The 144,179-nt window shown below is 40.9% G+C and overlaps 1 protein-coding gene across 2 annotated transcripts; it reads left to right on the top strand.

The window, feature by feature from the left end:
* The first annotated feature begins 96,105 nt into the window (after positions 1 to 96,105).
* SULT1C3 (sulfotransferase family 1C member 3) lies at positions 96,106 to 126,152 on the top strand. 2 transcript variants are annotated; one of them, XM_037015402.2, is made up of 8 exons: positions 96,106 to 96,298; positions 106,993 to 107,183; positions 109,555 to 109,683; positions 119,328 to 119,425; positions 121,947 to 122,073; positions 122,922 to 123,016; positions 124,144 to 124,324; positions 124,551 to 126,152. In XM_037015402.2, exons 2-8 carry the CDS (start codon positions 107,012 to 107,014, stop codon positions 124,661 to 124,663), a joined length of 915 nt encoding a protein of 304 aa, XP_036871297.1. In that variant the 5' UTR covers positions 96,106 to 96,298; positions 106,993 to 107,011; the 3' UTR covers positions 124,664 to 126,152. The 2 variants fall into 2 exon arrangements, with proteins under 2 accessions (XP_036871297.1, XP_017497896.1); XM_017642407.3 differs by having other exon boundaries at positions 96,107 to 96,298; positions 106,996 to 107,183.
* The last annotated feature ends 18,027 nt before the right edge of the window (positions 126,153 to 144,179 follow it).

Raw genomic sequence — 144,179 nt, 5'->3', positions numbered from 1 at the left:
ATGACCATCAAAATAACAAGAGTTATAGCTAATAAGCTAACAAAAGAGATAAAATGGAATAATTTAAAATTTATTTTAAAATTTAAAATTTTAAATAAATTAATTTTAATTCTAATTTAGGCACAAGAAGGCATAAAAGAAGGAAAAGAAGGACAAATGAGACAATATGAAACAAATAGCAATATAAAAACACAAATAGGTTAACAGTAAAAGGATGAAAAGAGAAGTCATGCCAACAGTAGTAGAAACGAAGCTGGAGTAACAAAGTTAATACCAGGTAAAGTGGACAAGAAAGCAAAGGGGGTCCATTCCCACCTATTACTCATTGTATTGTAGTTCTAGAAAGGGTAATAAGACAAGAAAAATAATACAGGTAAATCTACATCTTTAAATCTAGACTAAAATAAAGAAGTAAAATTGTCTTTATTTATAGATGATGAATCAGCTATTTGGAAAATCCAATAGAAACTATAAATAGCCTACCGACTTAGGACTAGTAAGTGATTTTAATCAGGAGGCAGGACACAGTTTTAAGAAACAGAAATGCATTGCATTTCAATATGTTAGCCACAAGAAATCAGAAAGTGATACTAAAAAGCCATACCATTTACAATAGCATCAAAAAACATGAAATATTTAGAGATAAATCTAACAGAAGATGTGCAAGATCTGTTAACATTAAACTATAAAATATGATATGAATCCTTTCTTTTCCTTTCTTTCCCTTTCTTTCCTCCTTACTGCTGCTGCTCCTGCAACTACAAAACATGAAAAAATGGTGACCATTAAAATACTGAAAAAAATGATATAAAAATTTAAGAAAACTTAAATGCATAGGTCAAAAACTCAATTTATGAGATGTCCAATTTAAATTATAAATTAAATAACCCCAAAATTTCCAAAAAGAAGTTTTTGATAAATTGACAAACTGATTCTAAAATTTATATATAAGCAAAGTGAACCTCAAATAATCAAAGCAATACTGAAAAAAATAAGCAAAATTAGTAGATTACCACTACCTGATTTCAAGAGTTATTATAAATCTACAGCAATCAATACTGTGAGCAGTAGGCATCAAGATAGAAAAGTTTATCAATAGAACATAATAGGGTGGTCAGAAATAGACACACACATTTTTTACAATTTTTTTAAATGAGACCTCATTTTTTACAAATGTGTGAAAGCAATTCAGTAGAGCAAAGAGAGTCTTCTCAACAATTTTTGCTTGGAAAATCAGTATTCAAAAAGATAAAGAAAATGAACTTTGATCTGTACCTCACATCTTATAAAAAAAAAACTAATGCAAAATGGGTCATGGACTTAAATAGAAAACTTAAACCAAAGCACTTCTAGGATAAAACCTAACAGAATTTTTTTTCATCTTTGGTTACACATACATTTCTTAGGTATGACACCAAAAACATATTCCATAAAAAGAAAAATTTGACAAAGGGAACATCAAAATTAAAATCATCTGCCCTTTGAAAGGAAGAGAAGCTACACACTGGGAGAAAATATTACAAATCATATATCGTCAATATATAAAGGACATCCAGAATAGAAAAAAAATGCTCAAAATTCATTACTAAGAAAAAGATTTGAAAAGAAATTTCATCAAAGAAGGTACATGAATAGCATATAAACACATGAAAACATGATCAATATCATTAGTCATTAGAGAAATGAAAATTAAAACCACAATGAGATACTGTAACTTTCCTACCAGAATGGGAAAACTTAAAATGACTGACTACACCCAGTGCTGTCAAGGATGTGGAAGAACTGGAACACTCATACACAAGCCTGTTTGAAAAACAGTTTTCAAAGTCATTTCTTAAAAATTTAAATATACATCTATTATATGATACAGTCATTCCACCACAAAGAATTTATTCAGAGAAAAAGAAATAAATGTCCACACAAAAAGTTTGACATGAATGTTCTGGGCAATTTTATTTGTAATAGCCAAAATCTTGAAACAGTGCAAATGTCTATCAGCACATGAATTGATAACATGAGGTATATCTATACTTTGGAATATTATTCAGGGAAAAAAAAACTTGATTCATGTAACAAAATTAATGAACCTCAAATTCACTGGCTAAAAATTAAGAAATAAGTGCAAACTGATCTACAGAGACAGAAATCAGATCAGCGATAGCTGAGGAATGGGAAAGGGTGTTGGTGGCAAGGAGGAGGGATTACAAAATGCACAAATAATTTTTGGAGGTGATGGATATGCACATCATCTTCAGTGGGTTTATGGTTTCCACATTACACACACATGCCAAAATGACCAAATTACACACTTTGAAAAGTGCATTTTTCTCAGATATTTATATTTCATTAACTCTATTAATAATTGAGGGATATGGGAAATTTTTTAATTTGTTTAGGAAAATGGGGAAACAAACAATCATAAAATTCACAAAAAAGGCCCTTAACACATATGAAAATAGAATAAAAGAAATGTACTTTCCTAATAAGAATTCCTAAAAAGATAAATGTAAATACTGAGACATTATTTCTCACTGATCAGGTTGATACAAATTCAAGAGCTTACAAATACAAAACAATCTGTTGGCAAAGCTGTCAATAAATAGTTCTCATACATTAATTTGGGATTGCCCCTATACAGGAGAATTTAGCAATTTCTATATATCCATTTACCTTTTTACCCAGAAAGTTCACCTCTAATAATTTATCCTAAATGTATACTTTCAAAAACACAATTATATATATGCAGAAGCTTATTTGTAATTGCAAACTATCGGAAACTTCCTAAATTTGCAATAGGAAATTTGTTGAATAAACTATTATATTTACAGAGTACTACACAGCTGTATGTAAAAATGAGAATGAGTTCTATGAACTGATACTGTGCAACTTCCAGGAAATGTTATTAAGAGAGAAAAAAATGCAAAAGTGCATTTATATTATGTATTGTGTAAGAAAGAATGGAATATGAGAAATCATATCTGCTTATCTTTGCAGAAAGAAACAAAAGAAGAAGAAATAAGCAAGCTATGAAATTGGGTACTACAATGGGTAGAGGAGAATGGGTGAAAGAGATATGGAAGGGAATTCTATATCTCTAGATGAAACTTCTTTTACATAATTTTGACACATGAAAGCATGTACCTATTCTACATATTTAAAAATTAAGTTAAATCAATAAGAGTGGGACAGTAGAAAAACCCTAACCCTTGAAACAAACTGAAACAACTGAGCCTCATTGCCTTTCAAACCACCATGGTACTGAGGGGAGGGGCAAGAGAGAAAGGGAGGGAGGGAGGGAGGGAGGGAATCTTATCTTGGTCTCTAGTGCCAGTCATCATTGGAAGAAATGAAGACTCTAGAGAAATGGTTATTAGGAAGAACTACATAAAAAATTGATGGGGACTTGCCCCATGGACACAGAGCCAGCTTAGCTGGCTAGCTAAATCTGGCACAAATCTGGGACAATTGAAAACCAAAATAATTACAGTCCTAAATTACAAATGAGTTGAAGAAATATGAAAATTAATCACTGCATACAAACAATGGTGAGTGGATGGAATGATGGATGGATGAGAAGGAAGGGGTCTAGCACACAGTAATATGACAAAGCCCATTTGGCAAATATGGAGATAGTACAGAATTTGAAAAATCATCATTTTGAAACAACATGGCAAAGATCAGGTAAGATCAATCAATGAATGCTAAATCTAGGGGAAAACTTTAATGAGGGATAGAATGTTTTCATGGTTTTAAGGTGTCTCCTTACAGACTGTTCAGAGTCAAGGGAGAAAAAATTTAATGATACACCAGAGAAATGTGGTAACACCTTGACCAGGTATGGTAGGTCCCCAGATATCCATCTCCAAGTACTCAGAACTTGTGGATATGCTACCCTTCATGGCAAAAGGATTTTACTGGTATGCTTCAGTTAAGGATTTTGAGATGGAGAGATTTTCCTGGGTTATCTGAGGGGCCCCAAGGTGACAACAAGGTTTTTATAAGAGGAAGATGGAGACAGTAAGAGTTAGAATCAGAGGAGATGTGACCATGGAAGCAGAAGCTGATTCAAAGAGACCAGCATTCAAGCTATGTAAGTGACCTCTAGAAGCTAGAAAAAGCAAGAAGAGGGATTCTCCCCCACAGCTTACAGAAAGAAGACAGATCTGTCAACCCTTTTAAGACTTCTGAACCAAGGTGATAAATTTGTGTTGCCTGAAATTCACTTAGTTTTATGGTAATTTTTTAAACATCAATAGGAAAATAAGATAGATTTTGGTACTTGGAAATGGGGTACTACTGTATCAAATACAGAAAAATATAAAAAATTGCAATTGGGAAATGGGCAGAGACTGGGAGAATATTGACAGCATTGTACAAAAAGTACAGACTGCCTTGACTAGTGTTAGTAGAAATGGATATCAACAACTCTGCTTGTGACAACTCCAAACAAAACAAGGAGTACGGTAGAGAAAACCCGCACAGCCTAGAGGATGCTTATTGCCATAGAAAGACTGTTGGTAAAAGATATATATGAAGGTTAAAGGTACCCCTGGTAAAGCCTCAGAAGAACAGGAGGAACATGTTATTGGAAATGGAGGGAAAGGGCGTCCTTGAGCTATAGAAGCTGGGGGAACTGCGCCATTATGTGGGAAGAACAACTTAGGAATGATGAGTTTGGATATTAACTGAGGAAATTTCCAAGCAAAGTGTTGAAGATACAGCCTGGTTTCTTGTTTCTCAGAGAAGCAAGCAGAATGCGAGGAGAGAGAATGAGGGAAGAACTGGCAAGTAAAAAGGAATCAGGACTTGATATAGAAAATTCACAGTCATTTCAGATTTCAAAAGATATTAAAATTAGTAAGTTTACTCTTAGAAAAGTGTGCTGTGAAGAGAAAGCCAAGGATGTGGCTGAGCATTTTGCTAGGTATGGGTGAGACTCTGGATATAATCCATCCTGGGGCAAAACTCCCCTCTGTGCATCTGTGAAACTAGAAACCAGTCACAGTATCCACAGTACAATACAGTGGTGGGTACTACTGGGAAGGGCTGAAAGGTTAGCACATTCAGTGCCCAGATGCTCTCTGAAAATACTGCCATGTTCTTCATGATACCCTTGGCCATCTAAGCAGACATTTAGAGTAGAGCTGGGATTATTCAGAAAAATCTGTGAAGAAATCTCTTGTATAATAGAATAAGTTCTTGAGTAAACTGTACCAATGGAAACACTGCCAGCTTGGACTCAAAGGGAAAAAAGAGCACAACATGAAGTCTGTTGGACTCCTCAAATTCTACAGGCAGGAAACACTGATGCAGCTGCCAGCAGCAAGCATGAACCACCCTTCATGAAGAAGGGAGAATGACCCCAAGGCAAAGCCACAAGCCAGAAGGGAGGCGTCAGACTGCCTGGCATTATTACTCCCAGGCCTTGAGACCTCATGTTATTTGCCTGAATTGTTAATTGCTTGAAACTGGGGATTCCTTATTTCTTTCCATTTTCTATCTTTTTGAATGGAAATTTTTTTCATCCATTTGGGCTGCTATCATGAAGGGGTAGCTTAAACAACAAACATTTATTTCTCATAATTCTGACATCTGGGAAGTCCAAAATCAGAGCACCGGAAGATTTGATATCTGGTGACAACCCATTTCCTGGTTCATAGAAAACCATCTTCTTGCTACGTCCTCACTGGGAAGGAGTGACAGAGATCCTAGGGTCTGTTTCATAAGAGAACTAATCCCATTCATGAGGGTACCACCTCATGATTTAATCATCTCCCAAAGGCCAAACTTCCTAATATCATCACACTGGGGTTAGGAATTCAGCATATGAACTTTGGGAGCACACAAGTGTTCAGTAACAGAAATGTCTAAATGCCCGACCCACCACTGTAGTGTACTGTGGATACTGTGACTTGTTTCTAGTTTCACAGATGCACAGAGGGGGGTTCTGTCCCAGGATAGATTGTACCCAGAGTCTCACCCATACCTAATACAGATTATTTTAATGAGAATTCAAATATTTGAATGAACAAAACTTAAATGAGGTTGTGATTTGTTGCTATAATGCTTGAAATGCTGGGGGATCTTGGAATGGGGTGAATATATTTATCATATTGAACAGACATGAATTTTGGGGAGCCAGTAGGCAGACTGTGGCCACCCCAAAGATGGCTACCATCTAATCCCAGAACCTGTGACTATGTTAGCTTTCAGGGCAAAAGGGGTTTTTCTGATATGGTTAAGAACCTTGAGATGGAGAAAATTTACAGGATTATTTAGGTGGGCCCTATGTAATCACAGGCTCTTTATAATAGAAAGAGGTAATCAGGAGAGACAGAGTCAGAGAAGAATGGGAAATAGACGTCAGAATTATGCAGAACCATGACCCAAGAAATGTAGGCATCATCTAGAAGCTATAAAAAGCAAGGAAATGGACTGCCCTGCAGTCTTTAGAAAGAAAGCGGCCTTTCCAACATATTTTATATTTTTGAACTCCAGAAATCTAAAATTATAAATCTTTGTTGTGTTAAGCCATTAAGTTATGGTAGTTTGTTGGAGCAGCAATAAGGAACAAATATAGAATTTAGTCTGTATCAGTTGGGACTCAACCAGAGAAACAAGCCCATAGGAAACATATATGTATTTATTACAAAAAGTGGGCTTATACAATTATGGGGGCTAACTAGGCAGGTACAAATGCCCATAAGGAAGACCATCAGGAAAGGCAGGCGGGACTTTGGGGCATAAGCTAAACCTGCTGTCTACAGGAAGAATGTCTTCTCCTTCAGGGAACTCAGAGAAGCCACAACTCTGCTTTAAAAACCTTTTAACTAATTGAATTAGGCCTAGACAAATTATCTGGGACAATCTTCCTTATTTAAAGTCAACTGATTATGGACGTTAATCACATCTACAGAATACCTAAGAGTGACACCTAGAGTAGTGTTTGAGTAATTGAAGACTGTACCCAAGCTAAATTGATGTATAACATTGACCATCACACCAGTAAATGAAACTAACATTACCCAATAAAGAACGTATAGATATGGTGTGTTCCAGAAGTGATACTCTCAGGACACAACTAAACAGCATTCAACAAAACTGTTAAAACCTTTAATCCCAAAAAAATATAGACAAACACAAAATGAGAATGGTGCGATTTTTAAAAATGTTAGCAAGGGGATGGTTTTAGACTCTTCATAAGTGTCAATTTTTTTAAGGAATGGAAAGACTATGGAAATGTTGCAAATTAGAGAAGGCCAAGGAGACATAAATAAATACAATACCCAATTCAAGACTGAAATTTCTACTTGCAAGGGAGGAAAATGCTATAATTGGCATTACTGCATAAATGGACAAAATTGGAATATAAATAGTAGGTTAGATCAGATATAAATGTAAGCTTTACCGACATTAATAACTGTGCTCTTTTTAAGTAAGATAATACCATTTTCTTAGGAAATATACCCTGAATTATTTAAGGGGTAAAGCCATAGGTATGTAAACTATCTTCAAGTTGTTGAGAAATAAATTTGTGTGTGTGTGTATGTGTGTGTGTGTGTGTGTGTGTGTGTATGCATGTATAGAGGAAGGTTCTCAATCATTATTTATACAATAAATAGAGGATTTTCAAAAGGAAAAAGTTGAATTCTTGGATGATGAAAAGAAATAAGAAAAGGCATCGAATTTACAAGTGTGAGATAAAGGTAAGAAAAAATCATATACTTCATACAAAATTAATACAAATGTAAAGTTTCTAGAATTTTTCTAATTAACACTTGCAAACTCTTGTGCTATATTTGGTGACCCTTGGGTCTTCCAAGAGTAATTCTAGAATCCACTAGTTTTGACAATGTATAAAGTGAATTTGCTATAATTCAATATGTAGCTACAACTTTGGTATAACAAAGTACATTAAATTTTACATTAAAGACATGGTTGTGTATTATAGATTTGACAAATTCTAAGTCAAATTTCGATCAAAGACCTGAATATTCAGATACTATAATTATTAAAGAATAGTCTTTGTTGTTCTTCATTTTTGAGGCTTGAATTATTCATTCTTTTTGAGTATTCAAACAAATTTAAAATTCATATTTAAATCTTGCAATATCAATTCAGTATATGGTATCCAAGTAATTAGCATAATGATACATTCATGAATGGGAAAGCAACTTCCCCTGTGTGTAATGGTTGAGTAACAGCAGTTTCAGAAAGAAACATAAGCATTATGAGACAAAATAACACATCCTGGAGCAAAACAAAATGCAATGCCATCTACCACTTAATTTTCAATTCCCTGCCACAGTTTCTTTTATTCATCATACATCATACTGCAAACTAGTGAATTTCAAAAGTACTGGATAAAACTACACTGTCCACCTAAAACTTTCTTTTCCTTAATGATATATGCATATTATTGGGTCTCAAATATTCTCAAATTTTTTTGAGTCTTCTTATATATAATTGGAAGACATCAGAGTACCCTTACTCTAGGGAGAGATATGGAAAACTATCTTCATTTATTACTTGAAAGTGTTTTAAGAAATAGGACCACATTCTGGTCATGCTATAGAATGATTTTCTAGACCACAACTTTCTTCCAGTAATTAGCTCTGCAGTCCTAACTCTTCAATAAAAAGTTCCTGAGACTGGGGTGTCATCATGATGGTGACATATGTCATTCTTGACTTCAGTCTCCTTTGCAAGAGGACAAAGTAGGAACTACCCATAGACAAGGCACCACTGTGAAAACTCCAGAACCTGAGGGTGAGGCTAAAGCACCCCATGACAACAGAAACTGAGAAGGACCAGGTTAGCAGGGTAACAAGGGCTACACTTTGATAGCATAGCCCCTCCCCCAGGCTGGCACAGTGCCACACTGAAAGAGTTACCCTGGGCTTACAGTTTACCCTGCAGGAAAAAGAGAACCCCAAGTACACAGCCAGCTTTCTCCATTATTGCAGGAAGCTTCCCAGGAAGGCCATTCAGGTCTCACCATAGAGTGATCACTGGGAGAATCTGGAGAGTTCAACCACTGGGGATCAGAGAGTGACAAAGAAGGGAGTGGAGCTAATAGCAGCCATTGCTCAGATCTTGGAAGACTGCATTGTTAGAGATCTCAACCAGCAGCTTTGACCATCTTCAGAGCTGAACCAAGAGCTATGTCTGACCAGGGAGCTCTTTAGGCAGCTCTCTGCCTGATTTGAATCTCCAGCCAAAGGACCATAACAGCTGTGGAGACAATTCTATGGCCCTGCCCAGGCAGGAGAACAAATTTTCATTTCTGCCCAACCACTGACCATCACCTCTAGTCCCACCCCTCCAAGAAGCATGACCACATATTCCTGGCAGCCACAGAGCACATCTACAACCAGCATAAACAGGAAACCACGTCAGTACCTCTGCCTAAATGTTAAGCATAGCTTATTATCTTGCATAAACATGGAGCCTGAAGAGTGACCCTGAGCAGCCTCCGAGCCCAAGCTATGGTACCACGCAGCGCCAGAGCACAGACTGAAACCCCATCTAGCAATGGAGCCCAGCATATGGCTCTATTCAGTTGCTGAACACAGCCTGCAGCCTTGCCTAGACAGGAAGCCCAGCCAGTAATTCCCACCCAGTTGCTTAACCTGTGGCCCAACACAATCAGAAAGTCTAGACAGGAACCCTACCTGACCATGGAGCATGGCTTGCAGCCTCACCCCCAACTGTAGGGCACATCTGGAGGCCCCACCCAATCAGAGATCCCAGCCAGTGACCTCATCTAACAGTGGAGAACAGCTAATGACCTACCTGATCACAAAACTCAATTTAAATCTCATCAAACTTTGGGGCACAGACTGCAGCCCTGCCCTATAGCAGAGCACAGCCTGAAGCCCTGTTGGACCATGCAGTTCAGCCTGTGGCCCCACCTGATTTCAGAGTAAAGCCAGAAGCACCATCTGGTCAGAGAACATAGCTGGAGGGCCCACCCAAAAAGGAGCAATTGCAGAGCATGGCCCACCATCCTGCACAATTGCAGAATCCAACCAGTGAGGCTTCCCTGCCAGGGAAGAGAGCCTGTGACCCTGTTCAAACAGAGGTGATAGCAGATCATAGCTAATGACCCTACCTGATCATAAAATAAAGCCAGCAGCCCCATTCAACCAGGGACACACCTAGTGGTCTGACTTGAATGCAGAGCCCAGCCAGCATGTCCAACCAACCATGGAGCACAGCCAGTGTCAACAGCCCTGACCTCAGAGCATGGGCAACAGCCTTGCCCAATTAGAGACCCCAGTAGCAAGCCCAACCTACTCACAGACACTACTAGCTGACCCCTCCAAGACCCTAAGCTGAGTGAACATAATCTCAAGAGTGAAAGGTTGAAAGCTTTCTCTCAAGATCAGGAGCATAACAAGGGTGCCCACTTTCACCATTCCTATTCTGCATAGTACTAGAAATCTTAGCCAGAGCAATCAGGCAAGAAAAAGAAATAAAATAAAAATCCAAATCAGAAGGGAAGATTTAAAATTCAGTCTATTTGCAGATAACATGACCTTATACATAGAGAACACTAAAGATTCCACCCAAAAACTGATAGAACTCATCAATAAATTCAGTAAAATTGCAAGATATAAAATAAACATTCAAAATATGTTGCATCTCTATAAACTAACAACAAACTTTCAGGAAAAGAAGTTAAGACAACAGTCCCACTTACAATAATATCAAAAATAATAAACTGCCTGAGAATAAATTGAACAAAGGAGATAAAAAATCTATACAGTGAAAACTACCAGACACTGATGAAAGATCTTAAAGACATAAATAAATGGAAAGATATCCCATTCTCATGCATAGGAAAGTCAATATTGTTATATGTCCATACTATTCCAACAATCTAAAGATTCAACGAAATCCATGTCAAAATTCCAATGGCATTTCTCACAGAAATAGAATAAGCAATCCTAAAATTTTGTATGGAACCACAAAAGACCCTGAAGAGTCACAGCAATCTTAAGAAAGAAGAACAAAGCTGCAGGCATGACACTTCCTGGTTCCAAACTATATTATAAAGCTATAGTAATTAAAACAATATGGTACTGGCATAAAAATGGACACATAGGTCAATGGAAAAGAATACAAAATAAGTAAAGCCACATTTATATGGTCAACTACTATTTAGTGAAGGAGCTAAGAATACTCAATGGGGAAAAGATAGTCTTTTTGTTAAATAGGGCAGGAATACTGGATGTTCACATGCAATAGAATGAAACAGGACTACTATCTTATACCATACATAAAAATTAATTCAACATGGGGATCATGGGAAGATGGCAGCATGAGTAGTTCAGAGGAAATCTCCTCCCCAAAACATATATATTTATGAAAATACAATAAATACAACTATTCATAAAAAAGACACCAGTGGATGCAGTACAATGACCAGGATACATCTACATCTGCGAGAACTCAGCATCACATGAAGGGGGTAAGATACAAGCTGCGGCCAGGTGGGACCCGAACGCTCCCCCACCCCAAAACCCGGCAGGAAGAAAGGAGTCAGAATGGGGAGGGAGTGAAAGCCCAGGACTGCTAAACAACCAGCTCTAGAAATCCGCACCCGGAATGTAGACACAAGGTGCACGGGGTGCTGGATATTAGAGAAATGGAAAAGCAAAACCTGGAGGCACATCCCCACAACTGGCGCCCCTGAGACAAAAGAAAAGCGAGTGCTTTCTGCAAGTCTTAAAGAGACAGGGATCCCATAGCTGAACAAAGTTGTCCCAGCAGCTGGGAGTACCAGGGAAACTTAGGCACCCTAAATGGAGGCAGTGCAGCTCTGAAGCCCCTCACAGGACGAGGCAGCCTGCCACTCGTAACTCCAACTGGTGCGGACCCCAACACACGGGCCCAGTAGCAGGAGAGTGGGAGCATGCGCCAGGGGTGGAAGTGCTAGAAGGAACCGAGAGCAGATCCATGCACTGCAGGGCTAGCCCGCAGCAGCGCAACCGAACAGCCCAGGTGCGGCTAGTGCACACCGGCAGCAGTGAAGCCAGAGCCCGGTAGAAACATGCTCAGAAAAGCCCCGCATGCACCAGCAGCAGAGCCAGAGGGAGCAGGCGTGCTCCCAGGAGTCGACCGGAATCTCAGCCCAATCCACAGCCCCCGGGGCCAGACCCAAGGGCTGCTGCTGCCACACAGCTGTCCAGCAGGGTCACCGCTAGCATGGAGGAGCACACCTGGTGTGCCTGCCACTCCCTGCAGGGCTCCGTGCTGCTCTGATGGACACCCCCCCCCCACAGCAGCTTAGGAGATCAACCCAGTGGCCACTCCAGGAGTGCAGGTAGTCGTCACAGGCAGCAGAGAAGGGCATGGCATCCAGCAAGCAGGAAAGGACTTTCTTCTCCCAGCTGACACACCCACAACCTGCCTACAGCCACTGCAATCACCATGAAAAGGCAAAAAAATCTGGTCTAGACCAAGATAGTTACACCTGAGAAAGGATCTGCAGAGGCAGACCTGGTTAGAATTTGAAAAGAATTCAAAATAAAAATCATAAACATGCTGACAGAGCTGCAGAGAAATATGCAAGAGCTAAGGGATGAAGTCTGGAGGGAGATCACAGAGGTCTGGAGGGAGATTACAGAAGTGAAACAAACTCAGGAAGGATTTGTAAGCAGAATGGATAAGATGCAAGAGGCCATTGATGGAATAGAAACCAGAGAACAGGAACACATAGAAACTGATGCAGAGAGAGATAAAAGGATCTCCAGGAATGAAACAATATTAAGAGAACTGTGTGACCAATCCAAAAGGAACAATATCTGCATTATAGGGGTACCATAGGAAGAAGAGAGAGAAAAAGGGATAGAAAGTGTCTTTGAAGAAATAATTGCTGAAAACTTCCCCAAACTGGGGGAGGAAATAGTTGCTCAGACTACAGTGGCACACAGAACTCCAGAGCGACAGGATCCAAAGAGGTCAACACCAAGACACATAATAATTAAAATGGCAAAAATCAAGGACAGGGACAGTGTATTAAAGACAGCCAGAGAGAGTAAAAAGGTCACCTACAAAGGAAAACTCATCAGGCTATCATCAGACTTCTCAACAGAAACCTTACAGGCCAGAAGAGAATGGCATGATATATTTAATGCAATGAAACAGAAGGGCCTTGAACCAAGGATACTGTATCCAGCATGATTATCATTTAAATATGAAGGAGGGATTAAACAATTCCCATACAAGCAAAAGTTGAGGGAATTTGCCTCCCACAAACCACCTCTACAGGGTATCTTAGAGGGACTGCTCTAGATGGGAGCACTCCTAAAAAGAGCACAGAACAAAACACCCAACATATGAAGAATGGAGGAGGAGGAAAAAGAAGGGAAAGAAATAATCATCAGACTGTGTATATAACAGCTCAATAAGTGAGTGAGGTGAGACAGTAAGGTAGTAAACAAGTTAACCTTGAACCTTTCTTAACCACAAATCTAAAGCCTGCAATGGCAACAAGTACTTATCTTTCAATAATCACCCTAAATGTAAATGGACTGAATGTACCAATCAAAAGACACAGAGTAATAGAATGGATAAAAAAGCAAGACCCATCTACATGCTGCTTACAAGAGACTCACCTCAAACCCAAAGACATGCACAGATTAAAAGTCAAGGGTTGGAGAAAGACATTTCATGCAAACAACAGAGAGAAAAAAGCAGGTGTTACAATACTAGTATCAGATAAAATAGACCTCAAAATAAAGAAAGTAACAAGAGATAAAGAAGGACATTACAAAATGATAAAGGGCTCAGTCCAACAAGAGGATATAACCATTATAAACATATATGCACCCAATACAGGAGCACCAATTTTTGTGAAACAAATACTAACAGAATTAAAGGAGGAAATAGAATGCAATGCATTCATTTTGGGAGATTTTAACACATCACTCACCCCAAAGGACAGATCCACCAGACATTAAATAAGTAACAACACGCTAGAACAGATGGACCTAATAGACATCTATAGAATTCTACATCCAAAAGCAACAGGATACACATTCTTCTCAAGTGCACATGGAACATTCTCCAGAATAGACCACATATTAGGCCACAAAAAGAACCTCAGTAAATTCCAAAAGATTGAAATCCTACCAGCCAACTTTTCAGACCACGAAGGTATAAAACTAGAAATAAATTGTACAAAGAAAGCAAAAAGGCTCACAAACACATGGAGGCTTAACAACATGTTCCTAAATAATCAATGGATCAATGACCAAATTAAAATGGAGATCCAGCAATATATGGAAACAAATGACAACAATAACATAAAGCCCCAACTTCTGTGGGACGCAGCAAAGGCAGTCTTAAGAGGAAAGTATATAGCAATCCAGGCATATTTAAAGAAGGAAGAACAATCCCAAATGAATAGTCTAATGTCACAATTATTGAAATTGGAAAAAGAAGAACAAATGAGGAAAACAATTCCATTCACAATAGATCAAAGAGAATAAAATACCTAGGTATAAACCTAACCAAGGAAGTGAAAGACCTATAACCTGAAAACTACAAGACACTCTTAAGAGAAATTAAAGAGGTCACTAACAAATGGAAAGTCATCCCATGCTTCTGGCTAGGAAGGATTAATATCGTCAAAATGGTCATCCTGCCCAAAGCAATATACAGATTCAATGCAATCCCTATCAAATTACCAACAGCATTCTTCAATGAACTGGAACAAATAGTTCAAAAATTCATATGGAACCATCACTCGAATAGCCAATGCAATCCTGAGAAGGAAGAATAAAGTTGGGGGGGATTTTGCTCCCCAACTTCAAGCTCTACTACAAAGCCACAGTAATCAAGACAATTTGGTACTGGCACAAGAACACAGCCACAGATCAGTGGAACAGAATAGAGACTCCAGACATTAACCCTAACATATATGGCCAATTAATATTTGATAAAGGAGCCATGGACATACAATGGCAAAATGACAGTCTCTTCAACAGATGGTGCTGGCAAAACTGGACAGCTACATGTAGGAGAATGAAACTGGACCATTGTCTAACCCCATATACAAAGGTAAACTCAAAATGGATCAAAGACCTGAATGTAAGTCATGAAACCATTAAACTCTTGGAAAAAAACATAGGCAAAAACCTCTTAGACATAAACATGAGTGACCTCTTCTTGAACATATCTCCCCGGGCAAGGAAAACAACAGAAAAAATGAGCAAGTGGGACTACATTAAGCTGAAAAGCTTCTGTACAGTGAAGGACACCATCAATAGAACAAAAAGGAACCCTACAGTATCGAGAATATTTTCATAAATGACAGATCCGATAAAGGATTGACATCCAAAATATATAAAGAGCTCACATGCCTCAACAAACAAAAAGCAAATAATCCAATTAAAAAATGGGCAGAGGAGTTGAACAGACAGTTCTCTAAAGAAGAAATCCAGATGGGCCAACAGGCACATGAAAAGATGCTCCACATCACTAATCATCAGAGAAATGCAAATTAAAACCACAATGAGATATCACCTCACACCAGTAAGGAGCGCCACCATCAAAAAGACAAACAACAACAAATGTTGGTGAGGTCGTGAAGAAAGGGGAACCCTCCTACACTGCTGGTGGGAATGTAAACTAGTTCAACCATTGTGGAAAGCAGTATGGAGGTTCCTCAAAATGCTCAAAATAGAAATACCATTTGACCCAGGAATTCCACTTCTAGGAATTTACCCCAAGAATACAGCACTCCCGTTTGAAAAAGACAGATGCACCCATATGTTTATTGCCGCACTATTTACAATAGCCAAGATATGGAAGCAACCTAAATGTCCATCAGTAGATGAATGGATAAAGAAGATGTGGTACATATACACAATGGAATATTACACAGCCATAAGAAAAAAACAGATCCTACCATTCGCAACAACATGGATGAAGCTAGAGGGTATTATGCTCAATGAAATAAACCAGGTGGAGAAGGACAAATACCAAATGATTTCACTCATATGTGGAGTATAAGAACAAAGGAAAATTGAAGGAACAAAACAGCAGCAGAATCACAGAACCCAAGAATGAACTAACAGTTACCAAAGGGAAAGGGACTGGGGACGATGGGTGGGAAGGGAGAGATAAGGGTGGGGAAAAAGAAATAGGGCATTACAATTAGCATGTATAGTGCGTGGGGGACACGGGGAGGGCTGCGCAACACAGAGAAGACAAGTAGTGATCTTACAGCATCTTACTACGCAGATGGACAGTGACTGTGAAGGGGTATGTGGGGGGTACTTGGTGAAGGGGGGAACCTAGTAAACATATGTTCTTTCTGTAATTGTAGATTAATGATACCAAAATAAAAAATAAAATAAAATAATAATAATAATATAATAAAAAATAAAAATAAATTTTAAAAAAATTAAAAATAAAAATAAAAATAAAAAAATTAATTCAACATGGATTGAAGACTTGAATGTAAGACCTTGAGAGTATAACCCCTAGAAGAAAACATAGGGAATAAGCTCTTTGACATCAGTCTTGGCAATGAGTTTTTGAACATAACATCAAAAGTACAAGTAACAATAGCAATAATTAACAAATGGGACAAACTTAAAATCTTAGATTAGCAAAAGAACAATTAACAAATGAAAATTCTCCCAGAATGAAAGAAAATATTTGTACTCCACATATTGATAAGAAGTTAATATCCAAAATATACAAGAAAATCATATAAATCAATAACAATTTTTTTTTTAAGTTTAGGTCAGCAAATGGGGATTAATGAATGCCTAGCCTAACTGCAGTTTCAACCTCCCCTGGAAATGTAGTCTTAGCAGTTAATCGTGAGTTTTCTGGTGAACACCTATGAGGAAATCTGTTACCTGAGTCCTCTCCTTCCCTGGAAAAGAAGGTGAGGTAATCTACATGAAAAGACCTGCTCTTCCTCCTGAGGGAGGGTGACCTTGCCCAAACCAATCCATTCTTTTCTTTTGCTAATAACTTCTTGCCCCACTCTCCTGTCTATAAAAACCTCCCCTTTTGTACAACTCCTCAGAGTATCTCTATACTTGCTGGATGGGATGTTGCCTGATTTATGAATTGCTTAATAAAACCAATTAGATCTTCAAATTTACTTGATTGAATTTTGTTTTTTAACAGCAAAAAAGCAAATAGTCCTGTTAGAGAACAAGCAAAGAACTTGAATAGACATTTTTCTCAGCAAAACATACAAATAGCCAAAGGTACATGAAAAAGTGCTCAACATCACTAATCCTCAGGGAAATGCAAATCAAAACCACAGTGAGACATTACTTCACACCTTTCTGAATGGCTACTATCAAAAGAACAAGAGATACCAAGTGCCAGTGAGGATTTTGTGAAGTGGGAACATTTGTACACTGTCAGTAGAAATTTAAGTTGCTATAGCCACTATGGAAAACAGTATGGAGGTTTCACAATATATTAAAAATAGAACTACCGTATTATCCAGCAATTCCACTTTAGGTATTTATTTAAAGGAAACAAAATCATTCTCTTTTCAAAGAGCAATGAACCCCCATGTTCTTTGCAGCTTAATTCGCAAGAGCCAAGTCATGAAAACACCTAATTATTCATCAATAAATGAACAGATAGTGAATATATAGTATTCAGCTATAAAAATGAAGGAAATACTGCCACTTTCCACAAAGGAGATGAAACTTGAGGATATTTAGTATCCTCAGTCACTTAGTACACAAGTGAAATAAGTCAGATGGAGAAAGATAAATGCTGTATGATCTCACTTTCATGTGGAAATATTTTTTTAAACTGATGGCAACAGAGTAGATTGGTGGTTGCCAGAGGCAGGAGGTGAGACAGTGAAGGAAATGGGCAAAGGTGGTCAGAGGATACAAACTTCTAGTTACAAGATTAATAAGTTCCAGAATCTAACATATAACATGGTGACTATGGTTAGCAATATTGTATTGTATACCTGAAAGTTGCCAAGAGACTAGATCTTAAAAGTTCTCACCACATACACACAAAAATGGCAACTACGTGAGATAGTAAATGTGTTAACTAACCTTTCTGTGTAATCATTTCACAATTTGTATGTATATCAAACTATCACGTCATACTCCTTAAACTTACATAATGTATTATATGCCAGTAACAATCTCAGTAAAGCTACAGAAAATTTAAACCTCAAAAAAATTTTTTTTGATAAAGCCATTTATTGGCATTAGATGAGGGAGAATCATTGAAGATACCCTAAAATACAACACTGGTCATCAAGAACCCTCATATTACCCATACCCATACAGATGGAAATCTAAAATGCTCTCAGTAAATGAAGAATTTCAACATCTTTCATTCAATAGTCTTCAATTTATAGTAGAACTAATGTATGTTTTCTCTGAGCTCTGAAAGCCAGATTCCTAAATCCAGTTAAAGTGCTTTGAAGTCTCCAGAATATTCTTAGTGTGCAAGCACAAGTGCTTTTTCCCTGACATCTGCTCAGAAACTGAGATAAATTATCCCATGTATAAAACCTATAAATGAGTGGAACCTGAAAGAACAGATATTTATTGTGAAAGCATATATTGCATTGCCGTCATGTCCAAATTCATTCCGTTTTTATGATTTGTTCTCATAAATTAAAATCTTAAGGAAGATCTTAATGAACAAGACAGATTTAAATGCACGCTAGATATCTAGATTAGAAAAAAACAGATAATGGAAAACTGAAAAACAAAGGTTTTGAAAAAATTATTTATTGTATCAAAAGTATCAATATGAAATTTGAGGCAGTCAGCATTCACTAAAAAAATTACTGTAAGACTAAGGTTTCAAAAGCATACTTATTTCTAGGCATTAAATTTTTGTTATAACTTTTTATTTTTTGATGCCTGAAAAAACTCAAGAGCACATTTACACAGCTGTTCAGTGGAAATGCAAACATATAATTGACCTAAAATGCAAAAAGGAGAAGGCATAGATCTTATCCAGTTTTAAAAATCTTTTTAACAAATTTCAAAATACTAAATCCCAGTTTAGTTGGATGCCATAATCTTCCTGATAAATATATAGGTAACATTAAAAACAAGGAGGAAGGAAAATACGGGTTTAGATAACAGATCTGGAGTCATGCCCAACCCTCCTCTATAGTTGACTCCAAATAACAATGGAGACAATGCCAGGAATCTGGCAGCATGAGTGTGATCTCACCATCATCAGGGCGTGCAGTCATGCTTTTAGGCTTCTTTTTTTTTTTTTGGTAAGAGCCCTTAACATGAGGTCTGCCCTCTTAATAGATATTTAAATGTTCATTTATTGTTATCTATATGCACAATGTTACATATCAGATCTCTAGAAGTTATCTTTCAAAGTAAATTTTTTACACACATTGATTAACAACACCCCACATTCCCCCTTGCCCCAGCCCCTGGGAATCAACAGTCCTTCCTTTACTTCTGTAAGTTTGACTATTTTAGACACATCATAAAGTGGAATCAGAAATTGGAGCCCTTCTACACCGTTGGTGGGAGCACAAAATAGTACAGCTGCTGTGGAAAACAGTACAGGTTCCTCAGAAAATAAAAATGGAACCACCATGAGATCTAGGAATCCCACTTTCAGGCTTTTATCCAAAAGAATTGAAGTCAGGATCTCAAAGAGGTATTTGCACTCCCATGTTCACTTCATGCTATTCACTGTAGCCAAGATGAGGAAACAACCTAAACATCCATCAACTAATGAATGGACAAAGAAAGTGTGGTATATACACAAGAGGTGGTACTATTCAGCTTTCAAAAAGAAGGGGACCCTGTAAGATGTGACAACAGGGATGGACCTTGAGGTATTCATGCTCAGTGAGATGAGCCTGGCGACACTCTTGTTCATAGAGCCTTTCTAGTGCTTCCTCCTCCTCCCCACCTCCCCTTATTCTTTTTCTCACTCTCTTTTCAACCCCAAATCCCTCGCCCACAGGGCAACTGAGATTTTGCTGGAGCACGTTCAACAGCTAACCCAAGTGCTACCACTGCAGCCACCAGACCTGATCCTATTAAAGCGCCCTCAGAGGCAGCCACGGGCAGAGCAGTGCAGCCCCTGGAGTCAGAACTTCATTTCATCCCGTCACCGCTCTTTGCCCCCTGACTGACTTGAATCATTTGAATACTGAAGAGGTTTAACAGGAGCATCTCAAATGCATCTTCCTGGCAAGCATCTCAAGGTCCAAAGCTTCTGAGACAACAGGACTTTGAAATGCAGAAGCATAAAGCTAATAATGGTGGAGCTCTCGCAGCCAAATAAGGTCTGGGGTTTCATCATTCCAGAGAGGAAGGAATAGCTGGAAAGGTGGCAGAGAGGGTGGGGCGGGCTTGAAGGCTTCAGCTGCTCCCTCAAATCAAAGAGCAGAGCGTGCAGACATGCTGATGGGAAGGGAGGAGGAAGCTGACGTACACAGGGAGAAAGCAGGCAGCCAGAAGCAGGGGGACATCTTCTAGTTTCAGAAAATTCGGGGAACATGGCTAAAGTTCAGAAAGAGTTTATAAATGCAAATAAGAGATACAGAAAGTGTGAAAATTAGCTATGTGGTGAAAGACTGAGACGGGGCCTAAAGGAAATACTTGTAATGCAAAGGGGAAAGAGTGTGGGATGTTACCAATCTAGCTCAAGTCATGGCCTGGAGTTTTAAATGTTTATGCATTAAACAAATGATATAATGTATTCGGTGGCCACTCTGTGCCCAGCACTGTACATGGTCCAGGAACTTGACAGTGAACAGAGGCACATGTACTAACCCTGACAATGTCCCTTAATGAGGTCTCCCCGCTGCTGTAGGGACCTTGACAAAATGCTAATTCACAACACGGGGGGGGGCGCTCTGCAAACGATGTACTTGATTGCAAATTAACAGGAACAATGATGACAAAGCCATTCCCCCACCCCCCATATGAGCCTTGTACTTAGGGGTACTTCCAGGGGCAGAGAAGTGAGAAGGATTTCTGCAGCAGTCAGTTATAACCAAGCTGAATTAACAGTGAGTATGTCCAGCAGCCTAGCCCACAGAGAAGAAGCCTCCTACTTCTATGAGCTTGGCTTTTGGGCATTAGAAACTCCCAGGAGCACAAATGCACTTAGAATCCAATCATGGACACTTGTGATTCTGAGTTATTTTTGGAACGACGTGGAGGCCACTTGAGGAAATGCTAATGAAAAGAAAGGAATTATTGGTGGCTCCTTGGCATCTGTAACTTCGCTGGAGGAAACCTGCATGATGTGAACAAGCCTCCTACTTCTGTGAGCTTGGCTTTCACGCTGTTTACTTGCAGAACTGTCAGGCTGATCCACCTGAAACTTGGAATTCTAATTCTCTTTCTAAAACAAAAGAAAAGATTTTCCCTATAGTTTATTGCAGTGAAAAAACACCACTCCCAATTCCCACCCTCACTACCTGTCATCTAGCCATTGGAAAAGATAAAATGCTCAATTATTTGTTTGTCATGCCCACCAATTCCTTTCAGGTCACAGAAGTTGTGTATCTTGGCACAGCACAGTTGTGATGGAAGGCCCCTCGGCAGCCTTCTCACGGATCCCTTTGGCCATCTTTATCACAATAAACTTGCTAACCTGACAGGTAAAAAACAACCTGTACTTAATCCCCACCCTAACATACGTGCACGTTGGGTAGCCATAATGATATATGGTCATGTGCCTCTGCTTCAAACAAATTGTGCAGCTGTATCTTTCCATAATAAACATCCAAGAATACAGAGAAAATTTCACTTCAATCAGTGTTGCCTTGAAAATCTCCAAAGGAGATTGGTACCATGTAACTTTGGACATTAAATTATTAATGGTTGTCATGGGCTAAAATAAAATGTGAAATCAGGATGAAAGCCTACAGTGAAATTGAGTTTACAAGATGTATTACAAAATAAGAAAAAAAAATATGGCATCAATACTTCAACAAACTGGTAGATTAAATGTGCAACCCACACAAGCAAGAAAAATCGTACTGGGTTTCTGGCTTTTGGGCTTTAAGAAAATTATTTTTTTTATTGGAAAGTATAGGAGAGATATGTCTCTCTTAATCTTTTTCCATCTGTTTTGGAATTAAAGAAACAAGAAGAGAGAAGCCATGGATTTAGGAGACACCAGAGAGGTCACATATCTCTCAAGAGGGCTCCAGTTTTGCTGAAAGTCAAAGGGAAAGATAAAAATGTTGGGAAAATTCTATCTACCCACAAATAGAAATAGTCATTTTAATAGAAATATATGATTATTTTTAGATCTTTAAAGTGTGAGCCCTGAAAGAAAAATGTGAGAAGTGGTCAGTAATAACCCCTTAGGTATAAATATTCCTAATATATAAATAAATATAAATATAAATATATATATATTTTAATGATGAATGTTTAAGAACATTTATTTATATTATTTTATTTTATTTTCTTAAACTATCATTGATATACAATCTTATGAAGATTTCACATGAACAACATTGTGGTTTCAACATTCACCCATATTATCAAGTCCTCACCTCCCCATTGTAGTCACTGTCCATCAGCGTAGTAAGATGCTGTAGAGTCATTACTTGTCTTCTCTGTGCTGTACTGCCTTCCCTGTGACCTACCTATATTTTGAGTGCTAATTATAGTGCCCCTTAATCCCCTTCTCCCTCCCTCCCCACTCACAATAGCCAAGACATGGAAGCAACCCAAGTGTCCATCAGTAGACAAATGGATAAAGAAGGTGTGTACATACACACAGGGAATATTATTCAGACATAAAAAGAAAAGAAATACTACCATTTGCAACAACATGGATGGAGCTAGAGGGTATTATGCTCAGTGAAATAAGCCAGGCGGAGAAAGACAAATAAAAATATAAATATTACACATTTTCTTTAATTCCTTCCTCAACATTCAAGGCCAACGAACGCCACGCCCTTCTCACACTCAGGTCACCCTGGGCGCCGGGACCCCTCACTGTGCAGCCGTGAAATTGGAAGGGGGCAGCTTTGCCCTCCTCCTCGGAGCTACCGCCTACGCCCTGGTGCCCCACAGACCTCCCAGCACACGGCAGCGCTTTCTGCTTCCTCCTGGGAAGGGCGATGGAGGGCACGTGGATTAGGGCCTCGGTGGAAAGAGGTGCTGGCGGCTAAGCATCCGTGCACTGATTTCATCTCAGACACAGCGTAATGGGCCTGGGGTCCCTGTGGGCTAACAGGCCTGGAAATTTCCTGCCTTCACTCAGCTTTCTTGGTGCTACCGGGTCAGTAGCCTCACGACCCCTGGAGTCGGGAATTCTGCGCCATCCTCTTTTGCTTGTATTTGCATCACATATGTCCTACAGCATCACCACGATCCTAAATTTAGTAAGGGCAGACTTCTATCAGAGCCATTGAGCCATTATATTCTCATTAAAATAAATCTAAACAAATGGCTCTATTCCTCTCAGGAGCCTTACACTTGTATCTGCCACTTGAGGAACTGAGATACGAGAGGTGACTAGAACTACTTACCCTCTCTAGACATCAGTTCCCTCCCTCCCTTAACATCAAGAAGATTGAACTAGGCGGCTTGGTGACCGGGGCACTGCTCATCTCCTGCCATACTCCAGCCCCAACCCCCACCCTAACTGCAGTTCAGCCACACCACACTCATGCCTCAGAGCAAATGCTTGGTCTGCTCCCCAGCCTCACCCCACCGAAGATCCATCTTCTTGCTCTTCTCAGACTGCTCTTCCTTCCATGACTCAGCTGGACACCAAACCCTGGAAGAAACTCCATCCACTCCCTCTGCTCCTCAACAAGAATCCCCAGTCTCATTCGGACCCCTCTTCCTAACTCTTCTAATGCCCTGAGCATGCTTTAATCATAACATTTATGCCAGTCTATGTAACCATCTGCTTTATTACCCTCCTGGCCCCAGACTGTGATCTTCTGGGCAGCATACATTATCCATTTGTGTGCTCTCAATGCCTGGCAGACTTCCTGGAGGAAGCTAGAGACTCAGTAAGTGTTAATTGGATGAAAATGGAGATCAGTGCATGAAAAAAGGTGCAAGTCATACTGTCTATTCTAACATTTTACTTAATGATGGTCTTTTTAGAAATACAAGGGTGACTCTTATCTGTTAGAACAGTGCCTGGTACATAATAGGACTCCAATAAATATTTGTTTAGTGGATAACCGAGTACTTCATAATAACCAACCTGGATGCTGGCATTGCCATCTTTGAGGGAAGAGGAAAAGGTGGTACTGGTTTGTATATATATATATACACACACACATATTTTTTTGCATGGATGAAGACTCTAGTTTGACAAGGATCAAAGTCAACACTAAAAATTTACCCCTAAACAAAGTCAGCAAACTTCTGTTCAGGGCAATTGTTCTGTAAAATCACCCGTTTCTGGAAGAAAAGGAGAAGAAAGGGAAAAACCAGCCATTAGTTTTTAGGTTACTGAGGAATTAAAATATAGCTCATCTGTACGCCAAACATCCCATTAATAATTTTTATATTTATTACATCTTTAAGTTTTAATATGTTTTCTATATTGGGTTAAATAAAGTATTGTATTAAAATTAATTTTATTTTTTATTACTTTTCTCATTAGAAACTGGAAATACGTAGCTCACATTTTATGTCTATAGGATAGCACTGATCAAGGACCTAGTAAACGTCCTTTTTGCTATGATCCTACTTCTGGTAACAAAGCTTTGGCATTTATGACAACAAATTGCTCTTCATTGAGAGCAGCTCTATCCCATTTTTCCAAGGAGGTCAACCAAAACCTATTCGTTCAGAACAGCGCCATCTACTGAGAGAAAATGACAACAGCTCTGGGAGTAGTTTCACTCTGAGCCCAGGCACAGCTCATAGCTGCAAATTTAGCAGAACTGTAGTCAGCTCAGAGCAAGTCCTGGTGAGAGGTGCTGCATTTAACATCAAAATGGCTGCAAGCACACAACGGGCTTCTCCCCCTCTCTCCGCTTGCACGGGGAAATAGAAAAGCACAAGGGCACGGCCGGTCCCCTGCGCAGCCCACCCCGAGGCTGAGTGCCCCACTGAGGGGAGGGGAAGGTCCAGGCACCTGAGCATCTCCTCTGAGAGGCACTGCTCATCATCCCCCACCTCAGAGCTAAGAGTCTGCCTTTGCACCTAAAGACATTTTACACCTTCCTAGTGAAATCTTTGAACTGCCTGCTTTCTTGAACACGTTTTAAACATCCTCAACCTTAAACTCAAGTTTCCCACTGGCCTCCCCCCCCGGAGCCTTTTCTGTAACATCTGCCCGCTGTGGGGCAGAAGGGATGGAAGAGAGGGGAGATCAAAGATGACACGAAACAGCGCTTTGACAGAGAAATTTTGAGAACATACCCACCCACACTCTCAAAACAATGCTTAGTTTGAAAGAAGATAGTCACTCTATGGAAATAGATTTTCAGAAATTGCATCAGCTATTTTTGTAAATGACACTAGGACTTCCCATTGGCTATATCCTAAAAGACACTTATTAGTTAGGAATCACCTTCTTGATTGCTCTTAAGATGCCAAAAATGAACACTGGCCATTTTGGTTAATTACATATCCCATACATGTGTGTGTACATCTGTGAATGCGTGCATGGATGACTGTGCACACACAAATATACTCACACTCATTTTCACTCCAAGTGTTAAGCATTCTTTCTGTGAGATGGGGTCCTGGGTGATTTTGATAATGTCCATCTTTCTGGTTTTCTGTAGTTTAAAAATCTTCTTTTGAATAAGAAAAAGAAAGAAAGGAAGAAGTAGGAAGAAAAGTATGAGAGAGAGTGGAGGAGACACAGAGGGCTGGAGAAGGAAAGGGGGCCAAGGAGAGGGAGAGAAAGGGAGAGAGGACCACTGTCTCAGAGCTATGCCTTTCACAAAAGGAAGTCATGATAAAAATCCCTTCTGTCACACAGCTTGGGAAAGCATCTAAGGAAAACTCAGTGACGCACTTGTATGATAGCACATCCCCTCTCTTACAGCCCTTACTGAAGACATTTTCCCCCAGAAGGAATGGGTAGGATTGCACGCAGTAAAGGGCATTTTTTCCTTTTCCTTTACATTCATTGAAAACAAAAGCTGTTTAAGGTTCTTCCGATATTGCCTAACCTAAGGTGCTTGGAGCCTTTTTTTGGTATTGGTTTTAATGCTGGTTCCCCAGGTCAACCTTTAGAGGTAATAATTAAGAAAAAACAAAACTAATAACCAAGCTCTGCTTCATTTCTCCCTACCAGCAGGCACACCGGGAGTGTTCCATTCCGTGGCCACTGAAAATCAGTACTTTCAAGAATGATATTGACCTGCTAATGAATGAGTAGCAAGCATTGCTAGGGGGAAATGGAATGCTCTGAAAATTCGACTACATACATGTGTTTCAGGTTTTAACAAATGCACTTAATGCCAGAATCTTCATTGTGCATCATGGACTAATGGTAAGATAGACAGATTTACATTCCAAAGACCTCACCAACCCAGGACCAGACGCTGGGGCTGAGAACTGATTTATGTTGACTGAGTCTTTTGTCATTCTGCCTTAATAGGCTGTGACCATTTGAAACTTCAAAATGGATGAAAAACATAATGGGTACTCCCATTAAATGAAGCAGAGAGATGGGACTGGGAAGCCAAAGATTCTGTTAGAAAAAGAAAATGTTCTGTCTAGACAGATCCTTGAGATGTTCAAACCTTCTGACACGCTGCACTCCTAGTGCATACAAAGCATATGTGATGAACACCTGACATTTCTTTTATATCTAAAATCATAACTTTTAGAGAAAATCCATGCAAACCTTTTAACTCAGTAATTACATTTCAGAGTATTTATTCTGAACACATAGGATTGTATCTAAAATTAGGTAGCTTATTACAGTGTTCTTTATAATGTTAAAAAGTAGAGTATTTGTTAGTAAATTAAAACTAAATGGAACACAATGAAATCATTAAAATCACATTTTAGATTATTAAAAATACATATAGAGAATATATTACAAGAAAGAAGATTTCCAAATAACACATCAAATATATGCATTTTTATATCAAGTATATGCAGCCGGACTGATAAGGTCTATAGATCTAAGAACACTGTGGCCTTAGATCAAAACATAGGCACAGGCACGCTGAGAAACAAAGTGCAGCAGCAACATGCACAGAAATGTGAGCAGGTGTCCCGCAGTAGGGTCATGGGTGACTTCTTACTTCTATATTTTTCTATACTTTTCCCCAAATTACTAAAGTGGCATATAATATTTGTAAAGAAAAAATCCACGATTACAGTTTATATAAATTTTTATCTCAATATATACCTCCATTTACTGAGCATCAGCATCCTCCACAAAGGGTTAAGAAATGTGTATCTAAGCACATCTCCTATTATAACAACACACTGTTCATATCAGGGGTGGCCTGAGTTCCAAAGGGCTATGGAATGAAGCCTTGTGTGGATGAAGGATTAGCAGAGGTCTACCTGGGGTCACAAAGCAGGCAAGGGGGATGCCTGCAATGCTTTTAATAGTGTCACCTATGTTCCCTGGGCTGACAGTGCTGTGAACATGACAGTACTCAAATCAATGTAAACTGTCAGCTACCATTAACACGCAAATACCTCTTTATCAGAATTTGATTAAGGATGAAAACTGGACACTCCCAGGAATATGATTTCCAGCCAGGCTTAGGTTTGAAGAGGTAGAAGAAGAAACAAAGAATAGACCAGGACTTTCCTGTGACTCATCTCTCTTTACTCGCCATCCCAGCGAGCATGTCAGAAATGCAAATGGATGACAGTGCCTAGATTGGGTTTTCTCCCACTGTATAAGGGGATACCTTGGACAGTTTACAGCTGTAGGAATAACTTTTCCTACATGTGTGGTCATGGAGAAATTAAGATTTTCCTTGGTCAGAGAGCAACTTTGCACAAGTCTTTGGCAAATTCCAAGTAAACTCTCATGTTTCGTTATTGGGAATTATAACTTACAATCTTCTAAAATTTAAACTCAGGATGTTTTATATTGATTTGGGTTTTTAAAAAATGGATTGCTAGTTATTCTCCATTTAGATATCCCCTTTCTAGAACTTGCTCCAGCCTTTTCTATCTTGCTCAGTCAGCGCCCTGGGAGACTGACCCACATAGAGGACGTCATCGGGGTTCCCTTGCTGGCCGGTTTCCAGGCAGTTTCAGCCTGCGAATGACCTCACCCAAAGGTCAGCCAACAGAGGAGAGAGAGATCAGGGCAAATATTCCCTGCTTCCTCCTGCACTGTGGGAGCAGCCAGGTCTGCCCACACCTACAGCTGCCCCTATGTGGTCCTTCATCCAGTCCCTCAGTGATTCCTTGTGCCTTTGCCTGAGGTCATTAATATTTTTATTATAGCGCTAATCTCTGGGTATCTTATCACTCCTCCAGGAGGTGGAATGTCTTGCTAATTTATATGGGTAGATATTATATATATCCTAATACGTTATATATATTACCTATTACTAATATGTATATTGTATTATACAATTTCATATAATACATATTCTTATATAAATATAAAAAGCATTATGGACTATATTCTAAAGATATTAGATCAAGGACCCCACTCCTTGGGGTTTATTGTGTTAACACACACGTTTACTTCTTTTATTAGCTGAAGCCTGGATCCACTGGTGGCCTGCAAGCAATGAGTTGAAAACCTGGTTATCTTCATCTGTATGGGGGAACACATAATTTAACACTTAACATAACACTTCTCTGGCATAGTGTATAAAGGAAACTGGGTGCTTAAGGACATGGAAATGTGAGAGTGGGCCTCTCATGTGTGAGACCCAGAGCTACATCCTCACCTTACCCCATGGCACGGTAAACACCCATTCACTTGTACTCAGCTGGAAAGGAAGCCAGGGTGAGCAGAGGTGAGGGGCAGGAAGGGGGGCTGATGCATGGGGAGGTTGAGGGGGAGGCTAGAGCCAGGTCATAGGGCCTCATAGGTCAGAGCAGAGATTTAGGATTTGGTCCTAAGTGCAACTGAAGATTTTACCGGGGTAAGGATGAGGAAGACTGGTGTGATTTGATTTATGTTTGAAAATGATGAATCTGGCTACACTGTGAAGGATTTGGGAAGTAAGATTGGATTGGAAAAACTGGAGGCATTAATTTGACAAAGGAGAGAAGGGAAGTAATAGTAGAGTTTGGGTGTTGACTCATTGATGAATTATAAATGTTATCACTATCTAAAGTCTCAGGTTGGTTCTAAGCAAACTGCCATAAAGCACGATTTCTTAAAAGCAAATGAAATGACATCCTATGACAAACTTTCCATCCTACAGGCTATGAGGGAGAGTACCAGGATTAAAGGTTAATAATAGTTTGTTTTTCCTAAATAAAAAATATATAGAAATTCCAGTATAATGAATCAGCCCAATGAACTATCTTATATTTCTCTGAAATGCAAGTACATACATCCCTGTGGAGAAACCAGGCTTAGAGGGATATTCAGTAGCATGACATTAATGAGTGTTTAGAAAAATTATCAGAACTGTGATCCATTTCCAAACCTCCTGGGAAAAATCCCAGGAACCCTGGAGAAGCTTAGTAATACACTTGCTTATCCAAGCATCCTAAACCTTCTCCAGATCCTCAGAGTTTAGGGTACAAAATAAAAAGCCCTGCTTTCCATCTGTGTATCTTCTGGGTGGGGACATAAACCCACTCTAAGCCAAATGTGGTAAACTGCTAAGTCAGAGCTACATGTGGGGAGCAAAGGTACATGATCCCACTTTCTCAGAGTTCTACCCAGCTATGGGGCAGAATAATGGGTTATTAGCTGGGTTAGAGAATTTATAAAGCAAGTACTTTACATCGACAGTATCTTAATTGTCACTGCTCCCCTAAAAGTTATGGTCATCTCACATTCTGCAGATTGGGAAATAAAGGCTCAAAGGGTCACAGTGAACTGTCAAAGGTCACTGCATCATGCAATACATATTTGTGAATGTCTACTAACTGATAATACTTAGTGTTCTTACTTATTACTTAAAAGAGTAATATCAGGAGTGTAACTGGTGACAGCCAGTGTAAATCCAAGCAGATACTGGTTTGATGATCAGCTCGCCATCGCACAGGCATAAACAGCAGGAAATCAAATTGTAATTCAGCCTTCTATTTCCTCTGGAGCACCATTCACACATTCTACAAAATATTTTTTTATGGAATCAGAAGATGTGCATTGTCTCTTTTAGCAGGGTGTAGGTATTCAGTCACACACTCTGTTTCTTCACTTGAAAAGGACAGAATACCAGAAATCTGTTTGATTTTTAGACCCATGTGAAAAACATCACACAGTGGCACCAAAGCAAAACGCAAAAATACAAGACACACAGTGTGTATGAGGCACTGTGGAGGGCAGAGTAGGAAGTGCGAACAGCACACACAGACCAACGGGACTATTGGTTGGCTATGTGGCCTGAGCAAGTTTTTTCCTTTTCCTGAGCCTGGTTATCTTCATCCGTATGGGGGGATCACATAATTTAACACTTAACATAATTTAATACTGATGTCAGGAAAAAATAAAATGGAAAAGCAGCACCATATAAAGGTTAAGAGGGTGGCCTCTGGAGACAAAATACCTAGATTTCTATCCTAACTCTAACTCTCACTAGCTGTGTAATCCTGAGCAGATCACTTAACCTCTTGTTTAAATTCCTTCATCTGTAAAGTGATCAGGGGTACTATTACCTTTAAGGTTCTAGTAGGGGTTACATGAGCTGGCACATGAAACTCTTATTACAGTGCCTGACATGTAGTTTATGTTAACTAAATGGCAGGTGTGATGATGATGACGCTGATGACGGCCAACAACAAGATCAAAAGCAAGGACTAGTGACATGCCCAGAGGCTCTGTATATGTGTGATGCTTCCCATAATTCAATGATCCCCATCCGTGAGCCCCCATTAAGATAAATCACCAATTCAAGCTACAATGGCAGCTCATGTACACAGAACTGTATAGACATTCATACAGAAATTATAGCCCTCTCAAGTCTAGTCAGAATCTGAGTCATTTACATTTTTCCAGGGTCTATTAGTGCCATAAATCAGCTTTTCACAAACATTTCCAAAAATAATCCAACTATTTTGTTCTTTTGTTGTGAGATTATTAGAAGCCATTTCAATGCTTTTACTAAAATGTTCTGTCCTAAATAATCAAAACACTCTAGGAGGTAAAACATCACTTGGCACTTTTGTAGAGTTTGATAGCAAGTAAAGATCTGTCCAGACAACACCATGAAAAGTTATTACTATATTAAACTTAACTTCTTCTGTACACCACCCACGGATTTCATGAGGAGGCAGAAGGGACAGCTTCATGTAACTTGATTTAAGCATTTCCAAGACTTTTGGCTTTGCCATGAAACATAAATTCTTGGCACGTTCACATGAGTTTATCATGTTGTCATACCTTCAGGGAAAAATAACAAAACAGTTGGACTAAACAATATTTCTCACACATACACACATGGTGTACACACGTAACACATCTCCTGCTTCCTATAGGGTACTTATGTTTGCAAGTGTGAAGGAGCTAAGAGTGCACCCAGCTGTTGGGGGCAGGCGTTGTATACTTCCCTCAGTCCTTGTCCCCACCGCAACAAAGAATTGAAGGGCAGAGACACAGTAGTGAAGCAGAGTAAAAGTTTTATTTAACGTTACTTACTTAAAGAAAGGAAATGTGCAGGCAATGTCAGGAAGGAGAGGCACCCTGAAAGACTGGAGGAAGTTTAAGTCTACACACTTAGAAAGTGCAGGGGACCTCAGAGAGAGGAGTGCCCTGAAAGGTTGGGGGTTCCCTCTTTTAAGGATTTTTCAAGAATGTGATTAAGGGCTGGGGGTTCGAACTTGTTAACTGGTCTCTGAATATTTAAACTTAACTTAGCACAAGGAGTTTACTGCTCTGATTTCTCTCTGAGATACATTTTGGTCTAGGAGCATATCAAACAAGACCACCTGTCCAGCCCCCAAGGTGGGCTGAACTATTGTCTGTTTGCTAAAGAGTAAGTTAAGAATCTTACTTAACTTCGTGGGTTTTAAATTACAATCTTATATTTAAGATGGAAGCCTTCCTGCCTTTTACTATGTTGTTTACAGCTGGGCCTGCTTGCTAAATTAGTTATCCAGGTTGCAAATTACTTGATTAGGGCAGAAGGAAAAAAAACAGCATTTAGGTAAACTTGAAAAATAAGCTGGGCCTGCATGATTAACACAATAAATCATGCTTTGATATTCAGCTAGCACAAACTATTTTCCTGCTTAACACAGCCAACAGCACTGAAACCAAGTCTATGCTTGTGTCCTTATGATAAATCACAAGAAGAGAACAGCTCCTTTAATGGTGGGACTTAAAGATGATAAAATGAATGTATACATTTGTCTTCTGAGGAAAAAAAAAATGCATCTATATGGATATAAATCTGTCTGATTTCGTTAATATCAAAATATCCCTGCTTTTCTCTTCTTCCTGTTTGTTTTCTTGTACTCATGCCTTCCTTATGTCCCTGCCTTGCTTTGCAGAAATGCATATATTCAGATTAGAAAAAGGAAAGTCAACAATGAGGAAAGGCAGTTCTCAAACCTGATCATGCATCAGAATCACTTTGGATGGGGGATTGTTCTAACTCAGATTCCTGCTCCTGACTTTTGATTCAGCAAGTCTGGAGTGAAACCTGAGAACCTGCATTTCTAATGAGTTCCCAAGTGACACTGGTGCTGGGACCACAGTTTGAGAGCCAGTGATGTAAAATGATCACTGACATTAGTTAGAGTCGCAGAACCAGGATTCTGGCCTCAGTTATGCTTTGTGACCACAGGCATGGTATTCAGGCTCTCTGGATCACAGTTCCTCAATGATGAAATAAGGAGTTTGCGCTAGATGAATATCAAGATCTCTTCCAGCACCAGTGATCCATGACTGTGCTTTCTTTGTAACCTCTGTCCCAGAAAGGCCTACAGGGTGCTGCTCCCCCATCATGCTCAGGGAATTCTCTCTGAGTCAGTCTCCAGCAATGGTTTGCAAAGGATGTCAGGAGTAGCAAAGATAATTAAACACATCTATTTCTATTTCCTATCTCTAAAAAGCAAAATACTTTATTTATAACTATTTATCTCCTCTTCTCATGCTTAGTAGAAAGAAGATTTACTGTAGGCATGGTTTCAAGGGTCCAGCCTTCCTCTTAACTCTCAGAAGCAGCAACCTAAAGGCCCCTTTCTCTGTTCTGGGAGACACGTGGTTTTGCAGTAACAAATGAGCTCTTCTTGTGCAGCACAGTCAGCTCAGAGAAGTGCCCCTTTTCAGGGTTTCCCTGTCCTAATCCCTCTTGATTACACATCCAGAGGGCCACCATGACTGTCATTTATTATCCAGTACAGCTGTACCCCATACAGTCATAAATTACAGCTTCACCTATAATAACCAATCTATCAAATCAGCCATGTTCTGCTAAAGCAGTTTCAGATAAGAATTTATCATATTTCATCCCCCCAAAGTTCCCCTGGCATCAACCAGCTAGAAAATGCCACCAGTGTGTTAACAAAGGTTTGATTGGGGTAAGAAGCAGCCTAAGGAAGTACAGAGTGAATTACAGACCCGCTTAGAACTAATTACTTGCCACTACTTCACACCATATGCAAAAATCAATTTCAGATGAATTGTAGATCTCAATGTGAAAAATAAAATGTAATGCTTTCAGAAGACCTAGGCAAACATTGCTTACACAATACAAAAAACACTAGTTATAAAGGAAAAATTGATAAGTTAGTTTGCTTAAAATCAATAACTTCCATTTATATAAAAAGACAGTATGAGGACAATAAAAAGCAAACCACAAGTGGGGAACAATATGGGCCAGACATGTGTCCAACAAAGTATGTCTGTACCAGAATGTATCTTTTAGAAGAACTCCTAGAATTCAATGGGATAAGAAAGAAACCTCAATAGAAAATGCCAATAAAAGGGAAAAAGGCATGAATAGGTAGTTCTCCAAAAAGGATGCCCAAATGGCCATTATGTATATGTAAAGGTGCTCAACTTCATTATTCTTCAGGAAAATGCAAATTAAAATAACATGAAATAGCTTCACCACCCACCAGAATGGTCAAAATGAAAAAGATGAAAAATATCAAAAGTTGATGAATTTACAGAGCAGTCAGCATGACTGGGAGTTGTGTACATCAAAACAATCACCATTAAAAATAGGCAGGATTTCCTAAAGTACAAGATGCACCTACCCTATAGGCCAGTAAATCCATGTCTATGTATACACCTAACACAAATAAATGCATATTTGTACTAAAAATATATGGACCAGAGTGTTCATAAAAGTGCTATATCACTATTTCTAGTAGGCACTAACTGAAAACAACCAGAAGTCCATACACATGGGGTGAATAAATTCCATTTTGCATATTCATACCATGGAAAACAGTACAGAAATAAAATTAATAAATAAATTACAACTAAATACAAAATATATGGACCTCCCAAATGTAAATTGAAAGAAAGAAGCCAAACAAAAAAGCTTATCATCTATTTATCTATTTTTAATTAAAAATGAGGAAAAGCCGATCTATGGTGTAAGAGTACAAGAATAGTGGGTGGGGCAATAGGACAGGGAGAATGTGACTTCAGGGGCTAAGGTAGGCTTCTGAAATGCTGGTGATATTCTATTTATGATCTCTATGTTAGTTACACAGAGGTGCTCACTTTGAAAACCATGGAGCTGTATACTTTTCTGTTTATAAGTGGTAATTTTATAAGAATTTATCAAAGAATGCAAACACTGAATTTTAATGCATTTAAATGAGGTATACACTCTCTAGATCACCATGATCCCCAAGTCTGTTGTCTTGCCCTGTATCTGCCTAAGAATTAACTCCTGGCCCCTAAGGCAGTTAAATTTAAGTACTGGGGTAGGCTGGTTAAGGTGTCCTGGCTCTTTCCCACTCCCTCATCCTTCCATTCTGTGCATGATTCTCACATCAAGTTGACTTCTTAAAAACAAATTCAAAGTACTTTTCTCATCCCTAGATGGACAAAGCTATGAGATGGGCCATAGTCATCCTGATTGGATGAAGAATGATTAAACTTTGAGAAGTTATTCACACCATGCATATTCTTCTACCACATGGTACTAAGCAAAGGGCTAGAAGTGTAGTCCAAAGTGTTTCAAGTCACCAGCGATTCCTGGAATCCATGTGCACATTCACAGAGACAATTTCAATCAGATGAAAACAGGAACAGATGTGTCTCTAGCTGACTGAGCAAACACTGACAACAAAAGTACCAGCACAGTGAGGTCCATGAGTGAGCATCCCACTCCAAAGAATGTTCCAGATATGACTCCAGGACTTGGTGCTCATGCTTGTCAAGTTTGCTTCCTGCAGAAAAAGGGCTGGACATCTACCTATAACAGTGCATGTGTCTGCCCAGACTGTAGTCCTGCCCTTAAAGTTTCGGGGACTTGGGTAAGAGTATAATGGAGGTTCCTATACAGAATGTCTAAATATTTTGAAATTATAAATCAAACATGCCACAACCTATTTCTAGAGTTTGTCCTTGTGACCTAGAGACCAAGAAAGCTACCCTCTCCTTCACTGCCTGAGATCACAGGTGGCAGGATGGCTCAGCTGCTGTAGGATGGGTGAGAATACAGCCCACGACCTGGGACTCTTGGGCAGGGGCTGGACCACTTAAGCTTGAGTCTAACCTAGGAATCTCCTCTAAGAACCAGGCAAATAAATAGGGGTCCCTTCATGATGCCTCATTTTTCAGATAGCTAGGAGGGAACCTAGTTATCCAGGGACCCAGTCTGTCTATATATACATTTAGTGAGATCTGTGACAGCCACGTTTTATAAAGCAGGCAACTCTTCCTTAATTTTGCAAGGAAAAAGGCTGTAGTTTTCTCCTTCCATTGGAATCACTCGCAAGCATCTAGCCTTGCATTCTCATTTTGAAGAAATAGCTTCAATCAAGTTATTTCACTGCCAAAAATGTTATTAACCAAAGACAGAAAAAAAATGTCTAAGTATAAGACAAATCTATTGGAGGGCTGTCTGGTGACTCGCAGAATTGATGGAAGGGATAAAGAACCTTGCACGGAAAACAAGCAAAGCCATCCAGTGAAAACCACTCTCCATGCCACTCCAGTGGCCAGACCACCTTGCACCCCATAAAACCCAACATTCCACTGCTGACACCATACTTTTCAATCCCACTGACAGAATAAGGAGAAATTTATAATCACTTACATAACAATAATGTGATAAAATTCAGAATAAATTAATAATTTAAAATAAAAACATTTCTTAGGAATACAAAGAAACTTAGTAACTTTATAAAGGATAATTACCAAAAATCAGTGGCAAGCAACATTCATAAGTGGAAAATCTTGCATTTAAAAATCAGTCATCAAAACCTCTCAACAAAGAAAGCTTCAGGCTTTACTGGCAAATTCTACCAAACATTAAAAGAATTAATAACAATCCTTCTCAAATTCTTTCAAAAAATAGAAGAGAAGGGAACACCTCCAAACTGATTTTACAAAGCCAGCATTATCCTGAGGCCAGAGCCAGATGAGGACTCTACAAGAACAAAAAAAATTACAGGATAATATCTTTGAAGAACATAAATGGAAATCTCCTCAACAGAATTTATCAACCAAATTCAGCAATACAATAAAAGGATCAAACACCATGAACAAGTGGGATTTATCCTAGGGAAGCAAGGATGTTTCAACACTTACAAATCAATGTGATATACCACATTTAACAAAATGAAGGATTACAAATCATATGGTTGTCTCCAAAGAGACATGAAAGTATTGACAACATTCAACATCCTTTCATGATAAAAACTCTGAACAGACTGGTTATAGAAGCAATGTACTTCAACATAATAAAGGCCATAGATCAAGTCCACAGTTAACCTCATACTCAATGGTAAAATCTGAAAGCTTTTCCTCCAAAATCTAGAATAAGACAAAGATGCCCACTCTTGGCATTTTTATTCAACACAGTAATGAATGTCCTGGAAATAGCAATTAGGAAAGAAAAAGAGTAAAAAAGGATCCAAATCATAAAGAAAGAAGTAAAATTGTCTCTGTGTGCAAATGACATGATCTTACATAGAGAAAACCCTAAAGCCTCCACCAAAATTATCAGAACTAGTAAATGAATTCAATAAAATTGCAGGACACAAAATCAACATACAAAAATCTGTTGCATTTCTATATACTAACAAACTATCAGAAAGAGAAATTAAGAAAACAATCCCATTTACAATAGTATCAAAAATAATAAGCTATCTGAGAATAAGTTGAACAAAGGAGGTGAAAAATCTATACACTGAAAACTATCAGACACTAATGAAAGAAACTGAAGAAGACACAAATAAATGGAAAGATATCCCATGCTCATGGATGGGAATGATTAGTATTGTTAAATGTCCATACTACCCCAAGAAATCTACAAATTCAATGTAATCCACATCACAACCCCAACAGCACTTTTCACATAAACAGAAGAAACAATCCTAAAATGTGTATGGAATCATAAAAACCCCAAAGAGCCAAAACAATCTTCAGAAAGAACATAACAGGAAGCATCACAATTTCTGGCTTCAAAATATAAAGATATAGTAAAACAATATGGTATTGGCATAAAAATAGACCAGTGGAACAGAATAGGGAGCCCAGAAATAAACCCGCACATATGGTCAAGTGATTTTCAACAAAGGAGTCAGGATTATACAGCTTTTTAATAAATTTTGGTGTAAAAACTGGATAGCCACATGCAAAAGAATGAATCTGTACCTCAGTCTTATACCATACACAAAAATCGACTCAAATTTTGGATTTGACACAAATATGGTAACAAAAGCAAAAATAAACATCAAACTAAAAAGCGTCTGCACAGCAAAGGAAACCACCAAGATGACAGGTGACCTATGGAACGGCCGAAAACATCTGCAAAGGACTTTTCTGAAAAGAGTCTGAAATCCGAAATATACAAGGAACTCATGTAACTCAATAGTAAGAAAGAAATAACCCAATTTTAAAATGAACAAAGGATCTGAATAGACATTTTTTGAAAAGAGACATACACGTGGCCCACAGGTACATGAACAAGTGCTCAACATCACTCATCATCAGGGAAATGCACATCCAAATGACAGTGAGATATCACCTCACATATTTTAGAATGGTTATTATTAAAGGACAAGAGCTAACAAATGCTGATGAGGATAAGATGGAAAGGAAACCCTTGTTCACACCCAATGGGAATGTAAGTTGGTAAGGCCACCATGGAAAACAGAATGGAGTTTCCTCAAGAAATTAAAATAAAACTACCATAAGACCCAGTATTCTCAGTTCTTGGTAAATATCCAAAGAAAATGAAGTGATTATTTCAAAGGGATATCTGCTATGTTCACGGCAGCATTCTTCACAATAGCCCAAGTATGGAAAAAAACTAAGTATCCATTGACAGATGAACAGATAAAGAAAATGTGATATCTATGTCAATATATCTATACATCAGTGGAATATTATTCAGTCTTAATAAAGAAGGAAATCCTGCCATTTGAGACAACATGGATGAATCTGGAGGGCATTATGCTAAGTGAAATAATCCAGGCAGAGAAAGACAAACACTGCATAGTATCTTAAAAAAAAAAAGTCAAAATCATAGAAACAAAGAGTAGAAAGTGGTTGCCAGGGACTGGTGGTTGGGGGAAATAAGGAGAGGTTGATCAAGGGATACAAACTTTCAGTTAAAAGATGAGTAACATCTGAACATTTAATGTATAACACAGTGACTGTGACTGACAGCACTGCATTGTTAAATTTGCTGAGAGTAGAACTTGAAGTTTCTCACCAAAAGAAAACAAGAAACAAAAGAACCCTGTGAGGTAATGGATGTGTTAGCTAGATGAGGGAATACTTTCATAACATATATCAAATCATCCTGTTTTACACTTTAAATATCTTAGTTTTATTTGTCAATTATACTTCAATAAAGATATAAAAAAAGTCCTAGAAGTTTATCAAATAAATAATTAAATGAAAAATCAAGTAGAAGCAAGAAAGATGCCCACTATCACCATTCCTAATCCTGCTTTATTGGAGGTCCTATCTAGTATACTGTGATAAGAAAAAGAAAAGATATAGAGAACAGAAAGAAAAAAAATACAATAATCACAAGTAGTAAATCTGTTTATATAGGAAATATAAATGAACTAACAGGTAAAAATGTCAGCTATTAAAATAATTTGGCAAGATCTCCAAATATAATAGTGAACAAAAATCAATTGCATTTCTATAGAATTTTAACAAAGAGTTGGATAATGTAATTCACAAACATAACATTGATAATAGCAAGTAGATGATGCATAGTAACACACAAAAGTTCTTCAAAACCTTTAAAGAGAAAAATTGTAAAACTTTATTCAAAGACATCAGAGAAGATGCAAATAAAAGGAGAGCAAGATTATATTTGTAGATAAGAAGGCTTAATAAAGATGTCATTTTTTCCTATATTGACATATAGACTTAATGAAGTCCTGATTTTAAAAAATTATAAAATAAGACTCCATAGATTTTTGAGGAGAAATTACCAAGCTCCTTCTAAAATTTGTACATTCACAAAATGGTCTCAGTTCAGATCCCATTAGGAGATAAAATACAGGGGAGGGATGGTGGTGGTGGTGGTGGTGGTGGTGGTGGTGGTGGTGGTGGTGGTGGTGGTGGTGGTGGTGGTGGTGTGTGTGTGTGTGTGTGTGTGTGTGTGTGTGTGTGTGTGTGATCACAGACAACACTATTTGTTCATTTTCCTCCTGAGGAATTATAAAATTCCCTGTGCAATCTTTCATTCTTGCTCTTCACCAGGCCCCCACTCTTAAAATCCAACCCCATTCTCAAGCCCAGCCATCATGAACAGAAGGAAATGGTTCACAGAGAGCAAACTATTCAGTAGGAGGCCACATCTCAGGGCCATCCTTAAAAGAATCATTCAAAGGAGCCTCACAGCCAGGAATATCTACGCATGGCATTCTGGCCACCGACAGCCTGAGTTGTATGCTGTGCCAGCTGCTGCAGGCAGTAAAATGTAGTGGCTGCGGACATGGGCTTTGAGGCCAGATTGCTAAGGATTGAATGTTAGCTTTACCACCTATTTATCTTGAGCACATTACTTTACCCTTTTCTGCATTAATTTGCTTATAAGTAAAATTGGGATAATGATAACCCCAGTGTAAAAGGTTAAGTTGAAGAATAAATGGGTAGAGGTCCCTACATGTAAAGCACTCACAATAGGGTCTGCAACCTGCTAAGAGATAATCCCTGTGAAATGTTACCATTATTATCAGTATTAAGAGTATGTGTTCATAGTCTTTAGTGTATTAAACTTCCTGAAAATATTTCAAATAAATTAAGTACAAGTTAATCCATTTAGTTTATACACTAGTTTATACACTCAGGTTTATACATCTGATTCACACAGATATGGTTTAAACGAGCAATCTTAGATTGATTTTGTGGAACTGGAAAGCTGAGAACCAGGCTCTGATGAAATGCTCTCACCAGTGCTCTGAGGGAGGGGCCAGCTCAGCTTCCCCCTGAGGCAAGAACTTCTCCCACAAGAACACCTTACCTTTTCCTCTTAAAAAAAAAAAAGAAGGAGAAAAAAAATCCAGTATAAGAATATGAATCAGTTTCAATAATTTTACTTTCTCCTGACAAAATTAATTACAAGTCTAAATTTATTGCATAATTTTCTCCCATGTCTATATCTTATTACCTGTATAGGCCATCAACCTAGATTTCCATGCCCAGCAAAAAATGGAGGTGAAATGAAGACATTTCAGGCAAAAACTAATCAATTTTGTTGTCAGCATATATGAACTAAGAAATATCAAATGGAATTTTCAAGAAAGAAGAAAAATAATTCCAGATAAAAGCACACAAATACAGAAGAAAAAGAACAATAAAAAGGGTTTTAACCATAGTAGTGTCTTATGGAAACTGAAATGCATCCAGAATAAAGGAGAGCTGTTGCTTGAACAAAGCAGGGGTTGGGGTACAGTCAAAAATACACATGTAATTTTTGACTACCCCAAAATTTAACTACCCAGTAGTCTACTGTTGATGTAAAACCGTACTGATAACATAGACAAGTAAAAAATACTTTTGCATATGTATTATATATTGTATTCTTACAATAAGTTGAAGAAAAAAATGTTTTCAAATTGTCACAAATATCCAATTTTCCTATACTATTGAAAAAAGTACATATATTAGTGGACACACACAGTTCAAATCCATGTTGTTCAAGGAAGGGTCAGTTTTAACTGGCAACAGTAACACCAAAGGTGGGAGGGGCTATACAGAGGCAAATGATATAAGATTATAGTGTTTTCAGTGAGGTGGTGAAGTAAAACTTTATACTAGATTGTAAGAAGTCAGGAATGTATACTATTATCCCTCAGCTAATCATTTGAAAATAGAATGTGAATATATAACTATTAATAGAGCACACTGTATTAATAATATTGGATCAATCCAAAATAAGGCAGGAGGGAGAAAAAATACAAAGCAGGAAGTTGAATAAAACATAGTAATAGCAAGGGAAGAAGTAAACCTAAAATGTATCAGTAATTAGATCAGTCCAGCAAGGAGCTAAAACAAGTCTAAAACAACAAACATCATATGTATATATATATATATATATACTTTCAAAATATATAAGACAAAAATTGAGAGAACTGAAACAAATAGATAAATCCACAATCAGAATGAAAGTCTTTATCAATAGCTGATAGAACAAGCAGGCAAAACAATTAGTTAGAATATAAAGAATTTAGGATATCTGAACACCAAGAATATCAAAAGTAACCTAATCGACAAATGTTAAAAACTTACAACTGACATGATAGAATATGTATTCTTTGCAAATTTTGAGATATTTCCCAAAATTGACCACAAGATAAGCTAAAAAACAAGCCTCAACAAATAAAATAATTGAAATCATTGAGAGTATTGTCTCTGACCACAATAAAATTTTGCTAAAAATATCCATAATATATTATATATATATATATATATATATATATGACTGAAAACTCTCAACTGTTGGAATGTAAGTAACACACATTTAAACACAGAGCAAAGAAGAAATCAAAACAGGAATCAGAAAGTATTTTGAAGTGAATGAAAATGACAATATGACTTTTCAAAACTTGGAAAGAGATACAGTTAAAGTGCTGAGAAGAAAATAATTTCAAATTGTTGTATTAAGAAAAGAAATGTTAAAAGTTGAGTTTTAAATATCCATTTCAAGATATTAGGAAAAGAACAGCAAATGAATACAAAGAAAGCAGGGGAAAGAAATAAAGATAACAACAACAACAAATCAATGAACAACAAAAAATTCTATAAAGCCATTAGATGGTTCCTGGTACAGATAAATAACACTTCTAGATAAACTTCTAGTAAAGCTCATCAAGAAATAAAGAGAACATGCACTTGTTACTGGTACCTAGAATGGAAACAATGGCATTATCGGAGATCCTATTAACAGATAGTAAAATGATATAATGAGAAATTTTATCCCAATAAATTTGAACATTTACTATAAATGAATAATTTTGTAAAAAAAATTCCAGCTTACCAAGTTAAAACAAGAAGAATGAATCAATGCTATCCATCATGGTAAAAGAAAAAAGAAACAAAGGAAATTATTATAACATTGTGAGTCATGACTTGGGAGCCCCATTTCAGCCTGGCCCCATGAGGACTGCAGGGGAAGATGCGGGGCTTGACTATTGAGAAACTGGTTGTGATGGAAAAAGAGGGGAGAGGTGTATACAACAACCAGCACTTCAGCCTTGGCAAACCGAGTTCTTACCTGCACCACCAAAGTAGTAATCCTAACCAGAAGCTTTGCTCATTTGCAGAACCCACTTGGTGTCTCAGTCTCACCAGGGAACTCAATATGGTGTAGGTGTGCTTGATTCAGGTCCTTGAGCAAAGATTTACTGGCCCTGGAGCTTCGTATACCCCCACCCAGGCATGGGAGACAAGTCATAGGCCTGCCCACTGCTGAGTAAAGCTCCCAGCTCTGCCCAGTAGGAAAGTCAGATAACAAGACCTGGGAGCTGCAGAGCCCAGCAACATTCAAGCAAAGAGCATGTCATCAGAGCTGATGGCCTACAAAGCCAATGCCAGGCATGAGGGTTCCCCAGCTCTGCCCAGGCAAGAAGCTTATTCACCACCCCACCCATTGCTGAGAGTAGGTGTCTTCCCCTCCTGAATAGAAGGCCTGATTGAGAAAACCTGGGATCCTACTTGGCGTTGGCCCTCTCATCATCACCTAGCAAGTGGAGTAAGCCCAGCCCACTGCTTACTGAATCTCCTCATCCTGTCTAACCAGAAAGCCTGGCCAGAATATCCAGAAAGCAGTATTCCACACAGGGAACTCTGTAACTCTCCACTTGGTAATGCTGTACAGAACCCAAAACTGCTTTTAAAAGAGTAACAATAAAGCACACCAAACAAGCAAGCAAGCAAATGTCCCAGTACTATCCCATGGCTGCTCCTCTTCCAGTCCTCAGTGCGTCAGGGCAGCTCACCAAGAGTCAGAAACATAAAGAGTGTCACCTTTTCCAGATTGGCTTCTTCCTGTGATAACATTTGTGATTTTCACAAATTGAAGGTTTGTGACAACCCTGTGTCCAGTAAGTCTATTGGCAACATTTTTCTAGCAGCATTTGCTCATTTTGTATCTGTGTCACATTTTGGTAATTCTTGAATATTTTTAACTTTTTCTCTGTTATATTTGTAATGATGATCTGTGATCAGTAATTATGACTTGCTGAAAGCTCAGATAGTGCTTAGCATTCTTTAGAAATTAAGTATTTTTTAATTAAGGTAAGCACATTTTTTTTAGGTAAAATGCTACTGCACACTTAATAGACTATAGTATAGTATAACATAACTTTTATATGCACTAAGAAACCAAAAAATTCATTTGACTCATTTAGTTGTGATATTCACTTTACTGCAGCAGTCTGGAACCAAACCTACAGTCATCTCTGAGGTATCCCTGCAAATGGAAAGGTATCCATGTTCATGGATTAGAAGAATTAATATTGCTAAAATACCCATACTTCTCTAAGCCATCCATAGGTTCAATGCAAATACCTATCAAGATTCCAATGGCATTTTTTTTACAGAAATAGAATAAATAATCTTAAAGTTAATATGGAACCACAAAAGACCCCAAATAGCCAAAGTAATCCTGAAAAAGAACAAAGTGGGTGGCATCACTCTTCCTGATCTGAAGCTATTTTGTAAAGTTATAATAAATCAAAACAGTATAGTACCATCATAAAAACAGTCACATAGACCAGTGGAACTGAAGGAAGAACCCAGAAATAAACCTATACATCTACAGTTGACTAATATTTGACAAATGATCCAAGAATACTCAATGAGAAAAGAAAGTCTCTTGCATAAATAGCATTCTTCATGTGTAAAAGAATGAAAATAAAACACTATCTTTCATCATTCACAAAAAACTAACATGAAGTGGATGAAAGACTTACATGTAAAACCTAAATGCAAGGCCATAAATGTAAAACTCTCAGAAGAAAATAAAGGAGACAAGCTCCTTGACATGGGTCTTGGCAGTGGTTTTTTGGTTGTGACACCCAAAGCACAACCAACAAAATAAAAAATGAACATGTAGGATTATATCAAACTATAAAGCCCAGCAAAAGGAGCAAAATGAAATAACAACCTACAGAATGGGGAAACATATTTGCAAACCATATGTCTGATAAAGGGCTAATATCCAAACTATGTAAAGAGCTCATACAACTCAATAGCAAAAAAAAAGCACCACAAATCATCCATTTAAAAAATGGGCAAAGGACCTGAATAGACATTTTTCCAAAGACATATGAATGGCCAACAGGTATAAAAAAATGCTCCACATTACTAATTATCAGAGAAATGCAAATCACAACCACAATGAGATACCCCCTCACACCATCAGAATGGCTATCATCCAAGAGACAAGTAACAAGTGTTAGAGAGGGTGTAAAGAAAGGGGAACCCTTCTGCACTGTTGGTGGAAATGTAAATTGGTGCAGCCACTGTGGAAAGCAGTATGGAGGTTCTTCTAAAAATTAAACATAGAACTAACATATGATCCAGCAATTTCACTTCTGGAAATATGTCCAGGCGAAGTGGAAACAACATGTTGAAGAGATATCTGTACCCCCATGTTCCTAGCAGCATGATTTACAGTAACCAAAACATGGGAACAGTCTATATGTCTATTGATGGATGAATGGTTAAAGAAGAAGTGGAATATGTACTCAGTGGAATATTATTCAGTCATAAAAAAGAAAGAAATCCTGCCATTTTTTGCAACATGGATGGAATTTAAGGGCATCATGCTAAATGAAGTAAGGCAAATACTGAAGGTGATATAAAGGCACAAACTTCCAGTTATAAGGTAAACAAATATCAGCGATGTAATGTACTGCATGATGACTGTATTTAGTACTGATGTATGATATATATGAAAATTGTTAAGAGAGTAAATCCTAAAAGTTCTCATCACAGGAAAAAACTTTTTTTGTTTTTTATCTATATGAGATGATGGATGTTAACTAAACTTGCGATAATCATTTTAATGATATATGTAAGTCAAATCACCATGCTGTACACCTTACACTTATAAAGTGCTATGTGGCAGTTATATCTCAATAAAACTGGGGGAAAAGACAACATTGATCTCTAGGGTTAGAAATTACAACAGTGGCTCTCCGTGACGGCAGATATAGAAGGTAATGGTGACAGGAAGGGGACAACAGGGTGTCTTTTGGGGAAGTAATAATGATCATTTTCTTAATCAAGTGATGGTTACAATTGTATGTTTAATTTGTGAGATTTAATCCAGGACAAAGGGCACAGGGAAACCCTTAGGCCAGGAGGCAGAGCTGTGCAGCGTGGGCAGGAGATGAGGGACAAAATAAATACTTATAATTAGTATACTTTTCTGTTAGTATGTTATCATTCAATAAATATTCTTCCTAAAAATTAGTAACAAACAAAAAGTTAAGAAGGAAATATTTTTAAATGAAAGATTAGTAAAGAGGTAGCAAAATTTACATTTTCCATCCTACAAACAAAATATAATGGCCATATGGGTCACTTGTTTATAAAAAGACTAGGCTCCACTACAATAAAGAAACACTGACTTTGGTGTGAGACGGGGAGTTTGCATCTTATCTGAGACACAGACTAGAGTAAATTCAGCTTCAGTCTCAACCCCAAACCCACCTTCCTGGAGAAGGACTCTGACTGGCTCACCCTTTTTAGGTGGCCTTTGGCCAGGGAGCAGCAGCATCATTCATAACCACGGTGGCTTCTTCTGGAAACACGAGGAACAGGAGCAAGGCGATTCCCAGGAGACCCAGGCAGGCGTCAGGAGCTGAACAGTCCGTTCACTTGGGTCGCACTGATGCTAACTTGATATTTTTATTTATTGACCTAAATGATTATGTTAAGTATGTTCAATACGTATTCCCCACAATGCACAGCACACATTGCCCAGGTGTATCAACCCAACTGATTCCAGAAAAATAAGGCCGGTTCTCTTTTTTTTTTTTTTTTTTCCTTCATTGCCTCTCTTAGCTTGGGTTTCTCAAAAATCTGAGCCCAAAATAGACAATTTATAAACTATGAAATTATAATCCCATGCCGCAGAAGTCAGCACAGCAGGAAGGGTGGGAGAGCCGATGAAGGACACACTGCTCAACCAGCCCTTGACAGATGAGGCTGCTCAGTCCGAGAAACGACACGCGGAAAAGCCACAGGAACAGCACGTCGGCACTGTCCCTCAGAGTAGGCAGTAATTTGGCCGCTGGTTTTCCACTGTCACTGGCCAGAAGTTCACCTCTTAGAGTATTAATTCCCCACATTTCTGGGCTGCACACACCTGGGCACAGGGAAACCCTCAAGACAGGAGGCAGAGCTGTGCAGCGTGGGCTGGAGATGAGGGACAATTTCGTGGCACCTGTGGAAAGGTCAGTGGCACCCAGACGGAGCTAGAACAAGAGACGGGGTAGGCCAGGTCTGAGGAGGATGCGGGGAATATGACAATGCCATCGGCTTGGGTCAGAAGAACACAGCACTCTTCCTGCAACTGCTGAAGGCAAAGCGAGGAAAACCGTAATCACCAGCACCACCTGTGACGCACCACCTATGACGCTGTGTCCTAGGAAATGTACTATCAGAGCAATCTGGGTTTTCCTCAAGTTCAGAACATGTGTTCATTGGAGCACTGTTAGTGTGTAAAAGTTATTTTTTTAAATTAAAGTCTCCCTCTAGTGTTCAAACTGCTATTTCACAATTCTGTTGGGTATTAAAACGATCAAGTAAATTCAGATGGCAAAAAACTGTTTCATCTTCTAGATAAAAAAAATTTTAAGTTATTATGTGGTAATGAATTGTTAAATATAAACAGGAGTTGACACATTTTCTGTAAAGGGCAAGTGAGAACTATTTTAGGTATTACAGAGAACCTACAATCTGATAACATATTTTCCTTTGTTTTTTGTTTTACTTTGTTTTGTTTTACCAACCTTTAAAAATATAAAAATCATTCTTTGTTCACTGACCATACAAAAACAGAGCAGACCCAGGTCATAGTTTGCTGGTCCCCAGGAGGTATGCCACCTATATTAAAAGATATATAATTTATTTTATTTTCATATCTATTTATAATTATTTAACTTATTATATATATCATATTACATATTTCACTATCAATTAAATTATTATATATAATATATAATTCAGCCTCAGTCTCTTACTCCCAAATCCACATTCCTGGGGAAGGACTCTGATTGGTCCTTACTATAACATATATATTATATATTATACTTATATTTACATTTTGTATATTTTGTACATATATATATATGCTGATACATATGACTTTAATATTGATAGTGTGTCTTTAAAGGTGCCCACTGCTTTCCAAATATTAGTTTATAATATTTATGCTTAGGTTAGCATTCTTAAGAGTCATGGCATTTCGGTAGGTTCCTAAAACATAGAAGAACCTCTCTCAGCACAGAAATTCTTAGTACAATATCCCTAAACAAGGGTCTTTTAGCTTCTACTCAAAATCTCTCCACTATACTTCTTTCTAAGACTTCCTTCTTAATAATGAAATGGCCCTAATTGTTTAAATTTCAGAATTACATGTAGCTGGTTGAAATGTATTTGAAATGTCAGTAGTCATGTGGTAATTCTCTGCGGAGAAAGTCAAACCTGTCCCCTCCATCCTCCATTTCATGGTTCTCCACATATTTAAACATGATTATGTTCTCCACCAGATTTCCCTTCACTGAGATCTGAGACACCATAAGCAGTCTGACTGCAGGCCTTGTCTGAATTTGCTGTCATTTCAGGCATAGGGCCTGCTTTTACAAGGTATTAGCTTTGTTATTTCAGGTGAGACCCTTAAGTGCCCCGAACTAGAAAAAAACAATGTGGTACAAGCACCCATCACAGTACCTGGATCCAACACTCTTATTAGCAGGAAATTACTGAATACCACTGTACCCCTGTTTCCTCACCTGTAAATCATATGTAATATTAACACCAATATCAGAGGCTTCTTGTTAGGCTTAGAGATAATCCACATAAAATGTTTATCCAGTGACTGTTATATGACTCAAATGACTTATTGTCATATACATTTTGTTTTGTCAATAATTATTTGTACACATAAATTTTAGCAGCTGATCAAGATTTCATCTTAAAGAAGTACTATGATTAGTTTAACAGTTCCCAACAAAGAGGTAATTTTGCAATTGCGCCATTTTAATTTAATAATGCAATAAGTTTCTTTGTATATAAACCTTTGTCTATAGTTGAATGAAGGTTTGTTTTCAGATATAGAACTATTGGTTCAATAAGCTTAAGCTCATCAAATCTCATTATTGCTCAATTGTTTTCAAAAACATATACTAAATTGCCCTTCCACCAGCACTTTTTGAGCTGTGACCATCTAACTGCATTTCATCAATATTGAGTTGCTAATTTATTTAATTTGTTAATTTTTAAAAGTATCAGTCACTCTTTCTTGATAGCAAATAACTCTTGCAACATTTTACGCTAAGTGGGAAATTATTAAGAAATACACACATGTATTCCCATTTGCCTTTACCAATCCTTAATAATCTGATGAACTCACTTCAGGAAATCCTGTTCTGCATCATTTCCTACCATAAACTGTCTGAATTTCTACAGTTCCTCTCTTTGGATTAAAGCAGAGAAACTTTTTGAAATACAGCTACAGATAATGTCTGTGCATTGATAAAGCTCCAAGATAATTCTGAAGTCATTTTACCCTTCCCAATTTAATTTCTTCTAAATTATACAGATTCTTATGAAAATATATATAATGTATATAGGACCACATATGCATATTTATATACACTATCTAAAATATTTAACTAAGCTAGAAACCAATTAAAACATTAAAACTGAGGCAGAAGTAATTACCAAATATTATACATTATGTTTTAAAAAATGGATTAAAAGGAACTTTTTTTTAAAGGTATCATTGATCTTATAAAGGTTTCACATAAGCAACATTGTGGATATTACATTCACCCATATTATCAGGACCCCCCAAACACACCCCACTGCAGTCACTGTCCATCAGCATAGAAGATGCTATAGAGTCCCTCTTTGTCTTCTCTGTGGTATACTGCCTTCCCCGTGTCCCCCCACACACACATTATGTGTACTAATCATAATGCCCCTTAATCCCTTTCTTCCTCCCTCCCCACTCACCCTCCCCAAACCCTTCCCTTTGGTAACCACGAGTACCTTGGAGTCTGACTCTGTTGCTGTTTTGTTTCTTCAGTTTTGCTTTGTTGTTATATTCCACAAATGAGGGAAATCATTCAGTACTTGCCTTTCTTCACCTGGCTTACTTCACTGAGGATAATACCTTCTAGGTCAATCCACATTGTTGCAAATGATAGGATTTGTTTTCTTCTTAGGGCTGAATAATATTCCATTGTGTATATGTACCACACCTTCTTTATTCCATTCATCTGCTGATGGACACTTAGGTTGCTTCCATATCTTGGCTATTGTAAATAGTGCTGTGATAAACATAAGGGTACATACATCTTTTTTAGTATGGGATCTTGTTTGTTTGCATAAATTCCTATGAGTGCAATTCCTGGGTCAAATGATGTTTCTATTTTTAGTTTTATGAGGAACCTCCATATTGCTTTCCACAACAGTTGAACTAATTTACATTCCCATCAGCAATGTAGGAGGGTTCCCCTTTCTCCACATGTTTGCCAGCAATTATTGTTCCTTGTCCTTTGGATGTTAGCCATCCTAACTGGGGTGAGGTGATATCTCATTGTGGTTTTTGTTTTCGTTCCTCTCATAATTAGTGACATGGAGCATCTCTCATGTGCCTGTGGCCATTTTAATTTCTTCTTTGGAGAACTGTTCAGATCCTCTGTCAATTTTTTAATCAGGTTATTGCTTTTTGAATGTTGAGGCATGTGAGTTCTTTATATATTTTGGATGTCAACCCCTTGTCAGATTTGTCATTTATGAATAAATTCTCCCATACTATAGGATGCCTTTTTATTCTACTGATGGTGTCCTTTGCTGTACAGAATCTTTGTAGTTTGAGATAGTCCCATTTGTTCATTCTGGCTTTTGTTTCCCTTGCCTGAGGGAATGTGTTCAGGAAAAAATTGCTCACATTTATACTCAAGAGATTTTTCCCTATGTTTTCTTCTAAGAGTTTTATGGTTTCATGACTTGCACTCAGGTCTTTGATCCATTTCGAGTTTCCTTTTGTATATGGAGTTAGACAATAATCCAGTTTCATTCACTTACATGTGGTTGTCCATGTTTGTCTACATTGGTTGTTGAAGAGGCTGTCATTTCCCCATTGTATATCCATGGCTCCTTTATAGTATATTAATTGACCATATATGCTTGGGTTTATATCTATGCTCTCTAGTCTGTTCCATTGGTCTATGGGTCTGTTCTTGTGCTAGTACCAAATTTTCTTGATTACCGTGGCTTTGTAGTAGAGCTTGAAGCTGGAGAGTGTAATCCCCTCCCCCACTTTATTCTTCCTTCTCAGAATTGCTTTGGCTATTCAGGGTCTTTGGTTCCATATGAATTTTAGAACTATTTTCTCAAGTTGGTTGAAGAATGCTGTTGGTATTTTGAGAGGGATTGCATTGATCTGTAGGCTGCTTCAGGCAGGATGGCTATTTTGACAATATTAGTTCTTCTTATCCATGAGCATGGTATTTCCATTTATTGGTGTCTTCTTTAATTTCTCTCATAAGTGTCTTGTAGTTTTCAGGGGACAGGTCTTTAACCTCCTTGGTTAGATTTATTCTTAGGTATTTTATTCTTTTTGATGAAGTTATGAATGTAATTGTTTTCCTGATTTCTCTTTCTCTTAGTTCATCATTAGTGTATAGGAAAACAACAGCTTTCTCTGTGTTAATTTTGTATCCTGCAATTTTGCTATATTCCAATATCAATTCTAGTAGTTTTGGAGTGGAGTCTTTAGGGTTTTTTATGTACAATATCATGTCATCTGCAAACAGTGACAGTTTAACTTCTTCCTTACCAATCTGGGTGCCTTTTCTTTCTTTGTGTTGTCTGATTGCCATGGTAGTACCTCCAATACTATGTTGAATAAAAGTGGGGAGAGTGGGCATCTTTGTCTTGCTCCCGATCTTAGAGGAAAAGCTGTCAGCCTTTTGCTCTTGACTATGATGTTGGCTGTGCGTTGTCATATACAGCCTTTATTATGTTGAGGTACTTGCCCTCTATATCCATTTTGTTGAGAGCTTTTATCATGAATGGATGTTGAATTTTGTCAAATGCTTTTTCAGCACCTATGGAGTTGATCATGTGATTTTTGCCCTTCCTTTTGTTAATGTGGTGTATGATGTTGATGGATTTTTTAATAATGTATCATCCTAACATCCCCAGAACAAATCCCACTTGATCATGATGAATGATATTTTTTATGTATTTTTGAATTCATTTTGCTAATATTTTGTTGAGCATTTTTGCATCTATACTCATCATTAATATGATCTGCAATTTCTTTTTTTGTATGGTGTCTTTGGTTTTGGTATTAGAGTGATTCTGGCTTCATAGAACGAGTTTGAACATATTCCTTCCTCTTCTACTTTTTGGAAAACTTTAAGGAGAATGGGTATTAGGTCTTCTCTAAATGTTTGATAAAATTCAGCAGTGAAGCCATTTGCCCAGGGATTTTGTCTTAGGCAGTTTTCATATTACCATTTCAATTTTATTGCTGGTAATTGGTCTCTTCAGATTTTCTGTTGCTTTTTGAGTCAGTCTTAGTAGGTTGTATTTTTCTAGAAAATTGTCCATTCCTTCTAGGTTATCCAATTTGTTAGCATATAATTTTTCATAGTATTGTCTAGTAATTCTTTGTATTTCTGTTGTGTCTGTAGTGATTTTTCCTTTCTCATTTATGATTCTGTTTCTAGGTATATACTGTCTTTTTTTCTTGTTAAGTCTGGCTAGTGGTTTATTTTGTTTACTTTCTCAAATAACTAGCATCTCCTTTCATTTATTTTTTCATTCTTTCTTTTATTTTTTTCTTCTCAATTTTACTTATTTCTGCTCTGATCTTTACTATGTCCCTCCTATTGACTGTGGGCCTCATTTTTTCTTCTTTTTCTAGTTTCATTAACTGAGTTTAAACTGTTCATATGGGATTGTTCTTCTTTCCTGAGGTAGGCCTGCATTGCAATATACTTACCTCTTAGCACAGCCTTCACTTTATCCCACAGATTTTGTGGTGTTGGGTTATTGTTGTCATTTCTCTCCATATATTGCTTGATATCTGTTTTTATTTGGCCATTGATCCATTGTTAGGAACATGCAGTTAAGCCTCCATCTATTTGTAGACTTTTTTGTTTTCTTTGCATAATTTGTTTCTGCTTTCTTACCATTGTGGTCTGAGAAGCTGGTTAGTACAATTTCAATCCTTCTGAATTTATTGAGGCTCTTTTCATGGCCTAGAATGTCATCTATTCCAGAAAATGTTCCATGTACACTTGAGAAGAATTTGTATCCTACTGCTTTGAGGTGAAGTGCTCTGTAGATGTCTGTTGGGTCCATCTATTCTAATGTGTTATTCAATGCCTCTGTCTCCTTAATTGTTTTCTGTCTGGTTAATCTGGTGAGAGGAGTGTTGAAGTCTCCTAGAATGAATGCATTGCATTCTATTTCCCCCTTTAATACTGTTAGTATTTCTTTCACATATGTAGGTGCTCCTGTGTTGGGTGCATAGATATTTATAATGATTATATCCTCTTGTTGGATTGACCCCTTTATCATTATGTAATGTCCTTCTTTGTCTCTTGTGGCTTTCTTTGTTTTGAAGTCTATTTTGTCTTATACTAGTACTGTGATTCCTGCTTTTTCCTCCCTATTAGTTGCATGAAATATCTTTTCCAATCCCTTCACTTTTGGTCTGTGTATGTCTTTGGGTTTGAGGTGAGTCTCTTGTAAGCACCATTTAGATGAGTTTTGTTTTTTTATCCATTCTGTGACTCTCTGTCTTTTGATTGGTGCATTCAGTTCATTTACATTTAGGGTGATTATCAATAAATGTGTACTTATTGCCATTGCAGACTTAGATTCATGGTTACCAAAGGTTCAGGGGCAGCTTCTTTACTATCTAACAGCCTAATTTAACTTGTTCATTATCCTATTTCAAATGCAATCTAAAGGTCCTTTTCTTTCACCCTCCCTTCTTTTCCATCTTCCTCCACTCTTTATATATTAGGTTTCATTTTCTGTATTCATTGTGTATCCCCTGATTGATTTGGGGAGTAGTTGACCTAATTTTGCATTTGCTTAGTAATTAATTGGTCTACTTCCTTTACTGTGGTTTTCTTTTCTCTCTGACAGCTATTTAGCCTTAGAAATACTTCCAGCTATAGCAGTCCTTCCAAAATACACTGTAGAGATGGTTTATGGGAGGTGAATTCCCTCAACTTTTGCTTATCTGGAAACTGTTTAATCCCAGCTTCAAATTTGAATTATAATCTTGCTGGGTAGAGTATTCTTGGTTTGAAGCTGTTCTGTTTCATTACATTAAATATATCATGCCCCTCCCATCCTTAAGCTTTCTGCTGAGAAGTCTGATGATAGCCTGATGGGTTTTCCTCTGTAGATGATCTTTTTTCTTTCTCTGGTTGCTTTTAATTCTATGTCCTTATCCTTGAGCTTTGCCATTTTAATTATTATATGTTTTGGTGTTACCTTCTTAGAGTCCCTTGTGTTGGGAGACCTGTGCACCTCCATGGACTGAGAGACTATCTCCTTCCCCATATTGGGGAAGTTTTCAGCAATTACCTCCTCAAAGACACTTTCTATCCCCTTTTCTCTTTCTTCTTCTCCTGTTATCCCTATAATGAAAATATTGTTCCATTTGGATTGGTCACACAGTTCTCTCAATGTTCTTTTGTTCCTGAAGACCCCTTTTTCTCTCTTTGCCTCGGCTTCTTTGTATTCCTGTTCTCTAATTTCTACTTCACTTACCATCTCCTCTACCTTATCTAATCTCCTTTTAAACCCCTTCATTGCACATTTCTTTACAGATACTGTATTTTTCCATTTCTATCTCTTTCTTGAAGTTCTCCCTAAGGTCTTGAATATTTTTCTGTAGCTCTGTGAGCATGTTTTTATTTTTTTTTTGACATCTCTACCAGAAAGATTGGTGATTTTAGTTTCACTTAGCCCTCTTTCTGGTGTCTGAGGGATTTTCAGTTGTACCAGGTTCTTTAGCCATTTCATATTTGTAATGACTCCTATGGAACAATAACTTTGTGCAGTTGACACCCTCTCATGTCTTGAAGCTGTACTATCTGGAGCCTCCCAGCCTCTGGATCAATGGCAGTGGTCACAGGAGCACAGTACCATAATTTTCCAGCTGGAAAGAGCTCTTTCCTGCTTCCCAGCTGCAGTGCCTTCCTCCGCTGCCAGGGCCAGTGGGCTGAGTGCACAAGGAGGAGCCTCTATGCTGTGCCCCTGTAGCTGCTGTATATGGGGCTGCCCTCCAACTGTCCTGGCACAATGGCAGTGACAGCAGGTTTACAAACCAGTGCTGGCTGGAAGGAAGAAGTGGCAGGCTGGTGTCACAGTAGAGGTGCCCCAGTACTGTGTTGCCAGCCAAGGTGATGGAGCACATGGAGCTCCTTAAAGTTCCAAAACTGCTAGGCTTAGTGTGCTGGAATGATTTTGTCCACCTGTCCTTCCTCCTGAGCAGCAAGCTGTACGTAATCCTTGTCCCTTTAGCAGCCCTCTCACTATTATGAAGTCTTTCAAAGTGCCTGCCTTTTGTCCCAGAGCTGCCAGTTGTGGTTACCTGTTCTCCACAAACAGCTGGAATCTCAGTCTCTCTGAGTGTTCTGCCTGTCTTTGCTTTCCAACCCCTCTAATCTCCAAAGCACCATGTAATATAGGTTCATGCTCCTGGAACAGATCTCCAGTGGTGAGTGTTTAGCAGTCCTAGGCTTCTACTCCCTCCCCTACTCCCTCCCCACCAGTGATCTCGGGTCAGGGGAGGGCTTGGGTCCCACTGAATCATGGCTTTGCTACTTTACCCTTTTCTGTGAGGTCTTCTCTTTTCCCAAGATGTACGCCATCTGTTGCAGTCTTCTTTCCAATTGCTCTTTCAGGATTAGTTGTATTTGCTCTATTTTTGTGTTATTTGTGGTTTTGGGAGGAGGTTTCTGCCTCACTTTTCAAGCCACCATCTTGTTTAATCCCTTCCATATTTACAATTTTTGATTGATTCATAACATGTATATTGAAAAGTTCAATATTCAACATTATTGGCCACTAGGTAAATACAAATCAAAACCACAGTTAAATTCCACTGCTTACCCACCAGGATGTGATTAAAAAGTTGAAAAAGTGTTGGATGAGCATGTGGAAGAATTGGGTCTTCATATATTGCTAACAAGAATGTAAAATGTTGCTGCCACTTTGGAAAACAATTTGACAGGTCCTCAAAATACTGACTATAGAGTTACTGTAAGAGCAAGAAATCCCACTCCTAGGTGTATATCCAAGAGAGTTGAAAACATGCCCACAGAAAAAGTAAGACACATTGCTATAAAAGAACTAAAACATGAAAAACAACCAAGTCAACTAAGTGGATAAATGAAAGTGATATATCTGTAAGTGGAATGTTATTCAGCCATAAAAAGGAGTGAAGTACTGATGCAGGCTACAACATAGATAACCTCTGACAGCATTATGATAAGTAAAAGAACCCACACAAAGAGCCACATATCGTATGACTCTATGTATGAACTGTGTGAAATAAGCAAATCCATGGAAATAGAAAGTAGATTCATGGTTTCATTGCTGAGTATGGGATTTCTTTTTAGTATGATGAAATGTTCTAGAATAATACAATAAGAGTTGTACAACTCTAAATATCTGTAAAGACACTGAATTGTATACTTTTAAATTGTGAATTTTGTAGAATGTGGATTACATCTCAGTAAACCTCTATTTAACAAAAAAAAGGAAAAATGCACAAATTGTAAAACTCAGTGAATTTTCAGTGAATACATTTATGTATCCAGCAACCAGATCAAAAAGTAGGATATTTTTGCCTGTCAGAAGCCCCTCCTAGTTAACACTTTCCCACTCTCCATAAATTAGGTGTTTTTCTAATTTAGCTTTCATGTGTATAGAATTACAAAGAATATACCTTTTTGTATCTTGTTTCAGCATAATATTCTTCAACATTGTATATTTGAGACCACCTGTACTGTTGCAAGTTTCATTCATCCTCGGTGGATATTTAGGTTACTTTCACCTTTGCATTATTGCAAATAGTACTGCTATGATCATTCATATAAATATATGTAGTACTTTTAATGAATATGTGTGTGCATTTCTGTTAGTTATATTGCTAGGAATGCAAACGCTAGAATCTGGATTATGTATTCGCTCAGATTTAGTGAACTCTTCCAGTTTTCTGACAAAGGCACATGTGAAAATTCCAATTGCTTCACATCCTTGCAAATGTCTTACAATGTTTATTTTTTGAATATTTGTAACACTGTTGGGTGTGTAATACATAGTCCTTCTGTGAATTAAATTTGCATTCCCTTGTTGAATTTTGAAGCTAAATCATATATTTGGCCACATTCATTTCTTTGTAAATTTTATAATCAGCTCATCAATTCACACACAGACACCCCTGCTGGAAATTTGATTAGGATGACACTGAATCTACAGATCAGTTTTCAGAAATTGATTACTTTTCATTATTTAGTCTCCATGTTTATGAATGTGGTATATCCCTCCCTTTGTTTAGACCTCTTTGACTCTTTCAATAATGTCTTGTAAAAATTAGTACTGGCCTCACAAGTCTTCCATTAGATCTTGGGTACTCTAAGCAGCAACATTTCTTACTGAAAAAATATATGACAGTCAGGATGCCAAAAAGAATGTGTGCACTCTCAAATTAGGGCCAATGAGTTTGTTTACAAGATTATTTACAATGCTGTGGGTGGATAGATAGAGGAACCTCAAGAGATTACACAGTAAGAGTTGTTACTGTTGCAGGAATAACATGTAAGAGTGGTTCCAAGAATCCAAAAATAGAGATGTGCCATGACAAAAAGCAGAGATCTTTAGTCAAGGAACACAAGAAGAGACTTCCTGTCCAGTGCACATCACCAAAACACATCCCCCACATACTTCTCTCCATCTACTCTGATGTGAAATTTTAGTTTCAGACTATTGTTGTCCCTCCCTGTTTCAGCTCAGATTTTCTCCAAAACATGCCTTCAAAATTCTATACTTAATCCATTGTCTCTCTCCTTTCCTTCCAGGTTTGTTCTAATTGGGCTGAATTGTATACTTTTAAATTGTGAATTTTGCCTGTTTCCACATCATTGCCCTCTTCTGCCTCTCAGGGGTTAACTACCTGTGCTTGGTTGCAGTGAGACTAGTCAAAATCCACACAGATGATAGGACATATACTTCCAAAATCCAGGCCCCAGGCAGATGCTACTTCGTTTAGTCCTCAACAGCCCTGAGTTAGGGAGGAGAATTCTCTTTTTACAGAAACTGAACCTAAGAGTTTGATTTGTTGCATAATTGTAAGAAGCAGAGCCAGGTTTTGAAGCCAATGAATCCTGATTTCAGAAGCATCCAGTATTGTTTCAGAGAATTTGCCAACAAATTGTATTGTCAATACTGACAACAATAAAATGACAGAGAAGTAACAAGGGTGCCTATGGATAAAGAAGCCAATTCAATTCAATTTGGTCATGTGCCAGATGATGAAGTGATGGGCTGAAAGTTCTTATGAGCATTATGATCAGTCACCCGCAGGACTCTTACCCAGCACCACACACCACACCACACGCTCCACTGCAAACAACTCCAGTGGTCTTGCACTGATAGAACCCACAGGATAAGGCAGGGAACCATGGCCTTTGTCTCTGACTTCATGGCAACCTGAAACAGACGTCACACTCAATGACTTCTAACCATGATATAGGTTCAGGTGAGGCAGTTGCCACATACAGAACTAATTACTCAGAGTTTACATTTTCAAAGTTGGATTTTGAATACAGCAGCTTATGGTATAATTTGAGATACTCTTATCCAAGGTGGACACAGAGACAATTAATAAAGTGAACACTGACTAATTCAGTTTTAAACTGCTGACTTGCCTTTTTTTAATGGCTGTAAACAGAAGCCAAGCAGCATAAAATCTACAGATAAAATTTACACTTGTGTCTGCAGAAGAGACAGATGTAAGTCTGCTGGAGGGGGGGGCTGGGGACTCCCCGCAGGAGAGAGCAGCATCTGGGGACCACCTCCTTCATGCCCGGGACCCCAGGCAGACCTTCCTTCTCAGCCCTGCTCACCTCCCCCAAGAGGCACTTCTCAGCAGGCCGGACCAGGGCTCTGCCCACGGCCTTCCCAGACTGTGCGCACCTTTGGCCTTGGCACCCTCAGGACTGGCTCTCTTCCTGATTCTGACAGGGTAACTCGGCCAGCCCTACCTGCTCTGAAACCCACCAGGCAGACCTTGTGCCCCTCTGCAAGTTCTAAAACATTAGAACTTTGGTCTTGTTTCCTTCTCACGATGCAGACATGGACGGTTGGAGGAGGGTAAATTTGGACATTCAGAATGTATGACTTATACTTTGGTCATAAAAGGTCTGATTTCAAAAGTTCTTGAGGCCTGTATTAGTTTCCTAATACTGCTGTGGCAAGTTACCCCAAATTGACTGGCTTAACACAGCACAAATCTATTATCTTGCAGTCCTGGAGGTCAGATAGCCTAGCATCCAGGTGTCAGCAGGACTCTGCTCCTTCCGGAGGCTCTGGGGAGGAATCTGGTCCCTGCCTTTTCCAGCTTCTGGGGGCTGCCTGCACTCCCTAGCTCTCAGTCTCTTCCTACATCTTCAAAGTCAGGAGTATATAGCCTCTTTAAATCTCTTTCTGGCCTCTGCCTCCAGCACCACATCCCCTCCTGTGACCTCTGGTGTCCCTCTTTTCCTGTGAGAATCCTCATGATTACATCAGTCCTTCCCAGAGAATCCAGGGCACTCTCCTCAACTCAATATCTTAACCTAACACATCTGCAAAGTCCTTGTCAGGCGGAGGAACACATTCCCAGGTTACAGGAATGAGGACTGGACCCCTTGGTGGGTGGGTACCATTCTGCCTACCACAAGGCCTGTGCCTATAAATGCTCATTTCACTGTAGCTTTACAAGAAGGCTTATCCCAGGTAGACCTGGACCTCGCCTGGGGAACAGGGCTTTTCTGATGGGAAGGTGGATTAGCTCTCCAACCTCATGGAGATATTTGCCTGATGCTGAAATTGGCAGGTGGACAAAGGGAGATTAGAGGATTGTTGTGCTTTGTCACTTCATTGTGCTTAAGCAGTGGAACTAGGGTTACTGGTGGTCCTGCTGCTCTCCAAAGGACAGCAGATCATGCCTGTCCAGAGGTGAGACCAGGGCTGAGGAGTCCAGGGCACATGTCCCCCTGTGTCACTCCAGTACTGTCACCTTGAACCAGTCACTTCATGTCTCTGAGCCACACCTTCCCCATCATAGAGCCAGGAGTAATAATGGCAATGGCTTTATGTCACTGTTATGACAAGTCAGATGCTCTATGTAAAATGTATATGAAATACATTTTAATAAACGTTGCCTGTGGTCATTACAAATGATGAACTTAAGGAGCAAAAGAGGTCTAATTTTGATAGGAACAAGAACCTTTCCTAACCCAGGAAAAGGCTCCACTCCATTTCCTGAAGCCTGCGCCCAGGGCAAGGCTGAGAGTTTTGCAGCAGCAATGAGATGTAGAAGGACACAGGGCAGGGAGAGGTCCCCAGGCAGCCCAGCAGAAAGAAGAATTGTTAGGATAACCATCCTCTCTCTGATGAAATGCTGAAAGAGTCTGTAAAAAGGGAATCAGCATTGGGAAGACCTCCATGAAGCTCAGCAGTACAGGACGAGAATACAGTGCCTTGAATGGGGCATTTTGAGACCAAGTTAAATGCAGCAAGTTGCTGTACTGCAAAGGGCACCAACAACAGAACAAAGAGCCATCCTACAGTATGGGAGAATATATTTGTAAATGACATATCCAACAAGGGGTTAGCATCCAAAATATATAAAGAGCTTACATGCCTCAACAACCAAAAAGCAAATAACCTGATTAAAAAATGGGCAGAGGATATGAACAGACAATTCTCCAAACAAGAAATTCAGATGGCAACAGGCACATGAAAAGATGCTCCACATCACTAATTATCAGAGAAATGCAAATAAAAACCACAATGAGATATCACCTCACACCAGTTAGGATGGCCAGCATTGAAAAGACTAAGAACAACAAATGCTGGCAAGGATGCGGAGAAAGGGGAACCCTCCTACACTGCTGGTGAGAATGTAAGCTAGTTCAACCATTGTGGAAAGTAGTATGGAGGCTCCTCAAAAAACTAAAAATAGAATTACCATTTGACCCAGGAATCACATTCCTAGGAATTTACCCAAAGAATACAAGTTCTCAGATTCAAAAAGACATATGCACCGCTATGTTTATTGCAGCACTATTTACAGTAGCCAAGAGATGGAAGCAACCTAACTGTCCATCAGTAGATGAGTGGGTAAAGAAGATGTGCTACATAAACACAATGGAATACTATTCAGCCATAAGAAAGAAACAAATCTACCATTTGCAACAGCATGGATGGAGCTGGAGGGTATTATGCTCAGTGAAATAAGCCAGGCAGGGAAAGAAAAGTACCAAATGATTTCCTCCATTTGTGGAGTATAACAACGAAGCAAAACTGAAGGAACAAAATAGCAACAGACTCAGAGACTCCAAGAAGGGACTAGCAGTTACCAAAGGGGAGGGGTGAGGGAGGGCAGGTGAGGAGGGAGGGAGAAGGGGATTGAGGGGTATTATGACTGGCACACATGATGTGGGGGGATCATGGGGAAGACAGTGTAGCACAGAAAAGACAAGTAGTGACTCTGTGGCATCTTACTACACTGATGGACAGTGACTGCAATGGGTTATGTGGGGGATTCGATAATATGGGTGAACATAGGAACCACATTGTTTTTCATGTGAAATCTTCTTACGAGTGTATATCAATAATATCTTACTAAAAACATTATTTTAAAAAATGCCTGCACACCTCCTTTTTAGAAAGTACAACAAACTGTGGCTCTGCTCGAGATAATCTTCCCAGGAGCCTGGCTCAGGAAAGATAGCCAAGCGTGGTCCAGGAGGGCAGGAGTCAGGGTGCAGGATCCCAGATTGAAGGCAATCACAGCCACTGACCACCCTCCAGGGGATGAATTGCCCCAGACAAGCTCCTGCTCCAAGAGGCTTCATGGCCCAGCTAAGGCTTTTCTTCTGGAAGTGTTAGGGGAGCGTTGTGTATTTTCCCTGGTTTTTGTCTCTGCCACAACAAAGAATTGAAGGGCAAGAGACACAGTAGTGAAGCAGAGTAAAAGTTTTATTTAAAGTTACGCACTTAAAGAGAGAGAAAGTGTGGGTGACTTCAGAGAGGAGATGTTGTGGCGGAAGTCAGTTCGGAGATGCAGGGAGTCAGAGTACAAGGTGAGGAAGGAATTTATTAAAGCTAGAGTGTCAGGGAATGACAGATCAGAATGATAAAGGAAGTTCATTGAACTTCTACTCAGCATGGGGCACATCCTCTGCTAACTCCTTAAGCCAGGGTCACCTGGTGTCCAGCTTCTGCTTGGATCTGCATGTGGGAACTGAGTCCCTGCCACCTCAGGCTTTGGGGAAGTCACAGAGCACTGGATGGAGGGAGATTATGTGCTGCAAACTTCCTAGAGACAAAGAAGGGAGACTTTCTGGCAGGCTACTAAAGGGCATTACTGTGAGCTGCAGTCCCCGGTCACCCTGGTGACAGTAATTTGCAAGCCCAGGTCTGAGCTCTCAGCAGCCCCTCCTTACTTGTCTGAGATAGGACAGAAGGAGTGAAGGTTTGAGCCTAAATTTGTAGGAATAGAATGACAAAGAAAAGTGACAGAGACAAAACATTATAAACTGAAAGACAGAAATTTATTTAAAGCAAAAAGGTGCACACTTGTAGAAAGGGGAGTGTGTGCTACTTCAGAGAAAAGACATGCTGAAAGACTGGGAAAAGGCTGTGCACTTAGAAACCTCGGAGAGAGGTGCTCACTGAAAGGTTGGGATTTAAGGCTATGTGCTTAGAAAGTGCAGGCTACCTCAGAGAGAGGAGCATGCTAAAGGTTCAGGGTCTGGGGTTTTATAGGCAGTTCAGGATTTTCAGGAAAGTGACAAAGAGCCAGGTGCGGACCTGCCAAATAGTCCCAGAATGTTCATCTTTGGTAAGACATTAAGTTTCTCCTTTTAACTTAACACATGAAATTTACCACTTTGATTCCTTTCCAGGATAGCAGTTTCTGTTTGGAAGCACATCAGTCAAGACTATCTGCCCTGCCTCCGAAATGGGCTGAGTTATTGTCTGATTAAAATGCACTCTTAGCTTTAAGACAGAATTCTTCTTGAATAAGCTGGGCCTTTTAGCAGGTGCTAATTGATACAGTGAAAACATAGGCTATGCTGAGATACTTTTCTTTATCTGGAGAGTATTCAACATTCCAAGTCAAGTTGCTCCTGGCCTTCTGAGCTTTAATTGATGAACTCATTAACTCAAAGTCTTTTCTGGCTTTCTAGTTTTAACTGGTTAACTCTTTGAGTCCCTTCTAGTGGGCTTCACTGGCCTTATTCTCTTTCCACCCTGCTCATATCTATTTTCCTGCCTAACAGAAACCCAGTCCAGCCCACTCTTCTGTGCAGCTCTGCATGCCTCTGAGCACCCAGTGCAGTTGCTGAAACTGACTTTTTTGAGTGGACAGAGAAGCCACAGTAGCATGGGGTGTGCACTCACCACATGCACAGGTGGATCCCAGGCTCCCACCTGCTTGGTCTCAGGAACCCTCCTGGTGCCCTTCTGTAGAGCCGGGCATGCCTGAGGACAGACACCATCCCAACCCAGCCACCCAAGGTCGCAGTCTGAAGCTGGTTATTTATTCTTTCAGTAAGGAGTACTTTTTAGCATCAAATGAAGTCAAATAATGTAGGTGAAAATGTTTTATGCTGTTAAATGCTATAAAAATAAAAAGTGAAAATTCCAAAATATTGAAATTCTACCAAACAATTTTTCAGACCACAAAGGTATAAAACTAGAAATAAATTCTACAAAGAAAACAAAAAGGCTCACAAACACATGGAGGCTTAACAACATGCTTCTAAATAATCAATGTATCAAAGAACAAATCAAAACAGAGATCAAGGAATATATAGAAACAAATGACAACAACACAAAGCCCCAACTTCTGTGGGACGCAGCAAAAGCAGTCTTAAGAGGAAAGTATATAGTGATCCAGGCACACTTGAAGAAGGAAGAACAATCCCTAATGAATAGTCTAACATCACAATTATCAAACTGGAGAAAGAAGAACAAATGAGGCCTAAAGTCAGCAGAAGGAGGGACATAATAAAGATCAGAGAAGAAATAAACAAAATTGAGAAGAATAAAACAATAGCAAAAATCAATGAAACCAAGAGCTGGTTCTTTGAGAAAATAAACAAAATAGATAAGCCTCTAGCCAAACTTAATAAGAGAAAAAGAGAATCAACACAAATCAACAGAATCAGAAATGAGAACGGAAAAATCACAACTGACTCCACAGAAATACAAAGAATTATTAAAGACTACTATGAAAACCTATATGCCAACAAGCTGGAAAACCTAGAAGAAATGGACAACTTCTTAGAAAAATACAATCTTCCAAGACTGACCAAAGAAGAAACACAGAAGTTAAACAAACCAATTACGAGGAAAGAAATTGAAACGGTAATCAAAAAACTACCCAAGAACAAAACCCCTGGGCCAGATGGATTCACCTCAGAATTTTATCAAACATACAGAGAAGACAGCACCCATTCTCCTTAAAGTTTTCCAAAAAATAGAAGAGGAGGGAATACTCCCAAACTCATTCTATGAAGCCAACATCACCCTAATACCAAAACCAGGCAAAGACCCCACCAAAAAAGAAAACTACAGACCAATATCCCTGATGAATGTAGATGCAAAAATACTCAATAAAATATTACCAAACCGAATTCAAAAATACATCAAGAGGATCATACACCATGACCAAGTGGGATTCATCCCAGGGATGCAAGGATGGTACAACATTCGAAAATCCATCAACATTATCCACCACATCAACAAAAAGAAAAACAAAAACCACTCGATCATCTCCATAGATGCTGAAAAAGCATTTGACAAAATTCAACATCCATTCATTATAAAAACTCTCAGAAAAATGGGAATAGAGGGCAAGTACCTCAACATAATAAAGGCCATTTATGATAAACCCACAGCCAACATTATACTGAACAGTGAGAAGCTGAAAGCTTTTCCTCTGAGATCGGGAACTAGACAGGGATACCCACTCTCCCCACTGTTATTTAACACAGTACTGGAGGTCCTAGCCATGGCAATCAGACAAAACAAAGAAATACAAGGAATCCAGATTGGTAAAGAAGAAGTCAAACTGTCACTATTTGCAGATGACATGATATTGTACATAAAAAACCCTAAAGACTCCACTCCAAAACTACTAGAACTGATATCAGAATACAGCAAAGTTGCAGGATACAAAATTAACACACAGAAATCTGTAGCTTTCCTGTACACTAACAATGAACCAATAGAAAGAGAAATCAGGAAAGCAATTCCATTCACAATTGCATCAAAAAGAATAAAATACCTAGGAATAAACCTAACCAAGGAAGTGAAAGACCTATGCCCTGAAAACTACAAGTCACTCTTAAGAGAAATTAAAGGGGACACTAACAAATGGAAACTTATCCCATGCTCATGGCTAGGAAGAATTAATATTGTCAAAATGGCCATCCTGCCCAAAGCAATATACAGATTTGATGCAATCCCTCTCAAATTACCAGCAACATTCTTCAATGAACTGGAACAAATAATTCAAAAATTCATATGGAAATACCAAAGACCCCAAATAGCCAAAGCAATCCTGAGAAAGAAGAGTAAAGTAGGGGGATCTCACTCCCCAACTTCAAGCTCTACTACAAAGTCATAGTAATCAAGACAATTTGGTACTGGCACAAGAACAGAGCCACAGACCAGTGGAACAGATTAGAGACTACAGACATTAACCCAAACATATATGGTCAATTAATATTTGGTAAAGGAGCCATGGACATACAACAGGGAAATGACAGTCTCTTCAACAGATGGTGCTGGCAAAATTGGACAGCTACATGTAAAAGAATGAAACTGGACCATTGTCTAACCCCATACACAAAAGTAAATTCAAAATGGATCAAAGACCTGAATGTAAGTCAAGAAACCGTAAAACTCTTAGAAAAAACATAGGCAAAAACCTTTTAGACATAAACATGAGTGACCTCTTCTTGAATATATCTCCCCGGGCAAGGAAACAACAGCAAAAATGAACAAGTGGGACTATATTAAGCTGAAAAGCTTCTGTACAGCAAAAGACACCATCAAAAGAACAAAAAGGAACACTACAGTATGGGAGAATATATTTGTAAATGACAGATCCGATAAAGGATTGACGTCCAAAATATATAAAGAGCTTACACGCCTCAACAAACAAAAAACAAACAATGCAATCAAAAAATGGGCAGAGGAGCTGAACAGACAGTTCTCCGAAAAAGAAATACAGATGACCAACAGACACATGAAAAGATGCTCCACATCGCTAATTATCAGAGAAATGCAAATTAAAACTACAATGAGATATCACCTCACACCAGTAAGGATGGCTGCCATCCAAAAGACAAACAACAACAAATGTTGGCAAGGCTGTGGAGAAAGGGGAACCCTCCTACACTGCTGGTGGGAATGTAAATTAGTTCAACCATTGTGGAAAGCAGTATGGAGGTTCATCAAAATGCTCAAAACAGACCTACCATTTGACCCAGGAATTCTACTCCTAGGAATTTACCCTAAGAACGCAGCAATCAAGTTTGAGAAAGACAGATGCACCCCTACGTTTATCGCAGCACTATTTACAATAGCCAAGAATTGGAAGCAACCTAAATGTCCATCGGTAGATGAATGGATAAAGAAGATGTGGTACATATACACAATGGAATACCATAAGAAGTGGAAAAATCCAACCATTTGCAGCAACATGGATGGAGCTGGAGAGTATTATGCTCAGTGAAATAAGCCAAGTGGAGAAAGAGAAATACCAAATGATTTCACTCATCTGAGGAGTATAGGAACAAAGGAAAAACTGAAGAAACAAAACAGCAGTGGAATCACAGAACCCAAAAATGGACTAACAGGTACCAAAGGGAAAGGGACTGGGGAGGATGGGTGGGTAAGGAGGGATAAGGGGGGCAAGAAGAAGGGGAGTATTAAGATTAGCATGCATAAAGGGGGGGTGGGAGAAAGGGGAGGGCTGTACAACACAGAGAAGACAAGTAGTGATTCTACAACATTTTGCTATGCTGATGGACAGTGATTGTAAAGTGGTTTATAGAGGGGACCTGGTACAGGGGAGAGCCTAGTAAACATAATATTCTTCATGTAAGTGTAGATTAATGATGACAAAAAAAAGAAAGAAAAGGGGGATTACTCCCTGATAGGATAAAACTAACTGTAAATCAACGATTAATGCATGCTTTAAATATTCTTAATTTTGATCACTTAAAGGGTGTCAGATGATCGACTATGGAGGTACACTTTTCTGATAATATTTCTTTCTCTTAAAAAGAAAAAAAAAAGAAAAGCAGTTCCTGTGTGGTGACCTCCAATGAGTTCTACGCAATGGTATAAAGGGCATATCAAAGTGTGGGCAAAGTGTCTGTTTGTGTTTATACAGAGGATCAAAGCCTAATTTGGCTACCCAGAAAATGAACTGAGATACGATATGAAGAAGAACTTCCAAAATCAGCACTCTATGGAAGAGTCATACCAGAAGATGATCATCAAAAAAACCTCAACAAAGATCCAGGCAATGCTGCAGTTGTAGCTGCATTCATCCCACCAGTTCCTGGACTTGCCATTGGAAGGAAGAAGGAGATATCTAAGCTGGCCTGTGCATACAGTGAAACAACAAATTTGACTGGATCTATACTGTTGGAACTCAACCAAGAATTAGGAGAAGTGCAAGTTGTAGCGCTCCAAAATCTTACGACTATAGACTATCTACTGTTAAAAGAACATATGGGATGTGAAGAGTCCCCAGGAATGGGTTGTTTTAATTTGTCTGATTTTTCTCAGACTGTTCAAGTTCAGCTGGACAATATCCACCATATCATAGATAAGTTTTCACAAATGCCTAGGGTGCCTAACTGGTTTTCTTGGTTTCACTGGAGATGGCTGGTAATCATAGGTCTGCTTTGGTTATGTAACAGTATTCCTATTATGTTAATGTGTACACAATTTAATTAGTAGCTTAAAACCTATACATGCTTAAGTTACTCTACAAGAAGATATGTCAAAGAAATAATCAATCTTCCCATGTTATCTTCCATCTGCTACTCCTATAGCTTTTCTTCTTCCTTCCTAATTACAACCCTTAAATAGAATTCGTGCCTCACATCGAATTCACGGAGTATCATAATTCCTCCAAGTGGTAAAGATACCTCAAGACAAATGCTGGGCATAGAAGCCACAGGGAATAAATCTGCAAAGAAGTAAAAAGCTAACCTTTTCAAAGAATATTGCTTTTCTCTCACTTACCAACTTTACATTTCCCTGTATGGCCCCGGAAGATGACTGGTTAGCCAGAGACGGGTAAGATTCCTCAACCTAAGACAGGCACAGTCGCAGGGGGCCATCAGGTGAGAAATTGGGGATCAACAGAGGTAAGGCTTAGAACCTCACCCCCCCCCTGTTTTGAGAGAAATCTTCTGCATCCGTGGATGTTTTATTGCCCTTGTCTAGCTTGGATTAACACTTAGTCTACAGGCACACACCTGATAATCTAAATTTGCTCTCTTACAGCACTAAACTATGTTTTCTACCTTTATCTTGCATCTACCTACCACTTCAGCATTTTATTAAAAATAATAATAATAATAAGGAAGAAATGTGGAATTCACATATAAATCAAGTATAAAAATCAAACGAATATTCATATTTGACCTGATTGTTTATAGTTCATAATGTGTGATCAAAACTGAAAGTTTCTGTGATGACTGCCCTTGTACTGTTCACCATGTAAGAAGTTACTCACTATGTAAGAACTTGTTCACCATGTAAGAACTTGTTCGTTATGCTTCAGAAGATTGGAGACTGATGAGAATTAGGCTTGGGGTGGATTAATGATTGTACATTGAGCATTGAGTCCCCTATACAGAATTTTATTGTTGTTAACAACCATTTGATCAATAAATATGAGAGATGCCCTCTCAAAAAAACAAAAAACAAAAAAAAATTATTAGCTAGTTTCCTACAATATTATATCTGTGCTCCTAAGTATCTGCATAAAGTACTATATTAAAAATAAACTACTATACTGAAGGGGAAAAAATTAAAAATAAAATAAAAAATAAAAAGTGATGTTTTGTCACTAATACTTCAGACACAGGAGATTCTGATGTGTGGTCTTTAATGCCCATGAAGGCTCACTGTGGATGAAAAGCCATACTAAAGACCAAGAACTACAAGTGCAGAGTGACAGGCATGATTTCTATTTTCCTGCTGATATTTTACTTAATGCTTTCATCTAAGAGGACTGACAACTGAGCTCTTGTAAGAAGCTTCGGAGGCGGGTGAGGCTGGCATAATTCTCCTAATTTGTTTGAGTAAACACAGTGTTTTTCTTTCCTACTTGACTTTGGAGCCCTCTGGGGCCCTCAAAGCACCTTCTCCTCCTCAAATCCCCAGCTCCTGCCTTACTGGCCTCTCCTGCTCTCTTAGCTCTTATCCTCTTCCCAGGTCATCCTTTCCCTGCTGGGCTTCTAATCTGAGCTGCAGAACCGAGGAAAGGAAGGATGCTGTTTGAGGGACTCCTCTCCCAGTTTCCAGTGTACCAGATGGTACAGAACAGCCGCTCTGTCTCAGATACACAAGAGAGAAGTTCTTTCATTGCATACAATGCATGCCTTAGGGCATGGTTTCAAAGGGTGAGCCCTAGACCAGCAGCATAGACATCCCCTGGGAACTTGTTAAACATGTTAAAAATGAAAATTCTTAGGCTCACCCAGACCCACTGGATCAGAGCTCTGGGAGTGCGATCCAGCAACCTGTGTGGACTAGACGTGATTTGGATGCAGGCTGAATTTTAACAAAACGTTGCCTTCGGATGCTCTTATCCTTCTCTCATAGATCTACAGTTTAGAAAGCATGGCTGGGCTCCTGTTCCTCAACCTACTTCTCCCTCAACCCTTTTTCCTGCTCACTGTTGAGTTTTGGGTGAGTGACTAACACCATGACTTGAAGAACCGTATAAATGATTCCCCAAAGTACAAGGCTTCTACTGGAAATTTCTCCTCATATTTCCCTGCACCTCTCAAAATCAGCATGTTCCAAACTTTGAACCACACCCAAGCACCCATCCCTCATGGGTGGGTGTTTGAGCCCCTCCACCTATTGTATCACTTATTGCCTGACCTTCCTGGTTTCGGCTACTCTTGCTCTTTCTCTGAGTCTCAGCCAAGTAAGCACTTTCACAGCAAGCTTGACCACACACGGGTGTAAATGACCTTCATTAGTTCCCACATCACCCTCCGTAAACCTCTCTATGTTGACTTCTACAGATTTTACAGTTTTGGGTCTCATGTTTAAGTCTCTGATCCATTTTGAGTTAAAATTTGTATTCCAGATGAAAAGGTAGGGATCCAATTTCATTGTTCTACATGTGTTTATCCAGCTTTCCCAGCACCATTTTTTTTGAGACATAATTGGCATATAATACTACTTTACATACTTTCAGATGTAAAACAATGATTTGATGCATTTATATATTGCAAAGAAATCACCACAATACACCTAGTTAATGTCCATCACTTCAAATAGTTACAATTTTTTTGTGATGAGAATTTTAAGATCTACTTTTAGTAACTTTCAAGTATATAATACAGTATTATTAACTATAGTCACCATGATACACATTTCAACCCATGACCTATTTATTTTAGACTGGAACTTTGTACCTTTTGACTCACTTCACACATTTCTCTACCCCCTCAAACTCCCCCACCATCTCTACCAACCACCAATTTTTTCCCTGTATCTATGAGTTTGTTCTTTCTTTTTACATTCCTCATGTAAGTTGAGATCATGTTGTTTGTCTCTTTCTGCCCAACTTATGTCACTTAGCATAATATACTCTAGACCCATCTATGCTGTCACAAATGGCAAGAATTCCATCTTTGTATGGCTGAATAGCATTCCATTCTGTGTTTATATATAGGTTATAACAATGAGAACTTCTTTATCCATTCATTTATTGATGGACACTTAGATTGTTTGTCTTCACTATTGTAAATAAAGGATGCATATATATCTTCAAATAGATGTTTTCATTTTTCTTTGGATAAATACCCAGAAATAGAATTGCTGGATCATATAGTAGTTCTATTTTTAATTTTTTGAGGAGCCTCCATAATGTGTCCCATAGTGACTGCACCAAGTTACATTCCCGCCAACAGTGCACAAGAGTTCCCGTCTCTCCACATCTTTGCCAAAACTTGTTATTTCTTGACTTTAATAATATCTATTCTAACAGGTATGATATCACATTGTGGTTTTGATTCACATTTCCCCAATATTTAGCAATGTTGAGCATATTTTTCATATACCTGTTGTCCATCTGTATGCCTTCTTTGGAAAAATATGTAGTCAGATACTCTGCCTATTTTTAATTGAATTGTTTGGTTTTTTGCTATTGAGTTGTGTAAGTTCTCTACACACTTTGGATCTTAATCCCTTATATGATGTATGATTTGCAAAAATTTTGTCCTATTTAGTAGATTGCCTTTTCATTTTGTTAATGGTTGCCTTCACTGTGAAAAGGCTTTGTAGTTTGATGTAATCCCATTTGTTTATTTTAGCTGTTGTTGTCCTTGCTGAAGAGACTCGTCCAAAAAAAATGTTGCTGAGATGTCAAAGAGCTTACTGTCTATGTTTTCATCTGGGAGTTTTACAGTCTTATGTCCACACTAATCAAAGCAATCTACAGATCCAATGAAACCTCTATCAAAATTCTAATGGCAGTTTTCACAGAAATAGAAGAAACAATCCTAAAATTTGTATGGAATCACAAAACACCCTGAATAGCCAAAGCAATTTTAAGAGGGAGGAAAAAGCTAGAGCTATCACATGCCCTGGTTTCAAACTGTATTACAAATCTATAGGAATTAAAACTGTATAACATTGGCATAAAAACAGACAATGGAACAGAACAGAAAGCCTAGAAATAAACACAGTTATATATGGATAATTAATTTACAACAAATGAGCCATGAATATATAATGGGGAAAGGATACTTTCTCAAAAATAAACTTCAATAAACTTAGTGCATCAGTTTCTTATGGCTGCTGTAATTAACTACCACAAATAGTGGCTTTAAAAAAACAAATATATTCTCTTTAAGTTCTGGAGGTCAGTGGTCTGAAATGATTTCACTAGGCAGAAACCAAGGTATTGGCAGTGCTGTGCTCCCTCTAGAGACTCTAGGGAAATCCATTTTGCTTTTCCAGATCCTTGAGCTGATTCCTTTCCTTGACTCATGGTCTTCCTCCATCTTCAAAGTCAGCAAGGTAGCATCTTCAGATCTGTCTTGCTTCTATTGTCAATACGCCATCCTCATCTCACAGAGAGGACACTTGTGATAGCATGTAAGACCCACCACAATAATTCAGGATAATCTCCTGCTCTCATGATCCTTAATTTAATCACACCTGCAGAATCCCTTTTGCCATTTAAACTGACATACACAAACTCCAGAGATTAGGGCCTGGATGTCTTTGGAGGCCATTATTCATTTGACCACAATGAGGAATAAAACTCATTTAGAATGTGCAAGACATGCACATTAAAAAATCATGAAACAGTGCTGAGGGAAATTAATTAAACCTCAATAATGAGATATGTACCTTGTCCATCCATCAGAAGACTAAGGATGCCCAGGATGTTAACCCCCCCTAATTGATACTGATGTTGTTCATTCACTAAATGAACTAGGAGCCCTTGATTGGGCAAAGCATCATGGAAACTGCTGCCTATAAGAACCTTTCAAATTGGTAGGAGGATGTATCTTTTAAAGAAGAAATTACTACCAGGCAGTCTGAGACATGAAATGTTAGAGTCACAAATAATAGCACAGGAAAAGCAGCAAATCAGACAGATAGGACCAGGAATGGATTGGTGCTACTCGACCTGCACCTTGAAAAATTACAATTCCACAGGCACATATGGATCAGAAGCACATTGCAACCAGAAAAAACAACAGAGGCTCACGGGCTTTTTCAGGGCTGTCAAATGGTCTAACCTTGTGTAGTCAGTGATGAAGCTGGAGAAGAAGACTGAAGCCAGACCAGAACTAGCATGCTTTCTTGACTGCATAGACTTTGCTTGCCAGCAGCAGAGAGCTCCTGAAGGTTTGAAGACAGAGAGAATGGATGAAAGGTCTATGTTTTAAAAGGATAGTTTTGGTGGCAATGTAGAGAATGCACTAGAGGGAAAACAAAAGACAGAAACAACCACAAAAATATTGTCATATATCAGTTTTGGGAATCTAAACTTGGACAGGGTCAGTGAAAAAGTGAAAATAAAGATAAGAATTTTTACCAAAAAGCAAAAATTCCTAGTTTAAAGGAAAATCAGTTATGTGGACTAGGGTTTCTGTTTATTCTCTGTGTGTGTGTGTGTGTGTGTGTGTGTGTGTGTGTGTGCGCTCATAGTCTAAGGATTTCATTTCTTCCAGGTCAGGGGAGGAGAGAGGATTTTCATGCCCTTGGGGGTTGACAAGGGAGCTCCTCATCACAGGCACCTCCCACTTCGGAGCCTGAGTGTATACAACTCCTGTGACATAAAGACAGATGGCCTGCTTCACATTCTAAATAATGGGCAGGTCAAGTGCCAGTCATTCCTGAGATGGCCCTTAGGTGTCTGCCATATCAGTTGGCAGTAAGGGAGAGCATTAGGGAGACAAAGGGGGAACAAAAGGTGCTACAGAAGAGAGCAGAGGTCATTTCCACTCAAATCTAAAGAAAGGTGCAGAGAACTGAGCAAAACATTCCCAACACTCACAACAAATATCAGTCAATTCTTTAATTACAAATGTCAAAACTCAACTCAAAATAATTTAAGAAAAAAATGGGACAATAGGCTCAAAATACTGGGAAGTTTGAGGAGCAGCTGAGGAGCAGCTGAGCTCAAGAACAAACACATCCATGGACTTAAAGGACTCTCTGTGCTCCTTAAATGCGCTTTTCTTTGGGTTGGTTTCATCTTCTCGTTACTTCCTCCCATATGATGTTCTGCCAGGGTATGTCAGCAACTGTGGTATGACTAAGACTCCAAAACTATGCCTGAGTTCTGGAAAGCCACGCAAAAAGATCCATTGTGGAGGAAAGCTGTCTGGCCACTAATTGCAATGTGGACAGTTGAAAAGGGGCTCTAAAAATTTCTTCCCTTTTACCTTCAACTCTTGAGAGTCTTCCTCAAAGAAACAACTGCTCCTCCACCCTCTGTCTTCCTTTATCTCCCCTAAACCCTGCACTGGAGACTTGGCTCCATTTTGCCACCACAGTTTGTGGTCAAGATCTGCTAGAAAGGTAGCTGTGATTCACTACATTCTTTACAGTGAGCCCTTATAAAATAAACAATTGCATCCCTTGCTAATGATAAATGTCTTAGTATCAGGTTGTGTCCAACTTAGTCTTAAAAATATAAATTTCTTTATACAATGTTCAAGCATACTGAAAAAAAAGAAAAACATTCAAATTTTTATATACCTATAACCCAGATGCAAGCAATGCTAGGATTTTTCCATATTTGCATCAAATACATATTTTTCAAAAAGGAGTACTATTTATCAAACAAATTGAAAGCCTGGTTGTAACATCTCAGCCCAATTCCCATACTCTTTCCCCAGGTCACCACTATATTAAAATCAGGGTGTGTATATCCTGGCCATATCAGTATAACGCTAATACGTATGACCACAAGAATAAACAACAATGTGAGAAGTGAGAAAGATACCTCCTCCCAAAACCACATATAATGCAAAATTATAGCAAATACAACTAATCCTGGAAAAGTGACCAGCAAGGAGACTGTGTCAAACTGCCTACAGCTGGGGAAAAGAAAAGACCTCACTGGAAAGGGTAAAGTAGCAAAGCCATGACCTGGTGGGACCCAAGACCTTCCCCCTCTCCAGCTCACCAGCAAGAGGAAGAGAGACAGAGTGGAAGGGGATAGAAGCCTAGGACTGCTGAACACCCAGCCCTGGAGTTCTGCTCCAGGAGCACAAACATACATTACATGGTGCTCTGGAGATTAGTGAGGTTGGAAAGCAAAGACAGGCAGAATACTTGGAGAGACTGAGGTGAGAGGGCTGCTAAAGGGACAAGTATTACACAGAGCTTGCTGCTCAGGAGAAAGGTCAGGTGGATAAAATTGTTCCAGCACACTCAGCCCAGCAGGTTGGGAACTTTCAGGAGCTTTACATGCTCCATCCTCCTGGTTGACAATGCACACCAAGGCTCCCACCATGACACACAGCCTGATGTTCCATCCTCCCTGCCAGCATCAGTTCACAAACCTACTGCCTCCATCATTGAGCAAGACCAGCCAGAGCGCAGCTCAGCCAATGGCAGCTACAAGAGCATAATGCAGAGGCACCTCACTACACATTCAGCCCACTGGCCCTAGCAGTGGAGACAGGCACTGCAGCTGGGAAGCAGGAAAGAGTTCTTTCTTCCCAGTAGGCACTGGTGCTGTGTGCCTACAACCTCCGCCATTGCTCCAGGGACTGGGAAGCTCCAGAGAGTAGAGCTTCTGAGCACTAGAGGGTGCCACCTGCACAAACTGATTACTCCATAGAAATCATTACAAATATGAAATGACAAAAGAACCTGGTACAAACCAAAATCCCACCAGAAAGAGGGCTAAGTGAAACTGCAATCAACAATCTTTATAATAGAGATTTCAAAAAAAATAAATAAATAAACATGCTCACAGAGCCACAGAAAAAAATTCAAAAACTCAGGGAAGACTTCAAGAAAGAGATAAAAACTTTGAAAAATACAGTATCTGAAATGAAACATACAATGGAGGGATTTAAAAACAGTTTCAATGAGGTAAAGGATATGGTAAATGAAATAGAAATTAGAGGAAAGAAATACAAAGAAGCTGAGGCCACAGAGAGAAGAAAGGATCTTTAGGAAAGAAAGAATATTAAGAGAACTGTGTGACCAATCAAAACTAAATGATATCTCCATTATAGGGGTATACCAAAAGAAGAAGAGAGAGAAAAAGGGATAGAAAGTGTCTTTGAGGAAATAATTGCTGAAAACTTCCCCAATCTGGGGAAGGAAATAGTCTCAGGCCATGGGAGTGCACACATCTCCCAACACAAGGGACCCTAGGAAGACAACACCAAGACATATAATAATTAAGGTGGCAAAGACCAAGGACAAAGTCACAGTATTAAAAGCATCCAGAGAGAGAAAAAAGATTACATACAAAAGAAAACCCATCAGGCTATCATCAGACTTCTCAGCAGAAACCCTGCAGGCCAGAAGGGAGTGGCATGATGTATTTAATGCCATGAAGCAGAAGGGCCTGGAATCAAGAATACTCTACCTGGCAAGGTTATCATTTAAATTTAAAGCAGGGATTAAACAATTTCCAGAAAAACAAAAGTTGAGGGAATTTACCTCCAAAATCCATCTCTACAGTGCTCTAGATGGAAGTGCTCCTAAGGCTAAATAGCTGTCACTAGAGAAAATAAAATCACAGTAAAGGAAGTAGACTGATTAATTACTAACCAATTGCAAAATTAGATAAACTACCCCCAAAATCAGTTAAGGGGTAGAAAAAGAGTACAGAATATGACACGTAATATGTAAAGAGTGGAAGAGGAAGAAAAAGAAAGGAGGAGAAAAAAGAATCTTTAGATTGTGTTTGAAATAGTGTAATAAGCAAGTTAAGTAAGGCTGTTAGATAGTAAAGAAGCTGCCTTGAACCTTTGGTAACCATGAATCTAAAACCTGCAATGGCAATAAGTAAATATCTATCAATAATCACCCTAAGTGTAACTGAACTGAATGCACCAATAAAAAGACATGGAGTTACAAAATGGATAAAAAAAACAAGATCCATCTGTATGCTGCCTACAAGAGACTCACTTCAAACCCAAAAACATACACAGACTAAAAGTGAAGGGATGGAAAAAGATATTTCATGCAACTAATAGGGATAAGAAAACAGGAGTTGCAATACCTATATCAGACAAAAATAGACTTCAAAACAAAGAAAAACATTACATAATGACAAAGGGGTCAGTCTAACAAGAAGATAAAACCATTATAAATATCTATGCACCCAATGTAGGAGCATCTACATATGTGAAACAAATACTAACAGAATAAAGGGGGAAATAGAATGCAATGCATTCATTTTAGGAGACTTCAACACACCACTTATGCCAAAGGACAGATCAACCAGGCAGAAAATAAGTAAGGAGATAGAGGCACTGAATAACACATTAGAACAAATGGACCTAACAGAAATCTACAGAACACTCCACCCAAAACCATCAGGACACACGTTCTTCTCAAGTAGCACATGGACCATTTTCCAGAATAGATCACCTATTAGGCCACAAAAAGAGCTTCAGTAAATTCAGAAGGATTGAAATTGTACCAACCAGCTTCTCAGATTACAAAGGTATGAAACTAAAATAAATTGTGCAAAGGAAACAAAAAAGCCTAAAAACACATGGAGGCTTAATATCGTGCTCCTTTATAAGCAATGGATCAGTGACCAAAAAGAAACAAAGATCAAGAATTACATGGAGACAAATGAAAACAACAACTCAACATCACAAAATCTGTGGGACGCAGTGAAGGCCGCACTAAGAGGGAAGTATATTGCAATACAGGCTCACCTCAGGAAAGAAGAACAATCCCAAATGAACAGTCGAAACTCACAGTAAATGAAACTAGAAAAAGAAGAACAAATGAGGCCCTAAGTTAGTAGAAGAAGGGACATAATAAAGATCAGAGCAGAAATTTTTTAAATTGACAAGAATAAAATAATAGAAAGAATCAATGAAACCAGAAGGTAGTTCTTTGAGAAAATAAATGAAATACATAAACCCCTAGCGACTTACCAAGAAAAAAAGAGAGTCTACACACATAAGCAGAATCAGAAATGAGAGAGGAAAAATCACTATGGACACCACAGAAATACAAAGAATTATTAGAGAATACTATGAAAAATTATATGCTAACAAATTGGATAACCTAGAAGAAATGGACAACTTCCTAGAAAAATACAACCTTTCAAGACTGACTCAAGAAGAAATAGAAAATGTGAACAGACCAATTATCAGCAATGAAATTGAATTGGTAATAAAAAAAAAAAACTACCTAAGAACAAAACCTCTGGACCAGATGACTTCACCACTGATTTTTATCAAACACTTAGTGAAGACCTAATACCCATTCTCCTTAAAGTTTTCCAAAAAGTAGAAGAGGCAGAAATACTGTCCAATTCATTAAAACAAGGATCAACAAATGCTGGCAAGGATGCAGAGAAAGGGGAACCCTCCTACACTGTTGGTGGGAATGTAAATTAATTCAGTCATTATGGAAAGCAATATGGAGGTTCCTCAAAGAAACAAAAATAGAAAAATCATTTGACCCTGGAATTCCACTCCTAGGAATTTACCTGAAGAAAAGAAGATCCCAGAATCAAAAAGACATATGCACCCCTATATTTATCACAGCACTATTTACAATAGCCAAAAAATGGAAGCAACCTAAGTGTCCACCAGTAGATGAATGGATAAAGAAGGTGTGGTACATATACACAATGGAATATTATTCAGCCATAAGAAGGAAACAAATCCTACCATTTGCAACAACATGGATGGAGCTAGAGGGTATTATGCTCAGTGAAGTAAGCCAGGTGGAGAAACACAAGTATCAAATGATTTCCTTCATTTCTGGAGTATACCAATGAAGCAAAATTGAAGGAACAAAACAGCAGCAGACCACAGACTCCAAGAAGGGACTAGTGGTTACCAAAGGGAAGGGGCTGGGGAGGATGAGTGGTGATGGAGGGAGAAGGGGATTGAGGGAAACTATGATTGGCACACATGGTGTAGTGGGGGTCACAGTGAAGACAGTGTACCACAGAGAAGACAAGTAGTGACTCTGTGGCATCTTGCTATGCTGGTATTCAGTAACTGCAGTGGAGTGTTGGGGGGGACTCTATAATATGGGTGAATATAATAACCACAGTGTTGCTCACATGAAACCTCCATAAGATTGTATATTAATGATACCTCAATAAAAAATAATCATAATAATGACAAAAGAATAAATAGCATATAATAGTAAACTACACTGCCAAGAAATTTCTCCCTCAGCCCTGTACAGGCCAAGCAGTTTCTCTCCCAGCTTTGACTTCATAATCTCTGTGACCTCGTAGCCTTTGGAAAGGAAATGAGCTCCAATTGGGATGCTTCCTGTCCTTCTCAGAGCTTGTCAAGGCAATTTTAGAAGAAAAAATAAACTCCTTAGACCAAAAATGAATTCCAGTTTGTTAAAAAGAAAATTAAATATACAAAATCATACCTCAAAGATCAATGTCTTTCCAGGTGTTTGTTTACAGAGGCTTTTCTGGCTATACCCTTCTACATGCATCATAGTGGAGACCTGTTACTGCAGCTCCCAGCGACACAAGTGGACCCCCCTGAGCACAGAGCTTTTCCCAGAAGTATCCATCCCAACTTCCCATGATGTACAGCATGTGATGCAGAAACAAAGTCTCACCATGTGATCTGTGCATGCAGAGAAAGGAAATGTGGATACAAAAACCCTCTCCTGGATAGTGATAGAGAAGCAAGAAGGGAAGGGTGGTGGGAATAGCAATGGAACTTCCTGGGCCTGAGCATCTAACACAAGCATAATGTAACGAAGTCTCATTTCCATATTTTTTTGTTTTCTTTTACATTAACATCTAAAACAAACTATAGCTTTTAGAGTGAAATTGTTCTGGGAATTAATGCCATAAAGTAAGTGGCATCCTTTGTTTTATGTTTTCTGTAATTTAAATCTGGAATTTCAGAATGCATAACTTCTGGGCATGATGTATTTGCCATCTATTGCCAAGGCACAGCTTTGGAACATAGCCCAGAAACGTGTCCTACATCCGGAGGACAGGAGAAAACTGGGATGTAAATTCCCATTCTCCATCCCTGGGATTATGTCCCATTATCCAGCGCCAAGCTTATGCTTGGTCTGATAGAAATGAGGTCATATATCACAATGCTCTGTTTTCTAGAAATAACTCAGTGCTACGCATGTCTGGTCCCACAAAGGAATCAGTACAGAGGACCTACCATCTGGCTGATATGATTTTACAGGTCTGTGAACATTTAACTGGGACCAGAGTTTTAAAAGCCCTAGAGTAAGAGGCCATTTGTATCATGCCCATTCTTCAAGCTATCAGACCAGTGTTCTAAATTTGCCCTTTTCTAACCTGAGCAAGTAGAACACATAATTATAGCTTGCTGACTCTACGTACTAATATTTCATTTCTAAAAGTTCCATGTTATCATAGTCCTAAAGCATAAACTTCTTGTGCATCTCAGCACACCTCCCAACATTTACAAGAAAAGCGTGAGGCAAGGACACCCCTGGAAAATGTATCTAGGCTCTCTATTCGTATTTATTTATGACATGGTCACCTACAATACAGTTTGCTCAGAATTTCCAAAGCTTTTGCTAAAAAAAGAAAAAAAGATAAATTTATTTCCCAGAACCTTGAGATGACATGAAGTAAAACAAAAAGGATAATTTACAGGAAGGCCAATGCAGTTCTGAAAAGCAATACTGGCTCTGAAATCCTCTGGGGGCTGAGGTAACTTGATATTGGGATTAGCATACTGCAGGTAAAACCTCTATGGATGGAAGATAGAGGAGCCCTGCTGTCATCAATTGTTATTTCCACGGTGTGAATCACAGACACTGTTTAGTGATGCAAGATTAGCCTGGTTTGAGCTGTTCCATAGGATCCTCTCTACTTCAGGTCTTGGGAGACTTGGGCATTTCCTTTATAGCTCATGACTGTCATCCCCTAGGACTTCTGAGGCACGAATATTCATGTTGCCGGGCAGCCGCATCTGAGAGGGCTCTCCCTGTGCACCAGGTGAAACCTCAACCTGGATGGGGAAGGGTTCCTGACTCTGAACAAGAAAGAATTCTAGAGAAGGTCCAAAGAGTGTAGGTAACAGAGGAATTCATTAGAGCAGGAGCAGTGAATGGCAGTGGCCTTGCAGAGAGTCGAGGACAGGGAAGTGCAGGGGGAGGGAGCAGGAGCTTGCTGACCTTCTCAGCACAGGGAAGCCTCCCTCGCCAGCTCCTGAATCCAGGGTCAACTGGCTTCTGGTGTCTGCTTGGATCTGCACAGCATGGGGTGCAGAATCTGGGGTAGCATGGGATGGAGTGAGACCATGTTCTGAGAACTTCCCAAAGAAGGGACTTTTTTCAGGGAGGCTCCTGCAGCTGCGATTCTCTCTGGTCACCCAGGCGACAGAAACTCAGAACTCTCAGGCCCAAATCTGAGCTCTCAGCAGCCCCTCCCTACTTAGCAGAAATAAAGTGGAGACTAAGTGAAGACTTAGAAATAGAATAAAATAGCAAAGAAACAAAGATGCTTACCACTGGAAAAGCAGAAAGAGACAAAATGTAGGTAAATTGAGCAGTGAGAAAGCTTTATTTAAAGTTACACACTTAAAGAAAGACTGTGGGCAACCTCAGAGAGGAGGCAGGCACACTGAAAGGCTGGGGTTCTCTCTTTTCAGGGCTTTCGGGAGTGTGACAAAGGGCTAGGGGGTGTAGAATTGTCAAGTGGTCTCAAGATGCTTATCTCTGGTGAGAGACACCATGTCTTTCTTCTCTATTATCAGTCCTAGAGCTAATTATGCAAAATAAACTTACCACAAGAAATTTACTGTTCTGGTTCCTCCGCAGGAACATATCAATCAAGGCCGCCTGCCCTATCCCCAAGGTGGGCTAAGTTATTGCCTGTTTGCTAAAAAATATGTTAGGAATCTTACTTCCTAACTTCCTGGCTTTTAAAATAGAATCTTAGCCTTAAGATGGAATCCCTTCTGTTATACTGTTTGTGTCTCAGCTTGTTTGGAAAATTAATCATGATGCTTATCTCAGATCCCTACCCTATGTCATTGACACCCCAACAAAAGCCCCTACATTGTGTTGTTCCCATTCAGGGTGTCCCAGGCCTGTAGTTTCTAATCTCTATTCTTATCGCCAAAACCCTTAGACTAAGAAGGAGTTCTGGGGGCTCGGAAGGACCTTTTGAAGGCAGGATCTCTATTTCCCCACCACTAAATAGTTGCTGAACAGTAGTCAAAGATTTGCTATGCTATTAGCTATCAGTTAAATAATGATCAAATGTATATATGAGGGCATGTTTGAACCACAACTGAATTTACCTTCTCCTCTACTGAAATAAAGAGCCAATTGAACTTATGGTGGGGGGCAGGGGTCCTGTTGAGGGTGTAGGAGGATAACCTGAGCTCACCTCCTCCCAGAGACAAAACGAATACACAGCTGCATGTGGAACAGTTCCCTTGAAAAAGCCCTGAAACTGGCTGAACAAAACCTCCATAGTGAGGGATAAAGGCACAGCAAGAGACCAGCCAGGGGGTCAGGGACCAGCCTCTCCATAAAAGGAAACAGTCCCCCCAGGCATGGGAATCTACAACGGGGGAGGCATCTCAAGACCAGGGGCTTCCCCCTGAGGAGCAAGGAGCTGGGATGCTCCGGCAGGGGCCCCCTGGATCCTGCACAGGAGATACAAGCCCCGCTAGAGCCAGGCTGTGAGAGCTCACACGGGTTCCATGCAGGGACACTGTGGGGCTGGAGAAAGCAGAGGACCCCTCCGACAGGGCTCACACACAGTCTCACTCACCCCAGTTGCCCAGTGATAAAAATGTTATGGGTATTTCAGTGTAAATGTGCATTTATTGTTTTTTTAATTTTTTAAATTAAAAAAACTTTTAATTTTAAAATATTTAAAAAACAGAAAGGAAAAGTGGCATATGTTCTGGGAAAGGTAAATTCAATTTCCAATAAAAGTATATGCTGCCTCAAGGGGGGAGAAAGATGGCAGTGTGAGAAGTGAGTCAGAAACCTCCTCCCTAAACCACATAAAACATGAAAATACAGCAAATACAACTAATCCTGAAAGAGCAACCAGACAGAAGACTGCAGCCGACGGCCTACATCTGGGGAAAAGAGAAGACCTCACGGAAAAAGGTAAAGTAGCAAAGCAGTGAACTGGCAAGCCTCAAGCCCTCCCTCAACCCCAGCTCACAGTCAGGAGGAAGAGAAATGGATCAGGGAGGGAGTCGAGGCCCATGACTGCTAAACACCCACCCCTGGAGATCTGCTCTGGGAGCACGAACACACATTACATGGTGTTCTGGAGATTAGAGGGGTTGGAAAGCAAAGACAGGTGGAATACTTGGAGAGACTGAGATTCCCGTTGCTTGTGGAGAACAGGTAACCACAACTGGCCACTCTGGGACAAAAGAAAGGTGGGCACTTTTAAAGACTTCCCAACAGTGAGAGGGGCACTAAATGGCCAAGGATAACACAGACAGTGTATCTTGCTGCTCAGAAGAAAGGACAGGCAGACAAAGTTGTCCTGGCACACTCAGCCCAGCAGATTGAGAATTTTCGGGAACTTCATGTGCTCCATCCCCGTGGCTGGCAACACAGCACCAAGGCCCCCCCCCCCCCCATTGCGATACGCAGCCTACAATTCCTTCCTCTTCACTGGCACAGGTTCGCATACCTACTGCCCCTCTGGCCAGCCAGAGGGCAGCACCGCCTATGGCAGCTACAGGGGCATAATGCAGAGGCTCCTCCCTGCACACTCGACCCACTGGCCCTGGCAGTGGAGGCAGGCATTGCAGCTTGGAAGCATGAAAGAGTTCTCTCCCCTCCTGGCAGGCACCAGCACTTTGTGCCTGTGACCTCCACCATTGCCCATGGGCTGCGAAGCTCCAGAGAGTATAGCTTCTGGGCACTAGAGGGCACCACCTATACAAAGTTATTATTCCATAGGAATCATTACAAATATGAAACTGCAAAAGAACCTGATACAAACCAAAATCCCACAAACACAAAAGTAAACTCAAAATGAATCAAAGATCTGAATGTCATGAAACCATAAAACTCTTAGAAGAAAACATAGGCAAAAATCTCTTGAATATAAACACAAACAACTTTTTCCTGAAAGCATCTCCTCAGTCAAGGGAAACTAAAGCAAAAATGAGCAAATGGGACTACATAAAGCTAAAAAACTTCTGTACAGCAAAGAACACAATCAGCAGAACAAAAAGGCATCCGACAGTATGGGAGAATATATTTGTAAATGACATATCCAACAAGGGGTTAACATCCAAAACATATAAAGAGCTCACACACCTCAACACCCAAAAAGCAAATAACCCAATTAAAAAATGGGCAGAGGATATGAACAGACAGTTCTCCAAAGAAGAAATTCAGATGGCCAACAGGCACATGAAAAGATGCTCCACGTCGCTAATTATCAGGGAAATGCAAATTACAACTACAATGAGATATCACCTCACACCAGTTAGGATGGCCAACATCCAAAAGACAAGGAATAACAAATGCTGGCGAGGATGCAGAGAAAGGGGAACCCTCCTACACTGCTGGTGGAAATATAAGCTAGTTTAACCATTGTGGAAAGCAGTATGGAGGCTCCACAAAAAACTAAAAATAGAAATACCATTTGACCCTGGAATTCCACTCCTAGGAATTTACTCAAAGAATACAAGATCACAGATTCAAAAAGACATATACACCCCTATGTTTATCACAGCAGTATTTACAGTAGCCAAGAAATGGAAGCAACCTAAGTGTCCATCAGTAGGTGAATGGATAAAGAACATGTGGTACATATACACAATGGAATATTATTCAGCCATAAGAAGAAAACTAATCTAACATTTATAACAACATGGATGGAGCTAGAGGGTATTTGCTCAGTGAAAAAAGCCAGGCAGAGAAAGACAAGTACCAAATGACTTTCCTCTTTTGTGGAGTATAACAACAAAGCTAAACTGAAGGAACAACACAGCAGCAAACTCACAGACTCCAGGAAGGGACTAGCAGTTACCAAAGGGAAGGTTGGGAGGGTGTATGTGGAGGGAGGGAGAAGGGGATTAAGGTGTGTTATGATTGGCACACATAATGTAGGGGTGTCACAGGGAGGGCAGTATAACACAGAGAAGACAAATAGTGACTCTATACCACCTTACTACCCTGATGGACAGTGATTACAATGGGGTTGAGGGGAAGTGGATAATATGGGTGAATGTAAGAGCCACAATGTTGTTCATGTGAAACCTTCATAAGATTCTATATCAATGACATCTTAATTTTAAAAAGTGTATTCTGTCTCATGTGACAATTTTTTATCCCCTCAGAGTTTGTCCTAAATTGCTTTATTTGTAAGCTTATTGAAAAGTTCTAAAGTTGAAAAAAATAAGTCGTGTTATATCCACTTTCATTTTTTTAGCCAGTGTTCCATTAATTTATCATAGCAATTTGTAGAAAGCACAAAAGAAAAGTGCATTTTGAAGCTTGTAGGGTGGTGAAGGAGTAATGTAAATGACCAAAATGCCAGTGTTATCAGAAAAGAGCATACTCTTTTCCCAGAAGGGCATTCTATGGGAAAAAATCACTGAAACACCTATTATACTATACCAGTGATACTATAAAATGTTTCCCAACATTTAGAAGAGAAAGTCATATGGAACAAAGATCCTACTCTTCATTTGGCCAAAAAACAGAAGAGAGTATTAGTTGGCATGATTAAGACACAGCATGTGCTCAGTGCTTAATGAACGCATGTGCTCAGAGCCCTCCACCTATTCATGTCCTGCTCTGTTTCAGTGGTTTTCTAATGACTAAGAAATGCATTCACTGATGCTACAGTTAATAGGCGCAACTTTAACATTATACCTTTGGAACTGAACTGGAAAGAAAGTCTATTTGAAATGGTCTCTTTCTCAATTATTTGTAGATTTCTGTAGGTTATGATCATAAATCTATATATGTAACAAAACCATAAAATGTCTTTGAATGTCAAATACATTGACAAAGGTCTTAACAATACTAACACCTTTGTTAAATTAACAAAATTAACATCATCTTTATAATTTATTTAGTTGAACAGAATAAATCGAGAAAATAATAAATTATTTCTCCAAAACATTATGCAACTATTAAGATGAAAGTTTTAGGAAATGGAGTTGGATTAGAATTAAAATTGAAGTTGAATTGGAGATGCAGTAAGTTAGTATTTCTCAAAAGCTAATGCAGTCCCTTTTGAAGACACTATTTCCAGTGTCATCAGGAAAAGATTCAGTTCTCCCTTTCTCCCTTAAAGTCTTTCATAATGTAACCCCTTCAGTAGACCTTACCACAGACCAAGTGTTGGGGAAAATGAACACATCCCATTGTGTTAAAGTTAATCTGTTGGTGTCAGTCTATTTTTAAAGTAAAAGTATACAAGGAGGCTACTTTTGCTTTATTCTAATTTTTAAAAATCCATATAATTCTTTTAGCCAAGTTGAGTTGCAGCTACAGGAACATAAGAACTATTTAACAGATGACTGATGAATAAAATAAACATCTGAAGATGAATATAGTTTACAACTTTGAGTGAATATACACAATTTCATACAAGTAATAATTTAAAAAATGTAATCCCATATAACAAAATAAAAATATTCATGACAAACATTCAAAAGCAAGTTTGCTGACTCAAAACCTCTCCCAAAATGAAGACAAAAAAGGCAGGTCTAACAGGAAAGTCAAGTGTTAAGTCCTACAGGGGAGGCTTTTCTCTTTGTCAACCAACAGACCAGGGCAGGAAGTTGACTTTATAGTGACAGTAGGACATAAATAACCTTGAATCTCATGTAGTCTGCTGCCTTCCTCTCTGGTAAAGGAATAGCTAAATCACTGTCGGTGCACTCAGTGCACCTGGCCACAGGACTGACCTGAGCTAACTTTTAACAAGTTACTAGGTGGCACATGACAGAACAGAAACGTTTCCAGCCTTTACTGGAAGCTCTGTGATGCCCCAAACAGACCATGATTGGAATGCCCTTAAAACAGGAAACAGAGCACAGAACATAGCATCCACAGGGACCTGGACAGATGACTGTGAATTATATAGTTAACTATCACTTCCTGAGCTTTGAAGGCTCAAAGTCATCAGCTCAGCAGCTCGAAGTAAAGATAATACTGATAAGCACATATGTTGCTCACTTTGTTCTCGGCATTGCTATAAGTGCTTTACTAGAAGTCATTTAATCTTTAGAACCAATTTATTGAAAACTAGTTGAAACCTTAACCACAGCCGGTAACATGGGGTCACTATTATTACCATGACCATTTTACTATAGAGGAGACTGGAACATGGAAGACTAAGAAACCTTTCCAGGTCTCAGCTAGTAAGTTGGGGAAGTGGTCTGTGCATCCAGCCACTTGGCTTCATAGAATGTGCTCCAAAGGGCTATGATCTCTTGCTTCTTCATTAGGACCTAAGTGTTAGGAAGAGCCAAAGAAGCCCCAACTTTGTCCCCAGAGTATAAGTATACTTGTCATTTGGGGGTGGTATCTGGTAGTCCTGCAAAATGGAGGGTGACAGATGCAATCATATGGAATTTTAATAATGAATTCTGTACAAATATTTGTTTAAATATAGGATCTGGGCTGTATGGTATATAAAGAAAAGAGTAAAAACAGCAACTAGATAAGCTAAATAAAGAGAAATTTAATTAAGAACCAGGGGAGAGTCCAGGCCCAAGGCTGTGAAGACCACCTCCCATCTTGCTCACCTCTACCGACACCCACATTTGTCTCAGCACAGTCCTGCCCACTGATCCGCATTCCTTGCCTGAAGATGTACATGGGGACGCAGGGCGTTAGGGTTTTGTTATGGGCTTTCTGGTCCCCTAAAATGGACTCTTTCCTCAATCAATTCTAAAAACAGGTTTTGGGAAGACACAGTGGGACGTGTCTTCCGCAAGGGACAGAAGGGACAATGGGCCAAGATACCTGCAAGTCCCAGTCCTGGGCACTGGCACTGGGAGCTCCAGCTAAAGGTTGTCACTGGGATGATTAATGGACTACTGGCTTTTATTCACCCATTTACACCTGCTCATTCACTTTTTTTTTTTTTTACCAAAAGAATTTGTACATTTTATTGGAAACGTTATAATGTAGTTTCAGGCTGTTTGCCATGACAAGTATGGAGGGACGAGAGCACAAAGTTAACATCATATACAAAAGCAACCTATACATACCAGTTTGAGCAGGGACAGCCATGTCATCTCTTTACTTTCCACCTGAATTGCTGAGCTGGCCAACTGGAAGACAGTGTGTCTAACATTCCCGGTGGCTTAGCCTCAGGGACTGTGGCAGCTGAACATGCAGCTGTGCTGGTGGGCGGCTCCCACGTTTGCAGCTATGACCCAGAGGGTATCTATGCTGAACACAGAAATTGCCAAAACACTGGTCAGTACCCACTGGCAAGATCTCTTTCCTCTTGCATCCCTCTTTTTTGAGCACTGGTATGGGAAAATCTTCTCTTTCTCCCCAAGATGAGTTTTACAGTCTCTGTCAGTGTGCTCACCAGCCACCACATCTGTGTCCCCCTTTTTCTTGGGACTAGGGTTACAAGGTATTCGGGACAATCAGGCATGTCCCTCACCTGTTCCCCACCCACCAGCTAACTGAACACATCTTGAATGCAAAAAGACATTTTGTGTAGCATAGGTAAAAGAATTTTTACAGAAATATTGTTCATATGCATCACGTTAGTGGAATAAAATCTAGTTGCTTTTAAGTTTTTTCTGAACAACTATTTTCCAAATCAGGGAATTCCATTATGGGAAAGTTCCCAAAACACAGCTAGCAGAGTTAAATATCACCTGGCCCTTGTCAGAGGCCCAGGTGGCCATGGAGGCCAGTGGAAGGTGACAGAGAGGAAGCTGAGTGTCCCTTCCCATGATCAACCAAGGGGCACAAAGCCAAAAGGCTGAGGAAAATGGGATCCAAAGCCCTCCAAGCCCGCAGGAGAGCCCAACAACCCATCCACACACTCAATGGTTATTTGCAGAGGTCACCTGTGGGAGCAAGGGCCGCTGAGCCGTGGTCACCAAGGACAGCAGAGAGCCGCTGAACCGCAGCTGACTTGCAGCTGGGGACAGCACCAGCCATCTGCTGGAAGCAGAGCAGAGCCAGCCAGAGCACACAGCTCCTCTGGAACCCTTCCGCATCAGGTCTTCAAGCCAACCTGGCACACTTCCCACCCTTCACACCCTCCATTTTAAAAGCTCTGGACAGTCCGGAACATCCGTCGCCTGTTCCCACCTACAAGCTGTCTGAGCACATCAGCCCAAGTGAGACTGCTTCTAAACTAACCTGGACCTCCCCCCAGTGTGCACCTGCTGTGCCCCCTGTGACCGCAGGGCTTGGCTCTGGGTTTCACGGACTGATTTTGGTTGAGACCAGCACGCTCTTCTGGTCCCTGAATCTTCATTTATGCCCTGTCAGCTTTCAAAAGTCTCATTCTGCACCTGCCCACCACAGGACACGGGAAAGGGCAAGGACATTCCACCTGCCTTGATGGAAGGCACTCACACAATGGCTTAATGTCTGCTGTCTTCAGGCTTGGCACTCTAAATAAAACCACTCATTTCATGTGCAGTGCAAACCTGGGTAAGGCATTCCTCATTCACCCTCATAAGTTCTTGGGTAAAATCTAACACTGTGGAGGTGTTTCCCTGGTGGAATGAAAGGGTGCATTTGGAGTGGAGTTGCACTCTGCAATTCTATTTGCTGTCGCAGCAGAGGAAAGCTGCCACCAGTAGGAAGGGTCCCTTCTCTCTGCATAGCTGCTGGGAGCTTAACCTCAGGAGGGTGACAGGCCAGTGTTCAAATCTCAGCTTTGTCACTAGGCAAACTACTAATCTCTGAGTCTCTGATTCTTTACTGTAAACAGGTACCTATTTCACATAATTGCTGTAAGAATTAAAACAAAAATTCCTGTAAATTGTTTAGCACAAATTAAACCATAATAAATATTTATTGCATTGTTAATATCAGCAAGCAAAACAGCCTTATTTGAAGAAGAAATTTCCATCGTTTAGTGAAGACCTCCAGTTACAAAGTCCTAGAGTCCCGGCAGCTGGGGCACCCCACAGCAGCAAAGGAAAAGGCTCTCAGCCAGCAGCAGGACTCCAGCAATCATATCAGCCCCTCTGCAGTGATATAGAAAACTTGCAGAGCAAAGATCAGACAGGGCCCATACCTGCAGAACAAGGTGCTTATCAGCTCTGGGATGCAATTGTTCTGCACTGCCATTTCATAATTCACGAAAAAGTTTCAATGCCACATGCTTTCATATATTAAAATAAACTCACAAGTCTTGGCTTCTATTATGTATAACATTTTCTGGGAGTCCAGCTAGAGGAGTGGTACTGGACAGAAGCAGAATCACAGCTGGGCAAGCTCTTACTCAGTGGGGTCCTGTTCCAGCAGACGGCCTTTATTCTAGGAGCTCAAGTCCATCCTGCTGGCTGGCCCATCCTCCCCTGCAGCTCTCTGGGCCTAAGTGCACCTGGGTTGGGAAAGCACCCCAGGGGAGAGCCTCATTCAGAGAAGAGTCTGGGCCAGGGGGCAGGCAGGCGTGACCCCACCAGGCTAGGGCTGTACATGCGGAGCCCAGAAGATTAGCATCTCTGGAGACCTTCCCCAGCTGCAACGCTGCAAGTCGACGCTCTGGCCTCTGAACCCAATGTCTCATTCTACTCCTGATTTTGATGGGGCACTTATCCTGAAGCTAAATTTGTTTAAAATCAATGAAATAAATATAATTCTATCTGTTTTAAAGTTCAGACCAAATAAGACAAAAATGCTGGAAAATATGAAATATGAAGCATGGTAATGCTTTTTAATTTTTTAAAAAATTACTATTTTTTTTCCTCAAAAATGTTTTCTTTAATTTGAAAGTCCTGAGGTACAGACTGTACAGCCTCTGCACTTCACCACAGGTCCCATTAGATCCAGCCCCTTCCCAAAATTACATAAACAGCCTGTACTCCAAGTATTTGAGTTTATTATCCAATGCAAACACTTATTTTTATCTGTGTGATTTGCTACATTCAGAGAAAGATGTGCTAAATTCTACCAGGAGACAGATTTGTTAAACCATTAATTTTCACTAAATTAGTGAATTCACCAAATTTAATGCAATGTTTTTAGTGTGCAAATATTCATGACTGATACTAATTTTATTGTATGTCTATTTTATTACATATCTCTAGACATTAAATAACAATTAAATGAGTTTTAAAATATACCATGCTCTTGGATAGAAAGACTCTATATTGAAATCTGCCAGTCAGTCCTCCTTTAATTAACCAAAAGTTTAATGCAGCTTTACAATTTCAAATATTATCACGACTTTTTTGTTACTTTCCCTTTTTTCTTTTTTTTTAAAGAATTTTACCAAAAAATTTTATTTATAAATATCTAAGAATAGCTTGGGAAATGTTGAAAAATAAGAGCAATGAGCAAGACTAGTATGCCAAAAGAAATAGAACATATTATGATAATATATAAAAAATTAAAATGTTATAATAAAGAAGTAATAGACCTTTGAAACAAAATAGAGAGTTCCAAATTCATGTTGAAATTTAGATTATGATAAAGGTTATATTTCAAATCAGTGAGAAAAAGATATTATTCAATAAAATATTCAAATCACTATCACTTGAACAAAATAAAGCTGAAGTCTTACCTCAGTCTTCCCATTCAGATGAAATCCTACTGAATCAATGATTTAAAAAGGAAATCAAAGGGCTGGAGACTTGATTTGTTGATAATCGCAGAATATAGAAGTGCTTCCAAAGCACAACACAAAACTCAGAAGCCCTGAAGGAAATACTGAGAACTTGAAATGTGTAAATATATATTTTTTTATTTTGGAAAAGGAATGCCACAAAGTTAAAAGACAAAGGACAAAGTGGGAAACGATACTAAAATCTATGTGATAACAAATAACTGAGTTAACTAATTATGAACAGCTCCCAGAAAACAGTAGGAAAGAGAAACAGCCCAACAGAAACATGGGCAATATATGTGAACAGGCAGGTGAAAGAGGAAAGAGATATGAAAGAAAGCCAACAACTGTATGAAAGGGTATTTGCTCTTTGTCAGATGTGTCTTCTATTCTAAAGAAGGTGTGTTCCTCTTCACGGGTTGGTAAGCATCCCAAAGCTAGAGGACACCAAGCCCTAGAAGGTGACAGGGACTCAGGCACTCTGATCCTTTAGTGGGAGCACACCACTTTTCTGGGGAAGCTTATAGCATTATTGGTAGAGAAAGATGTTCACTAAGAGACTTACTGACCACAGGCTAAGTGACACCACAGAGGAAATCATAAAGTGTCACAGGGGCACAGAGGAGCAAGGGTAGACCCTCCCTCCTAGTTTGCTGTGAAATCGCAAGTTTGCATCCACCTTTCTGGGGGAATTACCAAAATTAGCCCCTTTCACTTGACCAGGTGATACATCATATAGTCACCCAAGGAGAGGGGCCCAAGACAGCCTAGTCAGGGGAAGAAGGGCTTCCAGGAAGGAAGGCTGTGCACAGGTCAAGGAAGAGAAGCTTTGGCTTAGCCTGGAGGGCTGATCAGGTCTGCACGAGTTTGCTGCGGCTGGCACACACCACCACAGACTGAGTGACAAATAGCAGAAGTGTATTTTCCCATGGTTCTGGAGATTACAAGTCTAAGATCAAGACGCATAAGGGTTGTGTCCTGAGGCCTCGCCCTTGGGCCGCCTCCTCCTGGTGTCCTCCACAGCCTTCCTCTCTGTGCCTCTGCATCCTAGCCTACTCTTCTTGTAAGAACACCGGTCAGACTGGAGTAGATTCTGCCCTGACCACTAAAGACTCCATCTCCAATACAGTCACCCTGAGGTACCGAGGGTTGGGACTTCACATGTGAGCTCAGAGTAGGGACACAAGTCAGCCCTTAACAAGGTGTTATAAAGTAACTAAACTAAGGGGTGGTTCAGGCAGAGGAAACAGTGTCTTGCTGAAGACTTCAAGGGAAGCACCATGCTTTTGAGACTCCTAACAAACATATATGAGTTTATTTCTCCACTCCCTCTGGCACTGACTTGTTTTCTGCTGCACATGCCAAGTGTAGTTGTGACCTGGGGGCCATAGCAGTCAGAGCCTCCCAGAGGAGACTCACCATGCCCATTTTCCTGCCTAATTGGGAGGGAGAGCTCGGTGCTCATCTGCAAGCCTACCTGGAGAGCTCCTGGGAAAGCCTCCAGGCCCCCATTAGAATGTCCAGCCAGCCAACGCTGCTTTGGTTCCAGCTCAGCTCTGATCCGGAGTCAGAGCCAAGTGCTCTTGCCCAACCTGCCCTTCCTAACTTGTGTCTACCTTTCAAGGAACATGAACCCTTCTGAAACCCCAAGGTCCTTACGACACCTCCAGGACCCTCCCCAGGTGAGTTCCTCTCTTACACTGACCTATCACCTTCTGCTCCAAACTAGGACAAATAACAGACAATGGGACATGCAGACAGGACATGGCCCCAATCCTGGGAACTTCAGTGCTAATGAAAGAGTCTCTTAAGGAAATCAATTTGGGGTAGCAAATTTCCTAGGAGTGGAACTTCATCTCTCAGAAAGGTTTGTTGTTTGTTTTCAAATACAGACTTACCTAAAATTACAGTCCTGTCCTTTCTGAGATGTGAATTTCACTCAACTACCTCTTTCCTTTTCACATGACAAGGAAGGAGGAAGTTGGGGGGTGGCCCAAGAACCCCAGTCCCCCAGCCCATACATCAGTTTACAGACTCCCACATGCCCTCTATGCCCTTGTGAGCAGGTAAACAATTCTTTAATCCTATTGTGGTCGCCCACAACTGAGCATATTTCCACCACTGATGAAATCATGTTAAGTCCTGCAGGTAACTGAGCAGAAGTCAGGCTTTCCCTGAAAGCACTTGTATTGTGGAGAGCAATAAATGATCCTGCAGGTGTTGAAATGGTAAGTCAATAGGCCTCAACAGGTGTGGCCACTGGAAAGAGGCCGACTCTGTGACTGGCTCTTTCTCCATGGACAGCACGGGTCTGTGACAGCATCGGCCAGAGTACATGCTCTCATAACCGTAATCCAGCATGTGTCTATAAGGTGAATGTCTTTTCAGCATTACTCCAAGGCTAAATAAATTTCAGCACTCATTTACTGGACTTCAAGCAGAACTATCCAGGTGTTTGTACTCCGTACTTCACTCCAAGGTTCCCACAGACCTGATTACCATTTTCTGTTGCTGTGGCCCAGATGGGAACAGCAGTCTAGGCCTCTTAGGTCACTTCCCCCTTAGAGTTCTACTATCCTGCCCATTGGAGGTCCTAAGCCATTTGCACATGGGTAGCAGAAGCAATAGAAATATTAAAAGCTTTGTGATTCACAATTAAATGCACATTGTTCAGATAACCACAGTTGAAGTTCTGATCTGGGCTTCAAGAGTTGATGAGTCTTAACAGTATCATTGAAAGTCCAGAGCATATGATTTCCAGAAACTGCCAGTCCTTGTAAAGAGAAATATATTGTTTCTTTCATCTCAGTCTTCTTCCTCAGGACACACAAAAACAAACATCTCAAAAACTGAGATCAAACATGGTATTTCAGAATCTGGTTTTATAATTTAGAAGCAAGTATCTTTTAGAATTTGGTTTAACAACCCTTTTTTAAATATTGCAACATACATGTACTTAACTTGGTAGGCTTTTATGAGTTTAACATAGAAAATGTTAGGTTATTTAGATAGTTATAAATTTGCTAAACTAATTTTGTAATCTAATTCATACTCTAATTTCATAATCCACAATTATTCCTTCAAAATAATGGCAACTCCAATAGATCCAATAGATCTGATTCTGTGCATTCAAGGTGAGCATCATGGCACTGATCACCTGCACAGGGGAAGCCTCTTTCTGTTGTGAGAAGAATGGTACAGTGGCTAAAAGGCTCTGAACCTCAGTGGACTGGGTTCAGATCTCTTCCCGCCAGTGTGACACTCATTGGCTATTCAAGCTTTCCAGACTTATATTCCTTACCTGTAGAATAAGGAATACAATAGTACCGATCAGGCAGGAGTGTGTAAGGATTTTAAGATTATGGTAATCCAAATATTTAGAAATTGGGCCCAAAATATATCAGCCTTTAATAAGAGTAATTACTTTGCCTAATTCATATTGGGGCCAGAAGTGCATAGATTCCTTACATGGTGAGTGCCACACTGTGCAAAAATAATAAAAATCAGGAAAAAACACAATTAAACTGCAACTAGAATAAAAACATATGAAAAATCACATTAGGGTAAAGGTAGCTATCATTTTATAAAATAAATAAAAACAGATTTTAGCGAATGTACAAGACAACCATGTAGTGTGTCCACAAAGATATTTTATGATCATTGAATTGTATGAGGCACTCAGGAAGTTCAACTAAATAAGCAAAACAAAATAAAAATGCTTACTTAGCAATTATCAATAAATGGAATCTTAAAAAGAATCCCATTGCATTTTTAACCTCTGACTGTCATTCTATCAGAGCATTATGTGCACTATAAACCATCAGTGGCAAACAGGTTTTGTCTTTTAGTACTATCAGTTGGAAGTGACTCTCTGGAAAACTGGTTAAGGCTTCTGAGGCCACATCTGGTTCACTGTGAAAGCACTCCCTGATGGATTACTGATGTACACTAGGTACAGGAGGGAGAACCTGCACATGCCACACACTTACTACTCCTTGTGATTTCAAAATAGTGTAAGAAAATAAGCGACCAAGAGACAAAGCCATTCGGAGCCCCGTCCTGTTTGTGCTGTCCCGACCAGGTGGGGAGAAAGGTCAAGGCTTTCATTGGCTAGTTCCTTTGCTCCTCCTTCCTTTGCTAAGCACCTAGGTGGGGCTGATCCCACCTGCCTTAAGCAGGTCCTATATCAAGGGAGCAAAGGGACAGGATTAACCTGAGGGGTGCTCCCCAGATCCCGCAGGCACACACCCAAGGATTCAGATGTGCGAAGCATCCAAGGGGGAGAGTCTAAAGAAGGCAGAGTGTCCGCAGACAGGAAGCCAGGCCCAAGGTCTTGTGACACTGCCTCCCTGGAACCTGGTGAGTACTTCCTGAAAGGCATTAACCAGATCACCAGTCTAGCTCCCTGCAAGGGGAAGAGAGCACAAGGCCGGGAAGATGGGGAAAGGGTCACTTTCTTGAGCTCTTAAGGGAAAATCATGTTTTCCGAAGATATGAAAGAGAAAAAAAATTACTTCTCTGCCCCAAATTTCCCAAGGCCTCAGTCCATGTGTCCCATGGTGACCTTAACTGCGTTAAAGGGTTACTCTTTCCCAGCATTGACTTAAACGCCCCTGAGAAAACCGTTGCTGTGTCCTCCACTCCCTGGAGGCAGCAGCCATGCCAGCCCGCCCCCAGGGAGGAGGGCTCCCCATCTAGCTCATCTGTCAGGCAACAGAGGGTGTCCTAAAACCTAAAACCTAACACCAGCCAAGGACAGCCCAGTCCCAAGTTCTCTGTCACAAATGTCACTTGCTGAGCCTGATCCCCTGACCATTCTCTGGAAGCTCTTTTGAAAAGAACTGAACAGCCACCTGACAGCAGATTCAGGGACCCAAGCAAGCAGGAACAGGGGCCAGGGCTGAGAAGCCAGGGCTGACCAGGAGCCTCTTCCTTCTTTAGGCTGCAGAAAGGATTCCCTCCTCCTAACTCGTCATCTTCAGAAGGGTCTCAGGCAGGCAGCTGCAGACACATTGCTCTGACCTTCTGGGTCCCCAGAAGGTCTGGCCAAGTCGTTTATCAGGGAAGTGGAGGGACAATGAACAGGTGGGTCTCAGGACCCCTGGAGCTTCGGCCCATGTAGTCATGACATTGCAAAGACACAGGAGAGACAGGAGGCTGAGGTGGTGCTGGGCACTGCCTTTGGGAAGCACCTAAGTCTCCAATCAACAGGCTCAGAGGTTCCCTCAAAGCTTCACCCTTCACTCCAGTACCAGGAGGACCTGTCACTGAAGCCTCCTCAGATGCCAGAGGCATGTGGGTGTGAACTTGAGTGCTAGAGACACTGCCTTTGTGCCCAGCACCAAGTGAGCTATCCTAAGGCCTTCCTGCACCCGCTAGGCTCCTGAGCTGAATCCACCCCTCGTGTGAGCACGGGTGGTAATGGCTGAGGGACAGCCCTCAGGAACTTCCTTGAAACCTCCCTACAGGGACCACTGCAGCACTGGCTCCTGGGCTCTCCCCATCTTGGAGCCCAGGAAAACCACAGCTAAGTCCAGGCAGTACATAGATAGACTGGGAAGCAGGCTATGTCCCCAGCCCAGAGGGCCACACTCAGATTCCCCTGGGCAGGAAGCTCGGTTAGGGATCTGCAGGGGCAAGTTCTGCCTTACACACACTCAACTGGCTGAGCTGCAGGAGAAGCTACATCCCCAGGGCCAGAAACTCACACGGGAGCCCCAAGGAAGCTCCTGCCCTGCACACAGAAGAGCTGGCCACATTCCCAGTCTACAAGGAATCCACAGGCTGGGGCTGTGCTTATGAGTAGCAGTAATGATCGTGTGCAGCTGGACTTGGGGCTGGACAGGAGGCAAGCTGTGATTCAAAAAGAAAAAAATGTGTCTTCCTATTTTGAGGGTGGATAAGCAAGTTTGAAGTCAAGTTCAAGTTAACAAAACAAAGTTCAATTTAACAATAATGAAAATCGGGTTTCTATTCTGTGTCAATTATCAGACCAGTATTGGAGGCACTGCAAGAAACCGAACGTGGCTCCTGAAATCAGAAACTGAAACTAGTTCATTTACAGATTCCCAGAGCAAAGTTCACCTCAGGATCATTGTTTTCCTACACCGTGTGAATGGCTTTAACTAACTTAATATGTTAGATTATTTTTAATTGAAGAAATAGTTTGCTTTTCAGGTGTTACTTACTTTTTAACTCAGTGTAAGAACATTAAAAAGTTTAAAATACGTATCCAGGCAGGTCCTTTCTGCCAATTTGCAGAATAAATAGATTCTTTACTTAAGCCAAAAAGAATAGATTAAGGAACTTCCAGTTCCAGTAACAAAAAGAACCAGATTACTTGAAAATCTACCCAATACAAACACCAAGAAATTCTAGATACATCCGGCAAATATTCTTTCAAATGTGGAGGCACTAAAGGGGTGGGTAAATGCCCTTCTTGGTGTCTTAATGCCTGTAAAGGTCAGAAGGGGAGGCCTTGGGGTAGAGGAACCCTACTGCGGACTAGGTCTCTTCAGCATGCTCTGGAGAAAGCTGGTCTCCACACAGGGAGAGAGTGAGGAAGTCTCTGAAGTCTCCAGCTGTGCATGAAAAGGAAGTTTCCTCTCAGAATTTGTAAGCATGAGCCTGTGCTTCAAACCAAATTGTACAACCCACCTGGTTTAGCAATCCCCAAGACAATAAATTTTAAAAAACAAATCACAAGGTATCATATCCCTCAGCCACCTGGCAAGGACATACCCAAAACCTGTCTGGACAGACAAGCCTTCAACCAGGCTACACAGGATTCTGATGTATATCCCCACAGAAATTAAGCTTACAACCCAAAATTAAAACCTCATTTAGAAAGACTCAGCAGAAAGGACAAACCACATATGGAGACTGCCTAGAACTTCAGGTGATGGGAATATACAGTCATCAATATTTTAGAATACAGATTAGGCATAGCCACAAAGAGATTTATTTGTTTGGAGGAGTAAATACCCTGATTGAGCCTTTAGTTGCAGAACAGTTTTTTAGAAAGCTAGACAGAATATTTTTTAAATAAATCTTTTTAAGATGTATTGTTGAATTAGCAAATCTGTAAGCAGGCCCCAGAGATGAAAGCTCCCAGGGAGGACGGGTCGGGGAATAGGTGCCTGACGTGGAATTCTCATTAGACAGCCAGGAGGGCAGCAGGCCACGAGACAAAGCCCGGCACCATACAAGTGGGGAGTCTGAGAGGAGACAGAACCCAGAAAAAGCCCTCTTCTGATGAGGGGCAGCCAGAGAAACCCCTACCTTGACTTGGGTATTGGGACAGAGAAGAAGAAATCTCCCCTCATGTTGGAGACCACAGGCCCGCTGTCACCTGAGTTAGCATCTCACATTCACATCATTTAGGTAGTCAGAAAAACAAATCACACTTTTTTCTCTTCTGTTTTTCCTAGAAATGTTTTAACTACACAGAAAATTAAAAATAGTACAAAAAATATCTGTAAACACTCTCCTAGATTCGCACACCAAGATTTTTCTGCATCTCCCCAGCCCCCTGCCATATGCATATGTATACACACATACCTATATGCACAAATAAATGGATAGTATTTTAAAGAAAAATCAGAATGTAAACTGCAGTCCCTGTGATGCTCCATCACTGCATACATCAGCCAAAATCTCCTAAAAATAAGAGCATTCACATCCCTTATCTGAACACTACTAGAAATGCAGTCTGCGTTCAAATTCCATCCCCCACCCCAGTAATGTCTCCTGAAGTTTTTTTTCCACTTGAATTCAGTTAAGTTCCTTGCTGTGCATTATGTCTTCTCAGTGTCTTTCAATCTAGAAAGGTACCCCTAGCCCAACCGTTTTCTTTTTTTGTTGTTGTGTATTTCCATGATACTTATTCTTTTGAAAAATGCAGGCCAGTTGTCTCACAGGACATCCCACACTCTGGTTGTATCCAATTATTTCTTCACGACTGAATGAGGTTAAGCATCATAACTAGAAGACAACACAGGTCGTGTGGTTGATACCTACCTGCCTCACCTGCTGCCAGCTAGTCCCACTGTAAGGGACGTATTTATAATACTTGATTGAAGGAATCACTGCCAGCTCATTCCAAAGGCACAGCTTCCCTTTGTAATCTGTGGGTGGACATTGGAGACTGTGTGACTATCCAGACCCTGATAGTATGCGAAGGATTTGCATAAATGGGCCCAAGAATGATGGGTAAGTGTGGTATGGATTGCCTCTAAAATATAAAGAAGCCTTGCTAAATGTGTAGGGCTTCTATCCCATGGCAGGATACTTAATACAGGGTGATGCGGTGCTGAATAATTAGCAATGTGATCTTTAATGCAAGGAGAACTTCTCAGCCTTTAGAGGACTGTCTTGCCTGAGGGTTTCAGCCCTGGGCAAGTTCACTATGGGTTCAGTGAGACTGAGAAATGACAACAGAACATTCTCAGGGTAAAAGAGTTTTTCCCGGGCTTTATTTTCACTGTGTGAGGTCAAGCACTAGGATCATGTCTGCATCCAGCAGTCTGCAGGTCTCTAACCCACCTACATCTCTGCCTCTACCCAGAGCAGTGGACAGAGCTCTTTTATAGTGACTTAGTCAGTAATAGCCCATTGCCTACAGATGTGGAAGCATTACCCTAGCAGTAGGTCAATTACATCATCAAATAGTTTAGGGTCAGGTGAGGATCCTGACCATAAGAACTTCCATTTTCCCCACAAAGACTAATTAACCCACAGAAATTTCACAGTTGTGGCTGCCCCTTGAATTTTATGTAGAGCAATAGCCCAACCTCTGTGTTATAGGTGGGTCACTAGCTGTGTTAGAGACTCCGAGGGACCCCAGATTAGAATGTCAGCAATACAATGCCAGATGGTGCCAGGGAACACTGTAAGGATGTCCAGATCTTGCTGGCAAAGACTGCGAGCGACAGCTCATAGGCATGTTAAGATAGTCCAGAGGCAGGCAGGTAAAGGTACATTGAAAGCCTTTGGACATGATGGCAAAAAGCAGCTGGGCCTACTCCATTATCAGTACTGAATAGAACACAATAGATTGCTGGCAAAGACATCCCCTGAGCCCTCCAGACATCTTCATTAACTGAGCAATGTTGGGAATGGGATCCTTAATAGGGAACACTTGAGTGTTTAAATTTCAGTAGTCTACTGCAAGGGCCACTCATTCCTAGTAGGTTCTCATTCTGGCCAAATGTGAGAATTCAATGGAAAAAGTGTTATTTAAGATTCTTCCCCTTTAGTAAATATTAAATTATCCCTCAGTCCCCTGCTGTAAACACTTTTGGGGATATTTACATAATAATTGGGGGTGGCCAACATGGGTTCCCAATGTGCAGCTCCCACCAGGAAGGGCAGGAACTTGGTTTTGTTTCAGATGGCATTGTCGCATATTAAGACATCCATGCTTATAAAAAGAAGGGGAAGAGCCAAAGGGTTTTTAATCAAGATTGTTCCAGTAGTGACAGCTAATGGAAGGTGAACAGCTCCTACTATCCTGCCTGTTATACTTTGTAATTTAAAGGTACCCCTCACGTCTATTTAGTGGGGTTCCTTGGAAGCACTGCAGTTTGGGCTCCAGCGCCAGTGAGAGCCATAAGAACTTGTTTATGTGTGTCCCAATGGATAATTAAAGAAGTATAGAGGCAATTGTCACCTGGAGAAGGGACAAGCTCCTGGGAACTTCCAGATCCCTAGGTCAGGAGGCTTGATGACTGCCCCTCTCAGAGTTCAGGGTACAGGATCCCAGATCCTGCTGCCAGGACTGGGATATTCGGAGGGATGAGGGTATCTACCCTTGGGGGAGTCATCAGTTTTCTGAGCAAAGCTTTCTAACTTGTGTTCAGACTCTTCTGAGATAAAGTCATTAGGGACCCCTGATCTCTGGAGATAAGGGCCCAGAAGCTTCCATGTCCCCTAAGGCCACTCTGTTGAATTCTGTTGAATGGGAGAAAATATTTGCAAATCCTATACCTGATGAGGGACTAATATCCAAAATATATAAAGAACTCATACAACCCAATATCAGAAAACAAACGATCCAATTTAAAAAATGAGGAAAGATCTGAATAGACATTTTCCCAAAGAAGACATAGAGATACCCAACACATGGGAAGATGCCTGACATCACTAATCATCAAGGAAATGCAAATCAAAACCAAAATGATATATCACCCCACACCTATCAGAACAAAGATGAAATAACAAGTGTTGATGAGGATGTGGAGCAAAGGGAACCCTCCTATACTGCTGGTGAGAATGTAATTGGTGCAGCCACTATGGAAAGTAGTGTAGAGGTTCCTCAAAAAAACTAAAAGTAAAACTACCATATAATCCAACATTTCCCCTTCTGGGCATATACCCAAAGAAAATGAAAACACTAATTGGAAAGATATTTGCACCTCCATGTTTATTGCAGCACTATTTACAATAGCCAAGATACAGAAATTACCTGTGTCCATCAATGGATGAATGGACAAAGAAATTGTCATATGTGTATACAATGGAATATTTGGCCATTAAAAAGGGTGGGAACTCGTGCCATTTGAAACAGCACAAATGGACCTCGAGGGTACTGCGTTAGTGAAATAAATCAGAAAGAGGCAGACAAATACCACATGACCTCCTTTATGTATGAACCAAGAAAAATATATTAATATAAAATAAGCTCATCAAGACAGAGAACAGATTGGTAGTTGCCAGAGGCAGGGGGGTACATATTGAGGGAAATGGGTGAACTGGTGTTTGTGGAATTTTTTAGTTTAATTAATATGAATTTCAAAAAATAGTGCCCCCAAAATTAACAAAACTGTGATTATGACAATACTCCATGTCTTCATAAAGGGAAACTGTGAGCATGATGAGAAGAGGTATACAACATGTAAAAAAGACTCAAACTTCTAGAGGTGAAAAAAGGAGCAATGTGAGAAATGGGCAGCATTCTGAATGGGATAAAAGCAGACTGAACACTACTAAAGAAAAATTAGGGCACCGAGCAGTAGAGATTACACAAAATGAAACACAGAAAGATAAGAGACTTAGGGGAAAATAGATCAAAACATCACTGAACTCTGGGACATCATGCAGTCCAACATATACACAGTTAGAGTTACAAAGGGGACAAGATGAAGGGATGAAATAAATATTTGAAAAAAATAACAGCAAAAGCTTTTGCAAATTTCATGAAAACGGTAAATGCACAGATCCAAGAAGCTCAATAAATCCCAAGAAGAAGAAACATGGACTAAAACACACCAGTTCACATCAGAATGAAATTGCTGAGGACCAGTAACAAAAAGAAAGTATGAAAAGCAGCCAGAGAAACAAGACACAAATACAGAAAACAAAGATAAGTGACAGAAGCAAGCTAGAGTACATGGAATAACCTTTTTAAATACTGGAGACAAAGCCATCAGCCTGGACCTCTAGATCCAGCAAAAATCTTCCAAAATGAAGTCAAAATAGAGACATTTTCAGACATTTAAAACTGAGAGAAGTCATCACCAGCAGACTAGTTGAAGAAAAGAAAAAGGAAGTTCTTTGGGCACAAAGGAAATGATAACCATTGGAAATGTGATCTATACAATGAAATGAAGAGCACTAGAAATCGTAAATGTGTGGGTAAACATGAAAAACTTGTCTCTTACTTTTAAAATATCTTTAAAATAATTGTTTTTTTTAAATCAAAATGGCTACAATGTATTGGGGTCTACAATATATGTGGACATAAATATGTATGATAATAACACAAAAGCTGGGTACAGAGGGAAATATATGGTTATAATGTCTTTATGCTATATATGATAGGTATATTACTTGAAGTAGACTGTGATAAGCTGAAGATGTATATGTGAACTCTAAAGCAATCATTAAAAAAAGATGTATCACTAAGAGGCAAATAAAGAAGATAAAGTAAAATCATCAAAAGTATTCTAATTAATCCAAAAGAATATAGGACAAGAAAAAAACAGAGAACAGATGAGACAAATAGAAAGCAAATAGAAAAATAGTAATTTAAAAGCATTCATATCAATAATCACAATGTAATTGTTCTAAATCTAAATGTTCTACAACACACAATAAAGGCAGAAATTGTCAGAGGTAAGCAATAGCCTAATACCAAAGCCAGACAAAGACATTATAAGGAAACAACTTTAACAACAATTACAGTCTACACACCCATATCCCTCATGAACATGGATTAAAAAATTCTAGCAAATCAAACACAGTGATTTACAAAAATGGTAATATGTCAACACCAAATAGGGATTATCCTGGGATGGAATTGGTTTATTTGAATATCAAACAATGTAGTTCACAATTTTTACAGACTTAAAAAGGAAAATCATGTTATCACTTCAGTAAAAACAAAAATGACTTGACAAAATTCAATATACACTTCAGCTAAAACTCTCAGAAATTTAGGAACAGAATTTAGCTAGTAAAGGGCAGGTACAGACAACCTATAGTTAATATCATACTTTAAGGTGAAAGACTAAATGCTTCCCCCCAAAACCGGAAGCAATATGAGGAGGTTTGTTCCTACCACTTCTATTCAACACCTGACTGGCAGTCATAGTAACTGCAATAAGGCAAGTAAAGGAAATAAAAGTATACAGATTGCACAGGAAGAACAGTGTCTTTCTGAAGGAATCCACAAGGAACCTACAAGAATGAATAAGTGAATTTAGCAAGGTTGCAGAATACAGGTCAACACACAACAAATCAATTGTATTTCTCTATAGTAGCAACAATCAGAAATTGATGTTTTTAAATTACAATTAATAAAAAAAAATTTTAATGTATCTTTTAAATCCCCCACCAGAGAGGTGCATTTGTTATAACTGATGAACCTACATTGTCACATCCTTATCACCCAAAGTAACAGTTGACATTACAGTTTGTTCTTAGTGTTGTACATTCTGTGGCTTTGGAAAAATGTATGATAACATCTATCCACGCTTTTAGGACCATGCTGAGTAGTGTTGCTGCCCTAAATAGCCTTTGTGCTCTGCTTACTCATCCCTCCCACCCCCAAACCGTGGCAACCACTGATCTTTTCACTGTCTCTGTAGTTTTGCCTGTTCCAGAACGTCGTACAGTTGGAATCACATGCCATGTATTCTCCTCAGACTGGCTTCTTTCACTGAGTAATGCATTTGGGATTTCTCCAGGTCTTTTCATAGCTCAATAGCTCGCTTCCTCTTAGTGGTGAATAACATTCCATTGTAACTCATTTACCTATTAAGGCAAAAGAAAGTTCTCCGAAAGTACTTCTTTCACCTCAGGCTGCTTTAGGGCACACCTCCACCTCCTCCTTCCCTCCACACCCGGTGTGCTTCATGTCCTGACTTTCAGGACATTAATTCCTGGGAACTTCACACCTTCAGCCTGGGCTGAGTGCCACTTTAGTAGTGGGGAGCAGTGTCCTAAAAAGTGGTTATCACATTTCTTTTATTAATCCTAGCGCTCTTTCTTCAAAACAAAATGCACATGGAAACCCAAAATAACAAAGGTAAACATGAACGTGCCCCGGTCAAACGGTGGGAGAGCAGCCCAGCAGGCACCAGCGCACCTGCGAACACGAGTACCCAGGCCCCTGCAGTGGCCCCCGAGGTCCCCAAGTGATCAGTGAGCGTCTACAGCTGCTTGAGACAGCAGGCCCTAAAGAATGGCCTCTAAGGTTGAATTTGGGTCAAAGAAAGAGGGAGGAGAGACAGACCGGTCAGAAGCACAGATCTGGGTGTGATGTGGCTAGAACCCAAGTCTTGTCCCCACACTGGACCCAGAGCATCAGGGGAATATGGGGGAATGTTTCCACTTACAGAGGCTTTTTCAACTTAGTTAATAAAATTCCCCTAAATATTTTTAATTGCATTTATTGTAATATGTTCTCTCTTTTTTAAGTATCTCAGGTCTCTAACAATAACAATAATCCCATTTCCTTCAATAAACCTCACAAATCTAGTAAAATTAAGTTTATGAATATGATGTTTCCTATATTCTCTTAAACATTTATAAATTAAGATTGTCTAAACTTTCAACCTAAAATCTCAAGTCTACATATTAAATCACTCAATAATACATTAACTTCTAATTGCAAGACTCATCTGTTAGATATTCTGATACGCCAAAGTTTTCTCCTCATAATAAATACTTAACTGAATATGGCAAGGTTATTCTTAAATTTAAAACAAAAATAGTAATGCTATGGTTTGATTTACTTTGTTGCATTTCTATAATGAATTTGAGATTTCAAGAAATATCAAAAATTATCTACTAAGGGAACAATTATCACATCCCAAACCAGTGGGGATTACTCCCCTGAGTAAATTGGGGTTACATCCTCAGCTGGCAGATGTTGCTCTTCAGCCAGAGATTTGGAGCACGATGTGACATCTGGAGATACAGACATGCAGGGAGGTTTTTGTGCAATCAGATGGAAAACTTTTGATGGTCATTCTGCCAGCAGCACCTCAACACGTGCTTAAGCTTCACCTGGGTCTGTGACTTCTCTTAGCTCTGTAGCTATCCAGGTCAGCCTTAGTTTTATGGGCCACCCCCTTCAGGCTGCACCCCACCCCCCAGCCGCCTTGTCCCCTTCACACTGGTTTGTAGGATCAGCCTCGGTGCCTATTCCGTTCCGGGTTTCCTTTGTTGCTCAAGCTTGACAACGGTCTGCGAACTTAGGGCCTTCTGCTGAGTCCCCCTGCATGGCGGCCCCCCCTTGTCACTCAGGCCTCAGACAGGCCATCCCTGATGAACCACCAAAATCTGTCATTGTCTAACACATCTCCCAGCTGCACTTCCTCTGTGGCATTTGTCTCTGTCACAAATATGTTCACTTCTTTATCGTCTTTGCATCCTGAAACAAAGCATTTTAAATGCTTCAGGTTCTAACAGTTTTGACTTCTCTCACTTAAATTAACATTAAACCTAGTAATAAATTTCCCCCACACCTCTCCTTTCTCAGAGAACTTTCTTAAAGGAATGACTGTTGGAAGCATAAGAAATGATACAAACACACCTTTCTTTTTAAGCAGCTGTCCACACAGAAAGATGTCCTTGGAGGAAATGAAAGGTCTCCACCTGCAGGGAGAATACATAAAACCAGAGACCAAAGAAGTGAATGGAATCCTTATGACGAAGATTGTAAGTGATAAATGGGATAAAATCTGGAATTTCCAAGCAAAACCTGATGATCTCCTCATTGCAACCTATGTAAAGTCAGGTAAGTCTGAGAAGCAGGGAGCGGGAGGCCAGCTTTAGAGGAGCTGTGGTAGCTGCCGGGGCCTCCCAGTTTTAGATGCAGATTTCCCAGCACCAGCCCCAGAACAAACGAGAACCAGACTTGCTCATGAGCTCCAACCAGCCCCCACCAGGATCCAAGACCCTTCCTTGTATTTAGGTCCCTGATGGAGAAAGAGATGGCCAGAATCCCAAATACTCAAAGAACTGCAAGAATTACAAAATTATTTAAATGCACAGAGTCTGAGAAATAGCACAGAAGTTCTTAACGGTAATCTTGCAACCCTGCCACTCCTTGTTCTTACCCACTGACTTCTCCCAAAGGAACACACTCCTCACCTGCTTAGCTTCTTTCAGTGGAGGAGTCTGAGGTGAGGAGTCCTCACACCAATATAAAAAGTGCTAATAGCATTGGATCCAGAACCTACAGAAGTACAGTGGGAAGGGACTGAGACAGGGAAGATGAGCCTACCAGGATCCTGTGAAATGAAGAGGACTTTGTGGGGAAAGTAAGGGTCAGAAAAGGCAAAGGGTATCCCAGCCTTATGCAGGAGAAAAGAAGCAAAGAACATCCTAAGCAGAGGAGACTGTGACATGAGGATGGATAATCCCCCTGCGTTGTCTGGATCTATAATTTCAGGGAGTGTGATGAGTAGGTAGACAAGTTAAGGTGTCACCAGTCTGCAAAAGTCTCTCAGTGCCCATCTGACTAAACACAAGAACTCTAGATTTTCATGACCAGAACGATTTCAGACTTGAGTCCATTCACAAACGGGTCACACGTTGCTATCCTCTTTCTAGTCCCCTCCCTGACCCCTCCCATTCTCACTAGGCCCCATTGCTGCCTAGGGCGTACTTTATAAGCTAGAGTGGGGGCTTCTGGGTATCGTTCCGACTTCAAGGATCCCCTTTTCTGTCTGGTTTTTACTAACAGTCCTCTTGCCGTAAATATTGGAACTTATATTTGTATTGCCCCTCAAAGAAGACTGCTTTTTCAGCTCACCTTTGAAATCATGCCGTCAACCCCTAGGCCCTCCACAGGACGATCCCAGACTTTGCTTCCAGCCTTGTACCCCCGCCTCCTCTTAACTGCCTGTGACCACACTTCCCAACATGGAAATATGACTTCCCTTCTCCTGGCCCCTGTGACTTCCCCACCTGGGGTGCCCGGGCTTCTTGGCGCAGGTGGACATTCCATCCCTTTAACTCTTCACCCCAGTGCTGCCATCACCCCTGAGCTTGCTGAGCCCTTCTACAGGTCGTCCTCCTCCTCTGTACTCCTGCCCTTTGCAAGTCCATGTTTGGCTTTGACCCTTTTAGTTATCTGTATATATGTCATGTATCAGTGAGCATCAGAACCGGCTAAGAGCCAGAGAGATACCAAACGCTTTGATATAAAGAAGAAAATGCGTATTTGGTGAACAATAAGCACAGTCTGTCTCTGTCTACCCACATGCTCTTTTTCTATATCTGTTAGTATTCAATTTGGCTACAAGTGTCAGAGAACTCAAAATACCACAAAAGAAAAACCAATCTGGAGCTTAGTAGTCCAGGGATAAAATGTTGGCTGCATTGAGCATCAGAGACCCAGGCTCCTTCTGACTTTCTGCTCCACCATCTGCAGGTGAACCTTTTGGCTTATAGTCCAACATGACTGCTGGAGTTTCAGCCATCATATGCACATTCCAAACAGCAGTAAGAAGGAAGGGAGGGAGGAATAAGGTTATGTTCCAAGACAACTTCCCAAAATTTAATGGCATGGCCACATCATACAAGAAAGACTGAAATATGCTACCTCTGAGTCAAATAGCTACATGGCAGCTAAAAGCTGAAGATCTGATGACTTGAGAAAGAAGGGAGGAACAGATATTAGTTATTAGTTGGGCAAGAAGAATATGTCATATGTCATCTCCTCCAAAAAGATTGTAAGCTTGTTAGGGCAGGACAGTGGCTAGTTCATCTATGTGTGTGTATCTCCCTACATTCATTTGATTCGATATTCACTTGTTCGAGCTACATTTATTAGGTGCAGGGTTCTACACTAGGTACTAGAGATTAAAGAGAACTGAAGGACAGGTCTCTACCTCTGTCAGGCTAATATGTAAGCAGACCTTGACAGTGAGCACAAAGACCCCAGTGCTTGCAGGAGAGGCTCTATCCATTCTGGGTGTCACAAAGGGGCTCTCTCCACCCTGAGGTCACATAGCAGCCCCATCCACTCTGGGTGTCATGCAAAGATAAGTGAGCTGATTCTTCCCAACAGTCAGCAAATAAGAATTTTACTAAATATAAGAGTAATCAAGGTGAAATAATTGTGCAGTGAGTGGGTAGAAATAAAAAATCAACACTTCTAGGAACAACCTGGACACAGGAGATTGTGGACATGATCCAAAATGATGGAGATGTGCAGAAGTGCCAGCGGGCCAATACCTTTGAACGGCATCCTTTCATTGAATGGACTCTACCTCCACCCTTCAGCTCAGGTAGGCTTACCCAACGAGAACCCATAAGGTTGTAACCACTGTGCTGGGCCAGTTTTCATCTAAGAAGAGAATTATTTCCATGATCACCCTTCTAGAAAATATTTCCAAAGGGAACTAGGAGGAAGCTTGAAGGGGGTTCAAGTTAACACACTCACTTCAACTTGGAAACAAGACTCCTAAATTTCTGTTCTAAAATACATGATTGGGTAGCATCATGCAGCACTTTCCCTACTGTGGGCTAAGAACTCAGAGTGAGCAAGCATGAATGCATATAACACAGAGAAAGCAGGACTGAGGATTCCTAACCTCCAGAAACTGAGAGCCATATTCCTGTGTTATTGTGCTACCTTCTTAATTTATGAGAATTGTCTTATAAATACATTTTATTTATAACCTGTCTACCAGAGAATCAAGCAAAATCCTATAAAGTATCATTATTATCAATAAATGATTACACTTCACATACTAAGATGATACTAAGAAATATAAGACATAGCACACTTAAAGAACTTGCAATCAGTTAGGAATAAAGGACATGCGTTTATAAAGTAAATAGCAGCTTTTGCAATCAAGACAACCCAAAGGTGAAAAGGCAGATATGTCAGTATTCAACAGTCCAGCGTGAAATGCTAGTTTGGATTTTTATCTGGGTGACCTTGAAAATGTCATCAAACCTCTCAAAACCTAGCGTTTCTTCATTTATAAAACAATACATATTGAAAACCCATTATTGAGTGGGTTAATTATTCCAGCCAATTAGTTGAAAAAATTACCTTTTCTCCCACTGAATTGTCTTGGTCCCTTTTCCAAGATCAATTGACTGTATATGCACGGGCACATTCTGGATTTTCTGTACTGTTCCTTCTCACTGTGTGTCTGTATTTAAGCCAATACCACACCTTTTGATTCCTGTAGCCCTGTAAGTTTTGAAGTTAGGTAGTATACATTCTCCAAATTTTTTCTTCTTTTTCAAAGTTGCTTTGTTATTTTAGAATCTATGTATTTTCACATAAATTCTAGAATCAGGTTTTTAGTTTCTAGGGGAAAAAAAACCCAAACCTGCTGATGTTTGGCTGGGATTGCATTGAATCTATCCATCTGTTTGGAGGAAATACCTTGACAGAATCAACTTTCTGATGTATGAATGTGGCTTATCTTTCCAAGTATTTAGGTCTTATTTAATTTTCCTCAGCAGTGTTTTGTAGCTTTCATTCATAGGTCTGGTACATCTTCAGTCATATTTAACCATAAATGTTTTTATTTTATGCTATTATAAATGGTATTTTTTGTATTTTAATATTTAATTATGTATTGCTGGTATATTGAAATATAATTTATATTTGCATTTGACCTTGTATCCCACAACCTATCTTTTTCATTCTAGTAGTTCTTTTTGTACATTCTACTGGGTTTTCTACATAAATTCTGTGAATAAAGAAACATTTTACTTCTTTCTTTCTGTCTGGATATCTGTTATTTCTTTTCTTTGTCTTATTGCACTGGCTGGAACCTCTGGTGCAATGTTAAATAGAAATATGAGAGCAGGCATCTTGTCTTGTTCCTGGTCTCAGTAGAAAAGTCCTCAGGCTTTACCTTTAAGTGTGATGCTAGCTGTAGCACCAGGCTGAAGAAGTTCCCTTCTATTCCTTGTTTTCTCAGAGTTTTTCATCATAAATCAGTGTTAGAGTTTGTCAAATGCTTTTTGAGCTGGGGAGTTAATTCATTTATTTTTGTTTATTATTTATGGCCATAAATCTTTCTCTGATCACTATTTTAAATGTATTTGGTTTTGATATATAGTGTTTTGTTTGCATTTAAGTTCATTATATTTTTCAGAATTTCTGTAATTTTATACCAAAGATATTTAATGGATGTTTTAAACTTCCAGATGGAAGATTTGTTGGTTTTTTTTTTTTTTTTTTGGAGGGGTAGGTTGGGGGAGAGGCTTTATATTTAATTCTAGTTTTATTGCATTTGTAAGCAAATAGTGTTTATAATATTGCAACTTCTTGAAACCTACTGATGTTTTATCTGTGCCTTAATGTACTACCAATTTTTGTGACTTTTCTATGTGCACTTGAGAAAGTATGTTCTCTATTATCCAAAGGATCTAATATATTGTTCATATTTTTTAAATCTTTTATATCCTCTTTTTTGTTTTTTGCCCATTTGTCTTATATTGAGGGTTAAAGTGCCCTATTAGTAATATGTTTCTATTTTTCTTTATATATGCTGTGGTTTCCAGTTTAGATAAGTGGCTATTTTCCTATTTGGTACATAGATATTCATCATTATTGTATTTTATTGATATAATGCAGTCTTTAGCATTTTAAGCTTCCTTCTTTGTCTTATATAATGCTTTTGGGGTTGAATCCCATTTTAATAGTATCATGATACCTGCTTTCTCACAATGTCATTTGCATGTTATATCTCTGCAATTCTTTTACCTTTACCTTTCCATGTTTTAGGTGTGTGCAGCATATAGTTTGAGTTTTCCTTTATGAGCTGCTTTGAAAAGTGTTAATGGGTGATTTAATCCCACTTACATTCACTGATATGGCTGACATGTTTGGTCATAATTATTTTGTACTATCGTGTTGAAATTACTACATGCAATAAGTAATATTTACTGTGTTTCATTAGTTGGCATATCTTTTTTTTTAATTTGGGTGGGACTTCTTTTGCTTTGTTTTTATTTTGGGTTTTTGTTTTTGTTTCAGCACTTTTTAAATTTTTTCCTATTAGTTGGTTTCCTGTGTGTTATTACCTTTATAAGGACTTAATGCTCTTTTCTCTTACTTAATCTTTTACTATCTGATTTGAAGGAATCCTGTGACTCCCCCTATTATGTATACAACTGCCAGTGATCTTATTCTAAGGTTTAAGTTGCATTCTTCCTACTTTGTAAGAATGTATAAGGTTTATATTCTTCTAGCCATCACCTCACTTTTAAAAATTTTAGTTCTGGTATTAAATAATGTAAAATGCTAGTCAGCAGTCCTTTTGATAATATTTTCCCAGTATCTCTTGGTTTAATCAAACCCATGCTGGGATATTGCTCAGGAAGGTACATATGCACTGTATTCTCTGAGTTCTTGCACATTTTAAAGGTTTTTTTCTATAGTTTTGATCCTTGAAGCACAGCTTGCCTGGGTACAATACCTTTTGTTCATACTTTCTTTACTTAAGTTTTCTTTAAAATGCTGCTTCACTGTTTCCTTGTTTAGTGTGCTGTTTTTGGAATGTGTGATGGCAGTTTAATTCTCTTAACTTCATGAATTATTTCACATTTTGCCTGGAGACATTAAGAATTTTTCTCTTTATTTTCAAATATAATAATTTTACTTTGATATGTTTCAGAGTTGACCATTATGAGTCAACTCTCTTGTATGCCATTGTTAAGATTTCATGACCTAATTTGTTAAATTAACATTTGTTAAGTGGAGAACAGAGTGCCAGATGGTGAGCCTCAGTTCAAAACAGACCACAAGGGAATTGAAAGAGAGAAGTTTATTACTCATCAGTCCTGGAGGAAGTACATGGCCTGCCTTAAGTTACATAGGGAAGTCAAGGCAGGGTGCAGGCATGCAGAAGACCTGGGGTACATGCCCCAATTGGGGTCCACATGCAGAAAGCTTCAGGGTTCCCAGGCTAAATCCAGATTGGTCAATTCAAACCAAGAAAAACAGGGTTTTGGTAAGCTCTGTGGGGGTCATGGTTTTGCAAGTGTTTTGACAGCAGCAGATTTCTTGAGGAAAGCAGACAGCTAGTTCAGAAAAGCAGTGCTCTACAGGGTCCGCAGGGCTGATTGACTGCAGGCATTTTGGCAGCTCAGCCTCTCTCTCTCTCTCGGCTGGCAGTCGGCACAGTCATTTCCCTCCCCATCCAGTACAGGGGCAATCTGCAGGGAAACCCCAATGTTGAGTGAGTTCCAGGTGCACAGTCTCCCTCATCCTCTTGGGCTGTGGCCTTGCTGTCTGAAGTGCAGTCCCTCCAATGGCAAGCTCTTAGGTGGGGTGATATCCTCTGTGGGGTTGGTATGCTTGGGGGTTGTGGAGGCCAGCTTGGGGGTGGGTGGCCTTCCTAGGTGGAGACCCATGAAGGGTGGGAGTGTTAAGTCCTGAGTGTACGTGCTGGAGGCCTGCTTAGCAGGGCTCTGAGGCCATCTGAGCAGATTTCAGTAAGTTCCACCAGGTCATCAGAGCTACACCTTGCAAAGGAGCATGCAGTGATGGGAGCTTTTTGGGGGCTCCATCCACAATGGATATAGAAGTTGGACACATTGATAGGCTAATCATAGGCACATTTCATGGATGGCAGCTTTACAACCCAGGGATTGCCCAATTAGAACCATGGCAGGGTCATCTGAGTACAAACCTGCCAGCCAGATGGGCCTGGTTCAGTCACACTGAAAGAGCTAGTCCACCTGGGATATAACGTGAGGCACAGCATAAGGAGAAAGCAGTTCACTTAAACATCACTGCCACTGGTGCAATTTGATGTAGAGAGAGAGGTGAGCTCTGGGTCAGAATCCACACCTGAAGACATGCTGGATGAAGCCCTTCTAACACAGCCTGACAGCACCTGGTGCTAAGCCATCCTGCGGTACAGCTGCACACCTGGCTGATTCTGTTACAGACAAGGCTGGGCTGCAGGGGTCTGCCAGCAATCCTATTCAGGCCATACCCAGTAAGAACAACAGCCACAATAAAGGAAGCATGTGCATTCGACTAGCTTATGGGGCAGCCTTCAGGACAAGCAACCAGGGTCCTGATGGCTTTGGAGAAAAAGGGCATTACCTCTTCAGTTAAGGTGGGGTAGGGACCAGGCCAGCTTCCACTGGATTCTGGGACTCCTTCATGGATTTCATTTCCTAATGTGACAACATCCACTAGGTGAAGGCCTCTTTTCCTCTCTCTGAGTTCCACATTTCCACTACTTGATCCCAGAGCTATCATTTCAATGTCCTGCAAAAATTTTATGAATTTGGATTAATTAACTAGTCATTATAACCCCAAAAGTGAGGCAAAGCTAGTGGCCTTAGCTTTGCAGCTGGCCCAGAGCCAATGAAGTATGTATAATCATGATCTCTAAGCAATTTGGTAGGGATCTGACTCCTTGGGTTTTCTATTTATAAAAGGCCCATAACTGCACAATCTACCTTTGATCAGGTTGCCAGCGAGCAACCTAGAAGACAGCAAGATGACCAAAACATCAAATTTGTAAAGGTGAGCAGATGTGAATGACGTCCACTCTGGTATCGAAGGAGTGGGGGGTTCCTGGTAAGAACTATCAGGGGAGTCTTTGTAGAAGACAGGAAGTGGGGTGGGGGTGCAGGAAGGGGGATGGCTGGAGACTTGAGGGCTAGGAACTAAGTAGTATTAGAGCCTAGGGTAAAATTTCTGTGCATCTGGGGAACCACCTGTTGTAAAAGCTTGAGGAGCATGTCTTTGAGTGGCCACTATGCCTCTTTGGAAGTCCAGCCACCACCAGCTGGTAAGCTAGGTGGAGATTCCACAAGATTCCATGTTCTACAGGCCATGACTGAACAGCTCGGGAGGTGAAATGGGTATGAGGAGCTGAACCTGTAATGAATGATGGCCAAGGGGATGAGCACATAACTGGTTAAGAGTAGACTGCATGATGGGAAGCAGTCTTTCTGAACGTAGTGGCCAGGGAAGGCATTGACTGTGCTGGTTGCACACCTGCTGGCTTCAGGAGACGGCGGCAGCAGCCTGATGAATTCAGTGTGCCATAGGGAATAGGGTTCTCCTGGGACACACATTCCCCCCTGGGAGCCTTCCAGAATTTTGTTTGGGAATAAAAATTATCTCTCACTACTTTGGAGAGGGCCTGGGTGAGGGAGGCATGACACCTGTGTGCCCAGTGAGTGCTGTCAGGCCCCTGTAGCCTGATGTAATGTGGCTTGCTAGCACCTGCTCGTGGGTATGACATGGCCAGAGGAATGGCTCTCTCCAGGGCTGTGTCTGGTATTCTGCCTCTGGAGAGGGCTCATGCAGGGTGCTGAAACTGGAGTGTAATTTGGATAAGGAGTCTGTGATGTCATTATAACATGCTTATGGGTTCTGCTGGCATGTGTGAGCAGACCTAAGTAACCACAATCAGCATGTGTGAGCAGCTCTCCCGCTCCAGTGGAGGCACCCAGAGAGGCTTTCCCTGAATCATGAAGTTCCCCTTTTGCCATTGTCCAGACCAGACTGCAAGCCTGCTGGCCACCACCAGGAGTCAGCAAAACCACATTCCCTGGGGAGTCTCACTTTTATGGTCTGTTAAAGGCCCAGACGCACTGCCACCAGCCCACCAGTTGGGATGAGCCAAAGGACTTGTCAAGGGATCTGCCCGCCAGGGTGAGGTGCCATGACCTTGCAGTGTCCTCAATGTGCCGGGGTAGCCTGCTGGCAGTGAGGAGTGCTGACACCCTTCCCACATGAGACACTTAGTTCCAAGGAGCTCCTCCAGCTGTTTGCAGGGCCAGCAGCTGGGTGCCTCCAGCTGCACCCCCATGTCAGTGGGTGGGGCTGAGCACGGAGATACACTGCGTCCTGGAACCTGGGAAGGCCCTTGACATCAGGCGTCTCTTGCAGGCACCATTGCAACAGTCAAGCCTCACTGGCCATGCTCAGCTTCTGTGTTGACTCCCTGACACAAGGCGGGATGGAGACTTATGGCAAAGCTGTAAATGCCTTTGCCTCTAGAAGGCCCAGGGGACTGCCAATATCTGGCACTTGAGTGGCATATGCCAGGCTCCTATCTGGGGCAGATGTTTGACCCAGACACCATGGGCAGCCAGCTAAAGCTTGCTAACTTCCTTAGGCATTTCAGTTGGCGCAGGCACCAAGTGCTCAGGCCATTTGCATTGTGCCACCACACACCAAGAGAAGGACCCACACTATCTCACAGGTTCAGGGGACAAGGTGCATTGGCAGCATGGTATTCAGCAAGGTAACGGGGATCATGGGCCCAAGCTACTGTTGCCTTTGTGGGAGGCCATGACTTTACCAGGCCAAGGGTGTCCCCAACATACAGTCTTGGTGCTTCCCGTAAGCACAGCAGTCAGAAAATGGGAGTCTCCCTCTCCTCCTTTAGGGACACTGCACCTTTAGCTGATAACCCACTCTTGGGCGGGGGTTGCCTCTCATATGTCCCCAGTGGTTCATGCTTAGAACTGGGAAACACACTCAGAGTCTAAAACCCCTTGGGGGATTTACCCTTTGTGGGGTGTTAGTCGTGGGAAACACATCCACAGCCCCTCAAACTAGCTCCAATGAGCAATGCTCCAATTCAGGGAGACTCTGGTTGCTTTTTCTGGAGCTTGCACTTTAGTATGGGAACTCAGAGCTGCACTCCACTTAGGCATTATGCAGTAATACAGAGCCATGCTACCAAACAGCAGTAGGCAGTGAACTCCCCAGAGAGAATCACCTGCCTGGGAGAGCCACTCAGTAAGCTATTTGCAACTAAAAGGCATGGTCAGTTGCAAGCTGACTCAATCCATCCTGCTTGTGAAGCCAATTGTGACTTTGTTAAACTTACATTTGTTCAATAGAGACCCAGGGTTGGGGGTCTAGGTCCAGTAGTGAGCCTCAGTTGAACAAAAGACTATGAGGAATTGAAATATAGAAGTTTATTATTCACAAGTCCTGGAGAAAGTCCATCACATACCCCAAGGGACCAGATGGAGAGGTCATGGCATAATGCAGGCAGAGAGCACAGTATGGCCTGGTGTACATGCCTTTATTAGAGTTTGTGGGTGGAGTGCTTAGGGTTCTTGGGCTAAGGACAATTTAATCAATTCAAACCAAAACGAGCAAGGCTTTGGTAGGCTTTGAGGGTCTCTTCTTTGAGGGGTACCCAACGGGAAAGTTCTAGGAGGTGGGGGAGACTGCTGATCACAAGGGCCATTGAGAGACTCTTTGCAGGATGTTATCTGGCTGGGGCATGAACTGGCAGGAGAGTCAAATGTCAGCCCACGGCCACTGCAGGCCATTTAGCCACACAGACTGGATGCTGAGGCAGCAATAATAGGGCATAGTTTAGCTAAACTCAATAGATGCAAATTCTATTCTCCTTTTTTCCAGAAGTTTTGCTCATAGTTCTATTCCACTATTTTAATTTTCTTCTCAGGAACTCCAACTTATACTAGTGTTGGACCTTCTTTACCTGTCTTCTAGGTCAGCTGCTTTCTCACTCTTTTTAACTTTTTTCTTTATCTCATTGTTATTCTCTTGATTATTTACTTGCTTTTCTGCAACATTCTTTATTAAGTTTTCACTTAATTTATTCTTCATTATCGACCTTATGTTTCAATCTTCATTCCTTATGTTATTTTGTCTTTTTTTTTTTTGTGCTCAATCAAATTTTTTTTCATTTCTTCCTTTTTTTCTATTTCTTTTCTTAGTTTTTGTATTTCTGGGTTATTTTTTTCATATTTCCAAATGTTTGTTTCAGGATACAGTGTTGTGCTACAATCTTGTTCAGTTTCATCATTGGATTTGGGGGAGAAGTTTCATCAGGTTAAAGACACTGACTTGCTTTTCTGATTATTATAGCAGTTTAAGAATGAGATCTGCTTTTTCTGTTTGTACTCATTTCATAACCATGTATGAAAAGTACTCTTTTCTGCCAGTTCTGCCCTCTGCTGTGCAGTTTTGCTTATGGATGATATTGGTGATTGGGGGAGGGGGAGGAATTGGCATGCTCTGTTCTTTCATTTCTGTGAGATCTTTAATTTTCTCCCTCTTACTTTCTTCCTTCTTTCCCTTCAATGCCAGGCCTCCAGGGAGTATTCCCCAGTCTCTACATATCTTATTCTCTACCAAAAGCTACTCTTCTCCAAGGCGGACACTCTGCCTTACTTGCAAGCCCCTTCCCAGTTGGTGCTGTGCATGGCCCAATCCCTGCCTGTATTCCTTGTTTTCACACTGGACTTTCTATTTCTAAGGAGGATTTTGTCTGTGATTTATCTAATTTTTCCTTAGATAACAGTCTCTCTACTATTTTCTGCAGTTTCTTAAGCCTCCCCTTTAAGGCTTTCCACATCAATAGACTACTCATATCCTGGCTCTCACATTCCCTAACCTGGGGTAGCCACTTGACCATGACAAGGGTCAATTTTTCATATGAAAATATATCCCTACACAGAGCACAGTGCTGACATATGACTGGTGGCTGTAATGGTTCTTGGCCTTGAAAGTAAAAGTTGAAAGACAGAAAGAAGCTCTTTAGACAGAGCTGCTGGGGCTGCAGAGCTGGCCCCTAAGAGGGATGCCAGCTCTTCTCCAGCTGCTTTGATCTTCTCCCCACTGCAGTAACAAAAGGAAAAAAAGGCCAACAACATGTTGGGGTCATAATTATCACCAGCCTAAAACCTCCCAGAGCATCTTCACCTTCCCACACAAGAGCACCAACACAGCAAATAGGAAGAGTGAGGTTGCCTTGGAAGTTTTCAGCATCTCAGCAGTGCCCTCCTCCACCTGAATGGATGGCAAAGTTGTCATCAGGAGCAAAGCATAGACACACAAAACTGTAATTTTAGGCAGAGTCAACTATTTGGTAAATCTTCTTCCAGATGCTTGACAAAATAATATTGAATCCATATAGCTAATGAGAAATGTATTTCCCAGGTCTGGACCTAGCTCAAAAAATGCCTTCTCCTAGAACTCTGAAGACTCATCTGCCTGTTCAGTTGGTGCCACCTTCCTTCTGGAAAGAAAATGTAAAGGTAAGAAGAGCCAACACTTCAAACCCAGTTTTGGTCAGTATGTCCAAAGAATGTCTCTATCTCCATGAGAACAATCAAGGATAATGGAAGATAAATAACCAGTAGAGGTATAAGGAATTGCCCCCACATTCCCACATTCTCTATTCTGGATCCACCTTTCCTTCAGAATATTATTTCTGGGTACACACTGGGAAGTTTTCAGGAAAAATCATTCTGATTGGCTGACAGTTAAGCCACATTCAATGAGAGTGAAGAGTGAAACAAAGCATGTATTTCCTGAGGAAGGTTATTATCTCGGTTTGGATCCCCCAAGAAACAAACACCAAGGCACAGTAAGGTGTGAAAGGGATTTACTTGGGGAAAATATGTGAGGGGAAAACCTGAGCCAAACGGAGAAGCCAGGAGATCTGTAAGACCACGAGGGAGAAAGCAGTCCACCCTCAGAGCATACCTCATGGCCCCCAGGAACCTCTACATCATCCATTTTCAAAAATTGTATTTTATTTTGACACTTCCAAATTCAGAATCAGTTTACAGTATATATTGAATGTACTAGTGTTTCTCTTTGATATCACCTCATTAGTGGGTCTTGAAATCAATGGAAGGTAGAATATAAACCAAATACCAACTTACAGATCTGCAGTGAGGAGAGTAGTCATCTAGCAGAATCAAATACTTATTTATATCAGCGGGACCAGCACATCTTCTCCCTATGGACGAGCTACTTCAGAAACGCAAATGCAGACTCTTACCTTCCATGTGAACCCTTACCAAGAAAACACAAACAGTCAAGCTCGTTTAACCAAGACTCTCTCCCCAGGGCAGTGCTCAGGTATGGATACCAGCTGCCGCTCTGACTCTTGCTGGGCTAGGCTTCCATGCCTCAGCAGCTCTTCTTGCCCACCTCCCACCTCCAAACAAGGTATACTGAACTGGATAGGACTCCACATGTCACGATGCTGTTCTGCTCATGATCTGCTCCCCTGAGATACACCCAGGTTCACCCAGGTGTGAAAACTTCTTAGTTTAATAACTCCACTCACGTTATTTTTGCCACTCAAAAACCAATATTATTTTCCAGTGATACTGTAGACTCAATATCAGAAGACACAATAACACTATTAGCCACCATACTAACACCTTCTTTTTATAAAATCAGGCCTTCTAAAAATCTCCATGGCAGAATCACCCTCTATCTGCATAGAATTATAAATTATTTGAGTAGGAAATTGTGTTAAAAAGCTTAGTGCAAGCTTTTCCTGTTCAGGTGGAGCAGTGAGCTAAGCAACAGTCCCCTGAAGACCCTCATCCTCATCACCAGAACCTGTGAAGCCTGCCTCGTATGGTGAAGTGTGCTTTGCAAATGTTTTTAAATTGAGGATCATGAGATGGAAATATTATTCTGCATTATCCAGATGGGGCTAAATATCATCATGAGGATCCTTATAAGAGGGAGGCAAGAAGATCAAAGGGACAAGTACATATGACAACTGTAGCAAGAGGTCAGAGTGACTGGAGGACAGGGTCAAGAAGAAGGAATATAAGTGGCCTCAGATGCTAGAAACAGCAAGGAAAGGATTCTCCCTGGAGCCGCCAAAGGACACAGCCCTGCCAACAGCTTACCTGTGGCCCAGTGAGATCTGACCTCTAGAACTATAGGAGGATAAATCTCTTCTTGTTTTAAGCCACTGTGTGAGTGTGGTGATTAGTTACAGCAGCGATAGGAAATTCACACAGATGAATCCACAGACTCTCAGAAAGTATCTGAGATCAGAGCACACCCGGCTACCTGACTCCGCACTTGAGTACATTCCCTCTGTAGCCCACACTTCAGGTACTCAAGCTTGTATTTACAAAAAGTCAAGAACCAACACAGGCATTAAGATGTATATTTACATTATAAGGCCTGTCATAGTTTTTGGCTTCCTAAATGCTTTCATGAGAGTCGGAGAGAAATCTCAACAGGAAAAGGGGCAGAGAAATAGAGTCATGCCAAGCCTGTGTTCATCTGGGAATGCATGGTGGTTGTGCTGGACAGAGAAATTCTCTTCACTCCGTGAGAGAAGACGCATGAGGGACCGTGAACGTGCTCCTCCCCGCAGCCTGGCAGAGAACGGGCTCCGAGCTCAGGCTGGGACCGGGGCCTGGTGGTGAGTAGGGGGCAGGGGACGAGCGAGGAGAGCGAGGAAGTGTGTCTATTTCCCCGGTGCCCTTCTTGGTGGCCCACTGCTCGACTGTCTCCCCACCAAAGGCCTCCGCTCCTATTAAAGGGCCTCATCCTCTAGGGCGCAATGGCTCCCCACTGGCTTGGCCTCTCGTTCTGGAAGTTTGGAACTCTGCCTGAGCATGCTGGGAGATATGGTCATCCTAATCATAGAAAATGCCTCGCCTTCAGGCACCCTAAAAGGAAAGGCTTACGTTCTTAGATGCTTTCCAGTAACACAATGCTGTGCACCGAACAATGATATTTTTCTCTCTTGTTTTTTCTCTGTGTCTCAATCCCCTCACCGGCTGATTTCAGATTATCTATGTGGCTAGAAATGCCAAGGACTGTCTGGTATCCTACTACCATTTCTCAAAGATGTTAAAAATGTTGCCTGACCCTGGTACATGGGAGGAATATGTTGAAACATTCAAAGCTGGAAAAGGTAAGTCGTGTTGCCTCACTCATTCACCAGCTGCCATCAGAAAGGAGTGTTTTCACTGGATGGTTGTATTCATAAAGGCTGTGGAGAGATGTAGACGCCACTCAAACTGGGTCGCCTGAGGAGAGTCTGGGCAAAGAGCTGTGTAGAAAGCTGCGGGCAGAGTTTAAAGAACCCGTCAGACGACAGTACGACACTGGGGAGCCATTGCCCCTGGAGAAAGGAGAGAGCCCCTTACCAGGAACAGTTGGCCATGGCAAGCCGACAAGAAGGGCATCAGGAAATAAGCACACATCCTCACTGCCCTCCTCCAAGGTCCTTCCAGCGCCTCGGGGTGGTGAAGCCCCAGTGGAAGCCTGAGGACAAAGGAGCCCGTTGACACAGTGACAGGGGTCAGCCTGGCAGGGTGGGCGAGTACAGAGTAGACTCCGCAGGGCTAGTGAAAGGTAGCCTTCCCTCCCCTTCACCATCACCCAGAGTAAAGGCGTCCAAATATCTGGTGATGATAAATTTTCCAGAATGAAAATCAGTCTATTAGGAAACGGTATTGATTGCATGACACCGATCTAGGTACCACGTAGTACTGCAAGGCAAGTAAAGATTACGAATCCCCGGCCACAAAACAGTCTACCGTGCGGTAGTAAATGCAAGGGTGGAAATGTAAATGCAGGAATCCAGAATACTTTGTATTATCTCCCTAATTGCAAAATCCCCGTCTCAGCAAATAAGAGTTCTACCCAAAGCCTTTGTCGTCCAGCTGCATGTGATAAAGGCCTCTTTCCTTCACACCACCCCTGTTCGTGTGTTAAGTCTCAGGTGGGTGCTGATGCCCCCTCTCTCTTCTTCTTCAGTTGTGTGGGGCGCCTGGTACGACCACGTAAAGGGCTGGTGGGGAGTGAAAGATCAGCACCGCATCCTCTACCTCTTCTACGAGGACATGAAGGAGGTGAGGGTGGCGCGAGTCTCTAACCGACGTCCGACTCCCAGGCAGGGAGCCGGCGGGAGCCCCGGCGGGCGCGCTGGCCCGGAGCCTGAGTCTCTGCCCGCGGCCCTCTATCTGACCAGCTTTAGCCTTAGAAGTCCTAATGACAAATTTTCTTTGATTCCGTGTATAGTTTCCAGAAGATCCTTCCTCCTCAGGACACACCTCATGCCTTTACAGCCAAATTAATCCTGATGTTTTTGGACTAGTTTTCTTCACCTATAAAACGGGCATCATCCCGTTTCGTATCTCACAGAATTATTGTAACGATTGCTGAGGTCACACTTGTAAGTGCCTTGTTGTTTTCAATAAACTCAGTTTCCTCCTCCCTCCCACACCGCAAACCCACATCACAAACTGAGGTTTAACCCACATAAACATTGGCAGGATTGCCCATGTGTTGTGGTAGAGGACCCATTTCTCCATTTCAAGCCACTGTGTATGAGTGGCAGCTCAAGTTCACGCATGACTCAATGGATTCATGTCCTGGAATTACAAAAGCATTTCCTATGCCAGCGCTAGTAAGAGGTCCTCTGAAATCTAATCAAAAGCCATAGCTCCTTTTACTGCATCTCTGTGCTCAGAGAGAACCAGGGCACAGGATTCACATTTCTGGGTTCACAACCCGAGATCCTTTCATTCAGCCTCTTACTGGCCTTCTGTTGACCTCAGACATTTTTGCTGTCTCTTGTAGCTCAGATACCAGAGTTAGCCATACATGCTTCGCCAGCACCATTTTCCCTCCTTTACACAACCTTTCCTGATCTCCACCAGGAGGCAGTTGTGAATGCTGCTTCCCATCAAATCCCATGGCACTTTTTCTGAGCCACACATTCCAGTTAATTGTGTTTATATTCATTCTCCATTGAAAGGTGAACCTCCTGAAGGCAGCACTGGCTCTCATCTTCGTGCTGTGGCAGCTCCTAGGACAGTTCTATGCTTTATACATGGCCATCCTTTGAGGAATATTTGTCATGTATTTGAACTGATCCCTTAACTCATTCATGCCCAAACAGTGTTTGTCCTGAATGAATGTCATTCCGAATGGAAAACCCAAAATTATTTGTTTTGTATTCCTATTGTACATACAGGACCCAAAGCGGGAAATTCAGAAGATACTGAAGTTCCTGGAGAAAGACATAACAGAGGAAGTTCTGAACAAAATCATCTATCACACCTCCTTTGACGTAATGAAGCAAAACCCAATGGCCAACTACACCACTTTGCCGCCCAGCATCATGGACCACTCTATCTCCCCTTTTATGAGAAAAGGTATGGAGGACTTATATTCTAAGATGCAAAACTGGCCTCTGTGGTCCCCACAATCTGCTTAGACTTCCCAGCAATGTATTGTGCTCCGTTATTTATTCTGGTCAGTGACACTACTGCACAATATCTGGGAGACAGACTTCCTTCCCCCCTTCTTGTCCTGGCTCCGGGTGCATGTTCCCTTCCCCTGTACTCCTGTAATAACCGCAGATACTTCACCTTGTTTCAGGGATGCCTGGGGACTGGAAGAACTATTTCACTGTAGCCCAGAATGAAGAATTTGATAAGGACTACCAGAAGAAGATGGCAGGGAGCACCCTGACCTTCCGCACAGAGATCTGAGAGCAGCAGGGAGGCAGTCTGGGCTTCCTTACTAGATCTTAGACATTTGAGGCTCTTAATCAAGGTTTCTTACAATCCCAACACCCTTCTTCTAATCCTGAGCTTTGCCACACTATCTAATCATTATGTCACTATGACATACTTCATTAAAATATAACCAAATCCCAGGTAGAAGTTTAAGATTAAATTACATGATCATTCACACAGACACCTACCACACGGTAATGGACTAAAGGCAAAATAAACATGGCTTAACTCCATCACTATTTGCAATAGCCTGGCCTCTCAGAGGGAAAATTCACGAAGAGTGAGAAACAGGAGTGGAGCTTCGGCACAAGAGCAGGTGAACAGGAGAACCAGGGAGGACGAGAGGCAGGCACTGGAGAGAACGTCAAAGGCAGCAGCTTTCATCCTCAATGGGCAAGATGAGAGACATGGGGACCCGGCACTCAGAGATACCAGGCATGGGTCCAAGGACGCAGTGAGGAGGGAAAGCCCATGCACCCTGCCTGCCTTGGGTGCCCTCGAGCTGGATATGGTCTCAAGACCAAAGGGAAAGGCCAAAGCTGGGCGATGAGTGGCAGGACCAGGACAAACAAGAACAGCCCACTTCTGGGGCCACCCACACCCAGAAAGGAGGGGAAGATTTTATATTTCAGATGGGCTCCTCAGAAAGAAAAAAAAGCCTTCCGTTAGCCAAAGGAAAAATAGCACCGTACACACCTCAAGGAAAACTCGTTGTCACATCTCTGGGAAGAACCACGTGTCATGCTCCTTAAAAAGGCTTGTAGCAAAATTGCCAGGCTCCCCAAGTTGTTCCACTACACATGTAAGTGTGCCTGCTTCTTTTTACTGAAACCTGTCTCAAGAAAGTCCCATCATATACACAAGTTGTGCAAAAGCCAGCACATCATTTTAAAAGACTGTCGGGAAGGCTCTTGTGGGCGTGGAGCCTTCCTGTGCTGCCAAGTCACAGGGCACAGAGAATGTCTGCCCCACACGGGACAACGTGGGCTCTGTTTGGCTTCTTTCTCCTTCCTGCTTTCTAATGTAAACATGCAAATCATTTCCCACATGACAAAGGGTCTGGTACAGTATTTCCACCCAGTGCTGGTCTGTGTGAGGAAGACGTGAACTGAATCAGTGTGACTGAACAGAAAATTAATGTGTACCGGTGAGCATCCACACCAAACACCTTCAGCTCGCATTCCAGGAGCTACCTGCAAATGCAGACGGCAAGCACCCTTTCTGCAGACAACATGGCCTCAGCATGTCAGAGATGATGGTGACAAGGTTAGCAATGTGTCTAGAGTTTGCAATTAGGCAAAACTTGCCTTCCTTATTTTAAATATTGTAAAATTCTTTTTGCTTTAATTGTAAAAATAAATTCCATTCTTAAATTCTCCATAAATTTCAGTCACAAGAAGTATTCATGGATTTGTCTCTTATAAGGATCTGCTAAGTCCTTTTAAAAAATAAATACTGCACTACCATAAAGAAGAATTAATGGTTTCATTCTATTTTAAAAGAACTTTAGTCCTATAAAATAGATATGGGGAAGGTGACCATCCATATATCCTTATTTTAACATTCTCAATGATCATGGATACATTTAAAAGAATTTTTATTCTAATCACATGTTATGTATTTACACACACAAACATTCCTATATATACCACAGCAGTGCATGATCAAATTGTAAATGTTCACAGTTAAATTATTTGGAAACCATTCACTGAGAAGGAGAGAAAAAAAAAGCAAGGGTAACTGGGGCTGTGCACCTGGAATCCTGAGACTTTAGAGGGAGAATTAGAATCAGATCACACTCCAACAGTCTCACTTAGGGGATGAGAAAACTAAGATTCTGGGCCCCCAGACAGGAATGGGCAGGAGTAGCTGGGCAGGCCCCGGGCCCTGTCCCCTCCATCCCCTCGAGCCCCATCCCCTCCAGCCCCTGGAGCCCCATCCCCTCCAGCCCCTGCAGCCCCATCCCCTCCAGCCCCTGGAGCCCCATGTCCTCCAGCCCCTGGAGCCCCATGTCCTCCAGCCCCTGGAGCCCCGTCCCCTCCAGCCCCAGGAGCCCTGCAATCCCAGAGCTGCAGGCTGTACCCTGCACTCATGTCCTCTTAGTGCCCCACAGGGCCAGCACAACCTGACTGGCCAGAGATTCCATTCTAACCACTCAGCAGATCTCAGAACTTCTCTCACAGAGGCTTAGAGAGAGAAAGCAACAAAGTCTGGGAGGAAACATACTTAGAAAGGCAGTTCTTCCCTAAAGGGCCACTGGATCGGAGCATCTATCAGGGCACCAGTGAGTGGGGGAGCCCCGGGTGGAACACGGCCCTCCCCAGAGTGTGGCACCTCTGCTTCTGCTCCAGCCTTCAGCGCCGCTGTCCCCGCCACCGGGCCTTGTTTGCTCTGAGCTGTGACCCGGGGCCCATTCCCACCCTGCCCAGCCCCGGCCTGCCCTGCAGCGTGCCTGATTCCTGCTCTGCACCAGAGCCTGTGTGCCTCTGCCCCTTTCCTGCCCGAAATTAGTGTGGGTTTTGCTGTTAATGGAACTTGATGCATCTATCTAGGCAAATTTAGTCCACAGAAACTTAAAAACCTTTCTAGGCCTCTCTCTCTCTCTCAGCTTGGAGGAATTAGAGCTCATCCTGGAAGAATCTGATGATCAGTCCTTCTGAGAGGTTTTCTTTGACCTGGAAAACTCACCCACCCCTTCTTCCTCATCAGCGCCCACCCCCGGCCCCCTTCTCCACTCTAGGTCTAGAGTCACAAGAGTTGGGAAACTGCGGCCCATGAGCCAAATCCATACCCATCTGGCAGAGCAGCAATGTTTTTAAAAGGTTGTCACAGAAACAACAGCAAAGAAGATGTGACCCCGAGGACTGAAACACTCACTGTCTGGTCTCTGACGAAGGTGGCTGTGAGCCCTGGCTCAGGAGAAGCTCCCAGCCTCCTGTCCCGGGGACAGAGCCCTGGGCAACCCCATCAGCCCAGCCCTGACGCAGGCACCTGCCCGTGCTCAGGCCACCAGTACCCCACCCCTGCTCGGGAGGGAGGACAGAGGGGAAGACTCCAGAGGAATTGGTTTTCCAGGGGAAAACAGACAAGTGGCCTAAGCCGGCTGCGGCCAGAACAGGGCAGGCCTGGGCCGAGTAGCCGGCACAAAGGGGCACCATCCCCTCTGGCCTCCCCTCTCAGCCACACCGTCCTCCCTCCCTGTACCTCCTGGGCTCCCCTGGCACATCACAGTGTCTTGCCTCCTGCATGGAGCTTCGAAATCCCTCCTCAGGAAGAGGTGGCAACTCTCTGTAAAGAGCTGTGTCCATCAAGGGGGGCTCAGCCCTGGGCTGGAGGCAGCAGGGGTGGAGACCCTCCAGGAGGTCCTGGCTGCCTCCAGTTTAGAGGTTGCCACCTGAGGATTGACGTTCCTTTGGCAGTGTGACCCAGTTTCCAGCAGAGTGTTCTTCCCCATCAGGGTCACAGGAGTGGGGACAGGGGAAAGGGAAGGGAGAGACAGGGAAGGTGAGCTACCAGAAAGGACTCAGAGGAAATACCTGCACCCTGAAGAATTCGATGGCAAAATTCATAAACAGATGAGCTTTGCTTAAACTCAAAGACAAAATGTTGTTTTATTTTCTGTATGCATTAGATAGATCTTTACTTAATTTCAGAGAGAGCTGAAAAATATGAAAACACCTATACTTTTCTATGGGACATTAAATTTTATATGAAACCTCTCATTGCAATAGATGGTAGATAATTGATAGATGATATAGATAGATGATAGAGAAAGAAAGAAGAAAAAAGAAAGGTGGAAGGAAGGGGTGAGGGAGGGGGAGAGAGAGAAAAGGAAGGAAGGAAGGAAGGAAGGAAGGAAGGAAGGAAGGAAGGAAGGAAGGAAGGAAGGAAGGAAGGAAGAAAGAGAGAGAGAGAAAGAAAGAAAGAAAAGAAAGTAAGAAAGAAAGAAAGAAAGAAAGAAAGAAAGAAAGAATAAACACAGAAAAAAAGAAAAAAAAGGAAAGAATGAAAGAAAGAAAGAAAGAAAGAAAGAAAGAAAGAAAGAAAGAAAGAAAGAAAGAAAGAAGAAAAGAAGAAAGAAAGAAAGAAAGAAAGAAAGAAAGAAAGAAAGAAAGAAAGAAAGAAGAAAGGAAGAAAGGAAGAAAGGAAGAAAGGAAGAAAGAAAGGAAGAAAGGAAGAAAGAAAGAAAGAAAGGAAGAAAAAGAAAAGTTTTTAAGCTCTACTTGATCATGGCAGTGTATCTTAATGCCTGCACACCATGAGATTTTGCAATAATGTTTGCGAGGCATGTCAACTCCCAGCAGAATGTTCCTGTCTTCCAAAGATTTGCCTTTGCAAATGCATTTGGGCATTCAGGCCGGTGTCAGTTATGGCAAAATTGATCTAAAGCTAAAAAAAAAAAGTACTTTGAAATCACAAAGCAATCTGAACAGAAAGCTTTACATAGGAGGCCACCAATGTTTGGATTTCAGCCTGTTTCTGGAATGTTGCCATAAACTTATGTCTGCAATCTCCTGCACTGGCAGTCCTAACACTTGTCTGGTGCCAGGAGTTTGACTTCTGCCTCTCACGCAAACTTAAAAGAGCATGCTTATGCCTTTGTCAACTAATCCAAGGGATTTCACTCTAAATAGATCTCTTATTGAGAAACCGAGGGTTCATTGTTAAGAAAGAGATTGAATATTGCAGGCTCCCAACTGGGTGAGAGATGGGAGTAAGAAAATAGCCTAAGATGGCTTCCAACTCAGGGTCTATGATTTAATATTCAGATTTGGCACCTCTGTGTGATTTGTTCCCGTATCTAAATCTCCAGTCCCAAACCTTCTCTAGGATTATTAGAAATGTTTAAAACCTAACTCACCCACCTCCTCTTCCCCACCCATCCTCTTATAAACCAGTTACTGCTCCTGATTTCTAGTTATTGTTCATAGAAGAAGATTTTCTTGGGCATTTTTTTCCTTGACATCTCAGAACTTAAATACTATGGTTTTATGATGTAAAGTTAACACTTAAATAATATGACGTAAAGTCAATATATCTTATGTGACATGATAAAAGGATGAAAGAGGGAAGAAAATTTATTACAAATGTATATAAATGCAACTCATACAAAATAAGGAGGAAACCCTCACGAGAGTTGCAGCCCACAGTCTGTAGCTGGTCACGCAGTCAGAGCTGGTATTCGTGACTACCTGCTGCTGTTCATTCTGCACTCCCTTTGCCTTCAGCATCTCAGCTGGTCGTGGTTCTTAGCCTTGTGGGTGATTCAAACTTCTACTACTGAAGGTTTGGGCCATTAGCAGTCCTGACTGGATCAGGTTGGATTTTCCATGGACTTCAATCTCAGGGCATGGCAATACTAAGAGATGCCCCAAGGAATGCCGTGTTCCCAACATGCTCTTCCTTACCTCCACTGTGGAGCAGCAGTTCACTGTCCCCTTGATGGGCAGGGTCAGTCACCCAGCCAGCACAGGGATTCCTCTTTGTTGATTCAGTCATGAGGTGCCCAAAATGGCAAGGCGACAGTCAACTTGCAGTTCAATGGATCCTTGTTGTGTCTCCTGGTGGAAGCATTCCTACCTTTGGAACTAAGGCCTCTAGACCAGCAGAGCATAAGACCGTGGGGAGAGACACAGAAAATTTTCTTAATGGGTCACTAGGAGCAACAGCGACTGGTGCCAATGCCATTTCCATCCCTTGATTCCTGGCCTGTGAGTCCCAGCTGTGGGAGAAACGGCACCTTACGTTGGAGCTGATTCAGAGAATACACAGCCTCCTGGGGAGTCTGACCCACAACCCTGCAAGGCATCACCCCTCAGCTGGCTCTGCAATTGAGTTTTCAAAAGGCCATCCTACAATTCTACCAAGCCAGCTGCTTCAGGATGGTGGGAATGGTAAGAGCAGTGAGGGAATTCCATGAGCCTGGGCCCACTACCATACTTCATTTGTTGTGAAATGAGTTCCTTGATCAGCAGCAGCATTGTCTGGAATACCATGATCATGGATAAGGCATTCTGTTAGTCCACACATAGTAGTTTTGGCAGAAGCATTGTATGCAGGAAAGGCAAATTGTATCCACGGTAGATATCTGTTCTGGTGGGAACAAGATGCTGCTTCATCTCCACCCTCCCACCATGGCCACTTGTTCATGAGCCAATTGCACACAGGTGGCTGGGAAAAGAAGCATAGAACAAGTCATTCTATCCACTTGATCATAAAATCCCCCTCTGCTGAAGTCACCCTTTGGTGAACATTCACATGGAATACAAATATCTTCATATTTTTTTGACCATTCAGAAAGTTCTATTCACATATCTCTTCCCCAGATTCTCTTGTCACTAATTTTCTGACATGTTCCCTCCAAGTCCTTGACCATCCAGCCAAACCATTGGCCAGAACCCATGATTCAGTATATAATTGCACAGCTGGCCACTTCTCCATTTACGCAAAGTGCACAGCCAGGTGCTCTGCTCAAAATCCTGCCCACAGGGAGGATTCCCTTCTCTTTGTCCTTCAAGGAAGGGCCAGGGAGTGCTCCACTTTGGGATGGTGCTGGCATATCATGCAGAATCACCCATAAATCAGAGCTGAGTCTGCTCTCCCTCTGATAATTGATCATAGAGAAGTCCCCATGAAGTCACAGGTACAGACCGGGAGAGAGAAGGCAGTGTAGAATGAGTGGGGACCGTGGGCATTTGGACTTCTTCATGTGACTTACCTGTGCTTCCAGGGCCTACCCAGACCCTATCACATGGACCACTTCCACTTGATGATGGAATGTACTGTGCAGGCCCAAGTTTGTGGCCAGCTGGGTCGGATAACACCCAGCTCATGATGGCCAGTTCAGATTACATGATAACTTGGTAGCCCATAGGTAAGTGTTCAGTCCCCAGTAAGACACAATAGCAGGCTATAACTTTAGAGCTCTCTCAGAAGAAGAATAACAGTTTGAAAGGTTGGCATGGTTTCTCCAAAATGCTAAGGGCCTGCACTGAGGTGCATCTGCCAAACATCTGGGCCTGTCATTGCTCCGAGAAGCATCCCTATCAGCCACTGACCCTCAAGCGTCACTGGCCCTGCTGGGTCACACGGCCCGAGTGGCAGAGCGGCTTGCATGGCAGCCAGGACCATTGGAGGGCCCACTCTGGGTCCAGGTCCCCTCAGACCCGCAGCTTCCTCAGGCCCTCTGCAGGTGGGCTGGATGAGCACACCCGAGTGAGGACTATGCTGCTTCAGAAACCCAGAGAGGCCCGCTAGGCCTCATGCCTCCACCTTGGTCGTGGGAGGCACCAGATGTGATGACTTAACCCTCACCTTAGAAGGGGTGTCTCAGCATGACCATGCTGCACCCCTAGAAATCAGACTGATGTAGAACCCTGAATTTTTGGGGTATATTTCCCACCCTCTGACAGGCAAGTGCCTTACCAGTAAGTCTAGAGAAGCTGCTACTCCTTGCTCACTAGGTCCAATCAGCGTAATGTCCCCATGGTAACTGATCAGTGTGATATTTTGTGGAAGGAAAAGGCAATTAAGATTCCCGTGAACTAAATCATGACACAGGGCTGGAGAGCTGATGTACCCAGAGGTGGGACAGCAGAGCGTATTGCTGGCCTGGCCAGCTGAGAGCAAATTGCTGCCGGCGGTCTTCACTAACAGGTGTAGAGGAAAGGCACCTGCCGGGTGGAGAGCTGCACACCAGGAGCCAGGGGGTGTGTTATTTTGCTCAGCAATGAAACCACATCTGGCCCAGCAGCTGCACTGGGAGTCACCACCTGGTTACACTCATGATGAGTAACTGTTATTCTCCAGGATGTGTCTGTCTTCCGCAAACGCCACATAGGAGGCTGAATGGGGATGTGGTCCCTCATCTCTACAAGTCCCTCTGAGAATGTGGCACTGCATTCAGACTCATTTCCTGGGTAGAGGCAGTTTCAGCAGCTTTCACTTGGCCTGTCCCACCACCATAGCCCTCACTCCACAGGTCAAGGGCCCAGGTGGGGACTCCGCCAGCTGCTGAACATGTTTATTCCTAGCACACATTTCAGGATTAGGGAAATAATCACAGGGTGGGCTCAGGACCCACTGGACCCGCTGTGAGACAGACCTGCGCTAAAACTATGATCACCTGACCTCCATGAGCCCCTGGTCTGACTGGGCAATCACAGTGACTCTTGGGTCCCCCGGAAACTGTGTGTTCACAGTCAGTGTCCAGGAGTCCCTGAAAAGTCTGATTATTACCTTGAGTGAGGTTAGACTTTTCTTCACTTGACGTAGAACTTTTATGCTTATACAGATCAAGTAAGAATTCGGTAGGCTTCCCACCTATTTCACTTCTAGGAACACCGTGATCAATTGACCAACGCCAAAGACTCTGCTGGTGCCTCTCTGGCTCTGCTGCCCTTCAGGGAAAGCACACCCATCTTGTGTTTGGTGGCTGAGTGCCCACACTCAGCCCCTCCACCTCAGAACCTATCCACTCTCATAGCATCAGGTTTCCAGTCCAGTGACGCAGCTCCGACTGTAAGTGACCTGCAGACAGGCGCAGTCACAGAGCTCCCCACCAGCTGGGTGTCCCGCGCAAACACTCCTCACAGTTACAGGGGAACATCCACCCTGAAGGTCCTCCCCGTGTTACAGGTAGGTCTTAGGCCACTGTCCACTCTAACTCTCCAATCTCCCTAAGCCTTTGAATCCCTTCCTCCACATTAAACCACAGCTTGTTTGGTGCGTGCAGCTCACACACAGTGAGCCACTTTCTCGTGTGTGTTCCAGGAAACCAGCCAAACAAACCATTGCGACCCTTGCTAGCTTCCCAGGTTCTGACATGAAATGTAGAATCTCTGCTTAGAGGGCCTTTATTAATAAATTTGACTTAATCAAAATTTGTGTTCCTTCTGCCTTTATTCCTCACACTTATATCCACTCCCATACATATTACCAGGTTTCTGTTTTTACAAATTGGAAAACTCAAGCAGCTCTTCTGGGGTGCACCTCCTCTTGGGTCATGCTTTGCACCTCACCTTCAGGGGTCTGCTGGGACTTGAGTCTAGTTATCAGTCTAAAAGCAAAGAAGGAGGTGAGGTGGGTCCTGAGGGGAATCAGCAGTGTCTTGCAGGACTACTGCCTCAGGGGAGGCCAGTAGAGTTTCTCAGGCAAATGCCCTTAGATGGAGGCAGAGAGACTGCTTCTACTGGCAAAGACAACTCATCAGAATTTGGGGGCACAATGACCCCAGTTCCACCAGGGTGTTCCTACAAATCCCCATTCCAGCTTTCAGAGTCCCATCCCCCCAACCTCACTTTGACTGCAGGTGCCCCATGAGGCTGGGAAGTCAATGTGCAGTGTAATTCAGCCCCTTGCAGGATGAGATTCTGGGTTCGGTTCTCCATCCCAGCCATGCAGCTACAGGAGATGAGGGTGGACACAGAAGCTTTCTGGTCATTTATGTGGACCTTGAGCTGGGAATTCAAGCCCCTGAGTTTGTCATTTCCATTCCCCACTTCGTCCAGTAACATTAGGAGCAACCATATCTGAGCAATGTAATCATCATATGATTCACTTTACAATGACAAAAACATTTGAGTATATGGTACACGCAGTCACTCAGGTCTCAGCATCTTACCCATGTTTGATTGGAAGTACCTAATGGTGATATTTCATGTGTCTCTACTGTCAGATCATACCATGGACTATCTGTGTTCTCTTTAATACCTAAATAGACTCATCAGTGTCCTTAAATCTAACCAGATTTGAAAATGAATTCCAGAAACCTTCAAAACCAATTGAGAAGATTCATCCTTAAGATTCCATTCCTCTAGAACCACTCTTGATACCAAAATCTGTATTAGTCAGAGTTCCCCCAGAGAAACAGAACCAATAGTTTCTATATATATAAAAGAATTAATTGGTCCACCCAATTATGGAGGCTTGCATATCCAAAATCTGCACTCAGTGACCCAGTTCTAAGCCCTTCAGGCAAGAGAATTCTTTCTTACTCAGAGGAAGTCAGTCTTTTGTCCTACACAGACCTTCAACTGATTACATGAGGCCCACCCACATAAAGGAAGGCAATCTGCTTTACTCGGTCTACCAATTTCAATGTTAATCTTATCCAAATCATCCTCATAGACACACCCAGGATAATATTTGACCAAATATCTGGTCACCCCAGATATTTGGCTCAGTCAAGTTGACACATAATTTTGACCATCACAAGCATCTAGGCTTAAACATTGAAGTCAAGTATTTGTAGCACCTCACTCTCCAGCAGGCCCCGTGTTAGCTACTTGCTGCATCCAGTGATGTCCAAGTCCACCAGCCTTCTTTGTCCCATTCTCAATCCTGTAGCACATCCCGCTTGCCCTGGGCTCTTATGGAAGCCTGTAATTATCCTCTAGCCTCTGCTTTAGTTTTTCCAATCCACTTTATAGTCCACTTAATATAATTCTTAAAAGGCAGCTCCAGGTGTGTCCTTCTCCTGCTCAGAACCCTTCAGCAAGTTGTTTACTGATGATCAAACCAACCACACATTCCTTGCCATGGACCTAAAGAGCCTGCATGGCCTACCTCCGTTTCTCTGCTCCACTTGCTGAATGCCAGTGGTCTGCACACTCATTGGCTCCAGATCCCTACACACTATTAAAAGTTATTGGAAACCCCAAATAGATTTTGCTCATGTGAGTTTTATCTGTCAGTATTTTCCTCATTAGCAATTAAAACCGAGAAGATTTTAAGACATGAGAATATGCAAAACTCACTCCTTCATCCCATTTGTCATCATAAATTATATAGCTACAGAAAGTCCCACTGCATACTCCTGAGAGAATGTAAAAGGCAAACATCACCTTACTATTGTGAAAACAGTTCTGACCTTGCAGACCCCCTGGAAGAATATCAGGGATCCCCAGGGATTCCAAGAGCACACTTCAAGAAATTGCTGTTCAATGTTAAAGTCAAATAGGACTGGTCTCCACTCTCCAAATGGATCCCCCACTCCCAATCTCATCCTTACTGAAGCTTGTTTCCTCAGCCTGTGTCACCTCTGCCCCACCACCTCTATTCCATAACAAAAGACTACTTTGTTCTTCTTTGAAAGAATAACTTAAATGTCATCTCTTCTGTGCAGTTTTTAAGGATGGTCCACCACCATCTGTGTGTCTGTGTGTGTGAGTGAGTGTGTTTCCTTCCTCAGCCTCTTAAGGTATTTTACTTCGGTCTTTTCCATGATACTTGCAACATTTCTCCTTTCATTATTGCCATTTATGTATTTATCTTACTCCTTTCTTGTACATACCCATGGCCTTCACCTTTCCCAGTAATTGCCCCTTATACCATCACATCCTGATATTGCTCTGTGGAACTGCCCCTCCCCAAATGTATACAATTCCATGAGATTATCAAAGAACTCCACCTTTTTCTGGCCAAAGGGTAAACACATAAACACATAAACTTATACCAATCCTTCCTATTTCTTCAATGTATGGAAAGAAGACAATGTTATAAATACAAAAAATAAGACAAGAGAAAAGAGGAAGCAGGCAAGAAAAATCTAGATCTCCACAGATTATAAAAAGAGCCAGTGGCCCTCATGGCAGCCAGAGAGAATGGCACACACTGGCCAGAGGTCCACAGCTAGGACAGTGTAGCTCCAGGGGTAAATCCCAGGGCAAAATCCCTCTAAAATCGAAATCAATCAAAGAGAGAAATAAAGTTAAGAAACCCTCTTATTTCTTACAAGCAGTCCTCCTGATCCTCTCTAGACACGGTTGCAGCAGAATAGAGTTCCATCCAACCTCTCCTTCACAGGGCCTTGTAATCACCTGTTGATATGTAGATGGACAACTTCATGCCACCCCTTGAAACATCTGTTGATATGCAGATGCACTAAAGCCAGGTGAGAGATTCTGGAAATATTACAATTTTACCTGCAGACCAACTTTTACAGAAGATGAGACCAACTTTTACAGATACAAACTGAAGGTGCTAACCACCCAGCCTCTCCATGTGTGATCCCGTTCACTTTCTGTCTCACCATTTAGTGAGACATGTGATGTGGAATTAAGAAGAAATGTTAGTCAGACCACATGAGTCCCCACTTTCCCAGTACATGGAGCTGGAGATGGGAAGCCCCTGCCCACCTGTGTCAGTCTGCTCCAAGTCTGATGGAGAATCGCCCCAGCCATCAGTCCAGACAGAACACTGGTGTCTGGGAATCCCACTCCATACATGTCCTCTGCCACCTCGCCTTTCTGCCTTCTCGACTTCTTCGGTAAGAGCTTCAAGGCCTCCAACTCCACACCCACCAGTACCCTTCCCAGCTCCAACCATAGCTTTGCAAGCTCCAGCAGGTCCACCCCCTCCAGCTCCTCTTCAGCTTGGCCCTGGAGTTCCTTACCCAGCTCCCTCACGGATTGCACCTGCTCCAGCACAGCCTTCCCCACAGTAGCTAGAGCTGTCCCCAGTGTGAGAGCAGCCCAGTCCACCCACAAGGTCAAGTCCAGGGGCTGCCTCCACCTCCCACCCCCACATCCCCCTGCAACCCACGGTCATCACCTGTCACAGCTAGAGCTCTTGTTCATCTTCACACTGGGCCACATTCAGCAACTCCTACTACTATCCAGGTCCCCATGTTCCTTTAATACTTCCACCCCCCCACCCCATGACAAGTTATACCTGCTTCTGCACCACAACATCATTGGCCATCCATAGCTGTCATCAGTAATGCCCAGGAAGGGTTTCCTTAAGCAATAGAAAAAGGCTTTTGGCTGTACAAAGTAGAAGAGAGTAGTGTGAACAGGAAGCTAAGCATGAATACATGATGGTGTTGTCACCATCCTGTCTTCCCGAATATAGTGATTCAGAAATTAATGAAGTGGATTTACTTAGAATAAGAAAAATGCACTAATGAATACCACAAAACTGAATGCAAGCATGCTCCATGGTACCTGTTTGAAAAATTTTGGTCATTCTAGTGTTTTACTTTCTTTTTCTTGTAATGATCCTTTCATTCCATAATTTTTTATTTTCAAGAAAATATTAAAATACATTTCAAACTATATGTTTTATAGTCACTTATCTTTCTTTTTCCCCTGAAAAGAACCAATTTAGTCAAACAAGCTGCTAAGTATTAAGCATGGAAATCTATTGTTGGAGTAGCAGATTTAGGGGGGGTTTTAATATCTTAATTCCACACTTTGGGAGTTTTAAAGAAAGCCACTGGGACTGAAATCTTTGGGGCTGCTGTATCTACTACTGAACTTTAGTCCATTACCTGATGGACACGGCCTCAATAATATGACTAACTCAGAAAGCACATTTAGCTTGAAGTGCTGAACTCTCTTAAGAATATTCTTGAATTTTTCAAAAAATTATTATTTTATAGTTTTTAAATACATACCCTGTTTGAGTATATAGGAATATCCCCTTCCCACTGGTATACTGTGTGATATGATTTTGCTGGCTTTATAAGGGTTTTAAATTTTTCCATGTGAAATACTCTGGCATAGAGTAATCTACATAACTGTTGAGAATGGAAACTGACTGAATAAATGTATTTTTTTTTAATGGGCAGAGGACGTGAATAGACATTTCTCAAAATGTCCAATAAGCTCCTGAAAAGATGCTCAGTGTCATGAGTCATTAAGGGCATGCAAGTCAAAACCACAATGAGATACCACTTCATGCCCACTAAAATGGCTATAATAAAAAAGACAGCTAATAACAAGAGTTGGTGAGGATGTGGAGAAATTGAAACCCTCATGTACCGCTGCTGGGAATGTAAAGTGGTGCAGCCATTTGCGGAAACAGTCTGACAATTCCTTAAAAAGGTTAAATAACAGTTAGCATTTGACTGAGAAATTATATTTCTGGGCATATATCCAAGAGAAATTAAAAAGATCTCTTCACACAAAAACTAGTACACAAATGTTCTTCACAGCATAACCTCTATGAGTCAAAAATTAGAAACAATGTCCATGAACTGATGAATGGATAAAGAAAATGTGATATATCCATAAAATGAAATGTCATTCAGCCATAAAAAGGAATAAAGTTTTCATACATGTTACAATATGGACAAACCCTGAAAAGATTATGAAATTGAAATTATAAGATTGAGAAAGATTCCTCATATTGTGAAAGAAGGTAGTCACAAAGGCCACATATTGTGTGATTCCATTTATATGAAATATCCAGAGGAGACAAATCTTTTCAGAGGCATAAATTAGTGGTTGCCTGGGGCTGAGTAGATGGGAGGACTAGCGGATGCCCTTTAAAGGGCATAGGGTTTCTATTGGGGTTGATGTTCTAAAAGTGATTTGGGCACAAACCTATGGACACTAAAACCACTGAATGGTACATCTTAAATAGGTGAGTTGCATGATATGTGAATTATATCTAAATAAAGCTGCCACACAAAGGGAAAAAAGGAAGAACAGGGACAGCAAGGGAGATGTCAGTGAGGGACAGAGGCAGCCACAAGCCCAGAGGACTGGGGAGGAGGGTTATTGAAAGTTGTTTTATTTCAAGTCCAAGAGTTTCTTCTTTATTCTATACATGAGAGTGGGCGAGCTAAGGGTTACCACCTGATTTTGTAAATAAAGTGTTATTGGAACACAGCCATCCTGCTGAGTATTGCCTGTGACTGCATCCACACAGCGAAGGCAGATCTGAGTAGGTGCAACTGATGGTGTAATCCCAGCAAATTCTAAAATATTCATTATTTCTCCCTTTGCAAAGTTTGCTCACCCCGCCTTGTATAGGAAGCTCTGGTTGCCACCTGGAGAGCGGAGCTGCTAGAGAAACATGAGAGGACACCCAGAATTCTGTGCTCTCCCACTCTGTACAACCATCACCCCTGCTGGGACCTCTGCTCAGGGCTGCACAGAGGGAGGTATGGTTCACCTCCCTGCTTCCACGTGTCCTGAGAAGAGGACACAGGTCCTTTGGTTTAGTTAGTTGGTTTTGTTTACTTTTTAAATTGAGCTGTAATAGACATATAATGGTATATTCATTTCAGGTGTGTAACATAACAGTTTGGTATTTGTTTATGTTGTGAAATAAATGATCACATAAGTCTAGCTCGCATCTATCATCATAGTTACAAATTCCTTTCTTGTGTGAGAACCCCTAAAATTGACTCTGTTAGCAACTTCAAATATGTTTCAAATATGTAGTATATTAACTATAGTCACCACGCAATACATCACATCCCCAGGATTTATTTCAGCAGGAAATTTGTACCTTTTGATTCCCTTTATCAATTTCACACATACACCCCCCACCTCTGGAAACCAGCCATCTGCTCTCTGTATCTATTAGTTCAGTTTGTTGGGGGTTTTTTGGAGAGGAAGGGGAGGGTGTGCAGTTTCCACATATAAAGGAGATACAGTATGTCTTTCTGTGCCTATCTTATTTCATCCAGCTAATGCCTTCACAATGCATTCATGTGGCTGCAAATGACAGGATTTCCTTCCTTTTTATGGTATGATATGTATATATCATATTTTCTTTATCCATTGATGGACACCTAGGTTGTTTCCATGTCTTGGCTGTTGTAAATAGTGCTGCAGTGAACATGGGGGTGCAGATATCTTTTTGAGATAGTGACTTCATTTTCTTTAGATATGTAACCAGAAGTGGACTTGCTGGATCATAACGTAGTTCTATTTTTAGTGTTTTGAGGAACCTACATGCTGCTTTCCTCAGTGGCTGCTCCAATCTACATTCCCACCAACAGGGTTCCCTTTTCTCCATATCCTCCCCAACACTTGTTATTTCTTGTCTTTTGGATAGTGGCCATTCTGACTGGTGTGAAGTGATATTTCTTTGTGGATTTTATTTGCATTTCCCTGATGATTAGCAAAGTAGTGCATCTTTTCATGTGCCTGTTGGTCCATCTGTATGTTCTTTGGAAAAATGTCTATTCAGGTCCTCTGCCCATTTTTTAAGCAAACATTTTTTTCTATCGAGTTGTATGAGGGCCCTTTGGTTTTAAGACTTTTAAATATCATCACCATAAGAAATAAATAGGTACATAGCAGAAGACACACATTCCAAGATTGCAGAATCATACAAAGCTCTTATTTCTTTGTTTTCTCCTAACACAGTGCCTAGTGATCAACAAATTTTGAATGCATAGATGAATGATTGATAGTAGCCACTGGTCTACTATGGAAATCTCCATCTCTTTGTTCTCTCTCTTTTTTTCCTTAGGGGAGAGTCCACTGAGTCCCTCTCCTTCTTTTTTTACAGTATCTCACCCCCCATACTCCCTCCAGCACCTTCCAGCTTTCAAAAACTATATCATGATGCCAGGAGCAAATATCCAAAGTAGTAGGCATCCCCAGCAGGCCCCCCTCAATCTCGTGGGGACGCAGAGGTGTGCTCTGTCCTCCCTGCGGCTGATGTTCACGGAAGGGCGCGCACTCGGTCATTTCATCCATAGCTGGGGATGAATTCCCCGTGTGCATTTACCCTGGAGGACGGACCCCAGCCCTGATTCTGTGCTGAGGTGTGGCCGGTGCTATCAAAAGTAAACTCTGTAGTTGGGCTGCAGTAGGGTCATACCAGAAAATGAGTTCTTGGATAAGAAAGCTAGCAAATACCAGTGCCACTTTTCCAAGCATGTGGCCGCATGCTCAGTGGCGGGGCTGGTGGTGAGCAGACCTCCAGGCCGCTGGTTTGCGCCAAGTCAGGGCGCTCAAACAGCCTGAAGTGGGCCCCAGGTAAGGCCTCTCTCAGCAAAACCTGGACACAGTCCCCAACTTCCTGGCCTGGTGACACATCATTTGCCTTTAAACACCAACTCTAAGTAATCATAAAAACAGTGAAAGTGTATTTGTAGCTCTTTCTCTAGTTAGTCTTTTAAATGACAAGGATTAAAACATTGAAAATAAAATACATCATTAATTTTGAAAGGGGAGTGGGATTGTTAGCCTGTTAGCCCCTTAAAAGACGAGAATAAATTTCAGGTGAGCTTGACTAATGAGAGAAATGTTTTTCTACTTTTTTTCTTTTATTTCAGCTTTATTGACATGTAGTTGACATATCACATGGTATGAGTTTGAGGTGTTATAGCCTGCTGACTGATAGACTTACATACTGCAACATGATCACCACCACAGCGTCAGCTAACATCTCCATCAAGTGACATAATTACCATTATTGTTCGTGGTGAGAACATTTAAGATTTACTCTCTGAACAACTTTCAAGTATATAATACATTATTATTAACTATAATCACAATGCTGTCCATGAGATCCCAGAACTTACTCATCTTGTAACTAGAAATTTGTGCCCTTTGACCAACATCTCCCCATTTCCCCCACCCTCCAGCCCCTGGAAACCACCATTCTACTACCTGCCTCTGCAAGTTCAACTTTTTTAGATTCCACATAAAAGTGAGATCATATGGTATTAATCTGTCTCTTTCTGACTTATCTCAGACAGCATAATGCCCTCAAGGTCCATTCATGCTGTTACAATGGCAGGATTTCCTTCTTTCTCAGGGTTGAATAATATTCCCCCATATATATAGGTATCTCACATCTTTACCCACTCATCTGCTGATGGACACCTAGGTTGCTTCCATGTCTTGGCTTTTGCTCTGCAGTGAACATGGGGGTACAGATAACTCTTCTATATCCTTTTTTTCATTTCCTTTGCATAAATACTCGAAAGTGGAATTGCTGGGTTGTGTGTTGGTTCTATTTCTAATGTTTTGAGGAGCCACCACCCTGTTTGCCACAGTGGCTGAACCAATTGACATTCCCACCAGCAATGCACAGGGTTCCCTTTTCTCCACATTCCTGCCAGCACTTAACTTCTGTCTTTTTGATGCTAGCTGTTCTAACAGGTGGGAGGTGATGTGGTTCTGATTTGCATTTCCCTGATGGTTAGTGATCTGAGCATCTTCTCATGCATCTGTCGGGCATCTGTATGTCTTCATTGGAAAAACGTCTTTTTGGATCCTCCAGGAGGGAAATACTTTTTAAAATGGACACCGCTCCACCCTCTGGACCATCAAATTACCTTGTACGCAAGGGTGAGTGGACAATTCCCCCGGAGGATAAGGTGAGCCATAGCTGTTTTAGAGCCCTGGCCCCGAGCTCCCTGAGATTTCTGGGGATGGCTGGGGGGCATGTTACATATGGGAAAGTAGCAGAGGCCTTTTCCTCCAGAAATTGAACCTGAGGTCTGGCCGCAAGGGAAGTGACCCAGCCCAGAGTACTTCTCACTGGTGCCAGTCCTACTCTCTGTATTCACCAGAAAATAAAGCCACTGACTTAAAAACTAGAGTAGTGTGGTGTGTAACACCTGGACTAGGGAGGCAGCCTGCCAGGGTCATATTCCGTCTGTGCTGCTGGATCCAAAGCAGGGGATCGTCCCCCCCGCCCCGGCACCCCCACGCCACCATGCCATGACACAGAGCCACCACCCCACGGCTCCTAGAGGTCTGAATGGAACAGTGAGAATGTGAAATTCTTAGAATAGTGCCAGTCATACAGTAAGACATATTATTATAGCATCATCATTTATGTCATTAAAAAGGATTTTAATTTCAAGAAAGGAAGCTACTAAACAATGAACTAAGGAAAGTTTTTCACCAGAACGTGAATATGTGAAGAACAGCTATAACGTAAAAAAGAAAAACAAGCCAAAAAAAAAAAAAAACACCAAAACTACTCAGATTGACTGACATCCACATCACATAGATGGACCTGGAAGTAAAAATGCACAGCATGGGACTAGGCAGGCCTTCTGTGTACATGATCATAAAACTCATGATCTGATAAGAGTTTTTTGACAACTGCCTTGTCCTTCTGGGTGGACTGTCACTTTACTCTCTTAGTGGTGTTTTACATGAACAGTGTTACGTTTCAGTTGAATGCGAATCTGTGATTGTTTTCCTTTATAGTGGATGCTTGCTTTAGCCAGTTCAATAAAGCTTGGCCTTCCCAAGCTTCCCAAAGGTGTAAAAAATCTTTTCATGTTTCCTCCTGAAAGCTTTGTTGGTGTGCCTCCCACTTAGATCTGCAATCCAAGAAGAATTGGCTTTTATGTGTGGCGCACCGTGAGGTGAGGATTCAGTTTTTCCAGCCGGATTCTGACCAGCCCAGCACTACCTGCGGGAGGGGAAGTGCTCACCTCTCAACACAGCACCACCTCACCACAGGTCTGGCTACATACAGGTGTGTTTGTGCACTCTGTGCTGCTTCATCAGACCACTCGCCTGCCCATGCATCCTCGCACATGGACCATACTGTCTCCATTAACATACTTTGATAATAAATTTTGATATCAAGAAGTTTAAATTTTCCAGCTTTGTTCTTCAAGACCGCCTTGCCCACTCTTGGCCCTTTGCCTTCCCACATAAACTTTAGAATCAACTTCTCAGTTCTACCTCAGAAATAGCAATAATCAGGATTACAGTGAATCTATAGCTCAGTTTGAAAAGAACTAACATTGCATGATTGAGTTTTCTGAAGC

The sequence above is a fragment of the Manis javanica genome, chromosome 1, assembly GCF_040802235.1.
Source record: "Manis javanica isolate MJ-LG chromosome 1, MJ_LKY, whole genome shotgun sequence".
Lineage (NCBI taxonomy): Eukaryota > Metazoa > Chordata > Mammalia > Pholidota > Manidae > Manis > Manis javanica.
This window is presented reverse-complemented; position numbering and strand designations above follow the sequence as displayed.

Coding starts and splice junctions, on each gene's coding strand:
- SULT1C3 (XM_037015402.2), top strand. CDS start 107,012: ATGTCCTTGGAGGAAATGAAAGGTCTCCACCTGCAGGGAGAATACATA. Junction 109,684..119,327: donor ACCTCCACCCTTCAGCTCAG/GTAGGCTTACCC, acceptor TGTATTTCCCAG/GTCTGGACCTAGCTCAAAAA. Junction 119,426..121,946: donor TCTGGAAAGAAAATGTAAAG/GTAAGAAGAGCC, acceptor GGCTGATTTCAG/ATTATCTATGTGGCTAGAAA.